The sequence below is a fragment of the Notechis scutatus genome, chromosome 2 (genome assembly GCF_049901735.1).
Source record: "Notechis scutatus isolate UNSWTSFEM ecotype Mainland chromosome 2, rNotScu1.2, whole genome shotgun sequence".
NCBI classification, from domain to species: domain Eukaryota; kingdom Metazoa; phylum Chordata; class Lepidosauria; order Squamata; family Elapidae; genus Notechis; species Notechis scutatus.
The window spans coordinates 202,668,121-202,811,154 of NC_142010.1; the positions used below are offsets into that span (position 1 = coordinate 202,668,121).

Here is a 143,034-nt window from a genome sequence, read left to right on the forward strand (position 1 = left end):
AAAAGTAAATAAAATAACATTATTTAAATTGTGAATTATCTGTAAGACATACATTACAGTTACATAGATACATATCAATACAGCACATTTAATCTGCCCAAAATGATTACAAAGCCAGTATGGATGCTGTGAGATACATATACATATATGTACACATATCTCACAATGACTATAGCATTCATAATTGCACTAGGCCTACTATTTTAAAATTACAAGATTTCATGATTAGGGAGCAAAAGCAATCCAAGTTTTCATCAATTCTAATAGAAAGAATTAAGGATCAATGAAATCTTATTAGTAATATGTTGTAGATCATCCATGAAGCATTATTTTAAAAATGTTATACTGGGAATCTGGACCTTGTGCCAGTAACACTAAAGCTTGGCAGATTGCTCCTACACTTGAGGTTTAGTCGTAATTTATCGCATTCACTGTCTCCTCTGTTGCCCCAAAGTATAATGCAGATAAATTATTTTAAACCTAGAACTGCAAAAATTACCTTTTAGAAAAATTAGTTGAATTTCGTATCTGACTTTTCTACCCCGTTTACAATTTTCCAAACTGACAATTTTTATTTACAGAGTTGTTTTACACAAAACTTTAAAAATCTTATTTCAGCCCAAAATAAAGAGCAAGAGAGAGAAGAGGAGAGAGGCAGAGTGAGAATGTCTATCAAAACAGGCCTAGTTTTTCCCTCCCATTCTTATATTAAAACTGATATATTTACTCAGAAACCATTCTTCTGAATCCACTGGACTTGTTCTCAAACAATTATATATAGGTTTAACCTTCCATTTTGTAATTTCACACACAAATACAACTTTATATGTACATTCATTCTCCCCCCCTCTCTCTTTTAGCTATTTTGTTTTTTTCCATTAAAAGTGTCTTAGTAAAGAAGGAAAATAAGAACAGTGTCCAATCTTATAGCACTTTAGATACAGTGTTAAACCTGTTTTTTCATTAGGCCATATGCATATGTATGTAGCACCATTTTTTCTAATCATAATGTTATGGGGGAAGCTTGGCATTGAGAAATGGAATGCTTTTTAGTACAAAGAGGAAACAAAAAAGCTAAAATCTCGTTTTAATATTTGGCAGTTGTCTGGAAGAGATTCCCAATCAGTTAATTTGGCATCTTAAATCATCATCTTATATTTTGTAGTCACTATGTTTATAAGAAGAAAAGAGCCAAATCTGGCCAATAGTTTCTGCAAAATTTTTTAAAAATCTGAAATTGGGATGAGAAAACTAGATAGCTTAATTTAAAAACTAGTCAAAACAGAAGTTCCAGGGTATAATATCTCCATGGTATATATTTAGCATCTGTGATTAAGAAGCAAAAAAAAAAAAAAAAGGAGGGGGAGAGGTTTTCCCCCTGAAAAATTGGTTTTGGAAGAGAGTAAATGCAAGTTCAGATTAAACAGCTAATCTGTTTCAAAAATGTCCTTTCTCAGTAATTTGTTGCTATGTTTCTAAGTAGTTTGTTGATTTTTCTATGGTACTGTTATGGATAAAAATCTATAACACTGCTATTAATATTCCCCATGAACAACATTCCTTCAGTGTAAAGTTGATATGGAAAGGTAGGAATACTTTACATCTGCCAAAAATTAAATAAAATCAGAACATCAACAGATCTGATCCCTCATGAAAGTAGCTTCTGATGGCTTAAATTCTAGTGACAGGTTTTCTCCTCCCACCAATCTAAGGACACCTGAAAATCAAATTTGTGGGGATAGGTATTGTACCTGAAAAAAATAAATCAAGACAGACACAGGCAGAGACAAGAGGAGGGAGAGCCCAACTTGATTTTGCTTCAGTCACAACAACAACAACAAAAATCAACCCAAACCCCTATCATTTTGTGAGTGCACAACTGAGAATTTAGAACACATTAAGTCACAAAATTTTGACTTAAAAAAAGAGGAAACGAGCTGTGAATGTAGTTCAGCATCTTTTGTTTCTTTTCCTCTGTAAAGTTTAAATAAAATTGTAATATTTAACTACAAACTCTGCAAATATTAACAGAGTCCAGGCCAGCAATAAATTAGTATTACGCAGATCATTTTCACAAATAATACAGTCCCTCTTGAATATCTTCAATTGCCCCAAAGTGGGTGGATAGAGATCTAAGAGGCACAGTTAGACCAAGTTGTACTCCTTTAGGTTTAACTGTAAGATAGTGTCCTTGACAGCAGCAAAGACGAAGCGGATATTCTCTGTGTCTGTGGCACACGTGAAATGGGAGTAGATGATTTTTTCACTCTCAGGATTCAGGTCAACAAACATCTTCAAGATAAATTCTCTTGCTGCCTGTGCATCTCGCTGAGGTCCTGTTACACCGGAAAAGAAGTAGGTTGAATTTTATCTTTAGAAAAATAGATAGCCCTTGACTTACAACTATTGGTTTTGGGACATGTATTTAAGACGGTTGCATTGACCCCGGGAGGGGGGGTTCATGTGATGACCTTTTGCAACATTCTGACAAGCAAAGTCAATGGGAAAGCCAGACTCACTTAACAACTGCAATGATTCACTTAACAATTGTGGCAGGAATGGTTATAAAATGAGGCAAATCTCACTTAACAACTGTCTTGCTTAGCACAGAATTTTTGGCCTCAGTGTGTTCAAGGACTTACCTGTAAATGGCTATTATCACACTGTGGTTATATCTAAGCAAGAAATGAGGACTGAATATTGAAGGGTGGAAGACAAGTTGTGGACTGGAAAAGGATACATCCCAACATCTTAATCAACAATCATGGTAACTTGGAGAATTGACATTTAACCTTTTAAACTAAAGATGGTTAAAAACAAGCCAAAGACAAGAATTTCACAGTACATTACAATGAGAGCTAATGTACTACTATACTTTAAACAAATAGAAAAAGTATAGGCGGAGAAATGATTGAGAAAGAAGATAGGGGCCTCATTTTAAAACAAGATTAGAGTGACTTATCACTGGGAGATGGATGAGTACACCAGGCAATGTAGCCCTTGGGAAAGAAACATGTCAGCTTTCAAGGGTGGAGGGGAAAAATAACTCTTCTCTTTGCTTCAATTATTGGAACATTTTTCAGTAGGTTTACTGTATCTCTCTCCACTTCCCAATAAGTAGAGGGACAAGGCATAGAAAGTAGAATTATCAATTTAACAAACCACATCCTTTTAATAAGACATGCAAGTCTCCCTGTATTACATGCAAATTGGGTTTATCCTATTCTGTTAATCCCATGAGATTAGGAAGAATGACACTCCAATTATGTACATATGCACAACCAGATAATTTAATAAACAAAACATGCTCCAGTCATATGGATAGAATTTCCTCCACCTCAAATCTTATTCAGATGAACTGAAGACACAAACCATGGTATGTCCAAGGGCTGTTTTTCTGGTTAACAAATAACAACTGACAATCTGAACATTTAGTTAATAATGCACCATTTAATTAGAAGTTTGGGAATGGTGGCCACAATATTACAGAACTACAGAAGCTTGTTCTCACCTATCAACTGTATAATGTTGTCTTATTGTTGTATTCTATCTGCACATAATGTCTTATGAAAAAAACCCACAAACCTACCATCATACTCTGGGAAATAGTCAACTAGATGTGAATACATTATTTTCTCCTCTAAAAGGTCTTTCTTATTTAAGAATAGAATGACTGAAGAATTCTGGAACCAGGGATATGTGATAATTGTCCTAAATAGTGCTTTGCTTTCCTCCATTCGATTCTGGAAAGGCAAAAAATAGACAAGAAACATTAACATACCTATAGTGATTGTTTCAAAGGCACAGTAGATGCACAAATCATATAATTAATAGATACAGGCATATGTATAAATACAAATATACGAATGGATGAATCTGGAGTTCTGTTTAAGTTCCAAGGCTCAATTTATCTAATCAATTAGAAAATAACTGGAGGTTTGCATTATTTCTCATATTCCCCTCTAGCACATGGTTTTCCCCTTTGGTTTCTTGTTTAGCATTACTCATAGGCTAAAGTGATTTTAAAATCAGTTTACTACAGGATATTTTCCCCAAGATGAAACTTCCAGGAAGAAATGGTGAACTGAACATAGCTCCGTCAAAAATTGATGACTCCAATAAAATGAAGACCCAGTTAAGACCTACTCTTCATATGTCTTCTTCAAACAAGGCAAGGACCTGGAATAACCCACAAATGCTCCATATAGTTGCTTCTCACAAAAGGCCACAAGATAACAGTCTGATATGGGTTTAGAGTTCTGGGAGACCTGGGAACAGTCACCTTACTCAAAGCACAGTCAGGATCTTTGAAAGGACACTGGACAAATATACTTTCTTTTTAACTCACTTTTGGAAATGGTTATTATTGCCCTTATAATCATTTTTGGAAATCGTTTTTTAACTGCTTTTCAGCTACTAGAAACCCTTGGATTGACTTCTACAGCATTGGGAAGGTTTCCTTCAAACCTAGCAAAATAATTTTAAAGTAAGATTTTAGAATTAGAATCCTTCCCACAAGAAAATGCTTTTGTTTTGAATTCTCTTTAAAAAAAACCATGATAGGATGAGACTTTGAAGGTGGACACTAGGGGGAACCAGAAGGAACTAAATATTACATTTAAAGGAGCGGAACACTTAAACATGACTTAAAGTACTAATGCAGAATGAAGGATTGAAAGATATTTTTGAGCAACTGGCCCAAATGTTAATTTTAAGACTGTCTATGTTGGGTGTGAAAGATAAAGTCCACGCATGAAGGTCCAATTAAATGGATTTATTACTACTCATGCCTAATGGTTAGTACCTGGTAGGAGTTAGGTAAGGGTCAATGGAATTCAAGGTGCTTTGACTTAGTTTGCTTATGGCTATATAGATTCTAGGCTGATCCTTCTTTTAACTTTTCCCCCAGTGTTTGCCATTCCTTCCTCTACAGTTTACCTGTATAGACAGACTATGTTTAAGACATATTAAGGGATGTATAAATTAAAACAAAACAGGATTGACACCAGATCTCAAATGATGAGATTTTAAGGATTTGTTTGTAAATAAGTGGTGGGATAAGAAAAGAAGAGATCATCCCAATAAATATTAAGTATCCCATAAAGGATGTTCTCTTCTATTTTTGATTGAACCCTAGGTCCCCCACTTTGATTCTAATAGTTTGTAAACAAAGAAATGTTTTATCTTTAAACACTGTATCATTGCAGTCAGGGATTATTGCAGTTAGATCGCTGTAGGTTTTATTATATAATTTGGCTATAATTTAATCAGTTAATCCGATTGGTAAATTTGCATTTTTCAAAAATGTCGCATTTCCAATTGTTTTTCACAAAAAAGCTCTAACAGCATAAATGGAGAATCAAAATTAGTAAATGATTTTTAAAAGAATAAAGATGTGTGCACAAACACATATAAATATATTTTGCACCTTAGTATGGCTCCTTAGCTTCTAGATAGACCTTTTAATATGTGTTGGCAGTAGTTCATTACAGTAATTTCATAAGGCACCTAAACGTCTCTATCATCTATTAGTCATTAGGCTGTTTTTTCTCTTGATCAGGATTACCCATTTAATTAGTAATACCAAGAACAGAAGGACAATTCTTTGTATACAAGACTGTTCTTTAGTTCTTTGCTTTCATAAATTTTGAATAGAAGTTGCTTTGATGCTATGCCCTGTTCATTTCTGCAGACACAGCATCTTTTGTGAACATATGCTGGTCTAAATACTTGCACACATACCTCCTAAAAAGAGTTATCTAAAATTCCTGGGTTTCAAACTACTCCAAATCCACATTTTTAAATACTCTGTGTCTTCTCTATACATTTCTACATTTTCATCTTTACAAAATAAAACTGTAGGTATGGCACTTAAGAATAATGGACAGCTTATCTGCAAATATCAACACTTGGTTTCAAATACTTTATCATACAGTGGAATCCCCCAAATTAAGATATTTAATCTTTGCCTATCAGCAAATTACGACCCCTGTGTTTTTCATTTAAAGCTAAATCAATTGTTTGCTCTCCTTAGAGTTAGACAATGTAAAACTTTATTTTATGCTGAACCAGGTAAGTATGGCATTCTTATGGGCTGCCATTATGTTAAAAATATGAACACTAATTCTAAGGAGGTGTGACAATTGCAGAGATAACCAGTTTTCAAAAGATAGTTTAAGCTAATGGTATATTTTTTCAGATAGTTTCTATACACATTAGTTTGCCTTAGCTGACTTGAGGTATCCTCAGTAGCCATTTCAAGTAGGTTACAAATTATTTAATTTTTAACAGGAATATTGAAATTCCATCAGGCAGATTGAGCAAAATATGTTTAAGTGTATTCTAAGGCAGGGGTCTCCAACAATTTTGATAAAATATGACACTTAGGATTAGGTAGCATACATGTATAATGCAGTTAATGGGAAGGTCATAGAAAATTAGCTATTTATTATTATGATCACTGGAAAAGCTTTTATAGCAAGATTGGTGTTAGGAAGGCTAATGTTATGTTTTAGTAAAAATCAGTCCTCAGGCAGCTAGTGAACAGATCTGTGATTGTAAACAAATAAAGTAAGGCCAAGAATAGTTCAAAGTGAGCTGACTTTTTGTACAGTTGACTAATCAATAAGCTGATGACCAAATGTAGGCAGGATTAGATGCTCCTTCTTTGTCTTTATTATGGTATGTTCGATTGCCTGATTATGTGCCATCAATCATTATTGACTCTTATTCTGCACATTAAAATAGCAGCTATAATTCCATACATGTATTTTGAGGCTTCAAAGTTGTAACATAATTTTACCAATTTATGACAATAATAAACATTTTGATTATAACCCTAGCCCTTTATCAATTATTATAATGCATAGCAGATTAATTGAATTTTTTAAAAAATAGTGAAATGAGGTTTAAATAGGATCTCAGACATTTAAATAATTTTCAAACCCTATTTATTGGCATTGTTCACAAAAAAAATAAGTAGATCTAGTGTGTAATAATCCTGTTTCCAAAATTTTCTTTCCTTCTTAAAGAAGATCACAATATGCAAACTGTTATATTTTATTTTTGATCCTCTAAAAATATTAGGAAGATTTATGGGTATCTTTACTGTATGTTGAAATGTTTTGTGGATTTCTCTGGAACATTTGTCTTCATATTTGGGGCTAAGATTTAAGTGCATATCTTAATGTTTGGGAGCTTTATGTCAAAATGTCTGATGATATCTACCATATGGCAGTTACTGCCTCATTGAGTTGGTCACAAATTATTCCAGTTCCTTTTTATTTGGAATACTATTCAAGGCACTGCTGATAACTCTACCCTGAGAGCTGAAAATGCAAGCTCTAGTACTAAAAGTAAAAAAGCACAGTGAAAAAAGGGAGTAAAAGTAAATGTAAAGGAGATCACACTAATGATAACGGGCAGAACCACCAGCTTTAGAATAGACAATGAAGACATCAAAATGGTGGTTAGCGTCTTCATTTTAGGATCTACTATCACTGGTAAAGCAACAAGTGGTCAAGAAATACACTGCAGACCAGCCCTTGATAGACCAGCCATGAAAGCCTTGAAAAATGTATTCAAATACCACGATGTGTCTATATATACCAAGATCAGAATCATGCAAGCCATGGTACATGGCATATTCTGTGTCCTCTATGGAAGCAAAATATGAACTTTAAGAAGCAGGATAGGAAAAATGTTGATGTTTTGAAACTTTTATGCTGGAGAAAATTCTTGGACAGCCAAAAAAACAAACTGATGGATCCTCAAACAAATCAACCTTTAAAGGCACAAATGGCCAGGCTCAAATTATCCTACTTTGGACAGATTATGCTAAGGCCAGCTCTCTGGAAAAACATTGTAACACTGGGAAAATGGAAGAGGGGAAGAGAATGGCCAACAGCAAGATGGAGAGATTCCATTTCAGTGGCGATGGCTACACTATTGGGAGCCTCGAAATAACAGGTTAGAGATAGATTGTCATAGAGAAAATCTATCCATGTCATCAACAGGAGTTGAAAATGGCTTGATGGCATATAATCAATCAGGGCAGATCAATATTACTGTACATTCAGTAAATGTGGCATCTATTGTAAATATCTTTTGTTATAAACTGAGTGAAAAAATAATACAGAAAATGGATAGGATGGAACAGAATGATGTGTGGCTGCACACATAGGGGAGGTTTTTTCAAGTAATCTTATTAAAGATTATAATTATTATAGTAAAAATGAATGCAAACTACAAAGAGATAGGAAAATAGAACACGTAAAAGTTACAAAGGGAAAAATAAAGAATAGAAAGGGGAAAAAAGAAAAATAAGAATAAAGAAAAAAATTCCTTTCTGCTATAGTTATTGATCCTAGTGAAAGTTACTCCAAAGTCTATACTTCCCATTCTCACAGATTTTAGGCAGCTAAGAATCTAAACATATAAATTATTCCAGGAAACCTCAATTGCATACAAGCATAACAAGCTATTCCTTGAGCAGGAACTTGAATTTAATAGAATTCCTAAATTGCAGGTCACCTCTGAATAAGGAAATATAAACTTACTTATTTGCCAATATTTTTCATGCTGATGTGCACATTAAAATTAAGCATATGTGAAATCTCAATCATCTTTCTTTTGCAGATCAGAATATTTCTTGGTATGGTCAATTTAAAGTCATCCAATGCAAAATACTATAATTTCTTTTTAAATATATTTTTCTATTTTGAATAAAGCTATAAAGAATATATCTTCCCCAAAACTACAGGAATGCATCCCAGTCCCATATGGAGACTAAATGTTTATTTAAAACATTTACATTAGATAAAGAAAAAACTTGGGAGTATATATTCACTTAACGAGAATAGGGATTTGTAAACTGTATATTCACTTAATGACTACAATATAACAACTTTCTGAGCTAGAAAGTAAAGTAGATAAGAAAGTCCCCAAAGAGTCACACATTTCCTGATGTACTTTATTAAAGAGTTTGAAGTTTACAGTTTATCGCAATAAATTATTCTATAATCCTTACTAAATATAATGCAGATAGACACAGATATGGAAAATTGGCATTACTTAATTTGAGATGCAGTTATTTCCAAGCAACGATGCACATATCTTTGGAGTTTTGGATGTCAAAACTAACAGGGCAAGCTATTATATACAAAAAATATGGGCAGCAAATCCCACATTGACTTGGACGGATGATGTTAGCTAGTTGGATAATGAAAAGCCTACAAGCAATAACCATGCTCAGAAAACAACGAGAACTCCACAATTCAACCAGGAGCTAGATACATTCTCTTCTATTGGAAGTACATATTTTTATTGCCACCATTATCTTAATAGCCTATTTAATTAGGATTTTATGCGGGCAAAGCATGTTCCCATCACTGAACACTGAGCTGTTTCCAGGTAATAGAAGATTTCCATTTGATCATGGCAGGTAAGAAAAGGGAGAGTGGGAAGAAGAGTATGTGGCTGATTAGAAGTTGAACTGCCAGTCAGTATCACTCTCACATCCTTTCTCCAATGTCTATGTTCTCCCAAATCTAAAGAGGCAATTCACCATTCCCAATATAAAAGAATCTTAAAATTTTCTATGAAGATCCAATTAATCTAGAATAGCAGTTCCAAGTAATGTCAATTAAATATGCTTCCTGTGTCATTAAAAAACTATTACTCACAGGTCAAAAATGCTACAGAAATCAGAAAGCAATAAGGAAAACTGTTGCTAGTTGTTTATCTTCTTAAAACATAACCAAAAGAACAATCAAAGCAGTAACAACAGAGCTTTGTTTAATTATTTATCAATTAAAGGGCTAAACACATAAAAATGCAAAGCAGGATTACGTTGTATCATAGGGTCATCTTAATGACGCTAAGGGATGAGGAGTTTTCTTTCAGAATAGCTTGAGATATTCTGTTGAAGTTATTAACACAAAAGTGACCTCTGACATTATAAAAATAGAATGTTCCCAACGGATTGTGTTCTACTCAAGCATAAAACCAAGCATAAAACAATTGCTCTAATTTAAACAAAAGAGGATTGCACAAAGAATTAATGTTTTAATTCATAATTTGCAATACAAAAATTCCTTTACTAAGTAATATCATTGCACTTTTTAACTCTTCCAGAGCTGTATTTTCCTTTTTTTTTTCGTTCCTTTTTTTTCTTGCAAATGCAGAGTCTGCTTTTTTTTCAGATTAACTGAGTGTTGTTGATCCACTAATTGTGACAAGAATTATGACCAGCTTGTCACTCTAATCTAAAAGAGAATGGCCCAAAGTCACCCATACAGATTTCATGCCTAAGAAGGACTAGAATTCACAGTCCCTGGTGTCTTAGCCACCAGACCAAAGTGGTTTCCAATTTTACTTTTATAAATATCTCATTCCAATATATTTCCATTGTAAATGACATTTTGGGATAAGTTGCATCAATAGCAAAATTTCAGAGTGGAGAAAAGAAAGAACTGATGAGAAATGTAAATAATAGGGCTCCGAAGTGCTCCAGATCTGATACAGAAGAAGTGCTTTGAAATAGGCAAGAGTATCAACACAGGGACTTCTTAAAGCAATTATTATTGCTTGCAGGATCTTGCAGTTATAGTGACAGCCTCCCTGCAGAAACTATGCAATCCTGGAGAATAAAATTATGCTTTAATGATAGGTATACATTCAGATTAAAGCCTATTTAGAAGCACTTCTTCCAAACTAAATCCAGAATTTTCACTGCCTTCATATTATGCCTGAATTAGGTGTCCAAATGCTTTCATTTCCTGGTTCTGAAAAACATTTTCATAAATAGAAGCTTGTCTTCTTTTAAATTACTGAATTTGAACATATAAGCCATCTTTAATCTGCCTAGCAAGGAAAGTTAACAAACTTCCAACTTGGAATTTTATGCATGTTTCTGTTTACTTTTAAGGGTATTAACAACAAAGTCTACATAATTATTCAGGCTTGAAGGATTAGTACAGGCATATTTCTACAAGCTGTGAAGAAAATAAAGAATATAATATGAGACCTTTGACCAGAGGTCTCTAAACTTGGCAATTTTAAGACTTGTGGACTTTAATGCCCAGAATTCTCCAGCCAGCTGGCTGGAGAATTCTGGGCATTAAAGTCCACAAGTCTTAAAGTTGCCAATTTTGAGGACCCCTGCATTTGACCTTTTCAATTAGCACTTGCCAAAGCTAAGGGCAGATCACATGGCAAAATAGTTTGTGGACTGTTGGTTCATCCATACAGCAGCATTGAAGTGCTTTTATTCCATGTAGGAGCTGGCAGAAAAGTATTATGCTAATTGAGAAAAGGCCAGACAAGGAACAATGGATGGAAACTGAACAAGGAGAGATTTAATCTGGAAATAAGGAGAAACTTTCTGACAGTGAGAACGATTAACCAATGGAACAGCTTGCCCTCGGAAGTTGTTGGAGCTTCATCACTGGAGACTTTCAAGAAGAGATTGGGACTGCCATTTGTCAGAAATGGTGTAGGGTCTCCCGCTTGGTTTACACTAGATAACCTACAAGGTCCCTTCCAACTCTGATTATCTGTTAAATCTGTAGACCTAAGAATGAACAGGCCTTTATGAAGGGATCCTAAGTATATATCATATAATAGACATCTATTAATTTGGGATTATTCTGCTTAGAGCTTAACTAGTTGAAATAATGTTAACATAATTTTGTTTATAATTGATTAGTTACTCGGAGATAAAAACATCAATTAACATTGATTTGTATCTATCCTTTACACTGCCATCACTCTGCTAAACAACTAATTCCCACAACACTGTCAAACTACTTAGTAAAACTGTATTACTATTATTCTTCTCATCCTTTCTATTACCTATCTCTTCTCACTTATGAGAGAAGTGAGAAGTGTTGCTGGTATCTTTATAATTTATATTGTTTTATTTGTTTCCTAGTATGATTTGATGCTTATTAGTAACCTATGACTAAGTCTTATGATTCTTCATGAATGTATTTTATTTTTTCTTATGTACACTGAGAGCATATGCACCAAAGACAAAATTCATTGTCTGTCGAATGATACTTGGCCAATAAAGAATTCTATTCTATTCTATTCTATTCTATTCTATTCTATTCTATTCTGTTCTGTTCTGTTCTGTTCTGTTCTGTTCTGTTCTGTTCTATTCTATTCTAAATAAGGTGTATTAGTTAGAAATGAAAATGTAATTTTGGAGAAGCAGAATTTCCAGTTTTAGAGAATAGAAATATTAGTTAATGTCCAAAAAGATTGAAGCGTCACCATTAGGATCAATGTTTCTGAGCACAATATCTCAAAACCAGGATGAAATCACAGAAAACATATTTCCTGGTCATAGAATATCACAAAATTATATGAGGGATTTTTGGGAAAGCAATTATTGCCTTAATTAGAAGCATACTTTTCAAGGGCATTTGATGATGGCCTACCTCATTGTCTGACTCCACAAGTACTTGATCATATTCGCTAAGAGCTACTAGAAACATAATGGAGGTGACATTTTCAAAACAGTGTATCCATTTTCTTCGTTCCGATCGCTGTCCTCCCACATCCACCATTCTGGAATAGGAGCAAAATTAATAGAAATCAAAACAATGTACAAATACTAAAATGTTGGGGCATGTTTTCATTATTATATTATTTATATGCTACATGTCAAAGATCATGACAATAGAATGGATACATCTACACTTCAGCATTCTGCAAATGTTTACATTGACAGCAAGCATACATTCTGGTGGTGCAGTGATTAGAATGCAGTATTGCAGGCTAACTCTGCCTACTGCCAGGAGTTCAATTCTGACCAGCTCAAGGTTGATTCAGCCTTCCATTCTTCCAAGATCAGTAAAATGAGGACCCAGATTGTTGGGGGCAGTATGCTGACATTGTAAACCATTCAGAGAGTGCTGTAAAATACTATGGAGTTATATATAAGTCAAAGTGCTATTGCTATTCTGCTTTGAAGGGACATCCAGATAAATGAGATAAGTAATGGTGTAGAAACCAACCCAGCAGCAACTTAATATTCCTGAACAGGATTCAGCACCACTATTCCAGAACAAATTTATTGCATAGAAGTATAGATACCATTGACAGACTGCTACTAATCATACTGATGTCAAATTTGCACGAAGTGATAACATAGTATCAGCCCTTCTCTTGAAAATATAAGCCAATTAAATCTTGTAGTGGCTAAATCAATGGTAACGGAACAAATTAGGGACACTGATAATCAGAGGGATATCACCAGTGTTCCTGAATTTTACCATCAAATATTAAACTACCACAAGCCTACCATTTAATGTTTTTCCTCCTGGACTGTTGATTTCATAACATTCCTTATCCCCAGAGACTTTGCACTTATGGCTCTAGGCAGGTAGAAATTTTTGTTTTCCTTATATGATTCCCTGATAGGTGCTTTGCTCTTCCAAATTATTTCCAAATTTAAGGGTCACATAGACTAATAAAGCCAAATAACATCTTTAATAACAAAATGACCCTCTTTTATTTTGCTTCAGGACTACAGTTAATGAAACTCAAAATACAAAGTTCATAAGAGGTTCTTTAGAATATACATTTGTATAGAATAGGCACCATTTATCAAACTTTGTATTTCAACAAATCTACAAATGAGCAAAAGTTGATAAAGCCGCTACCATTATATAAGTTAAACACACCTTTAAAAATGAGTGTAATTATTACAATTGAAACAGGAAGGTTTTTTTGTTCAATATGGTTAAGAGTCCAATCTTTTCCAGAGTAACTGTAATAGTAATAGTCTTTTATGTATAATGACAGAATAATAAAACAGGGGAATTCTTATAAAGACACCTATATTATTTTTCCAGTTTATGTTCTTTCACAAGATGAAGCAGAATTAATAGTTAGGATATTTATAAGAATTGGTAGATTTGATCTATAAATATATAAAATACCATTTGTCTGCAATTTATAAACTATATTCATACCTTACTCAAAAAAGCATGTTGTTTATGACTTAACACAATACTCTGCATTCTCCATTTTTGATCAGTGTAAAATATTAATTTAAACAATGAACATTTAAGAGATTGAACTGTTTTGCCTAAATTGCTACTACTAAGCCAAAAGAAGAAAGGGAATGGGAGAAAAGAATACATTTCCAAAATAGCATTTTCTATTGGTGCAATTACTTAAATGTATTTTTATGCTTCTGGTACGAAACCCCTCTCCCCCAAAACAAACTCCTCTGAAGTAGCACTTTAAAGATTAAAAAAAACTTTTATCTACCTGAAAATAACACTTTGTAAGTCAAATGGATATTCAATGATTCCTGTAGTTGGAACTCGAACTCTAAGAACATCTTGTTGTGTGGGTAGATATCCAGGGCCTGCTATGCGGTCCAAATCGTTAAGATAACTATAAATAGAAGAGAAACATCAGGAGTGAAAGATAATGCCCCACTGACAGAAGGAATTATATATAAAGATAAAAAAAGCAAAAGAGTTTTGGATAGGGCAAACTTTGGGGAAAAAATTCTTGAAAACATAAATTTATAGCAGAATAAAAAATATGTCTGTATAGATTTTATAACTTTTACATTGTTACTAGAATTTTTCATGATTTCCAGAATGTTCAAAATATCAAAGGGTGACAATTTAAAATGTGTTAACCTGTCCTGGCAGTCTTGTTGTACAAATTATGTTCAATGTGAAAGAGATGTGGATTGGTAAGATTCAAAATGTGAAGTGAATTGGATCAAAGTGCTGAATTTGATATAGAATAGTTGTTCGCTACAGGGTGAGGTTCTGCCTTAAACACAGAAGTTTTGTGTGTTCTTTTTCTATAAATGAACATCTAGCAGTGGAATTAAAGAATAAGTTTAATTATTGTTAAAACAGTTATTGTTAAAACAAAATTGCAATGATATAACATTGCAATTTAAGTTAATTATGGTTCTTTAGACGGTTCACCATCAATTGGCTCAATGTAAATGTACCATGTTTCTCATAAAATAAAGCCGGGTCTTTTTTTTTTTTTGAGCCCCAAAAAAACGGCTAGGCCGTCTTTTCGAGGATGTCTTAATTTTCCTCCCACGCGCAGCCTGGTGGTAGTTTGTGTGCATGTGTATTTACACCCTTATCAGTGAATGGCTGTGTTCCCACGACACACACGCAGCCAACCACTTTCCATCCTGTGCATCGTGCCAGCTCAGCCTGTGCGGGTAGATCTTGGTCCAGTGCATTGGCAAACCTGCAGAGCTCCATTAAGCGCCAAATTCGGCATGCCATGTGGACATGCTCGAGCTCAGATCAAGCTGCAGCACTTGGAACCGTTACTCAGGAGGCCGCTTTCTTAATCTGCCCTGCTGACTGCTGGGTCGCTTAGAGCCCCCGGACCCGGCAATGCACAGCTTCCTGCCACTGCACGAGAGACAAAGGCAAGCCGGCTGCCTTTCTGACACTCACTCACGCCGCAGCTGGCGCTCCGCCAGCTCCTCTTTCCCCAGTGCGAACACCAGCTGACTGGTCTCGCACACCAATTTTTTTCCACCCTCCCTAACCTCCTGGGATTTTCCCAAGTCTCTCAGCCAGACCTTTCCAAAAGAATGTAGTTGCACCATTCAGGTGTGGTGGCCACGACCAACCTGCCCCGACCTCTTCCCTCGACAAGTTCTCTTCGGAAGTCCGGGGGTTGTTTTCCAACCCATGGACTCCAAGCTCGCAACAGGGCATGGGACCACCAAGGGCCCAGGCAGCCCCGTCAAGCTTCAGGCGCTCCCAGAGATGCACAGGATACAGACTCTCTGCTTACAGAGCCGCCGCCGAAGTATACACAATGGTGCCTGCAGGCGCTCGGAAGGCCGAAAGCGCAGCCCAAGTGGGGGCTGCTCGCTGTCGCCCCGGGGCCCAGCAAAGCTGGAATCTGCTACCTGCCACACGAACCCAATAAGCAACCTTGCCCCTGCTTGGGGGAAAAGGAGCTGGCAGAGCACAGCTTCTCTTCCCCCGAGCGCAGGCAAGTCTACTCATTGGGGTTTGCGTGGCAGGCGGCGGATTCCGGCTTTGCAGGGGCAGGGGCAAAAGCGTGCAGCCTGGCTTGGGCATCGCTGGGCTGCACTTTCAGCCTGCAAGGCATGGCCAGCAGGAGGCGCCGCTGCTATGTAAGGTAAGAGCGGCTGGCGGTAGCGCTGGAAGCCAGGCTGAGTGGGGCAAGTGAGCTTGCGGTCCCCGAGAGGAGCAGGACATGTGAGCTGGGCTGGGTTGCTGCTGTGCCCGCTTATGCCCAGAGCAAAGCGTTGGTCAAAGGTTGGCACGCCAGCAGCAGGCTTGGTGGCTCACTCTTCTGCGGTCCTGCCGGAGGCATCTCTGCCAAGCCCTGCTCTGGCTGCCTGAGGGGACGTGGATGGAGTCCGTTTTAAAGTCAGCTCCCACGCCCATGCCGGGGCTGTGGCAGGGGAGGGGGGAGCCAGTGCCCTTTGCGCAGATGGGAAAGTGGAAGCATCCACCTCTTGGTGCGGCCCCGTCTTTCCTGTACAAGAGCCTCCAGCAGCAAAGGTAGTTGGTGGGAGTAGGGAGTTAAACAGGGGCATGGTCTCAGTGAATGCTAGACTTTGACATTATCATTTTTTTGGGCTAATGTTAATTTCTTTCCCATGGGTCTGCTCCCTCTGATTCTTGGAGAGCACTTCAAATCAACTTGGTTAAAAAAAAAATATTGGCAAGCTTTACTCCTTAAGACTCTTAAGGAAAGATTTGTTCTTTCAAAGACTGAAAGACTAAGCTTCCCAAATACTGGATGTTATCCTTAAGCAGTGTATTTGGGACAGTAACCTTCAAACCAAAATGTGGTTCCCAGTTTCGCAACCCAAGGGGGTCTTTCCAAGTGAGTAAGTGACAGCTTCCTACAGCTCTTCTTAATCCTGAAAGTTCTCCATTTTGCTTGGCACAGTTTCTTGCTGTTATATTGGGGTAGTACAAAATTACTCTCCCACATTAACACATATGTCCTCGGGGAGGGAGTAGGGGTCAGTAGTAGTCTTCTTCATGGCTGTCTACAAGTAATCCTAGTTGGCATTTATGTATCCCATTCTGAAGAAATTCCCTGGTAGAAAGCATTATTTCAATTTGTTGCTTATCCCATGCTGATATTATTTGGCTATATCTTTCCAAGTTTCTTCACTTGCATATAAACCAGCTGACTGCCCTTGCATTTGAAAATATATATTTCTTTTTTCATCCTGATGTCTATACCTTATCTATATCTATAAGCTTTCTGACAGATAGAAAGCAGCAGGTGAAATTAGGTAAAATTACATCAAATACCCATACAATTAGCACAGGCCTGTGTGCTCTCTCCTTTATTCTTTTCTCTCTATGCATGTCAAAGGATCCCTCAGTTAAAGTACTGAAGTTTGCAGATGATACAACAGTGAATGGTCTCATTTGAGACAGTGATGAATTTACATAGACAGGAGATTGAACAACTGACCGTGTGCTGCAGCTGGAACAATCTGGAGCTAAAAACACTTAAAATTGCAGAGATTAAAGTGGATTTTAGGAGGAGCCCTCCTACTCAACCACCTCTTACAATATTAGACAACACAGTGTCAACAGTAGAGACCCTTCAAGTTGAACTTGAAATGCACGCCTAACATTAGAACCATCATTAAAAAGGTGCAACAAAGAACGTTCTTCCTGAATCAACTCAGAAAGTTCGGACTGTCCCAGGAGCTGTTGATACAGTTTTACAGAGGAATTATTGAATCTATAATTTGTACTTCTTTAACTGTCTGGTTTGGTACAGCAAACAAACAGAACAGGTACAGACTTCAATGGACAGTTAGGACTGCAAAAAACATAACTGCAATTAGCCTGCCTTCCATCAAGGACCTGTATACTGCACAGGTCAGAAAGAGGGCTGAGCATGGGAAAACAACTAGATGCAAAGATAGTTTTTCCCCTCATGGCATCACTCTGCTGAACATCTAATTACCATAGTATTGTCTTATGTCTACAAATATTTACCCACATTGTATGATTGCTTTAGTATTATCCTTCTCATCTTTTCTACTATCTTCTCCTTATGATTATACAACTTTGCATGTAAACTGAGAGCTTATGCACCAGACACAAATTCCTTCGGTGTCCAATCACAATTAGCCAATCTCTCCTCTCCTCACCTCTCCTCTGGCTGGTTTTGTCTGATTACTGGCCTTAGGGTCATAATAAATGTTTGACTGACTGAATTGAAGCTATTTTTGAGCCACAGTGGTGCAGTGGTTCGAGTAGAGTGCAGTACTGCAGGCTACTTCTGCTGACTGCCAGCTGCTTGCAATTTGGCAGTTCAAATCTCACCAGGTTCAAGGTTGACCCAGCCTTCCATTCTTCCAAGGTGGGTAAAATGAAGACCCAGATTGTTGGGGGCAATATGCTGACTCTGAAAACCACTTAGAGAGGGCTGTAAAGAACTGTGAAGCAGTATATAAGTCTAAGTGCTATTGCTATTTTCATTATACTGATTCCATGGTTTTTTCCCCAGTGATCTCATGTTCGTCAGGTAACTTAGTAGAACACAGCATATATGGAATATATATATTGCACTGGCACGAAGCCGAAAGCACCAGCCTGAGGATGGCGAGTGGGACCTCCCCGAAACGTCGCAAAGATAGTCTTAATCTTATACGGGAAAAGACCCGAACACCCCTAGACCGACATATATATATATTTATATATATACATATTCATATTCTTAGATTTTCGCAGGTATCTATATGTATGGTATTCAGCTTTGTTCGGGTATTTTCCCACGTCACAATACAGAAGCCTGATGATGGCAGATGAGATTCTGCCGAAACGTTGCTACAACTTTAAAAGCACAACTATAATGACGTGAGAAAATACCCGAACAAAGCTGAATACCATACATACATACATACATACATATATGTATTTGTATACGTGTGTGTGTGTGTGTGTGTGTGTATATATATATATATATATATATATATATATATATATATATATATATATATATATATATATATATATATATATATATATAGGTCTAGGTGTGTTCGGGTCTTTTCCCATGTAAGATTAAGAGTATCTTGGCGACGTTTCGGCGAGGTCCCACTCGCCATCCTCAGGCTGGTGTTTTCGGCCCAGCCACATACATTGGACAAACCAACAGGAGAATAAATGCGCATATCGCAGAACACAAAAACGCAGTCAGAAGAGAAGAAAATACTTCCTCCCTCTTCCAGCACCTTAAAGCCACAGGACATGAAATTAATTTCGAAGGAACCAAATTAATATCCAACACTGAACACTCCAGCAAGAGAATAATCAGGGAAGCCATCGAGATAGAGAAACACCCCCATAACATGAATAGACGGGACGACACCTCCTGCCTACCAGATATCTGGAAGCTAGCCCTCACCAACAAATGAGTCCCAGCCACGAAAACCAACATCAGACCCGAAACAACACGGGACACCACCGCCAATCCCCCTCATCAGACCTAGGCCCAAGCCCATCCTATAAACGAAGGACAACCACCATCTAGAAAACAGACCACGGCTGCTTCGCCAGCTGTCGCACCCCCTGACCCCAAAACCAAACAAGCTGACACACGCCAAGAACACAGACCTAGACCCCAAACTCAAAGCCAGTCTAAAACCCAGAATGCTACATCACGGCCACTCGCTCAGGATATCACATCAGAAAACTCAGGAAATTACACGACAAGAACTCAAGAAGTTGCAACACAGCAAATGACCCAGGATATCACAGCACAAGACCAAGGATACCACAGCAATAAATCTCACAAGGTCATCACACAACCCATTACCCAAGCCATTACAACACAGGAGGCTAATGGAAAAGAGATCAAAACACAAACGACCCAGGAGATTACAACGCAGGACCCAGGCTACCACAACAAAAGAACTCGCAAGCCTATCACACAACCCATTATCCAAGCCGTTAAAACACTAATGGAAGGCTTAAAAGGCTAGTGGAAAAAAGATCACTACAAAACAAACGACCCAGGAGATTACAGCACAAGATCCAGGATATCTCCACAACAAAACTCACAAGGCCATCACACAGCCCATTATACCAACATCAACTCCATCAACCAATCAAGAGGCAGTAGCGCAGCCAACCAGCCCAGCACACCAGCCCCCACCACCAGTATTTATAGAGAGACGGCAGTTCCGATCACACACTGCATGAAGCCGAAAGCACCAGCCTGAGGATGGCGAATGGGACCTCGCCGAAACATCACCAAGATACTCTTAATCTTACATGGGAAAAGACCCGAACACACCTGGACCTACATACCTGTATCCGTGAAAATCTACGAAAACAAATATGTATGTATGTATGTATGTATGTATGTATGTATGTATGTATGGTATTCAGCTTTGTTCGGGTATTTTCCCACATCATTATAGTTGTGCTTTTAAAGTTGTAGCAACGTTTCGGCAGAATCTCATCTGCCATCATCAGGCTTCTGTATTGTGACGTGGGAAAATACCCGAACAAAGCTGAATACCATACATGTAAGTACCCGCGAAAACTTAAGTGTGTGTGTGTGTGTGTGTGTGTGTGTGTGTGTGTGTGTGTGTGTGTTGTGTGTATGTATGTATATATATATATATATATATATATATATATATATATATATATATATATATATATATATATATATATATATATATATATATATGGCTATATATAGCTGAATGCCATACATACATACATACATACATATATGTGTGTGTGTGTGTGTGTATGTAATGTATATGTATATGTTTGTATATACACACACATACATACACACACACACACACAACATCACTGAAAAAAGTGACTTATGACTATTTTTCACACTTATGACCATTGCATCGTGTCCATGGTCACATGATCAAAATTCAGACACTTGGCAACTGATTCATATTTATGACAGTTGCAACGTCCCGGAGTTTGTGATCTTCTGACAAGCAAAGTCAATGGGGAAGCCGAGTTCACTTAACAACCATGTGACTAATTTAACAACCGCAGTGGTTCACTTAACTGTTGCAAGAATGGTTGTAAAATGAGGCAAAATCCACTTAACAACTGTCTCACTTAGCAACAGGAATTTTGGGCTCAATTGTGGTTGTAAGTCAAGGAGTACCTGTATGCTGATATTGTAAAACACTTGAGAGAGTGCTGTTATGACCATTATGAGGTCATATATAAGTGCTGTTGCTATATAGACTGTCTCAACAACGTATAGTTTTAGTCTTCCTGTGAAGTCAGTTCCCTGATTAGTCTACCTTGTAGGAATGACACAAAGGTGAGATAGATTGTTGTAAACATTAAATAAATAAATAAAAACAAGCAAAACAAACAAATAATGGAATCTACGCTACATGAAAGGACATATGGGAGCAATTTTGAGTCTTGGTATCTTATAGATACCAAGGAAGTAATAAAAATGTGCCAATCACATACAACACTGTTCTCCCCATTGCCCCTGTTTGATATAAAATCTTTCTATCTCATGTACACAGAAAAGGAATTGGACAAATTCACAGCAAAATAATTTACAAAACAGCCATATATGACAAAGTACCCAAAGTAACTAAGTTATAGACTGGCAAAATTAGAATTTTAAATAAAATGATTATTAAGCATAAATATAAACTTACACGTCAGTAAATGGATGTCCATTTGGACTATTTCAATTAATAGAGATATTTTCAGAGAAAACTGGGAGGTGGCTGACCCCCAAGATTTTACTATATTGATTTGTGTAATTTTCCCAGATACAAATTTTTGTATTTTGTATCAGAAACTGGTCTACATCTTGTCCTTTTTTTTTTTTTTGGCATGTTCTATTGGGACAGTACTCCTTTTTGCTATGGTTGTCTGATACAGGACACCAGCTTCACTTTCCTGAGCCTGTTTCAGTACGGATTCAGGTGGACCAAGCTGGAGTAGATCAACAGTATCCCATTATTCACTCGAGATGAGTCGACTAAAAATATGCTTCCGGCTCATCATAACTGCATCAATTATGTTATTTTTGTAACTGATGCCCAGATTGATCTCCATCCTCAATCCAATTCAGCTGCCAAGCAAGGTGACACATAATACAGTCTTCTCCCAGTTAAATGAAATCACAGGGAGCTATATTTATCCTCAGGAAACTAATGTATGTGGGCATAAGCCTAACTGCTAAATTTCATTTCTAATCTATGTGGGAAAGAGAAAGAAATACAAAGACCGAGAAGAGAACACACAGATCTACTGGTAAGTCAATGCATCATCCCAAATTAGCATATCTTTAAAATAATTTAACTTTAGCATTAAAATATTTATTTATCTAAACTGAAACTGGATTCACAAATATTAATCTTCACGATTAAAGAGCCATATAGCTACATTAAATTGCTGAAAATGAGGCTTCTGGATCAAGAACCTAATTTTTTTTTGTCTCTGTTTAAGATGATTTCCTTTGCAGACACAAATGCTTTCTTGGAATTGGATAGTTTTGCCCTGCTTTTAAAGTATTTCTAGCAAAATGATTACTGCCTTATTTAAGAAGTTCTTAAGCTGTGGGTTACATTCTAGATAGCTGCAAGCAACTGGCAGATAATAACAAGTTATTGTAGTTTAAAGCTGACCAGGCTTCTGCAGGAAAAGTGAGACCAATGTCAACCCTCATTCCCATTTTGTCTAGATAAGGCGGTAATAAGCTTTCTCAAGAAAAACAAGAGCAAGGGGAATTCTAAGAAACGGTTAAACCTATGAGTGCTGTGATTGGTTCTGGTAGATTTCATCATGGCATCTGGACTATATCCATAGGCTTGGGATTTTCTGTAGAACAGCGTTAGTGAAGTACAATATTTTAACCATTATTTTAAGCTAGCTTGTTACCCATGCTTCTCATCCACGCTGTGCTGAGAGTCCAGGAATGAGATATGACTACTCCTTCTGATGTCACAGTACTGAATCTGCCACTATATAAAAAGCCAGCCCCTAGCTGGCTCCCCAGCTAAAGAGCTAGTGTCTCTGGATAGGAGAAAGAGCTAAAAGCAAAAAATCATCAGCAAAATGAGAGGCTGCAGCAAAGATCAAGGCCAAGGCTTTAGCCCCCAAGAAGACTTCTAAATCTGAACTCAGGGCTGAGAAACAAAGGCATGCTGCTTTAGAAAAACAGTTTGCTAAGACCCTGGATTAGATGAGGAGTCGGATGCAACAATCTTCCCAATCAGGGGAATTTTCAGGTTTGCCCAGAGGTTATGGCCAGGGCGGGGGAGGCTGAAACTAGCTCTGCCAGCCACCTTCAGGCTTGGTCCCCAGAAAGGGTAGAAGAGGAGTTTCTGCCCCAGAACTTAAGAAGGTCTGGGCCCAACTTCAGGCAGGCTGCCTGGGGTCCAGGTTCCTCACACCCCCTAGATCAGATGATTCAAGGTGGCCTTAGGCCTAGGCCTAAAGCCACCTTTACTCCCACTGCTGCAGGCCTGCAGCCAGTGGATCCTCCCACAGGAGTAGGCCAGAGGATATCAGGGACATGGTTTCTGTAGCCATCAGACAGGGGCTAGTTGAAGGATTCCAACAGCTACTCTGCCCCTTTCTGTTCCCTGCTTTCTCCCAAGGGCCCCCATCTCAGAGGGATTTTCCCAGGCAACAACGGTTCAGTTGCCCATTTACCCAATATTGACTGGGGCGAGTATGAGGAGAAGGATTACATAAATCCCTCAGAACACAATCACTCTTCCATGTCAGGTAAGATCAGGGATCCTAACTTATCAGAGGAGGAGGGGCTTAGGTCTGATCAACCCACATCAGCAGCGATTTTTAAACTTTCTCTGTTCAAACCGCTTCCGCACAAGGCCTTGGTCACAGCCCAATTAAGTCCAGAGGAGGTGGCTCCAGAACTTCAAGCAACTTCTAATAACCATGGGGACTCTCTCTTCTCAAAGCCAGTGGTCCATACAGAAGTTCTTCCATCCCCTCTGTTATTTCTGGATTTGGTCAAGGAGCAGTGTGCCTCGACTGGTGCAGGGCCTCAGCTTCTTCACACAACAGGCGTTTTAACAACATGGGCCCTTCCTTGGCCAACGCTGTCCTGGTTCCAGCTGTGGATGCCCCGGTGGTTGCCTTGTTTTCAACATCAGGCACCCTCACTGAGCCAGAGGATATGCTCAAGGCAGAGGACAAGAGGTCAGAGCAAACTCTCAAGCGCACCCACCAGGCAGTGGCCTGGGCAGCCTGGGCCTCCACAGCAGCCTCGTTTCTTACGAGGGTATCTCTGTGGTGGTTGTTCCAACTGCAAGATCGGCTTCCTACCACCAATTTTAGGTCACATCAAGACCTAAATAAAATCATTGTGGCAGCAGAATTCATGGTGGATGCTACACTGAATTTGGCCAAATTTGCATCACGGGCCATGGCATCATCGTTGGTGGCCAGGAGGCTCCTCTGGCTGCAAAATTGGCAGTCTGATTCCTGCCAAAAATGGAAGCTGGCCTCTGCTGCATGCACCGAAGAAAAACTGTTCGGCGACACCCTGGAGCCATACTTGGTGGAAACCGGGAACAAGAGAAAGGTTCTCTCCTTGGTGGGGAAGAAGTCAGAGTATCATCCAGCACCATACTATCAACCTTCTTCCTTCTGTCCCAAGTCTTCCGCTCGTTTCTCTCAGGGCCAGAGAACCTCCTGATCAGGAGCAATGACCTGAGGCTGCAGGCAGGCAGCAACGGACCACCCTGGCCCTTTCAAGGAGGTTGTTCTTTCTGACGCTCTAAGTGAATGCCCTTTCTCCCCACCCATTGGAGGTCATCTGGCCTTCTTCTACATCGGATGCCTGGGTGCTCAGGATGGTGAGGTCGGGTCTTTGCCTTGAGTTCTTCTCTCCACCCCCAAGTTTTTTTGTCTGCTGCCTGGTTTCTAGGGACAGCTCCAAACGGGTCCTCATGGAATCGGCCATTCAACAGCTTGTGGACATAAGAGCCATACAGTTGGTTCCAATGGATCAATGAGGGCTAGGCTTCTACTCTCATCTCTTTGTGATCCCAAAGGCCTCAGGAGGGTGGCAAGCCATTCTTGACCTGAAGTTTTTGAAAAGGTTCATCCCATACAGGCATTTTAAGATGCAGACTTTGCATTCAATCCTAGAGTGTTCGGGAGGGCGATCTCCTCTCTTCCATAGACCTCACGGAGGCATACCTCCATATTCCCATCTGGCTCCATCACTGCCAGTTTCTTCATTTCTGTTACCAGAACAAGCATTTCCAGTACCGGGCCCTTCCATTCAGCCTCTCAACGGCCCCCAGAGTCTTCACCAAGGTCCTGGCAGCTTGCTGTTCCAGTGAGGGTCCAATGTTACCTGGATGACATCTTGATTCAGTCGGCGTTGGTCCACTCCGCCCATCGCAACCTCCAGACCACGTTGCAGTTCCTACAAGACCATGGGTTTTCTATCAACTTCAAGAAAAGCCATCTTTCTCCGACAACCAGACTATTTCATCTTGGCGCGATCATCGATATGTCTCTCTGCAAGGTATTTCTCTCCCTGGATTGTGGGGAGAGCCTCAATGAGTTCATCCTTCAGATTCGATGGCAGCGCACAGTCCCCTTGTCTCACCTGTCCAAAGTCCTCAGAAAATGATTTCCTGCATTGGCATCATTCCATGGGCACGGCTCCATGCTCGAGCTCTTCAATGGTTCCTGCTGCCATTTCAACAGGCAGGGACCAGCCACACTTCCATCAGGGTTCAGGTTCCACCACATATCCTTTGCTCCTTCAAATGGTGGCAATCTCCGGCAGTCTCGAGAGGACATTCATTCAAGGAACCGGATAGAATCCTGCTCACCACATATGCCAGTCTTCAGGGTTGGGGGGACCATCTGGCCAGCCAGATAGCCCAGGAGAGTTGGTCTCAGGGAGACAGGGCCTGCCCCATTAATTGGCTAGAGCTCAAAGCCATCTTCCTAGCCCTGAAGCATTTCCAGAACAGAGTAGTAGGTTGTCACGTGTTGGTCATGACGGACAATGTGGCCACAAAGGCACATGTCAACAGACAGGGGGAGATCAGGTCCAGGGCCTTGATGAGGGAAGCAGAACTCCTGGGATGGTGGGTGGAGAGACACCTGCTTTCCATCAGGGAAGACCACATTTCGGGGGTCAACCACACCCACTGACTGGTTGAGTCGATCCAGAGTTGATCAGTCAGAGTGGAGTCTCCAACTATCCCACAGGTTCGGAATATCTGCAGTAAACCTCTTCACCACCCCTCAAAACACACAAGTAAGCAGATTCTTCACCAGATTTCCAACCCAAGGGGCGGAGGGGACCAATGCACTTTGGAGCAAATGGCCTCCAGGTCTCCTCTATGCCTTTCCCCCTCTTTCTATCATTCCGGCAGTCATTCGGAGGATGTTGTAGGAAAAGGTAGAGCTCAACTCCTGGCACCCCATTGGCCCAGGAGACCCTGGTTTGCTGATCTGGTGAATCTGTCTGTAGCTCAGCCGCGGAAGATCCCGGCCAGCAGGATCTCTCTCCATCAAGGACCCTTACTCCACCCAGATCCTCAGTGGTTCTGGTTAGCCATTTGGTGCTTGAGTGGCAATCTCTGAGGGATTCTAATCTCCTTGACAGGGTGATAGAGATCATCCAGGCTTCTCACAGGCCTTTTACTACTTGCATCTACGATGCTATCTGGAGAGTCTTTTGCACATGGTGTTCAAAATCCACCCCTGATCCCACTTCTGCATCTGTCACAGATATGTTAGTATTCCTTCAAAATGGGCTAGAGCAAGGACTGGAACATAACACCCTCCGCCGTCAGATGGTGGCTGTCCTGGGACAATTATTCATCCCTATCTCATCATCCCTCAGTTCAAAGGTTTTTGGAGTGGGCTTCTAATCTATGCCCTCCTGTAGTTCACAGGCATCCCACCTGGGATCTCCCTAGAGTTTTGCAGGCCCTTACAGGACCCCCGTTTGAACCTCTCAAATCTGTATCACTTCAATTTATGACCATCAAAGTGGCCTTTCTAGTGGCCATTACTTCAGCCAGGAGAGTATCGGAGCTTGCAGCACTCTCAGTTAGACAGGGTCTGTGCACTTTCCATGAGAACAAGGTGGTTCTGAGGCTAAATCCTACGTTTGTTCTTAAAGTAAATTCTTGGTTTCATCGGGCACATGACATAGTGTTACCAGATTTCTGCCCCAAGCCACATCATGAGTTGGAGCAGAAGTGGCATACATTGGATGTAAGACGAGCTCTCCACATCTACATCAAACATACCATGGTTTTTCGGAAGTCCGAGCCCATGTTTGTATCATTTCATCCTAATTCTTTGGGGAACAAGGCTTCGCCATCTACCATTGGTAGATGGATCAGAGCATGTATCTCCAAGGCCTACCTGTCAGTGCCCAGGAACCTACCAGCACATTCCACTAGAAGTGCTGTGACTTCCGCCTCCTGGACTACCCAGGTGACCCTTGAGGAAATCTGCAGGGCAGCTAGCTGGGCATCTTCACCGTTTACACGGCATTATCACCTGGATTCCTTTGCCTCTGCTGATGCCATGTTTGGAAGAAGGGTACTTCAGATGGTTGTCCCACAGTCAGAGTGAGTGGACCAGATGATTGCCCTCCCGTGGACACGCAGGCTTTGGTATGTCCCATTCCTGGACTCTCGGCGCAGCATGGATGAGAATGGGCATTGGTATAATTATCTGAGAATGCCCTTTCTATCTACGCTGCAAGAGAGTCCAGCCCCACCCTTGCGCATCTGGTCTTGGTGGTGGTGGGGAATTAATTTCACTATTTATCTTCCAGAGACACTTTACGTCTGTCAAGAATCTTTGCCTAAAAGCTGGGGAGCCAGCTAGGGGCTGGCTTTTTATGTAGTGGCAGACTCAGCTCTATGACCTCAGAGGGAGGAGTCATATCCCAGTCCTGGACTCTCTTGCAGTGTAGATAGAACGGGCGTTCTCAGATAATTATACCAATGCCCATTCGCTACAAAACTATGTGGTAGGGCTTAGTTTTGGGGGAGGAAAATAAGGGGGGAAAATTCTGCCTCTGCCTACCAGCATCCATCGATATTCCTCTGGCTAGCATCCTATCAGTGTGTGAGAGAGAGTTGAGGGCTGTTTGGAAACTGAATCAGTATTTGCTGCGTGAGCAAGAAGGAGACAGCAAGGAGCCTAGGTGTGGCTTAGCTCAAGTGTTCTGTACTAAAGCTGTTTGGTGCTGTGAAACAACTAAAACTGAAACTCCTCTCCTCTGCTTGTGTTTTGCATTTGGAACAGATTTCTTTTCAGGTGGGGAGGCAAAGTAGAACTCCTTAGCATCAGAGCATGTTAATAATAAATATACAAAATACTAATGCTCTGATGGTCATTTCGAAAAATCCTTTCTTAGCACCTAGAAGCCAAGAGGAACATACGTGCCAAATTTCAAGTTTGTAGGCTTTATGGTTCTTGAGATGTTGTTATGATGCAGGAGTGGTATTTTGCTTTTATATAGATTTATATTATTTTGAAATAGGACAATATGGGAGCTTTTTTACATATTTACTGAAGGACCACAGCATTTAATATAATAGCCAGATATAAACTAAATTCCCACCAGCATAAAACTAAGCCAGGGGGAAAAAAGAAGAAGAAATAGTTATACTATGGAAATACATAATTATTTATATAGGGAAGCCTTGATTTAATAGACTAACTTGGGGAAAGTCCATTATTTCTCAGGGTCTGTTATAATAAAGCATGTGTCATCACAGCAACTGAAATAATTTGTGTGACAACAACATAATGTAAATCAAACAAGTTGACACAATGACATCATCACTTAAATGATAAAGAAAAGATAGAAACTGGACTCACTATGCACTGCAATGCTACCACTATTTTTAATTGTAATTTTTTTACTTATTTCCTGAAATGGATTAAATTGTTAAATAATATCTTAAATAAATTATTTTGTCAAATAATTCCATTGAGATTCACTAAGATCAAACCTTTAACTCCCAACTTTTTTCATTCTTTCTAAAGTACCTGGAAATATCAAATATTATTTTAAAATTTCAATGTGTATACTGCTAAAACCATTCTCAAATATTTCAATGAATGTTACTGATACAATTTCTGAAGAATCTGCCTTCTCTGAAATTCAATGGGGACTTGTTTCCATTCTATCTACAATACATTCTGCAATTTTATTAGTTATGTTCAAGACACTCAGTAAAGCAATCTATCCTCCCATATGTGTTTCTCTATTCAAGATCCTAAGGACAATTTTAAATACTATATGAGCTCATCAGTGGGTATGAGTTTGGGCAGACTGAGAGGGACGGGGGTGTGTGTGCTTGTGTGCTACGGTCCACAGGGTAATAAAAAGTCAGACACAACTTAGCAACTGAATAACAAATGGTTGTTATTAATTTGCTATTATCCAAATGAAATTGTATAGCTCTGATCAAAAGAAAAGTGTGCCAGTTCAATTGGTTCCTTTGTGTATTTGGTGTGTGATAAATAAGCTCACTGTGAAAAATCTATCAGATTGGCTCACAGAAGTAAAGCTACGCTAAGAAAACACAATTGCACGTCTTTCAGTTGGCTTTTGGCAAGAAACAATGTACTACTAACCTGAATGAAATAACTGGTTTTATTCATGGGAGAAGGCTGCACAAATTCATTTAGCATTTTAAGGGTTGTAATATTGCAAAGCTTGAGTAACTGCCTGTTTTCAAAACTGTCTATTCTGAGTCATATATATGCCCAGAAAAATCTGGACAGACTTACAGGCAAAATGGATGCTAGCAAATTTCTATTTTTAGGTTATGCACATATTACACAATTATGGAACTAACAGTATGTCAACTTTTGTTCTTATGTTTAATGTTGAAAACTAAATTGCAGGCAGAGATTGAGCTCATTTGAAATTACTGACAGTCAAGTTCTCCTTCATAGTACAAACCTATTCCTATGAGCATGAATATCATTGCTGCCTCAATGACTTGCAATGGGAATTTACCATTATTTACATAAAAATAGGTACCAGTCTGTTCAACTGAGTCTTCTTCTTGAAGCATGCTGAGATATACAGCTTAAGACAGTGCACTACATGTACAAAAAGAACATCCTTTTTTTAAAAAAAACACATCTTATAAAAAAGAAATAGAAAACCCCCATTATACAAATAGCACCAGTGGTGGGATTCATTTTTTTTTACTACCGGTTATGTGGGCGTGGCTTGGTGGGCGTGGTAGGGGAAGGATACTGTAAAATCTCCAGTCAGAGGTGGGATTTGCTGGTTCTCCGAACTACTCAAAATTTCCGCTACTGATTCTCCAGAACTGGTCAGAACCTGCTGAATACCACCTCTGAATAGCACCTATTTCATAAGCTCATAAAACTGTTTAATATGCCCAATAAAATTGAATAGGACTCACTATGAGCAACAGTTAAAGCATTAAACCACAGAACTAAAAAAATTAGAATAGGGAAAAAGAGAAAAGAAATGATGAGATGCTTTTAATGCCATTGATCATGGTATGTTTCTGGACCATTTTCAAGCTTTAGGAGTGGAAAGTACAATGACTAGATAGTCAGTAATAGTTTGGGTAAGAAAAAATCAACCCCTTCTTTTTGGGACCTCTTATGGCCTACTTATCTAATATTTATATTGAGTCATAGGAAGTCATTCATTGGTATGGGGTCAGGTATCATTAACACGCTGATGAAGCCCATCTACACATCACTATTGTAGGATGACTAAGTGTTCTTTCCCAGTACTGAAGGCTGTGGGGCGGGGAAGAAAATGCTCCAGCTCAATACATGATAAATGGCTGTGGGTTTTGAGGTCTCCTAATTCTGGAGATTCTATTCTGTCAGTTCAGAATTGGGTTGCATTTCCCAGTCAAAGTTGGTATGCATTTTAGGTGGTCTTTTGGGACTGTTAAAGGGATGTGGTGGCTCAGTGGCTATGATGATGAGCTTGTTGATCAGAAAGGTCAGCAGTTCGGCTGTTCAAGTCCTTAGCACCACATAACGGAGTTACTTGTCCCAGCTTCCGCCAACCTAGCAGTTCAAAAGCATGTAAAAATGCAAGTAGAAAAATAGGGACCACTATGGTGGGAAGGTAACAGTGTTCTGTGTGCCTTCGGTGTTTAGTCATGCTGGCCACAGATGTCTTTGGACAGCGCTGGCTCTTTGGCTTTGTAATGGAGAGGACACCGCCCCCTAGAGCCGGAAATGACTAGCGCGTGTGTGCAAGGGGAACCTTTACCTTTACTTTGGGACTGTTGCCTTTTGTTGAAGACCAGACAGCAGCAATGGCCAATACAGCCTCTTTCAATAGATCCATCCTGTGTTCAATTGTGCCATTCCTAATTTGGATTACTGAAACATGCTTTAGACTGGGTGCTCTTGAAAACCACCTGCAAGCTGCAATTGATCTAGAAAGGGCCACCTTAAGAGATCTTTGAAAGATCGTTCCTCTGCCATCTGTACTGCTTCCCAATGGATGTCCCAATTCAAGTTGTTGATTATCATCTATGACGCCAGCTAAATTACTTGCAACTCTATCTCTGCTTGTCCCAAGGAGAATGAGCAAGGTGGGCAATCTTTAAACCCCTTGTTTGAAGCCATGTCACCTGGAAGGATCCGGGAGGCAAACTTTCTCTGTTGTAACACTCAGCTTACGGAATATGATTCTTTCCAACATTCAGGTAGCCCTGTGCTTCCTATTCTTCTGTAAAGGCCCTGGAAATCTAATTCTTCCTCCAGGCACCAGACCAGACTGTGAGGTGAACACAGAATGAAAAGTTTTTGAATGTGTGTATAATAGTAATTTGGCTATTCCGTTTCTCTTTATTTCATTATATTATTATTCTATCATTGGATTCCAGATGCTTCCTATAATTTTTTCCCCACACTTCTATATAATTATAACTCACCCAGCCATATTGTATAATTTGGGCAGCTAAATCAATAAATCAATCTATCAATCAGTCAAGGAAATATATAGCAGTAAGCTCATCATTAGGTTATATCTACGTATCTCTTCTGAATAAACAAGTTTTCATTTCTTAGCTAAAACTAGCAAGAAGAGGTGAACTGGACTTCCCCAGAGGCAAGGGAAAATTTTGTCATATGGGTACTCTCGCCAAAAAGCATGATACTTCGTTTTCAACACATGGGCTATGCTCTGTAATAAAACCCTTAATATCTGTAAGATTTTTCTATCCATCCTTTGCTGATATTCTTTTTTTAAACTTTCTTTCGCATTTGGATAAATTGGCTTGTCTTGATAACTGGTAACTTGCTTAACCCTGTGAAAGATCATCCCTTGGCCTCTCATCATAGTCTACCTTGCTGACTAATTAACTGAATTAGCTCATTCTAAGGGCTCCAGTGTACTATAATATAAAGGTGCAACAACTTTTAGTTGTATTAGAATTTGTGACTGCCTCAGAGAGCCATGATTGCATTATGACCACACAAATTACCTTGCTACAGCACCTTAGGCCTATCTCTATGGCAACCCAATAAAATTACTACAGCTGCCACTCTAGATTTTACTGAGCAAATTACAGCTATAATTAACTTTCAAAATATGGCTTGTAATAGAAATATATTAAGATGTGCAATTTCTTTTCAATAACTGTATGCCACCAACCATTAATGATGAGCTTAAATGGTTAAAATATCTTTTGATGACAGATCTACAATATTTCCCAACAGAATATGGTAAATAAAAGATTAGGAGGTCAGGAGAACCAAGGACCATGCGCTTCTGTGCCACACATCTTTCAAATTACATCTCACTAATGAGAATTTCCAGGAAAAAAACATTACAGTGCATTACTGTAAATATAAATTATGCAAAAATAAATAGGTCATGTCTGAATTACAGAAAATCTACAATTTTCTACGTGCGTCTCAGAATGAAAGTCATCATCTTTGGTTGAGGCTTCCATTTTTGGTACATAACAAGAGAAATTTAGAAGCCTCAATCATTTAGCTGGATCCAGGAAGGACCCTTTTTGGTTGTGGTGCCTGCCTTTTGGAACAGCACACCCCATGAGATTTGGCTGGCTACAAGTATGCAACAACTATTAAAAACTGACCCTGCCAATGTATGCACTACTGGAGTTTTAATGTATCAAAGGTCACCCTAATTTATTCTCCTCTGGATGCATTAACCTACATCATATACAATCAGGAAAGAACCACTAATGTGTTGCACCTTCCTAGGATATTAGCCTTTTTTGTACAAACTACTTGATAAACCTACTCAACTTTGGACACAACTGGCCTAATTGTAATCAAATTTGAAATTATATAATTATAGGTTAAAATAAACACACCATGTGACCATAATATACAATGTAAAGTTGAACCCAGAGTGCAGAGTAGTGAGTAATTAAAGAGGAGTTGCACTGTTCTTACTGGAGAAAGCCTCCTGCAGTGGACAACATTAATGGGCTACTGCAACTCAAACTCATTCTTTCATTATGTGGTTTGCCTTGAAATCCTGTCCAACCATAAAACTAAGAATCAAGATCTCAGACGCTTTCAACCACTGTCTCACGCTTCTGAGCTGTCAACTACTGTCTCACACTTCTTCATTATCTTTCTGTTCCTCTTACACTTTTTTTTTCAAATTGATGATCCTAATTGTGACTATTATCATGGTCATTCTGTTATCAAACCAAATTCCTACTAAATAGTTTTAGAGGTTTTTTTTTTTTTAAAAAAAAAAACATTTTCCTTCTAAATTTGAGTGAGTCAAGAATATCCTAAACATGTGGAAACCACACATTTCATTTCAAGCGCCAGGCACTCAACTATCTGAACTTGCTGTTAGAAAGAATACAAAACATATACATGTGTCAAGAGCTGTGGTGGCGCAGCAGTTAGAATGCTGTACAGCAGGCTACTTCTGCTGACTGCCGGCTGCCTGAAGTTCGGCAGTTCGATTCTCACCAGCTCAATATTGACTCAGCCTTCCATCCTTCTGAGGTCAGTGAAATGAGGATCCCGACTGTTTGGGGCAATAGGCTGACTCTGCAAACCGCTTAGAGAGGACTGCAAAGCACTCTGAAGCAGTATATAAGTCTAAGTGCTATTGCTATTGCTATATAAAGCATAACACTTTCGTATGTACAATTTTTCAACTAGAATTTGCTGCAAATGAAAAACAGTATTCAAGATAATATATTACTTGTATCATCTATTCCAGGGTCCCCCCCCCCCCGCCCGGGCCCCCCCCCGCCCGAGGAAACCCCCCCCCCCGCTGGGGGTTGGGGCCGCCCCCTTTTTGGGGGGAAAAATGGTCCCGCGGGGGGGGCCCCCCCCACCCCCTCTCTCCCAAAAAAAACGAAAAAAATAGGGGGGGGTGCTTTCGGCGTCAACCCCCTCCCCCACCCCCCCCCCAACACCCCCTGGGATTGTTCTTTTTGGTGAGGTTTTGTCCGGCTAACCGAAGCCCCCCACCCCAAACCCGACGAAGACCCCCACCCCACCCCGCCCCCCCCCCCGCCTTCGGCGCCCGCCCCCCCCCCCAAAAAAAAAAAAGGCCCAGGGCCCTGATCTATTCTGTTCATACTATGTATAAGTAACCCTACACAGCACTTTAGAATGCAAGTATGAGGGGCAAGACCAAAATAACCAAGCATGTATTTATTTTTGGTGCTGCTTAACGAATTCAGCTGAGCTTTTGAAAGCTAGAAAGTACAACAGGCAAAGAAATATATTTTGCAAATCTTGCCAAATAAAACTTCTGAGCTTTTATATGCAGACATTTTGGTCTAGGTTCAAAATGTTCATGTTCATACACAGTCATTTGCCTTATCAGTCAAATTCCATTAGTTCTGACTGCCAATTCTACTTTTTGGTCATAAGAAAGGCAATTCTGGAAAATATACCATATTATCTCCAAAGGAAGTAACCCTATCTTCTTTATTCCAGAAATCCTGAAAAATAAGATATTATTTCTCTTCCTGCCCTATAGTAATGTATTGTTTTCACACATATAGCAATAAGTGCAAACCAAAGTACAGGATGTCTCTTTTTCCACAGTATTCAACACTTGATATAAGGCCTGTCACTATCTCTTAGTCTAGCTTTCACTGCTTTTGATGTAAGGAAAAACAAGAAGGGAAGAAAAAACAATGCATATTTGTTTAATATCTTTGGATAAAAGATAGGAGAATACATACATACATCCAGGATTATACAAGACTCAGAATGAGAACATCATTTTAAAAACCAGATTATTTCTTAATTTTTGAGGGGAAACAAAATAATTTTCCAATAATTAAATATTTCCCTGTTGTTGAACTTATTGTAGGTTGTGCAAAATTAATTAAAAATTATTTTAATTTTTAATTAGATAAGCTGAAAGATAACAAGATAAAAGATTATCAAAAACTGGGTTCCCTGAAAGAGCAGGATAAGCAATGTGACATATTTATGTATGCCAGCTATACTAACAGCATGATCATCATTTAACCAGAAGGTTTAGGATAATACTATCACTATCAAATCACTTCAGAAAGCATCTCATTATATCTGAAATATACATCTAAGTAATACCTGATTATTTTTGCATGTTGAAACACCAGTGAAGAAGTTACATTAACTAATTTTCAAAACTTGAATGAGAAAACCCAATATTAATGTGTGTACATTTATATACATTAAAAATTACATTGCTAAAAAACCTCATAAGACATCTATACTTACTATTTAGTAGAATCTGACAACTGATATTCACGTCGTCTGTCATAGCATTCTTGAATACCAGGATCATTCCATAAGCTCTTTATTGCATCTACATAAGGGTTCTCAAATGAGCATACTTTCTCTATATCAATTTCTCGAACTAGTTGTGCATTGGCCTATAGAAATAAAAAAGAAAATCAAAAGATATTTGTCATCTAAAATATACACAGACCAATTTTCTTTACTGAATTCCCATTGAGCAAGAAACTGATTCATAGGTAAGGAATATACCATTATAGTCCTATAGCAATACATTTTCACTGTAGATAGGAAATGAAAGTCTTTTTCTAGAAATGCAGTAAGATTTTTTTCCATGGTTTTGATTAGCCATTTTAAATAATTAATTAATTTCCTAATTCCCTCTTGCATCATAGGTGATCAACTCCCTTGAGACTTGCTGGCTCTTAAAAACAAAAAACAAGAAAAAAAACCCACCACCAAATTTTCAACAAAATAATTACTTCATATTAGTTTTGATCTGGATAGGGAAGAAAATAGAAGACCCAAAAGCAGCTGTTATGTTATATAAACAGAGTAATTCCGAATCATTCCATTTTTATGGAAAACTGCATTTGGACCCAAATATTGAATATGCATTGTTAAATTCTTATGTACCTCCTTAAGATTCCAAATATACTTTACATATCCCCAAAATAGTGTATATATTTTCTTTCCAATATTGGCTCTTATGTGATTTTTAATTTTAGCATTGTCCTTGCATTTTTTCCCCCAAAATTTTGCATATGCACTTCTCATTTAAATGAAAAACAATGCATTTTGGAGAAATTAAATTTAAACATAAAACAACTTGCATAATTTAAGCTTGCATCTGATTCCAAAGGGAGAGTTCATTAAATGGGGTTCCAAAGGTATCTCTACTAGTCTTTTACAGCAGCAGCGGTGCAATTCAACTGGTGTAACAACCAGTTCGGTGAGGGCGCACTCCTCACTGGCGGGTGAAGAGGGGGAGAGGGGATTATTCCATGTGAGCAGCAGGTGAGTCCCCGTAGCTCTATTTGCATGAGTGGCAGGCATGGACACCTACTGCTTGCACAAATGGGGCTGCATGCATGCTTAGCTCTCCCCCTCAATCCAGTTCTGAATGGGCCACAGTCCATGCTGTGCTGCGATCTGGGGGTTGGGAACCTGTTTTACAGTATCCTCCTAAAACACCTTCCCCCCCCCCAAATCGACCACACAATCAATACTATTATTAATATTTCTGCTACTATATTCTGCTTTTTATTTATTTTTATTTTATTTATTTATTTTGTCAAGCGATTATAAGATTACAAGTATAAGTATAGACATAGTTATGAGTACATGAAATGGATATATATAAGAAAAATAAAAAGAAACAATAGGACAGGGACGGTAGGCACGTTGGTGCACTTATGCACTCCCCCTACAGACCTCATAGGAAAGGGGTGAGGTCAATAGTAGACCATCTAAGGTTAAAGTTTTTGGGGTTTGGGGAAGAAACCAGAGAGTCAGGTAGAGTATTCCAGACATTGACCACTCTGTTGCTGAAGTCGTATTTCCTGCAATTAAGTTTGGTGCGGTTTACCTTGAGTTTGTATCTATTGTGTGCTCTTGTATTATTATGGTTGAAGCTGAAGTATTCATTGACAGGTAGGACATTGCAATATATAATTTTATATATTATACTTAGATCAGACTGAAGGCGGCGTAGTTCTAGGTTTTCTAGGTCTAGAGTTTCAAGTCTGGTGGCATAAGGTATTCTGCAATGAGTAGAGGAGTGGAGAACTCTTCTTGTGAAATATTTCTGGACTTTCTCAACTGTGTTAATATCAGATACGTAATGTAAGTTCCAGACTGACGATCTGTATTCAAGTATTGGTAGTGTGATATTACCAGAGAAAAAGCAACGTAAGATTAGGTTAACAACTCTTAATGCCTTTTTGTCTATGTAGATACAGTGGGCTCTAGCACTTAGATCATTAGAGATGAATACTCGAAGATCTTTACAGAGTTTGGATCATCAACAAGGTCTTGACTATTCAGCTTGTATTTTATTTTCTGATTATTATTTTTTTGCCAATATGTAAGATGGAGCATTTATTCGTTGAGATTTGAAGTTGCCATTTGTTTGACCTTTCTGATACATAGTCAAGGTCTTTTTGAAGAGTAGCAGTATTGTCGGTGGTGTTGAATAGTTTTACATCATCAGCGAAGAGAACGCAGTTGCTCTTAATATGATCACAGAGGTCATTTATATAGAGTATGAAAAGAGTTGGTCCTAAAACACTGCCTTCAGGGACACCACTGTTGACAGGTACAGAATTTGATAGGACGTTCCCAATTTTGACCATTTGTTGTCTGTTTGACAGGAATGCTTCAATCCAGTTATGAAGGTGACCAGAGATACCATAAGATTTTAGTTTTAGGAGTAGTTTGTCGTGTACCACTGAATCAAAGGCTTTACAGAAGTCTAGGTAGATTGCGTCTATTGCTATGCCCTGATCGAGTTGTGTAGTCCATGTTTTTGCAGTGTAAGAGTTGCAGATTACAGGATAGATTTTCCTGAAACCAAATTGTTTATTAGAGAGTAGGTTGTTTGTCTCTAAATGGAGGATAATGGATTGGTTAATAATTGATTCCATGACTATACACGTGATGCAGCATAAGGAGATTGGTCCGTAATTTTCAACTAGGCTGCAATCTCCCTTTTTGAAGATGGGGATGACCATGGCTAGTGACCATAGGTTTGGCAAGGAGCTGGTCCTGAAAGATTTTCCAAAGATTATGCTTAGAGGTTTGGCTATGGCAGCAGATAGGTTTTTTAAGAAATAGGCACATATTCCATCTGGTCCAATGGATAGAGATGGTTTTAGATTGCGTAGTGCTTTTTCAACATTGTCTTCTGTAAAATTGATATGTATTAGATCATTGTAGTTGTCTGTGATTTGACTAGGAAATACTGGGCATGATCCATTGCTGTTTACAAATACTGAGCCAAAGAATGTGTAAAAGAGGTTGGCTTTAATGGTGTCATCATTGCAGTCTTTACTATTAGGTCCTTTCAGGGGTGGGATGGAACTTGAGCCTTTTAGTTTGTTGTTTACAAAATTGTAGAAAGCATGGGTGGAATTTGTGCGTAGAAGATTTTCCTCTTGTTTAATGTGATAATTGGTGCATTCAGTCTTTATCTGATGGCATAAAATTTTGTATCGGCTTTTGAAGTTGGCAACGTGACTAGATTTGTTTTTTCTCCAAAGTGATTTCTTTTTGGATGAAGCTTCCTTATTGTTATGGTTAATTTGTTTTTTCTGGTTTTGGGAGTTGTTATTGGTACATATAGTTTGATGGCTCTTTTGACATCAAGTAAAAAAATGTTGTAATGGCCTTCAACTGTATTGCTTCCAGTGAATAGAAATTGCCAATCAAGAGATGAGAGATCGTTGTCTATAAGGTCATAGTTGCCTTTTTTGAAGTTATAATTGGGGATCCCATCGTTTTGATGATTTTTGTGTGGACGTATGTTGAGACAAAAGTCAATCATGTTGTGGTCACTGTTGGAAAAGGGTTCTTTAATTTGTATTCCATAAATTGAATTCAAACTATTGCAGAAGATGAGATCAAGGCAGTTGTTAAGTCTAGTATTGTTGGCTACTAGTTGTTCCAGTCCCAAAGTTGTTACAGCATTGTAGAAGGTTGCATGTATGGGTTCAGTTTTACATTCGTTTAGGGTCCAGTTAATATGAGGTAGATTGAAGTCACCAAGAAAGATAAAACCGTGTAGGCATGATGTTGCCCATGTTAGTAGTGAATTTAACTTGTTTACATGTTTGATGTCATAATCAGGGGCTCTGTAACATAATAAGAATCGAAATGTGATATCTAAAGACAGTTCACAGACTATAGTCTCAGGAAGAGCAAGCTCCTGGGTAACTTTGATACTTTTTAGATGTAGGGACTTTTTATAGAAGATAGCAACACCACCTCCTCTACGGCTTTCATGATCTGATTGGTAAACATGATAGTCTCTTGTAGTAAAGGAATAGTAATGAAGTAGTAATGGAGTAATGGAGTCAGAGAGAGATGTGTTGAGCCATGTTTCACACACAAATATGATGTTGAATTTAGCCGTATTTAGCAAGTATTTATTGTTGCTGCTACATTTTGATGTTTATTCTATGTAACTATCTATGTAACTCTTACCAATCTTATTAAAAGGAAGATTACATAAGTCTTGCCTGGATAGTGTTAATGAGTATCTGAAAGACAGACCAGAGCAAAAAGGCCACTGCTATAATGAATGTGATAGAAGAACAGTTTGAAAAAATAGCAAGGTATGGAAAAGAACCGTCCTTTAGCAATAGTTCTTTTCCTTGTTCTAATCCCATGCCTTTAATTTCTTTCACTTGCTTTTATTCCTTTTCTGTGATTTCTGTGACACTGCTCAACTTGAAAAGGAAGAATGCAGTAATGATACATGACAGTTTGAGAAAGATGAGTGACAGTATAATCCAAAAGTGATTGAGAAGACTGAAAAGCAAGAGAAACAGCAGCAGGGGCGAGGAACTGGAATGGGAGGGAGGAGTGGAAGATAAGAAAATGGAAGACATGCAGCAGGTCCTGTCCTGGCCCATAGAAATCATAGACACAGGTAAGTCTTACATCTTTACTAAAACGCTTTTCAAGCAGAAGAAAAAAAAATTGTAAGTCCTCACCCCCAAAATACTCAGCCCACAAGCCCAACCAGGTTAAATTGGAGGAGAATCTAAACCATAAACAAGGTAGTAGAAGGTCAAACGAAGGTAGTATGCGAGTCCAAGGTCATTACTTGAGAACACAGGGTAAGAAGTTGAGGAACACAGTGGAGAGGTAAACAGAGTTGCTGCCAATAGATCTGTGAGGCTTGCGGTGCCCTTTATATAGGGGTGGTGTGACCTGGATTTATCCCTTTGGCAGGACGGGTTCTTTGTGGCCTTGCTGAGCATTTGTTTAGACCCCCTCTCCTCCTGGTGGGGAGTGTGTGTGTGTGGGGGGGTGACATTAGCTCCACCTCTTTGTGTTTAGAGGCCAGCGATAGCTGTCACTCTTGTTGGGCAGGCCACACTGCTTTCCCTGCCTGCTAATATTCCAGCTGAATCCTCTCAGGCTGATGATTCTCCTGTCACTTCTCTTCCTGATCCTCATGAGTACCGTGGGTTAGGGTTAGAAGAAATAGCCGTGGAGGGAGAAAAGGATGGCTGTTTTATGCTACAAAAATATAGTATCAGAACTATATTTAAACTAAAAGAATGCAAATGACCAGCTGTCTGCAAGAAGCATAAATCCTTCCATTCCACACCATCCAGTCACAGCTGAAGAAGCTTCTTGGATGAGAAGCTCAATGTCTTCAAAGAAAAACCAGAAAAGTCCAGTTGCCTCTTTAAAAAGCACCTTTGCGACAACCATGACCTGGATGATTGAGAATCTCCAAAGACATAGTATCTGAACCTTGGGATAGTTTGAAGGTGAGCTGCATGCCACCAATGAACATCAGGTAATGTGCATGTATACATATGTAGTATGTATAAATGTACTGACATTTCTATTTTGACCACCAACAAAATGCAGACTGTGCATATACCTGCTCCACATAGTTGCATTATTCTTTGTGAAGATGTCTTTTGAATGCTTTGCACAATCCTAGTTTCCAGTACCTTGAACGTATGTATTCTGTGTGGATTCCTTATCTATTAATGTATCACATCTTTTTATTTTTCTTTGTCTCCAAAGTTAAAATACAAAACAAAGAAAAAACAAAGATATCAGCCACCAACAATGAAAATAAAAAACATATGTACAAACAACCCTCCCATATTGAATACATCATTGACAAACTAACATCAAACATAAAAAATATACCTCAGATGAATGCTGACAGATATTATAAAAAAAAAATTCACTCTCCTTACATAACAGGTCTACAAATTTGTAATTATCTTGGGAAATTGCTCTTTTAGCTATTTCTAAGTGACCTTTGAAATAACAGATTTGAAAATGCCAAGTGAATCTAATCCTCCATGAAAGAAAATTTTAATTACAAACTTAAGCATTTAAAGAATCTGGGAAAAAAACCAGCAAAAAGCTACATGAGATTTTGATCCTAAAAAGTTAGAAAGGGAATAAGGATCCAGATAAAACTGGAACATTAAGATTTTGGTATTATGAAACTCAATTAATATTTTTGAATTAATTGTAAAGTGCAAACAGTTTCTTATGGGAAATACATCCTATTTTAGTTTTTGCAAGACATAATATAGATAAAGAATTCAATGATTTCAAAAACTGGACACTAGAGAGGAATAATGATACTGAGTAACACTTTTAAAGAAAAAGAATCAGAAACAGTAACCATGATACCAAAAATGTCAGTAATGATGTCTGCCTCTATGGATAGACTATAAAGCCATTGAAGAAATGTTAGATACAGAACAAATTTTATCTGGTAAGATAGAGATGACATCTTTATCTTACCAGATAAAAGTGGTTTACAACTGATAAGTGAAAATAATGATTCAGAAAAGATGCTTCGATGACTCTACAAAAGAAATACAAATGACAAAGAGAGTAACCTGGATAGTATTTTTCTACTGGAATTACAATAGTTAAATTGTTAAAGCCTTGAAGAACTTTGTGCAATGAACAAGGAAGAAATGAAGATAAATCAAATCCTATGACTGTTAGATGTAAAAGGAAGGAATATAAATTTGATTTATTTGATCAAGGTTAAAATAAGAGACTTCTAGCTGTTCTGCTAACATCAGGACTGAAATGATGTTTTTATGGATTTGTTCATAAAAAAGAGATAGGATAGGTAGTGAAGAGATAAATAACTTAAAGAGGGTGAAGAGTTACTAAATTTGTTTATACTTGTGATAAAGTTTAGAAGATGTATACATAGATATAGTAGATAGAGAATATAGACAGTCTTATTTTTATTTTTCTTCTTTCATCTTGCACTTTTTACTCTTACCTATTTTCTTTTTTTCATTTAGTTTGTATTAGATTTTTGTATATACTCAAAATTCTTAATAAAAAGTATATAAACGCATACACACAGATAGAGGGAAGGGGAGAAGGAGACGGAGGACAGAGAGAGAGAGACAGACAAAGAGATAGAGACACAGAGAGATAATTTTTATACAACAAGAAATCAACTTTACTGCACAGTCACCAAGACATATCTACATTCTTCTCCTGCCCTGAAAATTAGATTCTGGGGACAATGTTCTAGATCTGTATTTTAATACAATTGTCCCCAACGAGATATTTTCCAAGTGTGGGCACTGAAAAGAAAATATTTCTGCGAACAACTGAGACCATATGACGCGCAATTTATCTATCTATCTAATATGGTTCTTAAACACACCTTGCCTAAATCTTGACTTGTGTAAAGTAGTAAATGCTCGCTAATTATTTTCACACACCTTTCAATGAAGCTATTAGCTCAACCAGCTGAAGTGCTAATTTAATTGCTTGAAATAATTATAGTCTATACGCATATCAACTCTCTTTCTATATATGTAACTCAGAAAGGATCCTGTAAAGAAAATCCTGGACAAAAGTTATGGGTACCTAGATCCAAGAATATCAGATCAAGAAATATGATTATGAAGTGATGAATATAAAAGCCAAAAGTTTCAGACAGTATGTATACTATCTAAAATTCACTGTCCACAGCACACAGCTGTATATGTTTCACACAGCAGCTTTTTTCCACTGGAATATTAGAATACAGGATGTCCTCAGCATAGGCCTTCAAATTCATGAAGTGGGGTTAAAAAGGATAGCCCATTATAGACGGTAGTTTGAGCTTTAGAAAAAAGGCCTTCAGGCAAGGCAAATGAAATCCATCGGGACCTGTGTTAAATAATAATTGCAGAAAAATTGCTAAATTATTTGACAACATTGTAAGCCTGCAGGGACTTAGTTCAAGCAGTCACCAACAACAACTATAAGGCAAGAAAAGGAAAAGCTAGATAAAACACAACAGTAATTTTCTACTCCCACCAGACCAAACAAAAAAGAAGCAAAAGAACCCCTCAGAATAATTCCAAATCATATTGTTAAGGAATCTTGGTTTAGTAAAACTTAAATATAGCACCCACATTTTCATGGTTGCCAGGTTTGTGACTCATGTAGTTATGCAGAAATATTAGGAGAAAGAACTCATGTTTGTAAATTTCACTTTAAATATCCCATTATTTATGTAAAAATTAATTAGGTTATATTGCTTTGTACATTTTCTGCTCAAACATTTATTTTGTTTAATGCTTTTTTAACATATTTTACTGTACCAACAGTGATAAATGGTGGTAAAAAGAAAAGATACAATTAACAAATGTACCTTTTTATATAATTATAAATAAATCATATAATCTGAATTAACAGTATTAGATAGATAACATTTAAATTAAAAATATTTATATCACAGATTTATATCACAGATAAGTCTAAAACATGAACCAAATTAATTAAAAGCCCTATTTTTTTGCTTTTGATTACAAGCCTAACATATCTAAGCTGCAGAAACCCAGGGTCAAAATCAGCTTAATCAAATATTCTTAGTTATGTCTTTGCTGATGTCAAGATTGTCTAGATTTTGGCTACCCAAATTTCAACAGCCTTCCCTATATTTTTTTAAAAGGATTAATTAAACTGCACAGATGAGAATTCACTGCTATAAATCAGGTGTAGATTTTTATTTCCAGTCTTACATTATAATATCTTGGCTATTCCCCAAGGAGGCTTAGGATACTAATCTTGCTAAAGCTATACAGGAGACAGAATGGTATTATGGAGATCAAGCAAATTCATCTTGGCTTCATCTATGCAACAACTTCAGTGGAAGATTATAAATTAATGGAACTTGATTCCAGTCAGATTCACATGTGCGCACTCACAAAACCGCACTCTTCCAAATGATGGAGAAGAGGTCTACAAAAGAGTCTTTCCTTCATATGTGATGGTCTTGTGATCTCTTTTGGTTTAAACTTCATAGGAGCATATTAATCAATATTAAACAAGAAATTGAATGATGTCCAGAGCTAGGGTTACTAGCATTTATGTATGGGATAAAATCTTAAGCTTAATAATGAAGAATGTTTTTTTTTTTCAGCAGCTAAAATAATCATGCTTCAACATTAGAAAATCTTAGATAATTTAACAATTGAATTATAAATTAATAAGATTAATAAGGCCTTTTCAACTGTTGTGTTAGAAAAGCTTATAGATCGTTAAAATAAAACATTAGAGACAGACAGTTTTATTCAGCCTGAGATGATTTTATATCTTACCTTAATTGTAATAGACTTATAATCAACAATACTTTTGTTATACAGTAAATATTAACATGTATATTGTCTCTCTATTTCTTTTTGGGTGGATTTTAAATATTTTTGGGGAGACTCTTTGGTATAGTGGTTAAGGCATCAGGCTACAATCTGGGAGATTTGAGTTCTAGTCCCATCTTAAGTACAAAGCCAACTGGGTGATCTTGGGCCACTCGCTTCTCTCAGCCCTACATAGAAGTCAATGGCAAATGAAAACCCTTGCCAAGAAAACTACAGTGACTTGTTCAGCCAGTCCCTTGGATATGTTTGAACAGAAGAAAAATAGTATTTTTAAAATGTGCATCATGGATTCAAGTTATTCAGTTATTTGATATCTGTTAATCACAGTTCAATTGAAAAATAACTAAACATGTACATATATAAAATATATATTTGGTTATTCCCTCTTGAATGGATTCAAAAAACTCGATATATCATAAAAAAGAAATTAGACATCTTTGTTAAACAATGATGTTCCAAAGTCATGTTCACATTTCTACAAATTTCAGAACAAAACAGCAATGTCAGGACATGTTCAAACAATATCAATGAATGTTCTAGCTTTTGAATCTAATTTTATGGAATATTTTCTGAAATTCCTAATATAAAATATTTAAAAATACCCAGTTTGCAAGAATACACAAGTTCATCATTTCAAAGATACTATAAATATTTGATAATCATTTCATATGTTACTTAAAGTTTCTTACAAAGACGAGGTTTTGTCTCTGTAACTAAACTTCCAAGACCTTTAACAAATATGAGATTCAGAGGTAGCTATGCTATCACAATTAATGAATTTAAGTAACAACTTGAACACTGTGCCATTCTGAAGCATTGGGGTAGAGAAGGTGGGGTAAAAATTGGTAAGATGGAAGATAATGCACTGAGATGTAAATACTGCCTCTTTTTTTTTTCGTGGGTCAGTGAAGTATGCATATTCAAAAGGATCAGGGTTTGTATCACAATGCTGTCTATCATAAAATGTTTACTATCTGTTCTGTGGGTGCGGCTTGGTGGGTGTGGCAGGGGAAGGATATTGTAAAATCTCCATTCCCACATCACTCCAGGGGAAGGTTACTGCAAAATCCCATTCCCTCCCCCTCCCACTAACTTGCTTTCCAGCTCCATTCTCCTGTGCAGGGCAACAAAAGAAGACCCAGCTGATCAGCTGGGACTCGGGAGGCAGAGAATAGATGGGGGCGGGGCCAATCAGAGGTGGTATTCCAAACTACTCAAAATTTCCATTACCCGTTCTCTGAACTACTCAAATTTTCTGCTACCGGTTCTCCAGAACTGGTCAGAACCTGCTGAATATACCACCTCTGCTATCTACCATCCTGCTGTTTTTCAACCCTTTGTGCAGATTCTATTGCACTTGAGAATATCAAATGTTAAAACATACTCTTACTAAGCTCCTTCAAGATTTCTAAGCCCCCTATTGGCTATCTGCTGTTTGAGTTATGGCCTTTGGTCTCCAGTGAGATATCTTTCTTTGGTTATATTGTTTTCTTTCAATTTTTATCTGTAAACTGCTAAGAGTGGTGACAGACACAGGCAGCCTTGAAATTGAAATGAATTGAAATGATATGAAATAAATAAAACACAGAATTGGGTGGGATGCTGAGGTTGTACCAAGGAACATGTCTCCAGGCACATTTGTGATCATGGGGATCACACTAGGGATGTTAATCATCCCTGCAAAGGGATCAAAGTGGATACAATATTTTTGATAAACCTTAGAAGATTGAAGACTGGTATATACAATACATGCTCTGTGATAAGATTGGGGGAAAACATGGAACACTCAAACTCATCCTTTCCAGCAAAGAACTGGAAAATTCAGCAATACTTTAGAAAAAAGGGGCAAAGAAAGCTTTTTTCACAGCTATGAATAATGACAAGTTGAACTTGTCCTTATTGTTGTTTTCTTGACAATAATATGGAAACGGTTTGTTACCATCTTGCTATTTTCAGTTTCCTGTTGCCTTTTTAATTTTCCAAGTTTATCCCCTGTCTCAAGCCTTTTGTATTTAATTTCCATTCAAGTACTAACCAGATCTGACTGTTCTTAATTTGATAAAATCAGCCAATATCTGTTAGAGGAATCAACCAGACTTGGCTAGCAACTTATACATTTGTTTTTTATTTCTAAAATAGAAATAAAAATAGGAAGAATAGAATAGGAACAAAACTACTATTGTGTTTAAACCCCCCTTTTTAAAAAAACTACCACCAATTTAGCCATCTCATTAATTAGGATTAAATAGCCAATCATGCCTAAATATCCTAGACCTCATTAAACCATGATTGCCCTCTTGGTTTCATCCAAAGTAAAGACAAACATATTAAGAAAATACTTAGCTGTTCTGCTAATGATCCAGAAAGCAGGTTTGTTTGGTTTAAAAAATTAGGTACAATTTTCATTGGAAATTGCATTTATGCAACTAAACAAGGCTCTATGTTAATATTTAATGTTTTCCCCTAAATTGACTGCATTAATCACATTAATAGTAGTAAAAGTAGATAGGATTGAAAGTAAAATTAAGAAAAAAATTGAAAAGGATAATAACAGTTCTGCACTTGTCTTTTTAAAAATTCTTTAGGATGAAATGCAAAATATCTACAATGACTCACTTTTTCATTGTCATCATTAACAATCAACAGGAGACATTCCAGTCAACCAAAGTTTATTATTATTTTGAATGGAGATCTATAAATACATATGGGTTCCAGTAAATGACTTGCAACATTTCTTGCCCTAGCTGGTTCCTTGGCATATAATAATAACACATTTGAAAAGCTACATTTTCTGTTTTACTGTGTGGTGAAATTACATGATTGTACCCCTATTCATTACTTAATCGAGCTGTAAAAAAAAAAAACTTTTACTCTCATGATAGCATTGTACAGTATTTTGACAGTGACAGTGAGTTTTATGTTCATAATTGCAAAAATTATTATAGTTAATGTTTGGCAAACATCTATTTTGAAATTAACTGATGGACAGAAAAACAAGTTAGGTGAGAAATTAATAGCTGTAAATTGTCATGGGATAGAAAAATAAGCTCTGTACAAAGTGTTTTTAAAATGGTTGCTTCCTATTTTGGATCTGTATACATGTCCAATGAAATAATGATTTTGTTATGCATTAAAATTCTGTTTCTAAAAAGTTATAAAATTATTTTTATAAAGGCTCAATACATAGAATAAAACACAGCTCATTGAAAGAACTCCTTTAAATAATGGATCTCATATTCAAATAAGCATCAACAGGATGCAATTGTTAATCTGTAACTGAAAAAGGTTCTAAAGTGTAACAAGATATAACAAGATGGCCAGTTTGGAATCAGCAAAAATAAGGGTGGGAAACATCTGGTTTATGTAAGAGACAAAACACATGCTATACTTCCAAAGGTATCTGACAGTATAAGATTAATGGATCACAATATTCAGAAAAGTGTGTGACGTCTAATGGTGTCACAAATAGAAAATACATTGTAGTATATACTAAATAAAAATTGCTCACATTTTAGATTGGTGATTAAGGCCGGTGTGTCATTTCTATATTTATAAGTACTAGCATTAGAATTTTTCCTTGTTTAGTGAGAATTTGTTTCATCTTTTTTTTTTTTACTCTAGGTAACAGCAATAGGTTTGTTCCCACCAAGTCTGTTACCTTTCTCTACCTGTTACCTTGTGTATTATAGATGAACATTCATGTCAATATATATTAGAAATAAATACTGTAAATAATAGATAAAAGTTAAAAGAGTCCCTGCCGATTTTACTGTTAGTCGTTGCTGACTAAAGGGGGCAGTGCTCATCTCCATTTCAAGGCTATTGAGCTAGCGCTGTCCGAAGACATTTCTGCAATCAAGTGGCCAGCATGACATCATGGAACACTGTTACTTTCCCACCCAAATGGTACCTACTATCTACTCGCATTTGCATACTTTCTAACTGCTCGGTTGGCAGAAGCTGGGGCAAAGATGGGAGCTCACCCCAACATGTGGCGCTTGAGTCTTGAACCTGGGCTACTGGCTTTTCAGCTGATAGGCCCAGTGTCTTAACCACCGAGCCATCACACTACCCTGTAAACAATAGACCATATTGCAATAATTTCCTCGGCAACTCAAGAGAAAATGTCTTAAGCCCTTTTCAGTAGTATTGTACTACATTCTAACAGTCGTGATGGTTGGCCCCAGATTCGTGACTCTTTTTGCTCTGCAATAATGTTAACTCAAAACATATAACAAAATAACAGTATGAGATTAACATACCAGTTTACCTTCCAATAAGAAATCGCATTAAAAGCAACCTTCCCCCTTCTTTATGGCAGAGCACTTAAGTGTTTGTCTTACAAAAACTGTTGTAAATTCATCTTCAGGGATGGAAGATGTAATGGGGAATGGTGTGGTACTCAATCAGTTATTAGTTATTATTATTAACTAATAAAATCAGTATTGTACTGCAAGATCTGTTCCTTTTACATATGCACTTTGATCATGCTTGCATCCATGACGGGCAAAGTTTGCAGGGTTATGATTATTTTGATCAAAACATCAGGCCTGGCACACGGCTGCATTTAGGAGATATTCATTGCTACTTGATTTTCACTTTCATCTAGGCTGTTGTCCTAGAGATATGAGATTTGTTTTTCATGCATTATTTCTAGTAATCCCCAAGGAGATTCTCAAGATCATGCCCCAGTCGATCATCCATAGATTGATGATCTACTTGTTACAGACAGAATTATCCTTCTTTCTGATTTGTTACCAAAACTAATTTATATGAAAACTGGACTTTAATAAGCACATGGTGTTCTGCAATTATCCTTGGTGATTTGTTTAATCAAAAATTAGGTTACTGCTTATATAATATTTATTAATACAGTTCAGTGATTTAAAACTTCAGATACAGGAAGAAAATATCTGTATGTATTTTAAAATGAAACTACTTTTTATATTTATGTTGCTTCCCATGTTTCTATATGACTTCTGTGCATCACTTTTAGAAACGACTTGCAAGTGAGGTTAATCAGCTGGAAAGAATTATCAGCTGGTTTAACAAACCTGATGAAAAATAAAGCCTCAAGGAGAAGAGAGGAAGATAATGGAGAAGATATTTGAGAGGGATCTGCAGGGAATATAGTATGAGATCCTGCAGATTAAAGGCTGGCCTTGGGGGAAATGATAGCTTTCAAAGTTGTCAACCTGATTAACAAGTAAGTTCTAAGTTGAAAGCTAAGTATCATAAATCCGAGTGAGGCACAATCATCATTTTTCAGATCTAATTCAGATACTGATGGTACAAGATTAAGAGATCTAATCAGATAAAACACTTTTGGGATAAGCTTAACTTGCAATATGTCTCCTTTTTACAATTTTAAGATTTTATATTACAGATAGTAACAAAACAAATAATTAATTTTTGTTTAGACTTCATGTAGATGAAAGTCTTTCTTGACAAATTTCCCTCTAATGGGCAATGTAAATGGGATAGCAAGAACATTCATCCAATAAATCTTTCATGAGATTAATTTCTGTGACAACAGTTTTCTTTTTCTTTACCAATGAATTTTTCTTAATTAGTATATTATGCTTAAACTTCAGTAAAAACGTTGTAGGTTTTCACCATATATTGTGTCAAAAACCCCATGGTCTCTTTCTTAATGATGTTAAATAAATTAATAAAAATTCTGCCTGGAAGAAAATAAGCTACAAAAGCATTTTTCTACATCTTACACCCAGAACCAAAGATACACATCACACTCTATTAAAAGTTGAAAATTGTAAAAAAACCAAAACAAAACATCAAGGTAGCCAAGGAAAAGTTGTAACACAATTTTTGATTTGTATCAAAGAGAGAGCAGAACCTCCTGTCCCATTTCTGCTCTAACAAATAATAGATTTAGTTTTTAATAAAGCAAGTTTCTTGCCTTCAAGTTGTGAATATTGGCTTGCAAGTACTGTATATGGTTGCACAGGATTTCCCATGTTCAAATCAGATTTTCATATTCTGACTACATATTTCTCGCTGATGAGTATATGAGTAGAAGTGGTTTACACTTGGATATCCAAGGTACAGAGTGTTCTAGTTTTTCTCATGCTATACACATCATGTCATAGACATGCACTACGCCACAAAAGCATGCTAAATACTCTAAACTGCAAAAGGAAACAATTAACCTTAAAGCCTTTTTAAAAACATTTAGTGGGACTCATTTGGAAACATGTTATTTTTGAATTCTATGAAATGTTATGTTCCCACTGTAAAGCCTGAGAACATTATAGGTCTTGCTTAGCTTGCCAGGTAGAACAGAGTAGACCCTATTACGAATATTGTTATAGAGATAAAATTGGAAGAATTTCCTTTGGCTTTATGTACTTGCTTTGTTGAACAATGGTTTCTACACTAGTCTCTGAATAATTGATTCCACAAGTGTAAAAACACTGCCAACTCTTCAACTGCTAATACAAAAACATCTGAAAGTTTGGAAGAAAAAGACCAATGGCTGAAAGTATAGTTTTGAAAATCTCGGTAAATATCTTTAAAAGAATTAGCTGTGTATTTTGTAATTTGAAAAGAAGCTCAAGAATTGTACTGTAGTATACTTAAGTGGCAATAATTATTTTCAAAGGCTTTGCTCTATGTCAGGAGTCGCCAGCCCCTGGGCCGTGGCCCACTACCAGTCCATGGTCTATTCAGAACTGGACCACACGAGTGGTGGGCGCACACTCAATCTATGTGAGCGGCAGGCTGGTGAGCATACACACATGCGTGCTGCTCATCTTGCAAAAGTTGAGCTGTGTGTGCATGTGCACCGGTCACTGTTTGTGCACCCCGGTTTCCCTCTCCACCCCCCCAGCCAGCCGCCAAACAACAAACATTGGGGACAGGTACTCTACTATGAGACAAGAATTTTGCAATGACTGAAGAAAACGACATAAGAATACAGCAAACTTCCTTTCTGTTCTCCATGATGATTTCTGTAACAAGACAGACAAATAGTTCAATATTTTGAAAATTCTAGGCTGGGTTAATGACCACTCATTCAGCAGCCGTTCAATGGCCATGACAGTGTCCCCACGGCCATAAGATTGCTGTTCTTTGTCAGCTTCTGATGAGCAAAGTCAATGAAGATGATGGCAGGAGATTGCAACTGGTGACCATGTGTAACATCCTTACTTAACAACAGCAAGGAATTTGCTTAATAATGCAACTGGAAGTGCCAGAATTGTTGCTGCTAAGGGGTTGGTCATGCCTTGCGACTGTGTCCCTTAGCGATGCCAATTCCACTTCCAATCGCTGTCATTAACCCAGATATACCTGTATTTAATTGTACAAATCTATTTCAAGTACTTGTACTGAATTTAAGTACAAGTATGGAAGAGTAAAATGCGAAACGTTTAGAGTAGAAAAAAATATTTTGTGTTTTTGTAGAATCAGAATCTGCATGGCTCTGTCGGTGCCTTCTAGATGGAGCCACCAGACATTGTTTTTCCTTTCTCTTTTTTCAGTGGGGGACGGGAGGGGGAGGAGATATTCTCTCCTTTTTGGTGAATTATGCTTCTGTGTCAGCACTGTCATTCTGCTCATGTGAGAATGAACACAAATGCAAAGAAACAGATTCTTTCTCCTCATGCCAACAATTGCTGAAGGCAATGCCAGAAAGACACTAATTGTACTTTCTGCAAAAGCTGAATTCATAGGAATGAATGTCTTTTCTGCAGTAAGACAGGGTACTGTCGTGCTTCAGTACAGCTTTTACTTTGCTTTCTGATTAAGGGAGATGATAATCATTACTAGAAAAGAAGCAAATTTATGAAACTCTGATCATCTGTCTCCCTCCCCCCTTCTCTCTCTCACACACAGAGGATAGTTCTATGTAATGTGTGTAGCATACCTAGCATGGGGCTTTGATAACAATATACATTTAAAGCCAATCCCATATTTTAAGTATTGGTAGTCCATGTACCCACCTTGGTAGGTGATTTATGCAAGAAAAGAGATTGGAAAGGGGTGAGGTGCGGGAGAATGCAACTCTAATAAACTTCCAGGACTTCAGTACCACTCACCATGATATCCTTCAGGGACTACTGGCAGAGCTGAATATTGGGGGCAGTTTTATAGCGGTTGTGTTCTGTCCTATAAAGCTGAGTTCAAAAGGTGGTGGAGATCCATTGTTCAGCACTCAGGTTACTGATCTTTGTAGTCCCTGCTATCTAATAGTGACATTCAGAGGTGGTATTCAGCAGGTTCTGACCAGTTCTGGAGAACCGATGGCGGAAATTTTGAGTAGTTTGGAGAACCGGCAAATCCCACCTCTGACTGGAGATTTTACAGTATCCTTCCCCAACCATGCGCACCAAACCACGCCACACAACCGGTAGTAAAAAAAAACTGAATCCCACCACTGGTGACATTGCTGGGAGAGATCACTGAGAGTTTTGGAATGAGGCGTATTAAGAATGCTAATAAAAGGATTACAGCTTCCCACTCTCTAATTCCATTTGGCATTCTTGAATTTTGGCTGAGCTTGTAAATGAGCTAGATGAGAGAGAACAAGATGAAATTATATTCAGGCAAAACAGAAGCACTTTTGGTAAAGAGAAAATTGGACTTGAGAATTGAGGTGAATCCTGTTTGGGATGGGCTTGCACCCAGCAAAAATATGTTTAGTTTAGGAGTGCTCCTTGACTCGCATCTATTGCTGGGTTTGCTGTTGTGACAAAGGGCATGTTGTAAAACTGCATATGCTAACTGGGGCCACTCCATGGCTGGCATGGCGATACCATAATTCTCTATGCCTTGATTACAGTCTGGCGTTGCTACTGCCTTTTGTGAGGCTACTATTGGAAATACTCTAAAGCTGCAATTGGTCTGTATCGTGGTAGCTTACCCGTGCAACATACAGGGATTATATGATACTTGCGAGGAAAGATCAGAACTGGCTTCCAATTGTCTAGTGGGCAAAAACTTAGCCTGAATTAGATTGTGCAGGATAATGAGAAAATAGATGACTTAATTGACTGCTCAGCTACTTAATTCCTCTGTGGGAAAATGCTTGTGCTAGTTCTGCACATTCTGTCCTTTAGTGTCCTTCAGTTGAGCTTGATGGGACTGTCAAGAAATCCAGGGCCCTTAAAAAAATACACATGGCCCTCAACCTACGACCACAACTGAGCCCCAATTTTCTGTTGTTAAGACATTTGTTAAGTGAATTTTGTGACATTTCTTGCCACAGTTGTTAAATGAATCACTGCAGTTCATAAGTTAATAACAAAGTTGTAAGTAAATTTGGCTTCCCCATTGATTTGTCCAAAGGTTGCAAAAGGTGATCACATGAGCTTGGGACACAGCAGCGGTCATAAGTATGAATCATTTGCCAAACATCTGGATTTTAATCACATGATCATGGGGAATGCTATAAAGGTTGTAGATGTGAAAACTGGTCATAAGTCATTCTTTTCAGTGCCGTTGTAACTTTGAACGGTCACTAAATGAACTGTTGTAACTCAAGGACTACCTGCAAAGGGAAAACCATTTCAGAAGAAGGAAATGACAAATTATTTCCATATTGTTTCCAAGAGAACTAGGTGGGCTTGACCATGAAGTCATCAGAAATCAAGCTTAACTTGAAGGACACTGAAGGACACAGTATGCAGAACAACTGACCTGGTCCAAGCTCATTTGGTTTTCTCCATTCAAACATGGTCAGAGAATGCTGCTCCTACCTGAGCCTGTCCAATACAGACATGTCAAACCTGAATAACTTGCACGTTAAATTTAGCCTTGGCATGTAAAAAATATCAAGGCCAATGATGCAGATGGGAGGAAATGCATTCTTTAAATGTGTCAGTGGGGACTGGTTTAGGTGTATCCATGTACTGCAATTTTGGATGGATTTCATATGCCACTCAATAATTCATGGCATGAACAAAACTCAATTCAGTAATGGCTTGGAGGATAAATAGAGGGTTTACCTTTGATTTCTATTTTAAAGATCACTAATCTGTGTTTCACACTTTTTCAATTTAAAATTCTTTTTGCTCTCTTCTAAGGAATAGAGCTTAACTAGATAGGCGCTGAAACAAGCTTAAGCTCAAACCTTAATTGTTATCACGATCCATCACTGTCTCCTAGAAGGTAATCAAATTTATCTGTGTAAGGCTAAAGTACATAGCCTCAGAACATGTACTGTAGCAATATAATTCAGTTATTCGACCGAAACCAGTATCCAAAACTCAGGTATTCTTATTGCATGCCCAGATAGATTATTATCTTCAGGAAATATCAAATTAGCAATATTCAGCCAGAAGTCAGAACCCTTTCACACTGCTACTCAAATCCTTAAAAACATTCAGAAGAGGTATCTTTAGTCTTTATTTCTGTCAATTTGAAATGGTGAGATCAAGCAACACAAATTGGTTTACTTCATGTTCTGCACTAAGAAAAAAAAATGCTCATCCTTACTCCAGAGGACAGGATAAGAAAAGCACAGGGTTAAAGACAACTTCACATTTTGCCAGTTTTGCCCAGTTCTTTTCACCTTGGTTACTTGGGGATGAGGGGTAGCAGCAAAGCCATCGGGGTAGATTTCCCCTCACAGAACCTCAAGGGAAGACAAATGAAGATATGAGGCAAGTATTCCCTTAATGAGAGAAGGGAGCTACAACATCCCAAAAACAAAACAAACAACTAACTTAAAGTAAATAGATTCCTCCCCACCCTTTCAAGCTAGGCTGGAAATGAATCAGCTTAGTTTTCCCATTCAATTGACATCATGGGATTGCAGGGGCCCAGAGCTGCTTTCAAACTGGCACAGAATCCTCATGTGGAAGGGTCCTTAGAGAGAAGCAACCCAAGACTGCATCTGGGAAATAGACAATTACAATTATTATCCCCATATTAGGATCCAAGACAACAGCAGGCCTCTGGTTAAGGCGAATGGTGAATTTCAAATGTGAAATATACTGTTCAACGGAGGTGTAAGAATTGAGCCTGTGACCTTCTGGTGCAAACGAATCAGTTTTAAAAGAGTTTTCTCTCAATACTTGATAGTTGCTATCCACACTAGGCAGAAAATTTTTCAGAAACAGAATTTACTAAATATGAGCACATATATACCCTTTTGTGTTCTGTATTTTTCTTGTTCATCAATTAATCTTTATTGCTATATATCTAACTCTACAAGATCTTTGATATAATTACAGGTAGTCCTTGACTTTTAACTGTTCATTCCAGTGATAGGATTCAAAATTTTTTACTACCGGTTCTGTGGGCGTGGCTTGGTGGGAGTGGCAGGGGAAGGCTACTATAAAATCTCCAGTCAGAGGTGGGATTTGCTGGTTCTCTGAACTATTCAAAATTTCCGCTACTGGTTCTCCAGAACTGGTCCAAACCTGCTGAATACCACCTCTGGTTCATTCAGTGACTATCGAAGTTACAGTGGCACTAAAAAAAGTGACATGGCCGTTTTCCACACTGAGACCATTGCAACGTCCCCATGGTCATACGATCAAAATTCAGGTGCTTGGCAACTGACTCATGTTCATGATGGTTGTCATGTTCCAGAGTCATGCAATCCCCCTTTTGCCACTTTCTGACAAGGAAGTCAATGGGGAAGCCAGATCTGCTCACTTAACAACTGCAGTGATTCACTTAACAACTGAGGCAAGGAAGGTTGTGAAATGGGGCAAAATTCAGCTAACATCTGTTTCGCTTAGCAACAGAAATTTTGGACTCAATTGTGGTTGTAAGTTGAAGACTGCCTGAATTTTTACGACCTGATCAGACCATGTGCACATATGTATACATACATATAATCAAACCTCCGAAAAAAGGTAAGGCATATGCTTGGGAAAGTGCCACATTCTAAGAAATACCTGAAAAGAAACAAATTCGGTAAATGTCCCTGTTTAATTTGGGTTGGATTTTGCCTGACAGGGCTGTGTATATATGTATTATGTTGTACAGGCACATATGCATAGAAAACACTGCATAGGCAAAGCTATAAACTACTATATAAAGCAGGGGTCTTCAAACTTGACAGCTTTAACACTTGTGGACTTCAACTCCCAGAATTCCTCCTCCAGTCACATTAGCTCAGAAACTCTGGGAGTCGAATAAACATGCCAAGTTTGAAGACCCTTGATATAAAGGAACAAAATCTGTTTTCTAAACAAAAGTTCTCTTTTTTTCAGCTAGAGTCTTCTAAATGTCTAAATCCATATCCTTGCATCATCTTTTAATGCTGCATTTTGCATTAAAGGCCTGAGAGATGTCTTAGCTTGGCTGTCTGCTCTGACCTAAAAGCTAGTCCGAGCTTGCAAGAAATCTCATGAAACTGGAGTTTCTTTTGAGGACAAAATCTCTATTGTTTGTAAAAGGGATTATTCTAGCAGTCCTGTTAGGAGCAATTGAGGTGAAAAACCCAAATATTCTCTTTAGATCGTGTACTGTTAATAGGTATAGTATATAAAAGGGAATACAAAACATTATTTGTGTTCTGGTTATGTTTTAGACAAAGCAGAAGCCACTTTCAGTACACTACCATCTTACTGCTTATTTGTGATCTCATTCAAGAATATGCATGTAGTGAATTAATTTTTCTCAAGTTTACCTTCTCTCATATTATGAATTTATGGATTAAATATGCAACTGGAACTGCTGACATATAACTCTTTTCAATAATATATAAGTCTGTAGAATATGGAATTCGGTCATACAAATAAATTAACCCATAATCTGGAACTGTTTAGAAGTTAGAAGCTGACTGGAAACCCCATCATTTGGGAGGCCCTGATTGGCTATTTCTCATTTATCCTTGGACAGCAAGACTTTTGTTCATTTAAATCTATTATTTCTCAACAAACAAACAAGATGCAAAAAGATGAAAAGACATAAAGAAAGAATAATCTATAAATTCTGAAATACTTTACAACAGCCGTCACCAATTAAAAAAGGAGGAAAAAGGTAAAATGTACGCTGCTCTGAGAGTAGTCTCTAAATTTGATTAAATAAATAAATGCAAAAAATTTCTTACAGCTTCTCATTGAGTAATAATTGCATAGTATTTGAACAAATTAATTATAAACATAATTTCGTATGATAAAAGAAACTTTACTAGATATGATCAGTTTACAGAATTAAGCTTATCAGTCTTCACATTGAAATTTCTCTACTATGTGTAATAACTATACTCAGATAACATTCTTAATTATCAAAGTAACTATATGAAAGTGTCACACATAAACTGAAACATAAACTAACCAAGTACATATTTTGTTCACATAACATACTGTGTTGGTGGAGGAGGTAAAAAACATTTTTTTTTGCTTTATGTAATTAAATAAACAACAACAAAAGAACAAGAAAATGGAAAAAAGCAAAATGCTAACAGCAAAATAAATACTAAGGCTTTTTGTCCATGTACGTATACAAAGTTTTACACAATAGTTTCAATAAAAGATGATTATATTTTATTTTAATTGTCTAAACACCATCCAAATCTTTAAACAAGTTGCAAGTAACATCAGGCATTCAATTTATTTATTATTTGACATTATAACTGTAGGTTTGTGCTGCTGAAGCACCAGTTTCTTAGTAATAAGAATGGCATAGACTATTTACTTCTACTGTCAACAATCCCCAAAAAGAATGACCAATTTTCTTTTTTCTCATTTAAAATTCTGTTGATAACTTGCCAACTCATTTCATTCTGTAAAATGGGTGACCAATAAATAAAAAAACGAATGAATTTAAAAAAACATCTTAATATTTTAGTGTAAGATTAAAATTAGCACCTCCATGGTGATGCTGATTAGTAGTTTCAGAAAGACTGAAGGAGAACTAAATATAATATTAATGAGATTAAATCACTCTTTAAGCCAATTGACTTCTGGTTTAAGACTATTTCTTGCTTACCTTTAATGGGAACCAGCTATCTAAAATGGGATGTCCTCTCCCAATTTTAAGGAATCATAATTACATTATGGTACAATTAAAGAACTTCAACTAAAGTAAGTTCATCTCCTAGGAAAATAATGCAAGTCATTTTACCATCTGAACACCAACACAATTTTTCTGTGAAGCAGTGGTTGGCGTAAGATGCACATTAAAAGGTTTCCTTTCCAAGAACCTATTACTATGTCAATGGGCACAAACTGTATCTTAAAAAAAAATCCTACTTGGTTGAAGATGCATACATGCTTGTGCATCTCACACTCACACACTCATTTACATACACACAGACATACTCTGTGAATAAAAGATAATTTATTTTATGTCATCTGGAGCAAGCTGATTTGAAGAAAGAAACTATTACACAGTAAATACTGTCGTTTTTAACGTTATCTACTGTCAAATAGACAAGCTGCCAGACACAGTGCTGAATCACATGGTATCATCAATGTACACAGGAGCACAGGAAGCCCAACAGGAAGACAGCAAAGAAGGATGCACTACTAGATTTGACTTAAAACTACAGAAGGGCCAAACGAGGTTACACAGTTATTTCTGGAAGGCGAGAGGAAAAAGCACAGAGATGGCTAAATTGCTAGCTTACAGAATTCTTTTTTAAAAAAAATGTCCTTTTAAATAAAAACAAGATAGGGCGAAAAAAGTATTTAATTGATCGTCTAAAATGGCAATAGGTATTGCATCTTACTGATTGAAATTAATGGAACGCAAGAAGTAGGGGAGAAACTCAATAGCAAAATATATCTCCTTAGAAGAAAAAACGTTGTTTTCAGCTTCTTAATTTCCTATGTATGTCCCAGACAGCCACCATTTCATATTTGGATTTTTTCATCGCCATCATAACTGTGAGCAATCACTAAGACAGTCACTACACAAAGACTATCTGTACTTATATGCTACTTTTACAATACTACCTGCACAAGTATTACCCTGCAGCATGACCCATGTTAATATAAACTTCAGCTCACCAACAGTGCTGTTTTCTACACTACCTTCCCACACTTACCTTTCTTGTTCAGTGCTTTTCTTATAATGGATATAATATATAGTACAAAAGTGATCTGTGAATCCTTTGTTTTTACTCTGGGTTTCTGTCATATGGGAAATGTATTGGAACAGAATGTATTTTTCCGGGGTGATTGTCATTGGATGATTACTTCTGGGAAAATTAACAATAGCATGACTTTTCCCCGCATTATCTGTCTAATCATGGTCTGATGGATACCAAAATCTTTTGTGATGTTTTCTTGCTCTTTCCAACCTTGCAACTATCAAGTACCCTTTTTTGAGGTCTGCCTGATCCACTTTTACAGAGTGTCCTCCAATGGAGCAATCAATACATTCTGTATTTTTTTTTAGGAGAGGGCCTTTCAGTTTCAAATCTGATTACTGTCTGGTTTATTGGAACATTTGATTCAACTGACTTCCTTAGGAAAGTTGATTATCCTACAGCAAATATTGGATCAACATGAAACACAATGCTTCTTGGAATACTGTTTGTTTAATCAAAATTTCCTTATTAATTTAGATGAAGTTCTGATCACATTGTGAATCACAGTACTGCAGGATTATCAATAGCAACACATGGTTCACTTCCTCTCACTGCTGTTGCTGAGTATGGTGTTTTTCTAATGTGGAATCAATCTTTTCTTGATGACAATTTTGGCAAAGAGAGGAAAATGACAAATATTCATGTCCATAATGCACAGAGAAATGATGAGTAGCACCATGCCATAAATATGTCAGCAATCTTAGTATCTGCATATTTTAAGTGACTGATCTTTTTTATTATCTCAAAAGTCATTCCTTTTAAGTGAGGTGAGCTATTAAAAAGGTGAGCTATTAAACTGACATTTCCTTAAGCTACATATGCAAGCATCTTATTTTGATCAGAGGATCTATTACTAAACTAAAAACCAACTTCTCTGAACTGTGAGTTATCTGGGGTACAGTGTGATAGATTACAACATGAGCCTAAAGGTATGTAATGATTGTTGAAAACTTATTTAGTATTCCACCAATTCTTGTTCAAGTGATCAAGTGATCCTTGAAGGGACACTACGTATTTTCTGCTACTATTTTTCAAATAAAAAAATAGAAACAATTTCTTCAAATAGTTAAGCAAAAAACACTTAAATAGAGTTCAAGTAAATACGCTTCTCCGAAAGACCAGGCTAATAAGACCTTTAAATGAATCATTTTCATAATTTGAACTCAAATTTGATTTGTATTCTTTCATAAATGAAAGATGCACACCTATCTATCCATCATCTATCTATCTATCTATCTATCTATCTATCTATCTATCTATCCATCCATCCATCCATCCATCCATTAATTCAAAATTTTCTTAAACATTTCAAGGTAAGTCCAGAAAAAGAGGAAAAAGAAAAAACGTCACTTATGCAAACTGTCCAAGAGTAAAGATCTGCACAAAATGACAGAAACCTGTCTAATCTCTTCAGATATCTTTTTCTACAACACAATATCCAGAGAACTGGCCTTGCTTTACCCTTAAATTCTATAAGCAGTAAATTTGAGGTTCACCAAAAGCATAGAGATATTACTAAGTCTTCCTACTTCCCCTGCAGTTTTGGGACAAAGTTCCCATTGATGATAAAAAATAGTGGAGACTTTGAAACCTGCTGGTTGTTCATTCATTACTCAAAGAACTAGATTGCTACACAGGCCCGATACAGAGTTAGCTGCTAGCCCTTTTCCATTCCTTCATTTATATAAGAAGGGACACAATTTCTTCAGCCTAATGTAAAAACCTACCTGTTCTCTGTGATATGCAAGAAGACATTTTTGATCATTTGTCTACTGGCTTTGTGAAACTCTGGAGCCATCCTTATCTCTATGCACATTACAGCTCAAAACAAAACAAAGAGAGAGAGAGAGCAGCTTGTTATAAAATAAGCCATTATAAGTCCCACAAGAAAGAAACTATTCCAGTGTTTTACGGGATAGTAACTGTCTTTAAGAGCCGTACATTTTTTCTTGGATGGTTACAAATGATCCAGAAAGAGATTTTAACAGTGCTTTTCTCTTTCCTTTTTTTTAAAACAAAACCATTATTTTAAGCTTTTGAATCTGCAACAATGATGCTCTCTAAGCATTAGGCAAAATATAAACTGGTCTGTTGAGTATTTTTAAAAATATAAGCAACAAATCAAGACAAATGTAAAAATACAGAACAAAAAAGCAAGAACAAAAAACAAAGCAAATGCAAAAGATGAACATCATCTCCTTTAACTTCCACCACTGTCAACATTCCAGCTGTTTCTTATCCACTGAATTAGGCTGCAGTTCTAAACATGCTTCTTTGGAATGAAGCTTCACTAGGCTATGTTATATAATTCTTGGATATTTTTTTTAAATAGCATACAGTATTAGGAGTTCACCGCAATCTGGATTCATTATGGAAAACAAATAATCAACAACTTTGTTACTTTATAAGTGAGGCTGCTATCGTGACAGTAAAGGTTAAATTTGTATATATTCCTGGTACTTTTCAAGCCACCTTCTTTAACCTATCAGCCCTACGCATGCAGCAATCAGAAAAACTTTAAAATTCAAAACTGATGGAAAAAAACAAATAGTTTACTAAAATTAACAGTTACTCAGACTAAGATATATTTTCTTAGTAAAAGATTTAAGTAATTCCAAAATAGCTTTCCGTAGGTCATCAATGGCACTGGTCTTTATATCTAGAACCCCCAGTATCATAAGCAACAAAAGTAAAGGCTAATTTAAAGCCTAATTGGGGAAATATGTGCAGCAGAGTCAGGAGCTTAGTTAGTAACTGGCAAATGCAACTTTTTTGCCTGAAATTGAGATCACATCTTAATTGGGGGTTTATTGCACTTTATGTGCCATTTGCTATGGCTTCTCAATGGAAAATGGTTGCTGTTTTCCATGTTTCCTGAAAGCATCTCAGAGGACTTGTGTGACACAAAATGTTGGATTAAATTAGCTCCTCTCCTGTCTGGCATCTCTTCTGTTCAAGATCTGGGATGGACAATGTTTCAGAGGCCACAGGGACACAACTCAGCTGCCTCACTTTCTGGAGAGCTGTAAAGGCCATCTGGCAATGAAGTGAAGTAGTGCACTGTCGGTTTTTTGGGTGTGTGTGTTTATTCTGTGGCTTTTTAGATGGGATAAGGGTATGCAAGAAAGTTGCCTCAAAGAAGCAAACAATTCTGTTACCACCCTTAAATCCTGAAAGATCCAAAATTGTGCCACTACAATTCATCAACTAAATGGTTGAAATTTAATGATGTGGCCTTGGGCGATTTATGCAGTCTACTACCTTCCCACCCAGTTCTAGGCTGTTCACGAGTGCAGAAATGTCATTTTTTATACAAACAGGTTCCACTGATAATGAACAGGCTGGGGTATTCCTGATTCAGTTGACATTTTCTTATTGCTGAAAGCATATTTTGCAAAAACGTATTTCTCCCTCAGATCATATGAACCTTTGTTCCTTTATTTCATGATGCCCTACCAATCTCATCAGCCAGCCCTGAAATACCTTTGCTTATTCAGTGAGCTGTTGTACACAAATGACACCCTACAAAGTGAGAAATGTTCTAGTGAATTACCTAAAGCGAGAGCCAAAAGTAAATCTCCCCCCACAACAGATCTCTCACTTACATGCTCTCACTTCATCCCAGAAGAAACTGAAACCCCACATAAGTATTATCACATAATGTTTTGTTTTAGAAAGCAAATGCTACATTTTCCCTGTTTTCCAAAGATTTGACCATCCAATCACACATGTACCTAATTGCTTTTACAGTGGATATTTCTTAACAAATGAATTGCTAAGACTCATACTGATCAATTAAAAAAGCAGACATATTTAAAAAGAAGCTGTACTGCTAATGAGTGTACACCTAAAATAAAGCCCGCATGTAACAATACTAACAACAATCACAAAAGGATTTTATTTTATTGAAATTCTTCCAAGCTATACAGCCACCAACTTAATTTAACAGTTGGACTTAAAAAAATAACTGCAACTTGGGATAAATCAAATGGTTTTGATTGGATTTCTCCTTCCAATTTTTTCTTTACTTAAGAATTCTAAGGATGTAAACATATGCATAATATTGTGATGTTTATTACCCTTCCTCTTGGTCAAACCTTATTAACAAAATCAGGACTTTTCATATGGATCTAAGCAATCAGTACTCGTATTACTATACAGTATATACAAACTCTTCCCAGGTCAGCCTATAAAGATTCATGAATTTTATCTATGCTGCCAGTTTATAGTACAATCTACCTAAAAAAATAGCAATAGTATTTAGGCTTATATACTGCCCCATACCGTTGTATAGCACTCTCTGGGTGGTTTATATTAAGCGTTATCAAAATGCCTCTTGAGCAAGCCCCTGATATTCTGTTTTTCAACCACTCCACTCTAATCCGCTCTGTTGCCCTTTTTTCTTGAAACTGTCCCCAGAATATATTCTCTGATACCCGTTTCCCTTTTGTGATGCCATACATTAGGATTGAGCAACTTGTTTTCTGTTTAAAAGTAACAGTTCCTACCAAAATCATTTGTTGGAAGTTGCATCATATGTCAAGGCAAACACCAAAGGGAATAGTACTGCTTGTGCTCTCTCGCTCTCTCAGATCTTTTTTTTTTCACTTCTCTCTTAACACTCTTTTCATTCTTTTCCTCCTCTTAACCATAGCACACTGCAAATAGCTGATGCCAGAAGTCTGCTTTCATCCCTAGCAGAGGGCTTCTGAAAAAAGCCAAAGGTTCCAGGGGGCCCAGTCGGCCTTAGCAGTAATAATGTTGTCCTGACAAAAAGAGTGGAAGAGGACACCTGCCATTGCTGATTTCTTTTTGACTATTCTTACTTTCTGTTCTCCAATCCCATTCCATTTGCAAGAGAAGCAATCATCCAGCAAACCAGAATTACATTTAATCAGAATGGAAAGGTGGACCGCTTTTCTCATTTATTATCTTTAGCAGCTGGCAAGTGATAGGCTTTAATTAGACTCATGGCAAGAGAGGATAAACTTTTCCTTTCTCTAGTGTTGGCATATAAACTTCCAATATTTTTCAAAGTTATCATTCCTCTATTTCCTTCAGACTCAATTACATATCATCGTCAACTTATGACCACAACTGAGCCCCAAATTTCTGTTGCTAAGTGAATGTTGTCCCATTTTATGAATTTTCTTGACACAGTTGTTAAGTGAATCACTGCAGTTGTTAAGTTAGTAGCACAGTTGTTCAGTGAATCTGGCTTCCCCATTGACTTTGCTTGTCATTACAAAAGGAGATCACCTGGGCCCAGGACACTGCAACCGTCATAAATATGAGTCAGTTGCCAACTGTCTGAATTTTGATCACATGATCACGGGGATGCTGCAATGGTTGTGTGAAAAACGGTCGTAAGTCACTTTTTTCAGGGCTATTTAAATGATCACTAAATAAATTGTTGTAAGTTGAGGACTACCTACTAGAATTTTGAGAATTGCTCTGAATCACTAGCAGGAAATGTCCAGTATTGTTATTTTTCCTGCAGATAATTACAAGGTCAGAAAAACAAAATCAAAAATAGACACAATTTTCCCAAGCACATTTCAGCAAAAAATTAGGGGAATTTAGGGGATAAGGCGGAATCAAGACAATATTCTGAATATAATCCATGACCTATCATCGATGAGCAGATTTCATGCTGCCTAAGGGCAAAATTCTTGATGTGCTTCCATGCAGCTTATATTTGTTAAGTTATTTTTTTAGGCTGTGTTCCTTCAAGCACAGATTGGTTGTTTCTAATTTCCTCAATCTTTGGCATACAATGATAACATAAACTGTGAAACTGGCACCACTTCTTGTATCTTTTTATATCAAGTAAACAGTAGACATTCTTTTGGGGGAACTATTCTTATGACCTGCAGAAGCCATTCTGGATAAAAAGACAGCAAAAGACTCATTCAGCTTTCTCCTACTTGCTGGAAGTAATGACAATACATATTTAAAGATTAAGATTTCCTTCCAGACATTCTGTGCTTTATCTATGAAATCCTTTTCTGTTCTATAGATCTAGTTCAGAGGTCTCCAAACCTGGCAACTTTTAAGACTTGTGGACTTCAACTTCCAGAATTCTCCAGTTAACATAGCTGGCTGGAGAATTCTGGGAGTTGAAGCCCACAAGTCTTAAAGTTGCCAAGTTTGGAGACTTCTGAACTAGTTTATACAGATCTCCTATTTTTCACCTAGGTTGTAAAAATATTTGAGTGATACAGTATAGCAATTACAAATAGGAGATCATATGATTCAATATGACTCTACAGAAAAAAGATTTCTTCACACACAAAGCAAGCATTTTAGATAAAGAGAGAGAGAGATAAGGATGATTTTCTATGTGAAAGGAAGAGTGATTAGTCATGTGACTTCCCATTTAATAGTCCATAACTCTATACATATGTATCTACTAGTCTTATTATTACAGAAAAACTAAGAAAGATAAAACATCCAACAGAGTAGTTTTTAATAGAGACTTAATATCATTTATCAATATGCTTTAAATGTCACAGGATATATTTTTTCTATTACTTTCTACACTAAATTATAGAGTATTTTGTTTTCCAGAACTGTGAATCTATAAATTCAAAGCCATCCAATACAATAATTGGAAAATAATTTCTGATATATTTAAAACAGATAGCCTACCTTATTATGGTCATAGTTGTATGGGATTCTGAGTGTATCCATAGCTCTGATCATAGACTGTATTGCTGTAAATATATTCTGATACACGAGCTTTGTGAACCCCCTTTTGTCTTCATCAGAATATCCTGAACCATGAATGATTCTCATTTGCTTGATAAATGTACTTTTGCCACTTTCTCCTGTACCTGCAAAACATTTGAAGAGATCATCATTAGATTACAATGGTGGAGGAAAAAGCATCAGCTCCACAGCTTTACTTGCCTATTTTAAGAATTAAACTAATAAAAGAATATTAATCCTAACAATTAACTTATTTCATTTCACAATACTAGGTTAATGAATTAAATCAAACCTAAAACTTATAAATGTTACTTAATCTTTGCCTTGTTGTCACATGAAAAAGAAGTAATTTGCATCTAACAATTAAACATTTTATATACAGTGTAAATCTCATTTTCCAAGTGAGAATATTCTTTGTCACTAATAATCAAATAATTAACTACTTCATCACGGTACCACTAGATTATGTGATAATGAAATACAGAATAATATCCATATCATCACGAAGTAGCTTTAGATCCCCTCAATCAATTTTAAAAGCATTTTGCTTAAAATTCTCTAACTATGTTTACACTTTAGAATTAGTTTTGATATTTTTGTTAATTTGCATTTGGAAGTATTTATGTGCCCTTGCTCCTTTCCTATAAAGGACCCAAGTAAACGTTGTCCTTTTCTACAAGAAAACATTTTACAAACATAACAAAATGTAGAAGACACTGTATATGTGACATAACTGCAGAGAGGCAATGCTTCTATTTTTGTGTCACAATGAACAAGTTCATGCACTAAAAAAAAATGAAACTCATATTCATCTCCTGATTTTACTCTAGATGTTTAAAGTAGATGCTTTAAACAATTCTATATATCAGCCTGCCAACCATTCAACTATTTTTTTATATCCAAGATGAAAATTAGAAAAATGAGAACATCCAAATTGTGACCAGGCAGACAGCAGGAAATTTATCCCTACATAACGAAATGAGTGACTTTTAACAATTTTGCAGTTTCTGTACCCTCAACATGATTTTGATATGATATGGTTTTCTATTCCTTGGAAGTTCCACATACCTGGCCACTAATACTATAGAACATGGTGTTATTTTTCAAGATCTCATAAACTGTCTAATAAGGAATTATTAACCGTCTTGTTTGCAGTTCAGCCAAGATGGGCCACTAAAATATCGTGATATAAATGGCCCATCTTGGCTGAACTGCAAACAAGAGGCAATGCTAGCTGTTGGTAGATTACAATCAGCCTTCTTCCTTATAGTGAAGGATGCTTGAATAGAATGAAGAAAGCTGGATTGTATTTGAATTTTATTTGAACTCAAACACATTGCTGATTTAGAAAGAAATACAGCATAAAAGACAGAAACTTTGTTGTTGTGGTGGTCTAAAAGAACCACTCCAATAAATGAACTAAAAGAAAGAGTAGGTCACTCAACTTAATCAAATTTACTTTTTCATTGACAAATGTAAGAGCACACTGTAAGACTCTCAATGTATTTGTTAAACATAAAGAGAAGATTTGGAAAATCCAATTTTGATGTTCATAGTTCATTTGGACATTAGTGAATAATATCAAGCTGGCACAATATACAATCATTTTTTTCAATTTCAGAAGTGAAAAATGGTACGATTATTTCCCATATACTGTTTTCTTTGTTCCATATTCTAAAAGTAATTTAAATCCTCAACAGATCTGGGGTTCTATTCTTTGATATATATATTTTTGCATTAAAATTCTATACCAACAGAAATCACCATATTGGCTATAAGTATAAATCCTGCAAATTGATAACTTTTGATACTGCTATATACTTTGGAATTCCAGCATATTTTAACATTAAACTGCTATTGTAAATATTTGTAAACTGCTCAGAAACAGTGAGATGGTGGTATATAAATGTGATTAATAACATAAATAAATAAATAGTTGACCCAATATAACCCAGCTCTTTGTTTTAAGATGAAGTGAAGGGAAACTTTGATAATGTCTCTGGTCTAAAGTTCATCAACAATGAATTGCAGCAAACTTTGTACCATCTAACTAAAGATGAAGTGTCAGTAAGATAAAGGAGTTGTTGATTAACTTACTTCTTCAAGTTCATTAACAGGCATGAAAACTCTAAGTTGCCTATTACATATACAACAGCAGAAAAACTCTGTTGAGCCTTGATACTTTCTATGTGCCAGATGAAACTTGTGGAGTTCACTGAAATTGAGTTTTGCTTTGCAATGGTCATACAATAAACTCAGGCTTAGTGGTCTGTCATGACCACTTCATTTCACCAATTTCATTGGATCTATTCAGACTAATCAGAGTAACAGAGCTGAACAAAAATGGCCTCAAATTTTACAGTCAACCTCCAGTTCAACCCAAGCTCTTCAGGGAAATGGATATTCAGCTCTCTTTGAAGGCCACTACTTGCCTTGCCTTCTTCCTAATGTCCAACCATTCTTAATGATTCTACTTCCCAGTAGTTTTAACCCATTATGTTAATTCTGGCCCTGGAGATAACAAAAAACAAGACCATTCTCCTCTCTTTCTGACAATCCTTTAGATCAGGGATCTCCAACCTTAGCAACTTGAAGACTTGTGGACTTCAACTCCCAGAGTTCCTCAGCCAGCTTTGCTGAGGAACACTGGGAGTTGAAGTCCACAAGTCTTAAAGTTGCCAAGGTTGGAGATCCCTGCTTTAGATATCTTAAGGCTATCTCTTCTCTTCTCTTCTCTTCTCTTCTCTTCTCTTCTCTTCTCTTCTCTTCTCTTCTCTTCTCTTCTCTTCTCTTCTCTTCTCTCTCCTCTCCTCTCCTCTCCTCTCTTCTCTTCTCTGCAAGCTAAACTTAATTAAACTGTTCCTCATAGGATTTCAGTTCCCTTACCAGCTCAGTCCAATTTATTGATGTCCTTTCAGACTGCAGTGCCCAGAGCCGGACACAGTATTCCAAGAGGGTTTTGACCAAGGCAGTATAAATGGAACAATTACTTCCTGAGTCTATGTTCCTGTTAGTACATCCCAAAATAGCACTGACTGTTTTAACAGCCCCATGATACCATGGGCCTATATTCAACTTTTCTTTGATTAGAACATTTAGATGTTTTTCATATGTACTACTCTCAAGCCAGTTCTCCTCTATCCTATACTTATGCCTTTCATTTTTCCCTGTTAAACTTCATTTTGCTTGGGTTCACTGATGAAGTTTATCTATAATGTTTTCAGAAGTAAAACTATTGTGGAAAACAAAGCAAAGGTACTACCAATAGTAATAGGCCCTTTGGGAACAATCCCAAAACATCTGAGCACCATTTAAATACTTATCAGCATTGACAAGATCACCATCAGTCAATTGCTTTGCTTGGAACAGCTTATATCCTGAGACAATACTTTAATACAACAAAGAACATCTGCCTATCCCAGGTCCTTGAGGAGCTGATAGGTAGATAAAAATGCCAAAAACAATCCAAACATCTGGCTGTGTGACCAACTATAATAACATTTTTTAAATTATATGCCATCAGGGCAATGTATATGGTACTTGTCTCAATCTTCCAATCAAACTTGAAGTAAAGCCAGTATTAACTACCCTTTGGTTTTGATTATTAGTCAATAATGAATATGTAGTAGTTATGATCTCTAGCTCATATTTTACCATTTTGCTCATGAAAATATTGTAAGTTTGCTGAGGTCAAAGTATACTATATTCATGGCATTTCCTTGATCTAATAATTCTTTTGAAGAAAAATGTTATTTTGCCAGGACTTCCTTGTGCTCTTATTAACTTTGCATTCTTTTCTAAGTGTTCATAAACTTGATGCTTAATAATCTGCTGAAGGACCTTGTCCTGTGCAGCTATCAAACTGATAGGTCTGTAATTTTCTGCATTGTCCTCCTTTCTCTCTCTCTCTCTCTCTCTCTTTTTTTAATACAGAGGCAACATTTATATTCCTCCATTCTTCTGAAACCTTACTAGTTCATCACTAGTTGTCAAAGAATATAGTAAGCAATATTATACTTCACTACTCTGGATTGTACTCAGTTTATATTTCAAAGGCCAAATTATTTCATTGTTTAGATTACAATTAACATAGCAGGTAGTACTTATTATACATATTTTATCAAGAACAAGTTAAATGTGGTAGGGTGTAGAGGAATGTGGAAATAACCTAGATATAGATATGCAGATATGCACTAAGGGAGGAAGATAAAATAAAACTTAGTCCTGGAAAGGGAAAGTGAGAAAGAAACTCAAAATAATGCCACTTGATTCTGTTGCTATGAGAGGATTCAAAGGCAGGCTTTCATAATTAAGTTGTCATGCTATGCAATAAAATAGTATTCCTCTGATCCTTGTTTCTGTGATTTGATCTACTTTGAAGGACAGATATATTGAGCTGATGTGAATCATAATCATGTCTTATTCTCCCTAACATTTTTCACCTGGTCAACGGCTAATGGCTAATATCAGCATTTTCATTCCCACTGAAGTTAACATTTATAGTGGAAGGAAGAAAGCCATATAAGGACACAGATGTTGTACCATCAATTTTCCCCAAGAGAACTCAAATGTCTGAATCTAAAATGTGTATCAATTCACATCATGCCCACAATTTTTATGTACAGGCGCCTCCGCTTACAACCATTCATTTAGTGACCATTTGAAATTACAGTGGCACTGAAAAAAGTGACAGGACCATTTCTCACACTTACAACCGTTGCAGCATCCCCATGTAACCAAAATTGGGATGCTGTAAATTACCTCATATTTATAACCGTTGCTGTTTTATGTAATCACCTTCTGACAATCAAAGTCAATGTGGAAGCCAGATTCGTTTAACAACCACATTGCTAACTTAAGAACTGCAGTGATTCATTTAACAACTGTGACAAGAAAGGTCATAAAATGGGGCAAAACTTACTTAACTATTGTCTCACTTAGCAATAGAAGCTTTGGGGCATCTCCTTACCTAAACAAAAAAACAGAATGACCAAAGATGAGCAAAAAAAAAACAGTGGGAACAGAAGCAATTTCCAATTTCCTCATGGCTTCCCCAGTGACTTTTCTTGAGGAAATCTGGCAGGGAACATTGGAAAATTCTTTCTTTCCTTTCCTTTCCTTTCCTTTCCTTTCCTAGCAGACAGGTCTAGCAGACAGGTAAGTGGTGGCTGCTGGATGGGGGAGGGAGCCCAGAATTGAGAGACTGGTTGGGAAACTGTCATGGAACACTGTAAATGAGATCATGTGACCAGTTTAGCAGTGTAGCAACAGCCAGTAACACTGAAGCAGCCACAACTTTTCCAAATTTCTTTCCATTTGGAGTTATTTATCAATTTCATTGTACACATGTTGTGCATTGACAATAAACGTTTGATTGATTGATTATAGTTCCTGGATTTTGGACATATTTTATAAGCCCATTTGAGGTACTGTGGTTCAAAAATTGTTGCCCTGTGATGCATGTTTTGGCCAATTAAAGATCTCACACACACATATGTATACATATATAGATATAGAGTTGGTGTGAGTGAGCAAGTGGCTATATAAATTTTCTAAAGAAATAAATAAAATACATACACAAACACACACATACACCCACAAAGGCAGCACACAACTCAATTGATGTCATGCATGAAATGCACGTATCTCTCCCTGGCCTTATGTGACATCGTTAAGAGTACAGAAAGCAATATTGTGGCAGGCGGGGAAAGCTGCTTCTTCCAAATGAAGAGGAGGAAGACGGACTTAGCATAAAAGGAAGGATTTTCTAAAAAGCTTGTTTCCTGGGAACTTGAATACATTAGTAGTACTATTATGCCAAGTACTCTAACAGATAAAATACTCCAAAGGCAAAGATCCAACATCAAATTCCATTCCATTTTAAAAACTGAACCACAATTTCTCACAGGCAAACCCCATTCTTAGAACTTCACTGTCTTCTTCCTTCCAAATAGCAGGTATTATTTTACAAAATTTACCAGTGAAACAAATTTAAGTTACCATTCTTCTTCTTACACACAATGTTCTACAACACCAAGTTGACAATAATGCTTGTTTCATTTCCAGCTCTTTCCCAACAGTTAGCCTCCAATCGCTGCATGGAGAAGTGAGACAAACACTGATTTATTTGGCTGCAAAGCATTTAAGCAAATGCATGAAAACACTACTCATTTGTAACAGCAAGAATATTGTTAAGCAGACACTGTATGTTGCAGTAATAGAAATTCTACTTACACACACTTATACCAGAGATGGGATTCAAAATTTTTTACTACCAGTTCTGTGGGTGTGGCATGGCTTGGTGGGCGTAGCAGGGGAAGGATACTGCAAAATCCCCATTCCCTCCCCACCCACTAACCAGCTTTCCAGCTCCGTTCTCCTGTGCAGGGCAACCAAAGAAGACCCAGCCGATCAGCTGGGACTTGAGAAGCAGAGAATAGATGCGGGCAGGGCCAGTCAGAGGTGGTATTTCCAGGTTCTCCAAACTACTCAAAATTTCCACTACCGGTTCTCCAGAACTGGTCAGAACCTGCTGAATACCACCTCTGGCTTATACACGCATTCATTATCCTAACTAAATTTCAACAACAAGCTCCACCAATATTTAATTATTAATAAAGCCATAATATAACTCTCCCCATCGGGGTAAACCAAAAGATATACAGCACCATTAAACACATCTTAGCAGTTTCCCTTTCTCCAACAATTCCAAAAAAGTTGAATGTTTGATAGCTTCCATCCCTTCCTCTTATATGTAGCTGTTTACATATGATCTGCTAGATATATTTACTACTTTTATCACTAGAGTTACACCAGAGGTTAAAAATTCCCCGGCTATGCAGACTTTAAAGGTAGCTTACTTATTCCTCTTATCCAGAGGTAGCTGTCTCAGGAATTCTGGGAGTTGAAGTCCACAGGTAAAGGCGCCACACATGCTCTTATCAATATGAAAAACGACTAGTGCTGGAGTTCTACTAAATCTAATTTAAAAGCCAACAAAAGTAAACAAATCACTTTAAAATACTGGCAGTAATCTTTTGAATTATACTAAGCCTGCCTTCAAACCAAATGAAGATTTAGGGCCATTTTAAAGAGTTTAAGGCAGAGGAATAGAAGATTTTGTCTCCAGCTCCTATCCCTAGTATTAAAACTTTAACAAAACAAAAAAACAGAAGCAGATAACAAGTCCCCACCCCTTCTGGAAATGTATCTAAGCTGTTGGATGGCCCATGTTTTTGAAAGGCCACGATGGTAGTTGTGGTCATTCAAATTTTGATCAACGGTGCTGTAAATCTTCAGAAGAAAATCTGACACTCTAAATGTTGTGATACTGGCCAGACATATATTACACTACAGTAATGTTTGTTCTTTTAGTTAAAAAAAAAATGTTTCTGAATGTTCAGAATTAGCTGCTAGTACCAGGGTTTTTCAAAATGAAAACAGTTTGCTGTTAGTCAAAATTCCATCTGTGTATTAGGATGAGCTCTTATTTTGCTAATAGGATTTAGTATAAACAATAAACAAAAATATAGAAGCAAACCAGAAGTATTCTCCATAGTTAACTACCGCAGTGAATAAAGCAATCAGAGTGGAAAAATATAACCAATAAATTTAGTTATTTAGTTTTTAAGCTTTGCTCTATGCCATTTTAATCCCAACAGTTCACAACACATGAATAAAACAATAGAAATTTAAAAACTCTTAAATATTTAAAGATCAATTAAAATTTAATAACAGAAAACTAGTAAACCTCAGCTTCCTAACACACGCAGGTGAATCCAACTGCTGTTAGGCCAAAAGTTCCATAAAGTCATTAGTACTTTTTCAAAAGTTAGCAGGGTAATTGGCAATTTAATGTCTGAGAGAAGACTATTCCAAAGAGTAGATGCCATCACCAAAATGTTTGACTCCAAACTTCCCTTAAAGTAATCTCGTGATGGTAGGTAGCCATAGCCTCTGCTCCCCAATCAAGTTAATATGGTGGGCTGATTCAACTTGAAAAAGACAGTCCTGGAGACACCTGAAAACCAAACCACACAGGGTTTTACAGGTTAAAACTAGTAGAGTTAACTGGAAACTTTTCTCTATCCAAACAGAATCTGTCTGTCTGTCCATCCATTATAATTAAGAGCTGCCCATTCCTCCAGAGGGACTCTATGTACAATATTACATTTAATATTTTATTTGGCCAAGTATGATTAGAACCACAAGGAATTTGTCTCTGTTGTAGAAGCTCTCAATGTACATGCAAAGCAACAGAACCATAATCATAATACCAATAAGAAGGGGGAGTAAGAAAGATAATAAGGATAAATAATAATACTACAGCCATACTACATGGGTAAATACGCAGACATTTGACAGCAGTCACAACACTGTGAGAATTAAGTCTTCAGCAGACTGATGACATGAGGAAAACAACAACTAAAGTGTATCTAGTTGTTTTGGCCTGCAATTCTCTATAATGAGATCCCAAAGAGAGGAGTTGAAAAAGTTTGTGTCTAGGATGTGAGGGGTCTGCAGATATTTTCTCAGTCCTCCTTCTGACCCACACAATTTATAGGTCTTCTATCAAAGGCAGGCTGGTTGCAATGTTCTTTCTGCAGTCTTAACTATCCCATAGCTATTCTATAACTAATTATAATAAAAAGATAAAAAAGCATAAAACCAGTATGTAAAAATTTAAAAGCGGGCAAGGAATGTTAAAAATTGATTAAAAAACAGGGGTAGGACTTTCAGGGGGTTAAGCAGCACATGGCTGCATGCTCCTTTGTAATCCCTAAGCAAGGCCACTGAGCCATGTTTTATATCTTTATGGAAGGCCAAGGAAGATCAGGCCTGTTTCACTTCCAGGGGGAGAGTATTTTACAGGGTGGGGGCAAAGGCAGCCATCTGAATTCTTTGGCTGATGGGGTCCACAATGTACCTTTCCTGTCTGACTGTGTGGGACAGGCTGATGTAATGGGCCAAAGACAGTTCTTTAGGTAATCTGGGCCAATGCCATGTAGGGCTTTATAGGTCATAACACCTTGAATTGGACCTGGGAGCAGACCAGCACCCAATGCAGCTCAAATAGCAGAAGTGTTACATGTGCCATTCTTTGGGTGCCAAGATTGCCTGTACAGCCACATTTGTTACCAGCTGACGCTTCTGAATACTCTTCAAGGGTAGGTCCACGTAGAGTGCATTGCTGTAGTCCAAATGGGAGATGATTCAGTCACTCATGCTCCTGTCATCTCCCATTTGGGCTATGCAATGTGGTGTACCTGGGGCTACCCTTGAAAACTATCTATGTGCTTCAGCTGGTACAAAATGGGGCTTCACAGACAGCTGTTAGATTAACTGGAATTAGGAATCTTTTTAAAACATAAACACTCTTTCACAGAAGTCAATACTGTACAATATCTGAGTTTAAAAATACAACATTACTATATATGTCATCTGGTTCTAATGAAAGATGCATAGAAGTTTTACTTCTATTATAGTGTTATTTTAAAAATAAATCATAAACTTGACCCAAATTAGTTGACTAAGACTAGATAGAGATCAAGGACCTAATATCTGCAACAGAAACAAAATTCAGTGTATGGTAACGTAAACTATTATCAGGAATTTTTCTACTCTTTGCATCCCCACAGAAAGTCCATCTACTGAACAATGTACACAAGAACATCAAGAATAAAATTGGATGGAGCCTAAAAATAATCTAAAACCAGCTTCATTAAAAACTGCCTTCTAGAAGATTATTTATTCCATTTGTATAACACTAATTTTGCCAGGAAGTACCAGAAGATTACAACAATAAATCATACATTTAAATAAGCTTTGTGTATTCCAGATGTGTTTGACTGTAACCTAGATTCATAACTATTCACCATGGTTACAGCATATTCTATGAGCTACAGTCCAATACATCTGGAAGGCACTAGTTTGGAAAAATGTAATCCCCTATTCTCAACACTAAAAAATTGCATGAAAGAATTTAGCATAGACACATTAAAGTAGACATTTATGGAACTGAAGCATTTGCACCATTGCAAATACTAAGATTCTAACCCCCTGACTAAATGCTAGAAGTTTACAAAATCTGATTTTAGATTAATTTGAATTTTACAGACAAGACAAATGAGGACTGGAAACCTTTTTAAGAATATGTTATGGTGGCTAGTGTCAATAGTTTTGCATATTTATTTATTCATTTATTTGTTATCTTAAAAGCTCCATTTTATCTCAAGAATTTGTGATAGTTTCAAATATATTTTATGTGAGGTTGACTGGGGTGAGAGAATGGGATCTCCAGTAAGTTTCCATGTCTGAGAATGGACTCAAACCCAGAATATGCTGGTCCTAGTCCAACAGCTTAACCATTATATAGATAGATAATAAAAATATGCTAACCAATGACTGCATCAGTAATCCATCATAAAAGGAATGAAGTTATAGAAAATTAACTATCAATCAGGCTTGTGCAGAATTTTTCGGAAGATGGTACTCTATTATCATGCTATATATTATATAGCAATATAATTGTTAGGAATCTAATCCTAATAGAGTAGCTTTCAATTCTTTTTTACTTCCCAAGATCAGCAAGTATAACCTGATGGACCATGAAGTGTGATTCTGTACTATATGAAAATTAAAACAGCACAACTGACTGGTTGTGTACCAAGCTATCATGTCAGTGACACAAAACTAACATTCCAAAAGATTTAAAGATAGGGAATTGCAGCTGCTTCTCAAATCAGATGCTTCTGATTTCTTTTTCTTTCTTTGAACTAATCAATTCATGCATTCCATTTCTTCACAAGCTGCCTCTCCTTCCTTTCTCTTTCTATGGTATAACCTCTCACCTGGCATATAACTGGCTAGAAAATGCTGCTATGCATATTAAATAATCTCCCTCACTACTCTTGTGGGATGAGGACTGGAGTGGGGAAAAAATAACTAGGTCAAACACTGGCAAAGCAGTTTGCTCAGTGAAACCATCTAATCTGCCAGCAATGCACTTCCAATATAAGGGATAAGAAATCAATTACAGAACTGAACAATTTCCATGGCTTTTTGCATAGCAGATTAAACCACTCCCTGAAAATTTCACAAGTTTCTATTAAAACCTGCATGACAAATGGGAGGTTGAAAAGTATATTTTTAATGAGAAAACATTTGCCAATGCTATGTACGTATGTGTTCCAATTAATTATGAAACCTATGCTTATCTGATCCTTTTTGGATCAGTCAAGATTAAACAGACCATGGAGAAGAACTTATTATACTTAATAATATTAAGTTTTAGAAAGTATATAATGATATTTTGAGTTGTAGTGTTTATCACATATATTATATTATATATATATACTGTAAACATTATAAATATATGCTTTAATATTAAAAATAACCTATAATATTAGTATAATTATAAACATAAATATAAATCATATTATCAATACAAAATAATTATGGAATATTTATTATATATATATGCGATCATATAAAGCACGACTTGGATACTTTCAGTAAACTATTTTAAAAGCATATTCTTTCAAGATTATTTTGCCAACATTAAAAAGTAAAAAAAAAACATTGAAAACTACTTGAATTAGAGCAGTTATTTTTGAAAATATTAATTGAGCAAGTAATTGTTTGTTAAATAACAGTGAGAACTATGAGAATTTAGTACAAATGTCAACTATTTAATATAAACTCAAGTTTGCCACATTTTAAGAAAGCAGAAACCATTCCAGGTAAAAAAATAAAAATAAAAGTACCCCCTTTCTAATTTGAAGCCAATAATCAATTTGATATATCCTGCAATAAAATATTGCTTCTGAAGTTTATATGAAATAGAAAGAACATGTGTTAGAGACTTTGAACTTCTTAAACATCATTCCTAATCTCTCTGTTTAGTTAATATAAATTACAAATATATTGAATCCCTCCCATGAGTAGATTACTTAAATATTTTATAAAGTCCAAGTAACACACTATCTACAATACACAACCCAAAACACAAATGATGGTATACACAATCTTTTGGCATCCAGATTTATTTTCAACTTAGAACTGCTTATCACCATAAATTTTTCAACAGTGATTACATCATGTTTATTTCTGTATCAAGTACAGCTGATATAGCAACAATAACTATTTAGAAGAAAATGATCTAGCTACTGTCATCCATACTTTTGTAACTTAAAGATCAATTTCTGTAGCACATAAAGCTACTGCTACTAGCGTTTACTGATACTGCAAAATAAATCTCATATCCACCCAGCTGTGGGAAGGCAAAGTGTATTTTAATAGTAGCTGGTAAGCTGTGGCAATTCAAGAAGATGTTTACGCACTTGCACCATATTACCGGTAATATAGTAATGCATATGCAATGTGCATGCAATTTCTTTTACTTTGTCCAGGATCTATTATGACTATGTGGTTGTATTTCTAGTGATGCTATTTCTTGTACACAACCATCCAAAGTGAGCCTCCTTTGGCTTGTTCATTCAATTGCTCTGTCCCTTCCCTTCCTCCCTCCTTTTTACAATGTACTCTAATTTTCTATTTTCTACAAGGACAATATTTTCAAGCTTGTTTTTTTCCCTCATCTTCTTCATTAATTCCTCTCACAAATTAATTTACTATCTTCTATTTTTTACTTGTGTAAATACTAATATTTATTAAGATATGTTAAGATATCATTTTTAATTAAGGTTTATTGAGATAGTTATATTTATCACATTAAAAAGTAACATATCATTGGGCATATTTGTCTGCGGTCTTTTGTCCTTGTAAACAAACCCCCTCCTGTCTATTTTGAACAGTGCAGTACTTGTACATGTACACAGCATAGAATATGACAGGAGATATCCCTTCATAAAAGTTGAAGCTAGCTTGTAAATAATTTCAACCTGTTTTGGAGAAAAGCAAACATTTCATGGACACTTTCATAGCCTAGATTGTGCAGGATCATAATTCATAACACAGTGGTAGGATTAAACTAGAGTAGCTTTTTTTCCTATCTAGAGGCACTGGGGCATCCTTGTGACCTGTTGCCCAGTATCAATAGACAGGGAACCCCAAGATGAAAAGGACCTTCTGCCTCCCACCGTAAGGGGGGGACTTCCAACTTCATCTGACTGCATAGCAGCAAACTTGTCGGTTGACTCTGGGAAATGCCAAGTGAGGGTGGAGGAAGTGAGTCTGCAATCATTCCCATGGCAACGTGCCTGGAATGTCTTTGCATGTAGGTGGGGAGATGGATTCTGCTGGGGGAGGGGGTATGGAGGAATGCAGAGGTAATACTGCTGAAGGAATACAAGAATCATGAGCAAATCTGTTAATAGACAGCAACTCCTGTCCTGGGAAAGGAGAAGCATGAGAAAGACTCAAAATAACCCCATACTGATTCTGCATTGAATGGGGGGCTGCTATCAAGACTTTCAAGATTCTGTTGTTAATGCTTGCAGCAACAGAGTTCAGGCCAGTGTCTCTTTCCTGACCTGGCCTACCTCGAAGGCTTCACAAAACTCTTTGCAACTTGATTTCTCTTAGTAGACTATTGCTCCTTTTATATAATTTACACGATGCCCTCGGGATCACATGTAGTTCCTGAACAGCTTTGATTCATCTCCGAAGCTGCTACCCAGTGAATATTTTTCAACCTTGCCAATGTGAAGAGATGTGGAATTGAAGTCCATACAGCTTAAAGTTGACAAGGCTGGGAAATAAAGTGTTAATGTGTCAGAGTAGCAAAACTATTAAATGTATGGGAAGGAAGTATGTTCACTGGACTTAATAAGTTTACATTGATTTTAATTGCCTGTTTTAAATGAATGAATTAATTAAAGCATCTATATGACTGCCCAGATCACACTATGTGAAAATACTGCTGTCCTGGCCTCACTCATTTTTTGGTGATTGGTATATCAGTCAAAGGCTCTATTCAAACTTTAGTATTAAAAAGGTTGTGTACCACTACTTTAACACCATGCAACTCAGTTAGCTAAGATCAACACAAAAGGAGGATGACTTTTCCACAAAAGCTCTTAAACTAAATGCTGAAGACTTGCCAATCTACTTTCTTATCAACCTTTACTAAACTATGTGAATCTTATTTAGCAAAACTTTTGGACACAGAGCTGATAGTTCAGCAATAGTTTAGCTGGCAGACAAGGTCTGGATATGACTATAGCAATTTAAACAATCACCCTTATTATAGTGATTTCTGGGAACACAGAACAATTTGAAAATTTTAGTTTCAAGATGGTCCACAGACATTACTTTTGCGAAAAACCAATGCCCTTTGTTTAAATAATGCATCTAGTGTGATATAATTTCATGAAAAATAATTTCATGACAAATTTGCTATATAGCTATTTGAGGTATTTTTTTTTTTTGCCCTAGATCAACTTGTAGAGAAAGGGCAATGTAATAATGTTTATTATTATACAGTGCCTAAATCAGGCCTGAAACCACTTCCGATACATAGGATATACTTACCTTGAAATTCTGGGGCAAATTATATTGAATTAAATTTGCTTATGATCAGGAACTTGTTCAGAATAGCAAAATTAAAAGGAATCTAATTTCTAATTAAAATGTATTTCTATTTCTTCCATGATTTCTTTTCATGATAACAGTGTCACTAAATAAGAACATTTTTCTATTACTATATTTAAACAAATAAGAATTAGAATTTTTATCTTTCATAATGCAAATAATCTATATATATATTTCCACAAAATTTAATTCACCTTCTAAATAACCCTGCATGTTATATGTCTTATGAGACAATGGCAATGAACATTCTTGAAGTATCAAATTTAAAATACTATATTCTGTCTAATATTGGCCTTTAATGTTTGCAAATACAGTAGTCCTTGACTTCTGACTATAACAACCTAAAATTATGGCCATAAATTGTGTTATTAAATAGATCACCACACAATCCTGCTGAATTTTGTGACACTTTTTGTGGTAGTTGTTAAGCAAATGTTGTGGGCATTAAGTGACCCTGCAGTTAAGCGTGTTTGTTTTTTTTTTTTTTTTGGGGGGGTCAAAAACTGGAAGTAAATACCAGAAACCAGCAAAACCATTAAAATTTGTGATCACATGACCGTAGGGTACTGCAAATGGCTGTAATGTGATGAAACAGCTAAATAGATAACGAGAGAGAAGATACACAGGCATTACTTCTTGACCATAGAAATTCCTTTTATATATAGATATTGCCAGAATATGGGACGTATTATAGTTAAGGGATACACCAGCAAGTTTAATCATTCTTCTGAATAATCTTCTAAATCAGGGGTGTCAAACTCAATTTCATTGAGGGCCACATCAGGGTTGTGTTTGACCTTGGGCCAGGAGGGCATGTCCAGGGTGGGCGTGGACAGCTGGACATCACTCGTGTCCAGAGTGTGTGTGGTAGACCAAGCGCTCTGCCAATGAAGATGGAGCTTGGGCTATACGCGGCCCTCCTGAGTTCCATTTTCACTAGCAGAGGGTTGCAGGAGGCTGTCACAGATGAAAATGGAGTTTGGGGGGCTGCACATGGCCCTCATGAGCTCTGTTTTCACTGACAGGGGCATCAAAGGCCAGTCCTTCGCTGTTTCCAGGGTGGCCCCTCAGGCCCAATCTAAGCACTCTGTGCGCCAGATCTGGCCCACAGGCCTTGAGTTTGATACCCCTGTTCTAAATGAATAAGAAACTAAAATAAATGTGAATTTGAAGAAACAGTGTTCAGAATACAGGAAAAAAGTAAAACAAGAATGTGGAGTATCCTTAAATTTATTTAACTTGTATGTGTGTTATGGTCCTTCAAGTCAATTGTGATTCCTGGTAACAACCTGAGTAGGTCCATGCATTTTTCTTGGCAATAATTTTGAAAGTAGTTTGCCTTCTCCCTAGGGCTGAGAGGAAATATATGAGTATATACCTGTTGCTAAATTAACCATCTTTGTTAACCATGTGTGCAATGTAATTTCACTACTTTATATACTACAAAGCCTCTTATTCCACATTTCCAATGACAAAGATCTTCACTAATACATTTTTCGTTTCTAACATATAGGTATTATAGGGAACATTTCCTACAATTTCACAGATAAATTCGACAGCACTTTGTGATTTCTTCCTTCAAATCTATTAGCTACATAGCATACAAGTGGAGATGGGAACCATATACAGTAAAGTCATGAATTACAGCATTCTGATTTTATTTATATACTGGTCCACACCAATTTTTATCAGCCCCATAAATAGAGTATCATTGGACCACATTCTGATTTAGCAGATTTCAAAAGCGAATTGTCATTAAATATTACCAAACAAATTAATACTATTAAAAAGCTATTCTTCAATAAAGGGTCAAAAAGAAGGCACACTCCAGTAGGCATGTTTAGTAACTAATCATGGTTTCCAGGAGTTAGTAAGCTTTAGCTTTCTGTTTTCTGTTGCACTTCCTTTTGTATGTCCTGCCAAGTAAAGCTTTTTCAAGCGTGGATCAAAGTGGAATCTTTCCTGTTTGAGCACTTAGACCAATCCCACTGTTTTAAATCAAGCAACTACAGTATGCTACAGTTCGTCATCTGACACCACCCGCTGCACTGCTGTGAAAACAATGATCTCTGCTTCCTATTCCATAGATGAAAAATCTTCAAAACCCTGTCACCAATTTAAATTTCAGAATGTCACTTGCTGTTTCATTTTTGTGGATTCCTAGCTTATAGGATAATAATTTATTTTACAGCAAAATCTTCACACTGTAACTATAAACTACTTCACTTTTTACAGAGTAAAACTGCAAATCAGCACAAAGGAAGCAAAGTAAAGTAATATGCCGAAACATAACAATCTAAATATAATAAATGGTAGAATAATGCTAATATTAATTTTTAAAAAACTCGCCAAGATATTCCATCCCTTTTTTACATGGACAATCTGAAGCTGAAAACACCATCCAAAATAGAACCATCAACACCATTAGTATGTACAGCCAAAATACTGCAATGGGTTTAGGATTGGGCAAATGTGCTATCCTTAGCGTCAACAGAGTGGGGATGGGGGGTGGGGTGAAAACTGAAGGAATTAAGACGCTCAATCAAAATAATATCAGGAGTTTGGATGATCACCTCAAATACTTAGGCATCCTTCAAGCTGACAAGATCAAGCACACTGAAATAAAGAAGAAGGTTGGTCCTGAAAGGGAAGATGACCTTAAAATCCAAACGCAGTGGTGGAAATACCACCAAGGAATGAATACCTGGTTAAGAGCCATGGTGGTGCACTGGTTAGAGTGATGTACTACAGTCCACTTCTGCTGATTGCCAGCTGCCTGCAATTTGGCAGTTTGAATCTCACCAGGCTCAAGTTTGACTCAGCCTTCCATCCTTCTGAAACCAGCAAAATGAGGATCCAGATTGTTGTGGACAATATGCTGAGTCTGTAAACCACCTAGAGAGGGCTGTAAAGAACTGTGAAGCGGTATATAAGTCTGCTATTGCTATTAGATATACAGCTATTCAAGCAGAACTAAAAGGGTTGGATAGAAAGACTAGAAAAATAGTGACAATAAATCATGCCCTTCATCCATGGAGCAACCATGATATACTCTATTTACCAAGGAGCACAGGTAGCTGTGGAATGTTTCAAGTACACCAGGCAGTTAACGAAGAAAAAAAGGCCTTGGAAGAATAATTGAACAACACTGAAGACAATTTAAGAATACCAGAGAGACCGAACTGGCCCATGTAAGACCAAATGAGGAATAGAAAAGAGATATAGCAAAGTACATTAAAAAATCCAAAACAAAAATTTGGCAATGGTTAACAGCAGGAAAAAGCAGAAGAGCTGATTCTAGCTGCCCAAGACCAAGCCTTAAGAACAAATGCATACAAAGCCAGAATTGAAAAGGCAGCAGACGACGACAAATGCCGACTCTGCAAAGAAGTTGAAGAAACAGTGGACTACCTGGTTAGCTGCTGCAAGATCACACAGACTGATTGCAAACAATGTTGTAACAAAGTAGTAATAATGGTGCACTCGCAGATCTGCAAGAAATACCATTTGCCTGCAAACAAGAACGGGTGGGATCACAAAATAGATAAAGTAATAGAACATGAAGGTAGTTTAAAATTAAAACAGACAAGCACCTGCCACGTAACACCCCAGACTTAATAAGATAAAGTCTGGATAGTGGACATGGCAGTGCCTGGAGACAGCAGAAGGGAAGAGAAAGAACCGAAGAAAAACACAAAATGCAAAGACTGCAAATAGTAGAACAACTATAGCAAAAGAAAGCAAAGATAGTACCAATAGCAATACTGAAGGTGTCTTGGATTCAATCCCAAAACATCTGAAGCACCAGTTGAATACCATCAACATTAACAAAATCACCATCAATTAATTACAAAAGGCATCTTTACTTGGAACAATCTGCAATGGTACCTTTGACATCATCAAACAACATCTGTCTATCCTAAGTCTTTGGGAGAGACGCAATAAGGGGGTAAAATGCCAATTCCAATCTAAACATATGGCTCACTGTGTGATCAATCATAATAAGCATAAAAATGTGATAGGATAATCAATCAAGAAGTTAGAATGAAATAAAACATTCTTTTTTCTTCTTCCTGACCCAATAGGGCCTGGCAGGACTTGAATACAAAAATGCCTACTTTGCTGAATATAGATCAACTTTATGATTTGATTTCAACTGATCTTCAGCTACTTACTCTGTTAACACCATGTATCATAAGATTATAATGTCATTAAGGACAAACCTAAATTATATAGAAGTATTGCCTTTATCAAATAAGAATATTCTTGGTTCATGAAAACTATATTATTTTATACTGACTGTTGCCAACCCCACCCCACAACTGATTGCATCTTTGCAAGATGTAATATTTAATTTAACATTGGCCTTATAGTTTAATGCAGGCGTGTCTAATCTTGGCAACTTCATGACTTGTGGAGTTCAATTCCCAAAATTCTGGATGGGGATTTGGGTGTTGAAGTACACAAATGGAGTTCCTCAGTGATGCATACTACAATCAGAAAGATCTCTAGGGAGATAATATCACCTATATTCTTTCTTGGTTCAAATATACAATAGATTCTTTCATTTGCGTACACTAACTTATAGTAATTAATACTACTACTATTTTTTGTCCCTTTGAATCACTCTTGACTCCTGATGACTGCCTGGATATGTCTCTAGAGCAAAAGTCCCCAAACTTGGCAACTTTAAGACTTGTGGACTCCAACTCCCAGAATTCTCCAGCCAGCTGGAGTTGAAGTCCACAAGTCTTAAAGTTGCCAGGTTTGGAGACCCCTGCCCTAGAGGTTTTTTGGCAAAATTTTCATAAGTGGTTTGCTACTACTTTCTTCCTAGGGCTGAGCAAGAATGACTGGTCCAAAGTCACTGAACTGGCTTTGTGTCAACTAAGTTCTAGAAACTAGAACTCATGATGTTTTAGTTTCTAGCCTTCGGTCTTAATCACTACTGGTGCTTCAAAACACTAACTTATTGGCATATTATTGCCAGGCATATATATGAATGCTCTCAGTTGTAGAAATAAATTTCTACAGCTAATGTAATTTCCAGGCATTCTTTCCAAATGTGATCCTTGCCCGATGTAATTCTCAAAACCCATGACCTAATCGGGTATTATGGATTTTGAACTCCAATACAAGGAATCATGCAGTTCTTGAGGATTTTATGTTGTTCTAAATTTAACTAGATTAGGTGCATGTAAAATTTTTTGCCACTTCATATAACAGACATACAAAATATAGAAGAGTGGTGTTAATAAAATGAAACTCAGTTAAACTATGGGTAGCTGTACTTAATTAAGCAGATATATGTAGCAAGAGAAAGGAAATGAAACAATATAAAAGATTTAGCTGAGAAACACTAGACAACGATGAAACATCAGTACACATTGCCTTGTTACTTAGTTTTCTCAACACAAAATAGTTTAAGAGGAAATGTTGCTGATATATAGTATAACTCTAAGGGTTTTTGAGTAAACAATGTAATCCTTTACAGTAAATTTTTATCCCAAGATTACACAGAATGATAATATTTATGGAAAAATCATTGGAAATAATGGACATAAAGGAAGTTATTTAAAAGTAGGAATACAATCTGTAGATCTTAATAGGATTCTTAATGAGATTTCTTATCAACTATTTGATGAAAATGGATACATCTTTACTGAAATCTCAAGGCCATGGATACACTTTCAGTCCTATTAGCACATTAAAAAAATACCTTTTACTTTTGGTAAGTCATTAAAAAACATAAACAATCATAGTCGACATGCATTTTCAGATGCATATTGTAAAGAACATAAGGATTTATCATAAAGCTCCCAGTAACCAACAATGTAATGTGTAAATTGTGAATTTGTAAAACATTCTTACAAATCTACAAATAATAATTGTTTATTCGTCATATACCCATTAACTTCTTAAATATCAAGTATGTAATTATGTAGAAATCTGAACTTTCTGAGATGTGATTTTAACAATGTTTTATTTTGTAGACATTTTTTCTTCAGTTACAAAACCTTAATTTAGCCAAATAGAACCTATGTTTCCAAATTTCTCATTCAGACTTTCCCCAATTTAAAAAAATATTTTTGAACAACCCTTATCAAACTATCTTTCTGAAATTTTATATATTTTATACACAAAGAAGAAAAATTTTCTGCTATAATTCTTTTCAAAAAAAATTCCAAAATGCAGCCAAGTTCCATGTGATTTTCTGATCATCACTGATCTTGAGCACACTAATTCTAAAATCTCTGTATTTTTTTTCTAAAACCAATTAATTATTATCCACAAGTAAATATCTACTGCTTCTGCAAATTTCAGCCCATTCTGTATATTTATGCTTTTCCCATCCTGCTCAGACATACATGTAGAGTTCACTTTGGATGGTGTTCCAAGTCAATGGACAATTATTACTTTTTTATTCTGTGTGTGTGTGTGTGTGTGTGTGTGTGTGAGACTAGATTAATGGACCAAGGGATTGCTATGGCTGTAGTGTACTTAAGACTTCAGTTTAAGTGATATCCTTCTTGATAAAACTTAAATAATATGGGATGGATTATGTCATGAATTCACAGTTGGCTAAACAACTGTATCCAACACATAGTCCTTAATGGGTCTCTATGTCTACAGCAAAGGAGGTAAGCAGTGGAATATCACAGAAAGGTTCTATCTTGGGTTCAATACTCTTCAGCATTAAATATTTAAATAAGAGAATAGAAAGAACGCTCATACAATCTATTTATTTTATTTTTATTTATTTATTTGATTTGTCAATTGTTTACAAGATAATAAGTATAAGTGTATACATAGTTGTGAATACATGAGATGGGTACATATAAGAAAAATAAAAGAATAGAGAAACAATAGGACAGGGACGGTAGGCACGTTGGTGCGCTTATGCACGCCCCTACAGACCTCTTAGGAAAGGGGTGAGGTCAATGGTAGACAGTCTAAGGTTAAAGTTTTTGGGGTTTGGGGAAGAGACTACAGAGTCGGGTAGAGTATTCCAGACATTGACTACTCTATTGCTGAAGTCGTATTTCCTGCAATCAAGTTTGGTGCGGTTTACTTTGAGTTTGTATCTATTGTGTGCTCTTGTGTTGTTATGGATCTGTGGATTCACAAAGCTAAGGAGATTTGTAACATTCCAGAATCTTGATTCAAGATTCAAATTTTGATAGACTTGAACACTGAGCTCTATCTAACATAATAATGTTCAATGGTAAAAAATGTAAGGTTCTGCACTTAAGGCAGAAAAGCCAGATATATAGGTACATGACTTAGCAGTAATGCTTGTGAAAACATCATGGGAGTCTTGGTGGACAGTAGATTAAATATGAATCAGAAATATGCTGCACTGTGAAAAGAGCCAATGCAGTTTAAGGCTGTATCAATAGAGATATAAGGCCCAGGGAAGCAACAGTATTGCATTATGTCATACAGGTCAGATCACACATAGAATAATGTTCCCAGTTCTCACTGTTCCCAGTGCTCACCTTACAAAAAGGACATTGAGAAAGTTGATAATTAATAGTTGGGAGAGAAAAGCAACAAGAATGGCAAGAAGCTTGGATACTAAATCCTACGAAAGGCTGACTAATCTGAAGAACAAAAGGCTAAAGGGAGACAGGATAGCAGTCTTCCAATACATGGAGGGATGACATGGGGAAGAAGGTATAGATTTATTCTCCAGAACCAAATGCTCGAATATGGACAGAGAGAGATTGAAGATTAAAATTAGGAGGAATTTCCTGACTATGGGAGCTATTGAGCAGTAAAATATCCTGCTTGACTCTGTTGACTCAAGCCAAATTCATATGGATTATTTGTTATATGTGAGTAGGAACATCACAGGAAAAAAAAAAAGCTAGATGTAGCACATACAAGGGAAGCAAAATATTTGGCAGGACAGGCAGAGTTTGAGATAATATAAAGGTTAGAAGTAGTGATGTTAGGAAAAGGCCCAAAATGGAAATGCAGATATGAAGAGGGGAAAGGTGTCATCAAATAAAGACAAAATGCATGGTGAGCAGAATTTTGACAAGGCACAGATCACCCAACCTGGGCAAATGTGCAATGAAAAACTAAAACAGCAGCAGTAAAAACATCAGAAGATAGGTTTCCGTGAAGGGAAATAGCTTGAGGGACAACATTACTGTCAGTGACTGTTTAATAGAGGGTAGGAGTAAGGAGCAGCTTTAGAGGAAAACTGGGGATGGGACCGACAGAGTTTAGGTAATAGGAAGTGATATATAATGAATAGGAATAACAGAGAGGGTGGGGTTGAACGTGTGCTGTAATGTTTGAAACAGGCATCTTACTGCAAGGAATTTTAAACAGTCAGGTGAAATACTGCCTCTTTGGAGACCTCACATTGGCTGGGAGGAGTCAAAAAAACCTAAACTGACATAACTTTATCCAGAAAAAAATAAATTAATAAACAATAATGCTATAGAATTTACATAGCCACTTTACATTTGCTCACTATGACATCCTTTCACTTTTAAGATGATGCAACATAACGGTGCTTTATGCTGAAATGGCGTAAGCTGGGGGTGGAATGACAAGATGGAGCAGCCCTGTGTAGCCACAACTCCAATCCCACATTGAAGTGCCACTGAGTCCCAAGTTCTGACTGCTAGTTAAGAAAATTTCTGTGCATAGGCCTTTAGCAATAAATCAGATCTGGTCTTTCATACCTGACATTAACTAATTTTTCAAATATTTTTTTGTGGGGGGGGGATCATTCATATGTATGTATGTATGCATGCATGCATGTATGTATGTATGTATGTTATTCTTAATGCAGTTTTCCCTGGATATTTAAATTAGGCTCCACTTCTACTGCAAATCATCCACTACTGTTGTTTTGTACTTAAGAGTCCAGCTGGATCAAATCAAATGTCCCTTTAATCCAGGAGTAGTCGACCTTTTTATACCTACCGCCCACTTTTGTATCTCTGTTAGTAGTAAAATTTTCTCTAACTGGCCACCGGTTCCACAATAATGGTGATTTATAAAGTAGGGGACAAAACCCCTACCGCCCACCATGAAAGCTGGAACACCCACTAGTGGGCGGTAGGGACCAGGTTGACTACCACTGCTTTAATCCAATAAGTGGTTCCTTATAGGCAACCAAATACATCAACAACACTTCAATCAAAATATAAAAAACATTGATAATAACACAGATAGCAGAATATAACCTGATATTCTATTATTTATTCAACAGTGAATCTGTCTAATGCAAATAAAATTAAAAGAAATTATGTAATATTCTTGGGTGATATTGTTGTTTACAAATGAGTAATTGGTTTTTTTTCTCTCTTACTGAGATCTATAACACTTTAATGTATAGTAATTAGAATATAACATTTATTATATGAGTATGGTAAGAGTAACTATTCACTAGTTATTACTAGCCCTGGAAGATATTGCTCTAAGTGTCTACCATTTTAAAGAAGAAATTACTAAGAATATTATAATACCATCTAATCACTAGATTATATATCAGGACTTGAAGCAATATAAAGAAATGTTGCAAAGTAATTTATGTATTTTTTTAAATTAACATTCTATTATTTGGTGGAATCAAAAGATGTAAATGTTTACTGTTATTTCCTAAGTGCCATAAAAAAATTGAAACTGAATATTCTAGGTCTAATGTTGATTTTATTCTGTGTTTCTCCAGTTCCTGCAATTAGTTATGCCATAAATTTTCCAAATAAATTTCAATAATGCAATCCTGAAACAAGGATGCACGTACAAACAGCTCAGGATTATACCCAATGTAAAAAAATCACCACAAACAAAATTGGAACAGCAGCAACGAATACATTAGTTGCAGAACAGCTGTCTCACTTGTTGAACAAGATGGTATAGCCCAGGGGTGTCAAACTTATGTTGTCACAGGAAGCATTGTGACTTTTTCCCCCTTCGCTAAACCGGGAATGGGTATGGCCAGCATATGATGCATCTGCCCATAGGCCAGGAGTTTGACAGCCCTGGGATAGCCTTTTCAAATTGTATTTGCAAGGAATTTTAGAAATTGTAGTCTCTATGTCTGGGGTTCAAGAGGTTGGAAGAGAGCTGATTTATAGACAGAGCTTTTGAAACGAGCCATTAGCTGTGTTTTCTGAAGGCCGGGTCATTATTTTATTATTTGGGAAGGCGTCAAGGTGGAATTATGAAGTTAGTAATGAAGGGAAAGTATCTTTCAACTTGTAAACCAAAGTTATGGAACTGGAAGATGTAGATATCTCCTAAATTGACAACATGAGTTACAAGAAAGAATGGAGGCAATAAACCAAAGAATTTCATTGAGAAATCTTTTTTATTTTCACCAATACAAAAAGTATCCTGAATGTGTCCAATAATCCAACGGTAAAAGACTGCATTAATATAGTGTACAACGATGTTTTTTCTGTTTGGAATACTAGTAAAGGATTTCTGTAACTTGAGTCCAACTATATATTAGCAATAGCACTTAGATTTATATACCGCTCCATTGTGATTTACAGCACTGAGTAGTTTACAGTGTCAGCAATTTCCCCCAACAATCTGGCATCTCATTTTATCAACCTCAGAAGGATGAGCCAATCAGGATCGAACTCCTAGCTGTGGGCAGAATTACCTTGCAATACTACATTTTAACCACTGCACCCCCATGGCTTTGAACTGATGTTTCATCCAGAAATGTTGCAACCAGAAATGTAAAGATATCAAACAAGTTATTTACTTCTTCATTTGTAAGGCCTTCTAGCCTAATTTTTTTTGTTTTGTACAATAAAATACTTGATATCCTATAAAATTAGGTTTGATAGCAGCAGCCCCCTAAATATTTCTGTCTGGAACAATATTAACTTTTAAAACCCTTGAAGTTAGGACTTGACTATCCAAGAACCTGATTGTTGTTGTTTTTCTAATATTGTTATTATTAATACACTATCTCATCTAATTTTTAAAAAATTCCTAAGAGGTTTTCCAAAAGTCACAAATACTCACTGAACCCATTTGTCCAGACATGTAAGAAAAGGTTTTTTCTTATGTTGTTCTCCGAGTACAAAATGTACTTCATCCAAGGTATCTCTTGGTGGTAAATCATGCCACTAATGTTCCCTTTTAAATAATCTTTAAATTCTATTGTTCTAATTTCATGGTTTTATTTCAAATTATTTATGCAATAATTTGGTGCTCTTAGCAAAAAGATGTTCCAAAATATTAATAAATTAACTATTCAGATTATAGGATTTATATAATGCATTTTAAATTGGACCCTAATGGTGTTTTTCCCATTAAGGATCTACACCAGTTCAGCTTCAACCAAGATCTATTACTGTACAAGCTGCTCTCAGACCATCATTCTTGGATTCTTAATATTTCAGTTGAGAGTCTGCAGATTGGTGTCATCTCTGAAACATTAGCCATGTTTTTCTATTTATTTTGTCTTGAATTTCAAACCGACTTTTCTTATGTTTTTGTATATTGGACGATTTGCATATTACTTTGCAAATTCTACTTGGCTTAATAAAGGCCATTACTCTTACCATGGATTACTTTTTAAAAAAAAAAGAATTAAAAACATTAAGTTCAATAGCCTTTACTTTCAATGATCAGATGCTTTTAAAAAACTGGGTACATATTTTATAAAGACTTCATTTCAAATTATGGTTCCATGTATATAAAATCTGTCGGGTGCAGCAACCACCTGACTTTGGCTGATCTCAAAACACTTAAAGCAGACCCTGTTTGTATTCAGAGTTGAGAGACTACCAGGAAATCCCAGGGTTATAGGTTAATCTGGGAAGTAAAAATAATTCAAGATGACAATACAGTACAACATAACTTCCATACTGTTGTCAAGGGAAAAAAAACATGGATATGTTCACATAATCATCATGAGTAGAACCTGACTAAATAAAATCATTTTTTTCTAACAATGAAGAGTATTATATAGACTCAATGAAAAGCTTTCCTTTCTTTTTATGATCTATGTTCTTTCTTGAATGTGGATCAGAATATAAATAGATAAAGTCTTTGATTAAAGTGTTGCTTAAACTCCCCACTTTAGTTAATAACTCTGCTATTTCTTGGTAGCTTCCCATCCAATTAATGACTAGGTTTGATCCTGCTTGTCTTGTTAAGACGACCCAGGGTCAGTTGTGTGCTGCCCTTTAACTTCAGTAAGTCAAAAGAGAAAATAAATGTTAGAAACAAATGATAAATATACCTTTATTAAATGATAACTAGAATATAGGTCTTCTGCTGAATAAAATCCATGTCAAATACAGCAGATAAATAACATTAAGGAAAGGGTAATTTTTGGATTGCTCTCCAATCCTAGAACATCTACTTGGAGTTGAGGGAAGCCTTTTTTAATTTCTGCAGTTTGTTCTCAGATTAGTAAGTCTAGAATCATTCTGACACACAGGCTAAACACAGAGTGAATATTGTATGTTGTGTTTTAAATCTAGCAGGCCAAAATGTTTTCAGATGTTTGAAGAAACCCTCAAGAAAAAATGCAAATTTTCTGTTCCTCACAAAAAATCTTACTGAGATTTCTTTTAAAGGAGCCCATTACAGTTCTAAATTTACTTGCAACTTATTGAATGTCAACTCCATTTGTGTAACTACCAGTTTGCTGACAATAGTCTTAATCTACCAACCTTTGGAAAGCTTAATTGGAAAGCTCTGTACGCACATAATTGAAATGTTCATAGAAAAGTCGGTAGGTTTGAACAGTGCATTTGTTTTTAGACAAAAAAAACCCAAGAAAACTGTAATATACTATAAGAATTTGGCTGCATGCACCCGTCTTAGGACCTATTCCTATTTTATCTCCATAGAGTGGCAACTGATATATTTCTAAATGAGGCACAAAATTATAGGGTCAAGTTTTTAACTAGCATAGCAATATGGACATTATTCTAGCAAACAAAACTCCTTATGTTCACAAACAATGAAAACAAAAAATCTACTATTTATATATCAAATCATCTTAATTTAATAATAAAAAACAGACACACTGATTTTGTTACAAGACAAAATGGTATGGGTTAATTTCTCAGCTATGAGTAAACATTAACATTCGTAAGGAAGATACCAAGTTTCCAAATGGACTTTCCACACATCCCCTTTTTCTCCAATCTGAAATTGTACCTAAAGACTAAAGATTTTTTTAATAAATCAGCAACCAAGGAACAAATTTCTGATAACATTGATCTGCATTCCTGAACTTGGCATCCTCCAGACACATTGGAATTATAATGTCCAAAATCCGCAGACACCCAACTAATTTTGATAGTTGTAGTGTCATCACAAATGAAGGCATCAGCTCTGAGAAGGTTGGTGTGGACTGGTAAAGAGTAGAGTAGTAACTTGCCCCAAAGGTGTTATATTCTACCTGGATCTTCTTGTGACAATACAAAGAAAAGTTCAACTTCTTTATTTCACATCTGCTTGCTCCTGACAAGACTGAGTCGATGGAGCCCAAAGAGCACAGATCCTTTTCTTTGCACTATTATATTCTTGTCCTACCCATAACAATATGAACTACACAGCAGAACTTACATAAGAAAAAAGGCATTTATGTTGCTGAGCAGCCCCTAAATGCAGAGTTTGTTTTCTCAGCTACCCACCATTTTTAATTTTTCTTAATGGAAAACGTCCCTAAGACTGAGGAATTATTTCTGGGTACAAAACAGAGGCAGGCTTCAATAAAGCCATGAGCTCTTTGTGAGGTTCACACATGGCAGTTTTATAACACCACGCCTTCCAAGCAAACAGTACTGCAGACATTTTTTTCCCCAAGCCATTATTCCTAGTTACAGCCTCCCCCTTTGAAGATGCTACAGCAGGACATACATACTCTCACCAAATGGGTACTGTATTTCTGTCCCACATGTGTCTTTAATTTGGGGGGCTTGAACCCCCAAATGGCAACAACTCCACAGGTTCCTATTCTCACACCTATCTAGCTCACCAATTATAGGTGTCCCTGATTCAAAGCCTTCTTCTTTCTGTACCAATAAAAGATTCCCAGTTCACAGCCAGCCTCTGGCAGAAAGCTGGATCCAGACCCTTGCTTGCCTTCCACCTGATCTGTGTTCAGATCCTGCTGCCTTTCAAGAAAAGCCACAGCTCCAGGGCAGAGGAAGGAAAGACTCCTTCCTTCCTGAGACGGGAGGGAGCACATACTCCGAACCCTGCAGCCTGAAATCCTGTCCCCATCAATCCTAGAAGGCAGCTCCTTCTTCGGTCCAGCTCTTTCTTTCGGGTCAGCCTTGGCAAAGGCGGGGGGGGGGGTTGTGTTTCCCCTCCTTGCTCTCTTCCCATTCCCACAACAGGCGTTTGCCACCCATCTCTGCCTGAAGCTCGGCATCTTGCTCTACTTCTCCTCTCTCCCTTTTCACCCAACCTCGCCTCTTTCTCTCCATTTTCGGGAAGGCGTCCACTCCACACGCAACCACCCACAGCAAGCACAAGCAGCCATTCGACTCGCTGCAGACACCCTGCATGCTCGGAAAGGCAGGAGGAGACGGCGGGCAAACGCCAGGAGAGGAAAAGGGGCCGAGGAGGCTAAGGCGAGGCATCCTGGCATCCTACGCCCGGGATAACGCATCTCGTTAGGGATGGAGATGGCAAAATCCCGTTGCAAAAATAAAGAGGAATAAGGAAGCGGGAAGTGGTTACAATTCTCCCTTACGGTCCCTTCCCCAGGCTGCCGTTTGAACACACCTTTCATGCCAACGGACCCAAGTTCTGATTTCCTACGGCAGCTTGGCTACAGCCACGATGTGCACAACTAACTGCACTGGAATAAATCCAAATAACGCACGGCCACGATCCTTGTGAGCGCTCTCGTGTGCATACACATACACACACACAACACGCATCAGCACACCCAGGATCACCCCTTTCTTCTTAGGGCTATAGGTAGACCTAAGCTCCTCCGCCGTCCCCCTCTTTCGTCTGGGACGTTGCAAGATTGGCACGGGAGGGGGAGGAGTGGGAAGGGGGAGAAGCAGCTGCCCAAAATGGGGTGACGGGCGCCGCCGGCTAAATCTTACCCAGAAGCAGCAGCTTGAGTTCTCGGCGGGCGTCCCGCTTGTCTCGGCGGAGCTGCCTCTCGATCTCATCGTTGATCCGCCTGGCTTCCTTGGCTTCCTCGCTCAGGCAGCACGCCATGATGGACTCCAGAGTCATTCTTCCGAGCTGGTTCAGGCGCAGCCCCCCTCCCGCCCCCGAAAACACGCAGACCCCGAGCCACAAAGCCGCGAGCGCCAGAAAGCCCTCCCGCTCCTCACTCGGAGCGCCCCTCCCGTCGGCAGGCGCGGGCAAAGGCAAGGCGAGCCCCGGGGAGAACCCTGGCTGCTAACACGCGGAGACGCCCGGGCACCTCCGCGACGTGCCCCCTCCCCGGGCAGGTATCCCCCACCTATTGCCCCCCACAAGCCTGCCTTTGGAAACCCTCGCCGCTTCCGAGTCCTTCTCTCCCTTCAATCCTGCGCCAAACCGCGGAGAAACAGAAGCAGCAGCAGCCAAGAGTGCTGCCCGGCAAGAAAGCTAAAGCGTCCTGCTTGCAAACAACCCCGTTTTGCTACCCCTTCCCTCTATTCCTGCGCTGCTGCCGCCGCCGCCTCCTCTCCCGACTCTCTAGCAAACCGCGCGGCTCTTCCCTTCTCTGCCTGGAAGCCCTTAACGTCTGCGCCCGAAGCCGCCCTCCTCTCCGAGCCCGTCCATTTCCTTCGCTTTCTCCCCGCTTCCTCAGGCTGCCTTTTCCCAAACGCGGCGGCCCCCAAGCGTCGCGCGCAGGAGACACTGGCTTCTGCCCTGGCCCCGAGAAACCTTCCGGGCTGCTTCTTGGAAAGCCAACTTCCCTCGCTAGGGAGCCGGAGGGAGGAGAGATAGGGAGGAATAGAAAGAAAGAAAGAGAGAAAAAAAAGAAAGAAAGAAAGAGAGAGAGAGAGAGAGATGGCTGCGCTTGCTTGTCTTCGAAGGCGGCGGCAGCAGCGACAGTCAGGGAGGGCCAGCTCTTCCTTTCTCGGTTCCGCCTTTCCTTTGGTGTAAGAAACGGGGGTGGGTACCGCGGGAGGCGGGAGGGGGGGGGATGGGGTGGCAGAGACTGGTGCATATACTGTGTAGCCAGACGGATTTCAGTAGCTCAGCTCTCCGGGCGTGGTAAGGCAAGAATATGGCGGATCTTTTCTCTTGCTTTCTATTCTGCGTGCACCCCCCTCCCCCCGAAATGAAATCCCAGGGAAGTGGAAGCTTCACACCCGCCGCTTCGCACTGCAGCGCCCGCAATCACAAAGGGAGGACCGAACCCTTTCTCCCCACCCCCGCGAGGGGCTGCAAGTAATGCATTACTATGAGCGTGGCGATTATTCTCTAGGGCAGGGGGCTGCCGCTTGAGAAAACGGGAAACCTTCGAATTAGTACGGTTTTAAATCTCGTCTCCCCTTCTTCAGCTCTGTATTCCTTTCCCTGCCCTTTCCACGACATCGCGTGTAGGGCGAGCCTTCGCTTTCTCTTATTTTTAAAAGGATCCGGGACGCTGTTGGGAGAAGGGAGACTTAATGAAATCAGGCGAAGCTGAGATGAATTACGTGGGGATAAATCCGGTTCTTCAGAAATATTATGTCTGAGGTTAGAGGACCGTCACCAAGGGAATTGCATGCTTATCGCCTGCTATTATTTTGATATTTGTTATATTTATATCCTACCTTTCCTGCTCCAGGCAGTATGGCTAGTACTCCTATAAGGTTTTCTGACAACAGCCCTGTGAGGTAGGTTGGTTGGGAAACTGAGTGACCCAAAGTTACCTAGTCTGAACACAGATTTTTCCTCAGTGCTGGGAATAACAGTAATTGAACTGCATTGGTTCATTATTTATTATATTTCCGCCGGTGAGTAAAACAGTTTATGATCTTTAAATTCCTCCACTTACCAGATGGTGAAAGTTTAAGCCAGATCATTTCCATATCTGTTTCCTTCTGTGGCAACTGCCTCTGAGGACCAAAATAGTAGCTAAGGCCTACCCTGTATGCAGTTAAGGTAGATTCTTGTGTAAAAAAGTAATAAAATAATTAAACTGAGATTGACAAACAAATTACTACTAGGTGAAACTAATTTGCTTTACTTTTTTTTCTCTTGGAAACTAGAATCCTGAAAATGACTGAATGAAGAGAATCAGTGTATACAAATGCTTACTTGAAGAGTATGGCTCCAGAAAGAGTTGTAGCTGTTTTGATCTCCAAAATCTTGTTCTGCAAAAATTAGAGACATTAGAATAATCTTAAGACCCCTGCCATTGTCAACACTTAATATATATAGGCACAACAATCAAAAATTTGACACTCCTATGTAAGAAAGTGATTCTGACACAGAGAGCCATTTTTTCCAAGTGAATTAAATCTTATTTTCATGTGAAGATGCAGTACAGATGGTTCCATGAAATTGGAAGGAGTTTAGCTTAATTTGAAGGATATTTTACCTTCACATCTTACATGGCTTTCCAGATGTTATATAATTATAATAAGGAGAAAACTGAACTCGGTTAATTAACAATTTTATAACTTTATTTAGATTAGAGGTAAGATAAGCATGAGAGGAACATGTATTTACAAAATATATGAAGTGGGACATGCAAGTTTTTTTTTTATTTTGTACCTATAAGAAATTGATCAAGCTTCCCTTGACTTAGGCTGTTGCTGGGCAACATCAGTATAGAGCTGCCACTTTAGGTCTGTTCTCTAAGTGACCTGCTACTATTCTTAGACTCTAGAGTTAGTCCATAGATTAATTTCCCATGTTCTTCTTTGTTGCACTTGTGTTTTGGTCTGTGACCGCAAATAAAGTATTATTATTATTATTATTATTATTATTATTATTATTATTATTATTATTATTATTATTATTATTATTATTATTATTATTATCTTTTTTTTGTAAGAAAGAAAAGTGTCCAACATCAATATATTTTTTGAAAGAGCAAGATTAAGGAAATGAATAATTTCAGGGTGACATTATAATTTGAATCTGTATGAAAATTTCTTTGGCTACCTGCCAAAACAATTTTATTGAAATAAATTTATTGCTACGCAGTTGGAGAATCAATTCATGTCTGTGTGTGTTTGTGTGTATAGTGTCAAAAGTTCAACAGAGATCACAAGTTTACATTTTATCTTTCATGTTTAAGTGCCAAACTTAAGTATAAACTATTCCCACATTATGCTGGAGTAAAGTAACAAACTTAGGCAATCACTACCCTGAGGAATTATAACAAATTGGAACATAAACATTAACAATGCAGCAGTGGTGATAAACAGAATTAGAACAATGGTAATGAAACTTAATGACAAAAGGTATCTTCTATGTCAAATTGTGGGATCCTGAGCAAGTTTTGAAAATATTTTATATTTTTGTTTGGAAAAAAGTTAGTATGGCTTACATACTGCATACATGTGCGGTGTAGATACACATATAAGAATTGAGCCTCTTCTATTATAAAGCTTGAAAAAACAGATAGTTTATTGTAGACCTCTTAAAAGGGTACAGAACAAGGAAATAGAATACTTACCTATCTATGCAGACTCATGATTGATTATATCTTGATGTGATCTGTCCTCATTCCTGTCCTTGGTTCCTGGTCATTAACTTTGCTCGTGAGAGCTGATGAGAGTGGGAAACCAACAATATGAAAAGAAGACCTTTACCATTTTAAAATTCGTTACATATATTTATAGATTGGTTGGCTAAAGTCCACTCATTTAATCACAATGAGAGAAAACACCCAGAATCTAGGTTCATTGGGTATTGGTCTTAAAAGAACAATCTAATGATAACATACAAATATTTAGCATTGTTAAGTTCTTTTTATTGAAGTATTAATTCTAAGGCATCTTCTCTAACCTAGGATTTCCAAATTAATACCAGCAGGGAGATTGGAATGGGATCCGATTTTTAACTATTATTGATGCTTTTGTTTGTGACAGCAACTTAAGCAATGCTTATTTTCATTGTATAAAAAAATAAAACATCATTTCGTGATTTTAGCAGCATGTAGCTAAATAATAATAATTAATTAAGTTGGTTTGCTTTCTCTGATAGGACAGTAGCTGTAACCATATTTCACTTTGTTCAAAAGAAATGTGATTTCTACAAAATTCCTAATGGGATGAATCCAAAAAAGGTTTTCTCTATTCAGTTTTGTTGTGTAGTTCTTTTCTATGAATCCCACTGTGGCCCGTTTTACATTTATTCCCTATATTTGCCACTCTTCTTCTTCTCATTTTCTGTGCGAGATAGAAATCCTCCATGCCCCCTACTTTTTGTGCACCTCTTAGGTACCATGCAAACTGATTGTAAAGTATTATTTATTCCTGTAGTTATCTTCATTAAGAGTATTAAGGTGGTGTTTTTTTTTTCCAGGGGACTCATAGAAATGTGTTTTCACACAGTATTGGCAGCTATCATGTAATAGCTTGTTGTTTAGAAACAGCCTTACCATTTATGCCAAGACTAACTCTTCCTTTAGGGTCAGCTTGGGACTGCATGGCCTCCATGACAACCATAGAGATATCTCCACTAATAACTAGCCAGATACGTGAGGCAAGGCACACTCTGGGTTTGTTTTTTTCCACTTCCCGGCAAGAGCTGTAAGACATTCTCTTTGGGCTGATTTGTACCACTTAAGGGTAAAAGGCTAATGTGAGCTGTAGATTAATATATTCATATTACAGAGGAGATTTGCCCTTTTTTAAACAGATAATTTGTTTTAAGGTATTGCTGTTCTTTAGATATGATGGGAACATACAATGATGCCTATTTTTTATATGATATTACTTTTTCTCCAATTTGCTAAACCCACTGAGCTTTATATTATTGAACTGAACACCAGGTATATTGTGAACTCAGTTACCCAAACTCTCTAAGAGTGTGTACCAAGGGCCTCCTCCCAAGGAAGAATAATTGTACTTTTGTACAAATGGTGGATATACACATTTATTTTCAAGATTCACTAATGTGACATTTACTCAATAATTTTTTTCCAAACTTTTTTAGCCTTCTAAAATGGCTTGACAATGGCTGGAATTGTTTAAGCATGGCTTGCTGACTATGTCACAAATAGGTGGGTTCACATCACACGCTAAGTTGTAATAATAGTTGGGTGCCCAAGTTATAGTTTAGCATTGATATGTGAACTTGGCCATTGTCTTTTAATGAAGGAGTCCAGTGGAATCAGAAGGAGTAGGTGCACAAATGTTTGCGATCCCTCAGTTACAGGAATATGAATACCCATATCTGCATTGGTCACTGATAGAAGGGAAACATGCATTCTTTCTAGAAGTATAGTTGGAAGGCAATTTAGTCCACATGTTTCTTCATTAAGAAACTAAATTATAGAAACAATGGTTTGTCATCATTAAGTAAAAAACTATGTGCATGTTAAGTGAGGACATCATGTCACTATTTGCAACTATCAACTTTTCCAACCTTGAATGGTCTCTGTAGGAGTGGTCAGTAAATGAGGACCACCTGTACTTGGTCATTAAACTATTGCCTATTTTTTTGTTTTCACATTTGAATTTTATTCATATGAGATTCAAAACTGGTTGGTTCTGCACATTACAGTACACTGTGGTTTGTCTGATTATAGAACATGATGTCTAAACAGAACCAACTGATGGCCCAAAAAATGAGGTGTTTTTTAAACTATATTTCAGATGACTAAGAAGACCCAAGCCAGGATTGCCACTATTCATTCTAACTGAACTCACAAGTAAGGTGAGTTAATCTGGAAAAAGTGTCCTCATCTTCACTCTACTTTGGTATGCTCTGACACTAGACTAGAATAGGAACTACATTGTGAGAAAAGATTCTGGAATCTCTATTCATAAGATTTGTATTTTGCTTTTCTCAAATATATTTCTATTCAAGACTGTTTAGTATAACTAAATCACAATAGGGAATTACAATTGTATTGTTATTGCTAACCTAATAAGTAAAAATTCTGCTTAATTAAGCCTGTTTTTGCACACCAACAAAAGCAAATAACAGAGAAAATCTTTTAGTAGGACAACTTGTTAAAATATTAATGAAGACATGAGGACAGTTCTAAATTTGCTTTCAGCTAGTTTTTTCTTTAGATGGGACCATTGGGACATAGAGAAGGTCTTTACTGCTTCACATACTAAATAGGTAGTGTTGCAAAGTGGTGGGCTCTTAAGAAGAACTAAATTGGTTCTTTATTGTTCTAAACGTGCCCATAATTGGAATGCAAAAGTTAATTGTGGAATGTACAAATACAAATAGTCCTTACAAGTGGTCATACTTACGGTCTTAGATCAGGAGAGCAGAAATCCTGCAGCCCCTATCAAGGATTTTCTTTCCATGTATTATGGAGAGGAGGGGAAATCCTTTGGCAGGCTGCAGAAACAGAATTAACCCTAACTCATTCTGGCAGAGTGACAAAGGATTTCCCTTCCATGCATCCAGCAGACAATCCTTTTACTCACTAACGACCAAGAGAATTTCAGGTGCAGAGCTGAGATCCTTAGTTGGCAGACCCTTCATTCTGGCTGCTTGAAGCGGCGTTGGTGGTATAGTGGTTAATGACCTGGAAGATCATTAAATGACCACAACTGGGAGTGCCAGGTGTGTAGTCTCACTTAACAACTGCTTCACTCAGTGCCCGTGATTCTGGTCTCAATTATGGTCATTAATACCCAACTGAATTCACGTGAATGAATTCCAGATGAATTTTACATAAGAAAGCAAGCAATAGTTCAAGATTATGAATTTTAACATCTTTTTTAAAAAGTGGATCATAATGAACAGTAAATTATGAGAAAGGCTTCTACTCATACCTTTAAGAAAGCTGGGATGAAAGTCGGCAGTAAGATGTTTACGGTAGAGGAGCTGCAGCTAGGAGATTGCTTACAAAAGGTCCCAAATGGTGATTTTCCATAGTTGCATAATTCCATCAATTTAGTGCTATAATGTGAAATTGAAAGCATGAAACACACAGGAAATAACCCTGCACAATAAGGTACTTTTTGTGTTTTGCTGGAAGTCACATTGTACTGCTGGCTCAGACACACAGCTGTTCATTGAAATGAAACGCTGGAAGTAGAAAGACAAGGAACAGAAAAAACCCAGCCACTTGAAGCAGGCTGCAATACAGGGAGTCCTTGACTTACCACAATTCATTTAGTGACTGTTCAAAGTTACAAAGGCACTGAATAAAGTAACTAATGACCATTTTTCACAGTTACAACCTTTACTCAGTGGTGGGATTCAATTTTTTTTACTACCGGTTCTGTGGGCGTGGCTTGGTGGGCGTGGCAGGGAAAGGATGCTGTAAAATCTCCAGTCAGAAGTGGGATTCGCCGGTTCTCCGAACTACTCGAAATTTCCGCTACCGGTTCTCCAGAACTAGTCAGAACCTGCTGAATACCACCCCAGAGGTACCAAGCCCTGCCCACAGAACCGGTAGTAAAAAAAATTTGAATCTCACCACTGCTCTGATCCCCATGGTCATAGGATCAGATGCTTGGCAACTGGTTCATATTTATGACAGTTGGAGTGTCCCAGGGTCATGTGACCACCTTTTGTAATCTTCTGATAAGCAAAGTTAATGAGGAAGCCAGATTCACTTAACAACCGGGTTACTAACTTAATAACTTCAGAGATTCACTTAACAACTTGTGGCAAGAAATGTCATAAAATGGGGCAAAAGTTACTTAACCAGTATTTCACTTAACCAATATCTCAAAATAGAAATTTGGGCTCATTTGTGGTTGTAAGTTGAGGATTACCTGTCAAATGCAATTAGATGTTAAACCAAAAGGATTTTTCAAACTTAGCAATTTTATGATGTGTGAACTTCAGGTGCAGAGCTGAGATCCTTAGTTGGCAGACCCTTCATTCTGGCTGCTTAATGACCTGGAAGATCATTAAATGACCACAACTGGGAGTGCCAGGTGTGTAGTCTCACTTAATAACTGCTTCACTTCATTTCAAAGGACAGCTCTTTATCCTGGAGTAGATTGATCTGGGTTGCCCTGGGGGTTATGTTTTTTACTGTGTTTTGGGGTGGATACTTTTTGGGTTGTTATGATTGTCCTTTTGGGTGTTCAGGGTTGGTTTTTCTTTCTGATATTACTGTTTTTTAAATTTTCTAATGTAATACATCAGTACAAGCATTACATTATATTGTAATACAAACTTTGTATTAGGGCAGCCTCTAAATTTAAATTTAGAGATGAAGCCCATACATCTTAAAGTTGCCAAGTTTGAAATATACTGCACTAAAGTAAGGTAGGTTCTATAAAGTTCCAGTGAAAACAGTGAAGAAACCTTAGTCATGATAGTGATTTGTGTAGCAATTAGGTAACTAATTTACTCTATATTCAATGCAATATATTTAGACGTCTAGAATGGCAGAGGGGTAGCTTTAAGGTATATATCCATTATTTGCATTGAATGTAGCTCAGATATGAGCATTTCTGCTTGGTTTGCCATGCATTTTAAAACTGATTCATAAAAGAAGTATATACCAAGGGAGCAAATGGCCAATGGCTTTGTGTGCTATTTCATTTGAGTGAACTAAATATGTTGCAATTAAATTAAATACACATATACATATGATTTAGGTTATTATCCCACCTCAACATAGAGATTCTAGTAATATTAGAATGTCTAACAATATTAAAAACATGCCAACAATGTAACACAAAAGATGACTACACCTTGAAGTATACATGAAGACTTCAGCATACCCAAAACTTCATGCACCAATGGCTTCTGGACTAGTTGCTGCTTCTGAATGCTCTTCAAGGGTAGTCCCACATAGAGCACATTTCTATAGTCCAACTGGGAGGTGATTAAGGCTATAGAGAAAGTGCAACAAGAAGAATAAGCAAAGGATCACAATGTACACGGATTCATATATAGATAATCTATGGCCTAGAATTGTCTGTGATCCCCATAGATCTTTTTTATGGCCCATGGTACTGTATCTAGCAAAATTGGTGTAGTTTTTTTGAAGCAAGAAGCAGATAAAAGATCATGACAATATTTATTTGCAGTTAGTTCTCATTTAAGATCTCAGCAACTGTTTGGTCCTGGTAGTTGTACTCTTACATGCCCATATTGACTAGACACATAATAAAGTATTGGTTTTTATTTATGAATGGGTTGATAGCCTTGATTCCAGGGGGGAAAAATAGGAGATAAGGCTTTTTTTTGGGGGGGGGGGACATAGAGAAGTATTTTTATGTAAGATTACTTCATTGCGTGATCAGACTGCTTATATTTTTCTGATTGCTATTGCAGCACCTATAATTCACTTTCCTATACTTAAGAGACTATATGTTATCTAGTACTTCAGCCATGAAGCAGAGATGTGAAACATAATATTTGAGGGGCTGCCACAGGGAGGAAGGGGTCAAGCTATTTTCTAAAGCGCCTGTAGGCCAGACAAGGAATAATGGATGGAAACTGAACAAGGAGAGATTTAACCTGGAAACAAGGAAAAACTTTCTGACAGTGAGAACAATCAACCAATGGAACAGCTTGCCTTTAGAAGTTGTGGGAGCATTATCACTTGAGACTTTCAAGAATAGATTGGACTGCCATTTGTCAGAAATGGTGTAGGGTCTCCCACTTGGGTGGGGATTGGACTAGATGACCTACAAGGTCCCTTCCAACTCTAATTATCTGTTATATCTGTTATGAACCATCTACTCTTTTTTCTAGCTTTATAGATGCCTCCACTTGCATTATCAAATTATAGTGGCACATCTGCCAAAAGTAGGAGTTTTCCACCTAAAACACAATAAGATTACAGAAAGCTGTGGAATAGACCCAAATCCCCCCAACTATTAACCAAAGGTTAAGAAAGCAGCTCTTTAAAATCTGATATGCACTAAATCAACTTGCCCTCTATGACCACTCCATTCATTTCTGAAGCATGTTGCTTCCTAAAGACATTTTTCGGTTTATTAATTAAAACTGTTTTACATGCTTTGGTAAAAGCTAGCCATATTCCCTTGTAATCATCCATGTATAACCTAGATATATAGGCAATTTATTCATTAAATATAGATAACACTAGGTCTTCAATCTATTCAGCAATTAGGGTCATAAACTTGTCTTTTCAATTGCCAATTATAAGAGCATAGAGAATCCTTCCATCACCCAGTTATCAGTTTCCATATAGTTAGTAAAAGGAATGTGTGTGTCTGAAAATATTAAACTTTGTCTCAAAGTCACATTTATCCATATCACTAATTCTTCCCAGAATACAGTAACTTTACCACATTGCAAAAAGGTGTTATTACAGTATTTACGTATTTACTACAGTGTTATTTTGAGGCATTTCTAACAGCAAGATGATGTAATTAATTTTCTGTACAAACAAAATGGAGCCCAGTAATGCTGATGTATTTGTTGTATAAGCTGCAATCTAAAATCTCATGTGGTTCAGGAAATTCTCCAATGGAAAATAGATATCTCCAGTTTCTTATTCTGGTCACTTTTTAAAATTTGCACCCCAAACTTATGTATTGATAACAGATAACAGCTAATTATAAATCTTTTAAATTTCATAAGATTAAATTATTTCTTCTGATACATATCAGAAGAGGTTGCAGATGCTGCAGATGCAAGTCAAGATGTCATTAAATTTTGTTAATATAAACAATGCTAGCAGGAATAACTAGCACTTATCTTTTAACATAGCAACTAATAAAAATTCATTCTTATCATTCATTCACTAATGTAGGAATATAATACAAGGGTCCTAGCATCTATTATATCATTTTTAATAAACTTTAATTTATGGACTACTTCTATCATCACCAATTTAGCATAAGAAAAGGCATTAAAGCAGATTCTCTGAAATAACACACTGCAGTTTTAATAATAAAAGAAATAGTAAATCTATTATATTTTGAACCCAAAAGAGTCCAATTAATTAAAAGTATTATATAAGAAAATTCCAAAAGGATCCTGGATGAAATTTTGCATTAAATGGAGGCGTCCAAAATTTTCATAATGTTCTATTCAAGATCCCATATTTAACTCATAATTGCATCTTTTTCAAAGATGTATTCAGAACTGAAGAACTCAATAGAAATTAACAAAATAGCACGTTAGGTCTTTTGAGTATATTTTTATATGAGATATTATATATTATATCAGATTATATTATTACAACACATATATAAAGGTTATAATGTATTCAGAAAAAAATCATGTGCCAGTAGCTACAAAGCACTCCCCATCAGTTCACAGAACATCAAACAGGCGGCCTTTAAACCCATTTGTTCTGTGAATATTTCTTTCAATTTTTCTTTGAATCTTTTCAGTCCTTTCTCATAAAGACATATCTGTTATGTCTCACCTGTATCCACAGGTGAGCAATCAAAATACTAAAGTTCCAAAAATATAAGCAACCAAAAACAAACCCCAACAAAGATAACGGCTGAGGTTTTTCCAGTCCTCAGCAGTAGTTCTGAAATCTGTTTGGCAATCCTGAAGTGCCTATAAATCACAATGCCTCAGATAATCTTCACAGTACTTTCGCTCTAACAAGACATTTTGCTTCTGGCAAATTTCTCAAGCCAATCCGTTTCCTTTTATCCCCTAAGGGGGCGTGTTAGTCTCATTAATTAATCACTGGCTTGACGCCTCTTTCCCAATTGAGATTGACGTCTCAATCTCCGTCTATTTCTCACATCAAGCCAGGATCCCTCAAAGTCCTCCTCCTCGCCTGAAACCTCTCGCATGTTTTCCTGATTATCTGCCAACGGCTGCTGCATAATCAGAGAGGGAGACTCGGGGGAGGTAGAAGACTCCGACACCTCCAATAAATTAGGTTCATCTCTCATAGCTAAGTCCACTTCCTCATCCTGGCTACCCTCAAAATCACTCAACAATGCAGGCTCAAATCTCACTGCCAGATCCTCTTCACTCGAGCTCACATCTGCCAACGGACCAGATTCAAATCCCGGAGTCACAACACATATCTTCTTAACAATTTCTTTTTTCCATTGTTTTTTCTTTTTCTCTGAGGTTGACCAATGATAGGTGACATTCTTACAATGATATTTCTAAGCATATAACACTGATCAGATTGACAAAGCAGTTATATTAATGTATGCTCATGCATATAAATACCTGCAATCTACAAATGTCATTTTGCATTTTGGTGCCACTGCTTACATTATTGCATATAATTTTTTCTTGCTTGATGTGTATACATGAGTATACAGTATATGGTTTAAGTCAGAGACCCAGTATATTAGTGGTTACAATGCTGGACTATGAGCAAGAAGAGTCTTCCTTAGGCACAAAGCTGGCTAGATGATTTTGAATTCCTCAGTCTCTCCTAACTGGGAAATAAAAAACACCTGTGTACCAACCCCTATTGGACCAGTTGTAGATAATGATCTATAAATTTCAAAGGACAGCTCTTTACCCTGGAGTAGATTGATCTGGGTTGCCCTGAGGGTTATATTTTTTACTGTGTTTTGGGGTGGATATTTTTTGGGTTGTTATGATTGTCCTTTTGGGTGTTCAGGGTTGGTTTTTCTTTCTGATATTACTGTTTTTTAAATTTTCTAATGTAATACATCAGTACAAGCATTACATTATATTGTAATAGAAACTTTGTATTAGGGCAGCCTCTAAATTTAAACAAATAAACAATATATATGGGAATGGGTCTATTTCTGTATAGATACTGAAGGTAACATTTTTGCATCTGGTTTAATTTCTACACCAATTTTACATTGTATTGTTTAATGTGCTAGCTTTCTTCTTACTTTAATTGTTCATATGACGGATACTTACTAATATGAGCAGTTACACTAAATCTAGCCTTAGTATTGATTAATTCAATTACAATAAATGAGATAATTCACAATAGACAGCTTTGTATTTATCCATATATGGTCTGAGATCAATCAAATATCTGAAACTATAATGTTTTCCCTATTTAAATTTCAGAGATACTGAACATTTTATTAAACAGGCATACATAACTTATTGTGATCTATTTCTGTTTTTAAATTGTAATAACCCAGTAGAATTCTAATTACTACATGCTGGTTTTATAATCTCATAGTGCTAATGTTCATTTCATAGTAAAACATTTTCTTGAGTAGAATTCTATAGTGTTCTATAATTTTTAGTTTACTATGTTTAATACAGTGAAGTAATACGTTTCAGATGCAAATTACTTTGTATTCAAACTTAATTAGAATTAGGTTGCTCTGATGTTAATTAACCCAGCTTACTTTTAAGGAAGAAGTGAGGGCTATATATAATATAATCAGGGAATTTCTCCTAAAGCTTATGAACTAAAAATATTGTTCCATTGTTTGTAGCCATTCATATTCACTGTTGTTATAATCAGAAAATTTTGTTTAAAATTAATAAGTTCTACAGTGGATTATATAATTTTTCCTCTTAAGTAGGATGAGATGAATTAATGTTGAAACATATGAATCAATGGTATACATGTAGTATTGTGCATGGCAGAGTTACTTGAGTCTATACACCTGAAAAAAACAAATGTTTAGGTAGATTTCATTATTTTGCTGCTTTTTTATTTTGCTTATCGACAATATGCTAGTAGGCTATATTTGTATCAGTTTTATTCATATATATCAATGAAGTGCAAGAAAGTTCTGCAGTTGTTTAGGGTCTACTAGTTTGGCTCAGAGGTGGTATTCAGCAGGTTCTGACCAGTTCTGGAGAACTGGTAGCGGAAATTTTGAGTAGTTTGGAGAACTTGCAAATACCATCTCAAGCCACACCCACAGTAGTAGTAGTAGTAAAAAAAATTGAATCCCACCACTGGTGTGGCTAAGATCCATGCTTAATACTGATGGGTTTTTGAAAAAGTTTCAATGAACCCCTTTGAAGTTTAGAGTAATATCTCATGTTTTTCTACTGTTTGTTTTATCTGAATATATCTTTGAGTTTCATGAGAACAAATGTTATTTTACTTTTGAATAATAAAGCCTCCCTTGAATTCAACTTCTGATGATTACATGGATGCATGCAACTATATAGATAGATTGGTAATAATACAAAAGTACTTAATTATTTCAATTATCTAGATTTTTTTTTTACATTCCAGCCTAGTTTCTATCTATGGAATCGTTTGAGGATTTCTCATCCTATTTAGCTTCTCCAAAATGAGCCAAAGTTGAATGGAAGTGCCTTCTTAGAAAGATCACAAAATGAGGTATATGAATTAGGAACAGCAATCCTTAAAAAATAATATAGTAATTATTCTATAGGTTTTTATTTCATTATTTTTTATTCCATATAACAAATGTGAAGTGAAGCAGGATAAATTTTAAATGGAAGGGCTAAAATATATGTCAGAAAGTCTACATTAATGATATCTAAAATGTGTGCTTATATAAAGAAAGGAATAGTGTATGTGTATTACTAAGAGATAAATGTTGTGTTCTAGTGAATCATAATAGAAGCACCAGAGATGAATGTTGGAAAAAAATGGGTTTATATTTCTCAATGAATGCAACCAAAGGGAAACACTTATTCTGGTAACTGACATGAATGGATAGCTGGAAACAAGATAAAAGAGTATAGAAAAGGTAACTGGGCCATTTGGCGACCCATGAATGAATAGAAAGAGACTGTTTAAAATGAATGTCTATTTAGAAAAATATCTTGTTTATAACAAAAGTTTGAGAGAATTGACGAAGAATGCAGAGATGGGGAACAATTCTGAATAAGGAACAACCTATTTGGGGTAGGATTAAGAATGATTATTTTTTTCTTGGAAAGTAGTGAACATAAAAAACCAGGGAAAAAGAAAAGTTAAAGTAGGATGGCAATCAGAATAAATAGAAAATGCTGTTCCAGTTTGCAGCACTTCAGCGGCAGGCAGGAATCCGCGATCGTGCGTGGTTTCTGCCTGGACTCGCCGCTGGAGTGCCCCGAGCCAGTTTGGCTTTGGGGCTAAGCCACCCCATAGAGGTGGTGAAGACAGGGGAGATCCGGCAGGATTCGAGGGGAGCCACACCTCTCCTCCTCAGCTGGCTAAACTCCCTTTTCCAAAGGCGGTAAGAGCGGCGGTCAGAAATGGCCGCCTCAAAGAAGCACTCATCTGGAAAAGAAAGTGCAGGAGGAAGTTAAGAAGTGAAAGTTTTGGCTGACCGGGATAAGAAGCAACAACTAAGATATCCTGGAATTTAAACTTTAAAAAAAGATACATCGCTCCCAAAAAAGAATCGGAAGCAGCGAATGAAAGTGAAAAGGGAAAGTTTTTTTTCTCTCACTCTCCTTCCTTACGTTGACAGCAGATGAATGGGAAATCAGAAAAAAATGCTTTGGCATCAGCAGGTAATTAAACTGGAAAATTAAATGCCAAGAGGTCAATAAAGATTTCTGAACACTTTAAAAAACTTTTTTTTTGCTGTAAGTGGGAAGGGAGAGGAAAAGAATAAGAGCAAGATTTGGCTGGAGGAGGCTGCTTGGAATTTAAAAGAATCTAAAGTTAAATCGTAATAAGACTTCTAAAAGATACATTTTAACTGGAACTTTGTAACTAAATTGTATCCGCAGGAAGAGAAAGTGAAAAAAGAAGAAAGTGTTAAATGTAACAGCTTGTGTGTATTTGGATTGTTTGGTGACTTTGGGACTTTTGGAAATTATATTTGAATGATTAAAAACACCTGGGTGGTTGTTTAATTTTTTTTTTACAATGGCATCACTTGTGGATGAACTGAAAATGGAATTTAAAAAATATAAAGAAGAGGAACAAGAAGTGAAGGGCTCTTTTGGCTCTGTTTTTCATTTCTTAGAAATGGCGATCTGTACCTATGAGAAATTACAAAAAAAGACTGAGCAACAAGAAGAGTGGGACAAAGAACAAGCCATCTTTAATGAACAAGTAACTTTATCTGGGGAAGAAAGAGGAAAGGGGGGGGGGAAGAGAATGGAGAATTTAAGACCTAAAAAAACAACCAAAAAAGGGAAAAATAAGGTGAAAAGTGGATATAATGTCAGAAAGCAACAGAAAAGGGAACACAGAAGAGGGACATAGAGGTGGAGAGACAAGGGGGTAAAAAGGGCAGAGTGAAGAAGCAAGGGAGAAAGGAAGGGAAGAGAAGCTATGAAGGTTTGGAACAAGATGTAAAGAAACAGGACTTATTCAGAGATAATGGGTAAAAATATAACTGAAAAAGAGATTCTGCAAAGGTACATAAGATTGTATTGTTATACTTGTATTAGAAATAATGTTAGAAAATTGGAACAACATATGATTATAAAATGGGATAAAATACTCAGTGTAATTCAGTGAATTTTTTTTTGAACAAAATAAATGAAATGAAATAAATGAGATAATTGAATTAGGAAGGAATGGGAACATTTTAATTATACAATGTTTTAAAATATAAGTGAAATGGGGGGGAAGTAACTATGCAAAATTTATAAGTGTTCCCATAGAAACATGATACCTATTTGAAAAGTAATGTGTAAAATGTTTAAGATTTAAATGAATATTAATTTTAACGATAGAGTTGAATTGGTATGGATTGTTGTTTTAATTATATTATATATTTATATTTTTTTCTTTTCTTAAAATATAGTGTGTAGCTTTAGAACGTACTAAGCAGAATCCAAATGAAAGTTATGTATTATATTAAGTGTTATAAACTTAGGGGAAAGATATAAAGGCGCCATACTCCAATCAGTGATTACAGGAGAAATTTTGTTTTAATGAGAAAATATAATAGACAGCTGAAACAGAACAGACAAAGGATATAAATATAATGATTTAAATTGAGATGAAATAAATAAAATAGAATTAAGAGAGTGAAAAGAGGGGAGAAGCTATATAGAAAATCTAGAATGGTAATAAGTTATGGAATGGTATATAAAAATGAGCACGAACTTGAACTTATGTCTGTACGAAGAGATGTAACCCGGGATCAAGCTGCTTTCAAAAAAGATGTTTTATGTTTTCATGTTTTGTGTTTTGTTTGTTTATGTTTGTTTTTTAAAAAATCAATAAAATTTTTGGGAAAAAAAAGAATAAATAGAAAATGCTTATAAGGAAAGAAGATCTGAAAATGACTTGAAACAATATGAAAAAATGTTTGCAGAATTGTGCTAGGTAGGAAATATGGTTGGTAAATTATTAAAGTGTGGATGAAAAAATTGTACATTTGAGAATGTGAAAAACGAATATGAGAAAAAAAGTATAATGTGTATAGAGAGAAAGTTTCAGGGAAAGAGTCAAAGGGAATAAGAAATACTTGAGATTACAAAAGGCAGAGAAAATGCAGAGTAATTTCAATAAAAATAAAAGATCGTTTTACAAATGAATGTAGGGATAAACAGACGCTAAATAAGATGCATCTAGCATTAAATGGAATTAAAAATAAAATTGATGACATAATTTGGGATACTGGAAGAAGTAATTTATAGATATTTATGGGGATGGTAAATGTTATATTGAAGAGTGTAATTGAAAACCACTAAATATTAGTGTCCAAGAAGAAAATGGATGAAAAGAGGTCATAAATGCTGGGAGGTTATTGCACAATGGTAAGGCTGCAGATGGGGGTAAAATTTCAGATATGAATACGAATGGTTGTGTCACTTTTAATGTTGTGTTAAGATACATTTGTGCTAGACATATTCGAGATGCTTTATTGTTAACTTGAGAGAAAATAAGAAAACAACATTACATGAAAATACCAGTCTAGTTCTCAACTATTGAGGCTTTTGCATATCCAATTGCTTGTAAAATGGAACATACAGTTAGATATGGTGGAATATTGAATGAAAAGAGTGAATTCTAATCTAAGCAAGAACTAGAGGAACAAGAAATAAAGGTAAACTGGTATTCATATGTGCAAATACATTCTAGATATGATAAAGATTGTAAAACAGAAGGATTTTATAATGAACTTACTGAATTAGATGGAATTTTGACAGGTACTGATGAGAAAGTGATTAAAAAATTATATGGATATTTACTTGGAATTAAATTAGAAGAAGAACAAGTTAAAGAAACAATGATTGCTTAGAGGAAAAATTTCGGATATGGGATAGACTTAGAGAAATGGCAAAAATTATGGTCTCGAAACTATAAAATAACAATTTCAACAGCATATAAAGAGAATTTGTATAAGATGTTTTACAGGTGGCATCTACCCCGGCAAGAATAACAAGGATGTTCAGGAATAAATCGGAGAAATGTTGGAATTGTCATCAGATACTTGGATCATTTTACCATATGTGGTGGACGTGTGTGGAAGCCAAGAAATACTGCACTAAAATTCATACATGGCTGGAAAAAATGATAAAACAGCACATAGACTTGAAACCAGAGATATTTTTATTAGGTATCTTACCTGAAGGATACGGTAAAGAATTAACATATTTGATTATAAATGTTTTAACAGCAGCTAGAATTGTATTTGCCAAAAACTGGAAAAGTGGGAAAATCCTGATAGAAGACGAGGTAATTAAGAAAATAATGGAATGTGCAGAAATGAGTAAATTGACATTAGCAATTAGAGACCAAGAAGATAAAGAATACTATAAAATTTCGGATTTATTTTATCAATGACTAGATAAGAAAATAGGGAAATAAAATATATGATAATATAAATATAACATGACAGTAAAGATAAGACAATATAATATGTTATAATTGATTACAATGAAATTAATGATATTATGAACTAGGCTTTGTAAAAGTTGAGATTTGCTCAAAAATGATGATGTGAATTTATAATTAAAGTCTAATAAGGAGTTAACAATAATATAATATAATATAATATAATATATATAATATAATATAATATAATATAATATAATATAATATAATATAATATAATATAATATAATATAATATAATATAATATAATATAATATAATATAATATAATATAATATAATATAATATAATATAATATAATATAATAACATAACATAACATAACATAACATAACATAACATAACATAATATATGTAGTTGATTTATATAATATGAATTCTAATTTAAATTTAGTAAGGAAAGACTGTTGATATTGTGCACAAAAGATATGAACCAACCAACACACTGAACAATGAAAAGATGGTTTTATTTGATGTTTTATGTTTGTATTTGTCAATGTTTGTTGTTAAAATAAATAAAAAACTTTTTAAAAAGATACATTTGCACTTGATGTTTAGAAGATTGCCATTATTGTTTTCCTGTGTAAAGAAAAAGCTAGCAAGAGAGGCTACAAAAACCAATATTTGCCCGGTAAGGTGTTCAGCAGAATTCTGACCATAGGCTGACAACAATAGACTTTGGACTTGTACTGTGGCTTCATGTCAGACATGGGGTTATCAGATCAGATTTTTGTCCGTTATCAGGTAACATTCATATGGAGGAATTTTTACTGGACATTTGTGAGCAAACACAAGTGCAAAAGTTAATACATTTAAATTCTGGAAGGCTTTGCCCAAATATGTAGTTGAAAATTTGCTGCTAAATGTGAGAAAGGTGATTTATGATAGAAGCATGAATTGGAATAGAATGATTTAAAAATTATTTTGTTGAGCAGGGAGAAATTTGTTCTTTTGATTGTTTAATATATTTCTGCATCATTGAAAAGGAATGATTTCAGTGACATTAGAGATACATTAATTGAGGATGTGAAGGTATATTTATTATGTATGCAGATAATACTGTGCTGTTGGCTAAGAACCCAAATGCTTTGCAGTGCACATTTGATTCCTTGTATGGTACAACTTTGAGTCTGAAAATTAATGTAATCATAATAGTTTTGTTTGATTAGAAAAATGAATGATTGGAAGGTTTTCATAAATTTGGAAACAAGAAAAGGTTGATGAATTTGTGCACCTTGATAGAATGTTTCTTTTTTTATTAATGTTTTTTATCTTTTATAAAACATCTCATTAGATGAACAATGTGTTTCCAGGTTTTACATTTCCATACAAACATGACCATAATTACATACCAACTTTTATATCCAAATTAAAATCATAATATTACTTGTTACCTTTTTGTTTAAATAATCTCATACATTATTTGACAATATTTTCCATATTCTTATTCAATTTCTATATTCATAGCTCCTCTTTTACACAATCTCATTTCATATTGTAGCTTATTTCATTTTTCTTTAAATATTCTTCTGTCATGTTAAACAATATTATCTATATTCTTAGTCAATTTCTATAATAATTATACATATATTCTTACATCTGTCACATTTGCAATTTTTTTCTACATACAATTATTCCATTCAAAGGTTTTCCCCCTTTTATTACCAATTCGAGCTTGCCACCCTTATACATTTTCCCCATTTACTCCCTTTAACCCATTATAAAAATTTATAACAATATAACCATAATAGTCCCTTAACTACTATTGGGTAAACATACACACATATATTTTACATCAGATTCCACATATTCCCTTTACTCTATTATATTCTAATCATATATTTATTCCAAAAAAAAAAAAAAACCAGCTACATACTATATGTATATTATATATTCCCATTTAATCTATTCAATATTTAAAAAAATTATTAATAATTTATCCATTTCAAATCGTATACTCCTTTTTACTTTTTCCATCGCATTATTAAATATTAGCTGATATTCTTTTAGTATATTCTCCTTTCCATATCTATTTCAAATTAAATCTATATCTAGTTTATCAATAATTCTTTATGTAACATCAATTCTAATGATGATGTGTGTGTGTGTGTGTGTGTGTGTGTATACATATATATACGTATACGTATACATATACATATACATATACATATACATATACATATATATAATATATATATTCTTAATGACCACATTATACTTCCATGCAGAATCTCTTTTATCTGCAACCCATCGTCTCTAATCCTCTGAACAATAAAATTTCTTCTCATTTGAGTTTGTTTTCTCTTTCCTGTCATTTTTTCCCTATTATTTCCCTTAAAATACTTCTCCAACTATTTACTTTGTCATCCTCCCTTTTCTGACCCTTTCTCTGCAATTCCCTCTTCTGTTGTTTCTTTTTCCTTTGCTTACCCTTCAAAATAGTTTCCCCTTTGTCTCATCAAACCTTATTTTTTTTAATTTTAACTCCTTTTTTATCCTGTCTCAGTGTTCGTTACTCCATTTGTTCTTTAAGGCTGATTTCTTCCTTATTAAACTCCGCCCCTTCTGGTTCTCTTTGTTCTTCTTTGATTTGCGTCACCATTTCCAGTTTTTGTAACATTGTACTTCATAATTCCGAACTTTCTTTCATCATGTCCTTCACGCTTTGCAATTCCAACTTTATTTCCATGTATATTCCACTCATCTTGTCAATCTAAATGTCCAATAATTTATTTTAACCAGTGTCTTTTCTTTTTTATATTTTATCAGAGCAGTCAATGTATATAAATCTTATATCTCAGTTCTATTCAATTACTTGTTTTCAAATTCCTTTTCAAAACCAATAGTCAAATCCAGGGTAAAATCTTCCTGTATCTCTTTACAATAATATTTTCATGTATCTTTTTTTTCCTCCTGTGATATTGTTGTATTTTACTTTTCAGAATTTTTGTTATAATTCCTCTTATTTCATTTCAAATTCCAATTTTAAATAGACCAAGCACTTTTTAAAAAGTCACTGAAATTTTTCCTTTACCATTAGAAAGCGCTCTCAATTCTGTTTCCACATTCTCCTTTGTTTTCCCTTTTTAAAGCTTTAATTAATTTTGCTAATTCCAATTATTAGCTATTATTTCAACACATTCAATTCCAGCATTTAATTAATGCCTATTTAGTACCAAATCCAAATGATTATCCAGTTCAATTTCCAAGTCTTTTATAGTCAAATATTTTCCTCTAGATTTTCCACTTCCAAATTAATTCTTTTCAAAGTCCAAAACCAATTTCACAAATTTCCAATTTTCTTCTCACTCTCCCTGGTCGCTGCTTCTACAATCTTTCATTAAAAAATATTTGTTTTTTTGAATCCAGGACACCTTTTACTGTCCATGTATTTCATCTGGTTCCCACACCATTCACAACTTCACCGCTCCAGCACAGTCTTATTTTCCCAGACTGCCTCCCATCTTCTTGGTGGCCATTTTAGGCCACCGCTGCAACTCATCTTCAGAGGGGTTTTTCCTTGTCCGGGAGGGGAGATGCGTCTCCCCTCAACCCTCCAGCAGATTCCCCTTTCTTCACCACCCCGCCGGGGTGGTTCTAGTCCCGATTGGGACCCTCCAACAAGCAAGCGCAGAGTGAAACCATGCACAATCATGGATTCTGTTCCAAGTCGACAGGAGCACAACCAGGAGTCCTTGATAGAAAGTTTCTATAGATGGAGAAAAGAGATGGAGAAATTTTAAAATATGTGGATGTGCTTTGAGCTAGCAACTCAGCTCATAGGATTGTTGTTGTTGTAGGGAAATTAGAAGACAAAGGAGTATTGTGCATGTCTCTTGCTTTGAATTACTTGCAAAGTAATAAAAGTGGGATAAAAAACAAATAAATCCTGATAGAAAGATAGTGAAAAATCTGTGATCTGTTGTGAGGAACAATTTTTTTTATCAAAAGTGAAACTGTTTTTGTTTTTGCCTATAGAATAGATAAACCTTATATAGTTATCTCAATTAGGACCAGGAAATCTGTTGTTAAGCATCATGATCGCTAAGTGAAACATCATGTGACTATGATGGACTTCCAACATCACTGTCCATTCAGTCATTGTGAGTCATATCAGGTTGCTAAATGAGGCATCATGTGATAAAAATGTGTAAATTTACTTCTAGTTTCTCCATTGACTTTGCTTATTAGAAGCTGATTGTGAAATGTTCAAATGACAATCACATAACTATGGGGATATTGCAAATACCTTCCATTGCAAAGTGCTCAAATATCGATTATACAGCTTCAGGGATGCTGCAATGGTTGTAAATGCAATGACCAATAGTAAAGTTACTTTCACAGTGCCATCATAAAATTTGAATAGTTGCTAAATAGAGCATTTATTAAGCAAGGTCTTCCTTTTATGTAAAGTGAAAATTTGTTATATCAGGAGAAACACAGTAAATTGAAAGCTATTGGAATGGGGTCTTAAGAAAAGTGTGTGGTAAGATATTGTCTATTTTATTGTCTATTTATTGTCTATTTTAGGGTATTATAGGCCTACTTACTTTGCCTTCATTAAATTGATGCTCTCTTATTGGAAATTATACATAATTCATCTGGAGATTACCAAGTAGAATACAATTTTTTAATGCGTGAACTGACTGATCGTATCCAGCAAAATATGCCCATACAGCACCTTTGATCTCAGCACTTGGTTTGGCTGGTTGGCCGCCAAATAAATTGGAATTTGCTGGCACATATCATAAAGGCCCGTAGAGCTTGGTTATTTGAATTAGAACAGAATTATAAGAAAAATAATTAGATTGGATTGAGGTGAATTTAGAAACAGGAAGGAAAAAATACTTTGGAAACTTATGCTAATATACAGTAGTGTGTGTGTTGAAAATATTATCCATTTTAGTGAATCACATAATGAGATAGGATACAAATATGCAGTCTTGATTTTTAAAAGTCTATTCTGAAGATAACAGAATATTTGTTTTGTTTGTGGATCCAGACAGACTTGATAATACTGGATGATAAATGTATTTCCAAAGCCAGCAGAATCGTTCAAACTAGAAAGCATTGCCCCTCCTCTGTAATTGGAAGTGACAAGATAACAATTGTTTTAGTCACCAGTTGAAATGCAATGTAGTTGATAGAGATTGGAGAACAAACTCCACTGTCTGTATTGTTAAAGTCAAACTACTTCTTTAGTGTAGTAGGACTAATTGGCTTTACTATTACACTAAAAGTACTTTTGAAATAATTTGTCTAAGTCTACCCAAGCTTTATGACCATGATTAAATAATAATGTTTTTATTAAGTAATAATAAAATGTTTTTCTAATGACACACATTTGATTTAAAAATTACAGTAAATAATATTTTGGTTTCATCTTTAATTCAGTTAATTTTGAAGATTTTAATATTAACGTGAATTTCTGTGTATATCATGTCTGTATGTATCATCAAGGCAGATTTTCCTAACCGAAAGCTCTCTAGATTTGTCTTGGAAAATCAGTTCCTATTTAATGGATTGTGTATTTCTATGAATTGCAGTTCCAGCACATTTAGATGGGAACAGATTAGGGATGGATGGACTTTTCATATAGATCCTGAAAAAAATAATTCATGAAATTTGATGGGCTGTCTTTTCAAACATGGGAGAATCAAAACTGATTCTCCCATGTTTGAAAATATCAGAGATCTTACAGTCTGAAGAATGTTTGAGATTTTGGAAGGAGAATAAAGAGTGATATTATACAAGATGCTGAAAAGAGATCATCCCCCATACAGGACTGTCTTAACAGCATTATGGGTCCCGGGCAAAGCAGTGTAATGGGGCCCCTACAACAACTACTCATAGGGATAAAAATGTAAATAGTTGATAAAATTAAACATATACAGTATTTGCATGTTAGTATTAATAAAAATGCAGTAAAATGTAATAAATATGTTGCTGTATTTGTTATGTGGGTGCGCGGAGTGAAGAGGCAAGACACAGCAATCACAGGTGACTTTTTTATTAGTTCCGTTTAAACACAAGCCGCTCAACTGCAGCTGGCCGCTATCCAGCGTTTCAGCCACTGACAGGATTTTATTTCTCCCACCAGTGGCTGGACCAATGAGTGGAGTTTGGCATCAGACTGCACTCCTATGCCCATATTAGGTGATACTTAACAGTATTTATATGAGACAAGGTGCATTGAAGGATTAACATACACAGATTAGTATGGGGCCCCTATGCTTGTGGGACCCATGTGTTAAGACAGCCCTGCCCCGTTAACTGATCTTCCTTTGCAGTGCCTCCACTCCTATGCCCATACTTAACACCCCTCCCCTCCTAGTTCGGGTTCAACTAATCCATGTTCATATACCTTATGAAGTCATGTAGGTCGGTGGTGCTTCGCTGGGTGTGACTGGACCTGTGCACCTCACTCGTTCCTGGGACGGTGGCCTGTTCGGACAGGTCCACCATAGCTCCAGTCCCTGCCTGCGGAACAGTCGGGAAGCTGTCTTGAGAATCGGCAGGGCTTGTCAAACTTGAGGCCTCAGAAGTACACCGTGGGATCTCCTCTTCTAAAGCTAAGTGTTCCGATACCTTTGTTGAGTTTGAAACTAGGCAGTTACCTACTCCTGGGTGTTCTGTGGTTAGGGTATTTGCTAGGACCAGTTCTGGTTGTGTGTGTCGGGCTTCTGGCCAGTTGTCTGAGATGGTGACCCAGCCTCTGATCTGGTCAATGTGCCTGTTCCACAGTTTTCCCTCTTCTGTCTCTATCCTGTATGATCAGGGGTTGGTGACTTCTACAACATTAGCCGGGACCCACGTCAGCCCGTTGGTGGCCAAGTGTGCCAGTGCGGAGAGTGTGTGTCGGATCCCCAACCCCTCTAGGAACCCCTCAAAAGGCTGCGCTATGAAGTGTGGCCTGTTGTCGAATACTAGTAAGTCCAGCAGTCTGTGGGTAGCAAACAATCTCCAAAGTGCTCTTATGGTGGCTGACTTCATAATGATTACTTCCAACCACTTGGAGTTTGCGTCCACCACTATTAAGAAGGTTTGTCCTTGGCAGGGCCCGGCGAAGTCAACGTGTACCTGGGCCCATGGGGATGTGGGTGTTTCCCACTTCACGGGGGTTGCCGATGGTGGTGCAGGTTGGGATTCTTGGCATGGGGTGCAGGTGGCGACCCAGGCTTCAACTTCCTTATCTAGCCCCGGCTACCACACATAGCTTCTGGCGAGGGCTTTCATCTGGAAAATCCCTGGGTGGCCCTCATACAACAATGTCATACTCTAGTCCTAAGTGGTGGGGGAATTATCAGCCTCTCTCCCCACAACAGGCAACCCTTAATTACTGATAGCTGAGTTTGTCTGTTTTTAAATTGCTTAAATTCATCCCCATCTATGGTTTCCTGGCCTGCCTGCTGATTGGCTGGCTGGCTCTGCATGCCTCCACAATGTGTCCCTTTCGGTCACAATGCCTGCAGATAGTGTCTTTAAAGCGGCATGCAGAACAGTGGTGATTTCCTCCACAACCCCCATATGGCTTGGCCTCTTACTTCTGGCTTATTGGACCTCACCCAGTGAATGTCCTCCTCCTCCTTGTCACTGACTTCAGAGTTGGAGGTGTTTCAGGCCAAGCAGTGGTCAATCTGGGTGGTGTGCACCTTCCCAGTCCCCTTGATTCCCATGGTGGAGCTGAGGTTTCCACAGCTCAGGCCTCATAGATGGCTTCCTTGAATGGGATGTCCTCTCTGGCCAATAGACGCTTCTGCAGGATCAGGTCCCTCATTCTGAGGATGAGCTGATCCTGGATCATGTCCTCGGCATTGGGGAACTTGCAGTTCTTCGACAGCTTCTGCAGTGTGGCCACAAATGTGTTTATCATCTCTCCCTCTCTCTGGCTCTGCATATAGAATTTGTGGTGGTTAGCCAGGTATGACGGGGTCAGGTCAAAATGTTCCTTCAAAGCTCGCTGTAGCTTGTCCCAGGATACATTTTCTAGCTTGTTGGCCATGAGACCTTCTGCCAGCTTGTAGAGTTCTGAGTCACAGTAGGTGAGGAATAGGGCCCTCTTTTTTGCATCGGGGCCTGCCTGGAATCTGTTGACTTCCAGGTGTAGTTTGAATCGGCCCATGTAGGTGAACCATTTCTCCTTGGGTGGATTGTAGGGGATTGACATCGGGTGGTGTGCCATGCTGGTCGGTGGGGTTGCGATCATTGCAATAGTCAGGTAAAATGGCTGCTGAATCCCACGAGGCTGTCCTTTGTTCTCCCCTCAGCTCAGGATCCTATCTTCATTGCCAGTGTTATGTGGGTGCACGGAGTGAAGAGGCAGGACACAGCAATCACAGGCGACTTCTTTATTAGTTCCCTTTAAACACAAGCCGCTCAGCTGTGGCTGGTGCCGGCTTATATAGCCGGTGCTGTCCAGCGTTTCAGCCACTGACAGGGCTTTATTTCTCCCACCAGTGGCTGGACCAATGACTGGAGTCTGGCATCAGACTCCACTCTTATGCCCATATTAGGTGATACTTAGCAGTATTTATATGATACAAGGTGCATTGAAGGATTAACATACACAAATTAGTATGGGGCCCCTATGCTTGTGAGACCCATGGGCAAGTGCCCATCAGGCCCATGTGTTAAGACAGCCCTGCTCCCATAACTGATCTTCCTTTGCAATGCCTAGTTGAGGTGAAAGTATCCATATAGTAGACTGAGTGATAACTGGATTATACATTTCAAGAGTGCATATGGCGGGTTATTGAATACTACAAGACTCACAAATCTTAAAAAGGGGTAGATTAATGTTTCCTTTGAAATGCTGATTATCTGGTTGGAAGTAAATTTAAGCATGGACAGATTCCCTTAATCATAAATAAATCTCTTATATTTCAAAACATCAAAGTTTATTTGTTCTAAGGAAATGAATAACAGTGCACAAGACATAGAGTACTGAATTAAGGTTTTGTTTTTTGTTTTTTTTGCAAATTAAAGTATGCTATTGGTGGCAAAGTATGACATCTTTGGGGGAAAGTATTTTGCTTAGGAAATATACATCATTTCATTCTTATTCTTGAAATGCTGATTAACAAAATCCTACATAAATAACTTTTACTTTCCCAAAAAGTGCAAAGAAAGGCCTCTTTTTCTTATTTTTCTTTTGTATTGCTTACATTTCTGTGATTTCTGAAGAAAATTCACCAACATTTTCCATTAATTAATTCACAACATAGCAACCTAAAGCAAAAGTTATTCTCCCATTTTATAGTATTGAAGAGACAGATAACATTTATCATGACTTTTAAATGGAACAAATTAGAAAGACAAATTGTAATATTCTATAAATGGAATCATGAATGTGTTTTATCAAGCTTATGTTCAGAATGGAATGCACTTGGTAAATAATGAGGCATATAATATTTTGCACTTTTATTCATTTTGTGAAGAGCCTCACAGTACTTGCCATAAATACACTTACCTTAAAACTGATGAGATTTCCAGTTAGTGTTATGTACATACACTAAATGAAGTTTTAATAAGTAGTCTCTTCTAGCCTAGCATCCTCTTGTTAGTTTAGTTCAGTGTTCATCAACCTCAGTAACTTTAGCGTGGACTCCAACTCCCAATTTTTTATTTATTTTTACATTTATATATGAATTAGTAAAAATAATATAGTAAAAATAAATATTTATATGCCCACATATAAACAGAAAAAAACTACATGAAGTTTACTTACTTTTCCTTATAAGAAATTTGCATTTATCTTTTAAATGCATGGTTTAAAATAGCAGTAACAATATTATACAAACAACAATTCTTTGTTCTATTTGCCCTTCTTTTGTTCTAATTCTGTCTGACTCTATTTTCTGTAAGCAGTTAAGTACTGTTGTAGCTGGGTATTTTAGTTCATACATTAAATGACTGTTTTTTAATTGGTTATGTGAGCTCTGGCATACACTAAGGACAAAGGAAATAAATACAATACATTAACAAGCCTTCAGATGGAGAAAAAGGTGCAGAAACTTGCCTGCTAAGTTGCTATTTTTCCTTTTTCTGACTATCAGCTGTTCTGCTGTGCCGGAAGATTTAGATTAGCCAGAAAGCAGGAAAGTTGATTTATTGCTTTCAGCAATAAATCTTTAGATTAGATCAATAATCTTTAAATCTTTAGATCAATCTTTAAATCTTTAATCTTTAATCTTTAGATCTTCAGCTCTGCTTTTAAGCAGAGCCGAACCTTCCTTAGGACTGGAGCAGTGCAGACTCAGCTAGCCGATGGCAGGAACACAGATCTCAGAGTGAATCTTTGATTCTGTGAGCAACTCAATCTGCCTGCCTGCTTTGTCTGATTTTGGGTAAAAGTTGCTCTTTTTTATAAAAAAAATCAATATTTACATACATGGTGTGTTGTGAGTTAATTTTGTGAGTTTTCTTGCTAGCAAATTGTATGGGTTTGTTTGCAAGCAAATTTTATGTGACAGGCTCAGCTAGCCAATGGCAGAAAGATAGATCTCTCAATGAATCTGTGATTCTGTGAGCAGCTCAATCTGCCTGCCTGCTTTGCCTGATTTTGGGAAAAATTACATACACACCATGTATGTAAATATTAAACTTTTTATTAAAAAAGAGCAACTTTTACCCCAAAGCAGGCAGGCAGATTGAGTTGCTCACAGAATCACAGATTAACTTAGAGGTCTATCTATCTGCAATCGGCTATCTGAATCTGCATTGAAAAGTCGAAGCTTCATTCCTAAGGAAGGTTCAGCTCTGAATCTGCACTGAAAAGCTTCAGTCCTAAGGAAGGTTTGGTCCTGCTTTTAGATTAGCTAGAAATCAAGAAATCCAAGAATTTCCTGCTTTTTAGCTAATCTAAATCTCCTGGCAGAGCAGAACAGCTAATGGTCGGGGGGGGGGGAAGAAAAAATAGCAATTTACCAAACAATTTACCACGCAAGTTGGATGACTCGCATGCCAGGTAAGGAGTGAATGGGCGGGGAGGGGAGGGGCCAGCTAGTGGAGTGATTTGCCGGTTCTCCAAACTGGGGACAATCGTGTGTGCAGCGTTTGCAAGAAATCATCAGCTGGGCTGCCTGGAGAGCTGACAAGTGCTGTGCTCTAGTGCTCAGCATTTGAAAATCCTCTTGCTTCTTGCTTTTTCAACCTCAGCTGTGCTGCGCAAAGCAGCTGAGGAGGGAAAAGCAGGGAATAAAGGATAGCCTAGAGCCCAGGCAGGCAGGTGGACCAAACACTGAACCAGTTTGGTGTCAGCTGCTCTTTGCAGCTATCGGTTCTAAAGAACTGGGCCAAACCAGTAGCATCCCACCCCTGGGCTTGATGGATTAATGCTACAAATAAGTGACATTTGGATCTAGATAATATAGTTCATCTTAATAGTACAAATACTAAAACCTTAGACACGTTTTTCCAATTAGTTTACCATTCAAATTGTGTAAGGTCTTGTCACAGCATGTACTGCAGTTTAGGGGATGATGAGCTAGATCTATCAGATCTGGATTGCAAAAATCTGATGTTATACTGTAATTGTACACTGTACACTATGTACAGCAGGAGTGTCAAACTCAATTTCATTGAGGGCCACATCAGGGTTGTGTTTGAGCTCAGTGGGTGCTCGACATCACTTGTGTTGGGGCCACTTGCGGTGGCCCGGCGGGGCTGGGGGATCCATTGTCTCCAGCGGAGGAAGGCAAGACCAGGGAGAGCGCCAAACCCTTGTCCTCCATAGGAGTCTTGCTGCCCCTCTCAGGCCACGTGGAGGACCCCCATATGGCAGCATAGGTTGTCCAGAGCGCTAGGCAGCAGAGGCCAAGTGCCCAGCCTGGTGCTTCAGCTCCTAGGTCACCAGGACCCCACAGCCTAGGCCAGCCCTGCTTCCCCGAGGGGGTGCCAGCTGCACTTACCTCCTCCTTGAGGCTACTGCTGCTGTTCTTGCTCTCCTTGGCTAGGTTGCTCATGGTGTGTGTGGGAGAGGACAGTGTTTGGGTCAGAAGGAGGCCCACTCCTTCTCCACGTGAGGAGACCCAACTTTGTAACCAAAGCATCCTCAGTGACAGATGAGAGATCACCAGGAGAGGTCTGGAGGAAGAGATAAGAGGATGGTAAAAGGGCAGCAGGGCTATTGGTGGCCAAGTGCTAAGGCAGGACTTCCTTCCTCCCTTCCTTTTCTTCTTTTTCCTTCACTCTTCATTCTCCTTTCTTCTTCCTTCCCCACTTTCCTTCTTTTTCTCTGTCTTTCCTCTTTCCCTTTCTCCTTTCCTGTCCCTTCTTGGAGGCTCAAATGCAAAAGGGGAAACATTTCTCCTTTTGTTTTGTTTTGCTTTCAGTTTATTTTGCTAGCTCTCTGCCAGCGAAAATGGAGCCTGGGATACACTTGTCTATTAAAGCCTCTGAAAACATCTATGGCTATTTTTTCCAATCAAAATCAAATTTCTTAGTTGTAATTAAAATATTAAAAATAATAAGGTTGTATGTTTGATTTTAAAAATGGGGATATTAGCTTCTCCTTAGCACCACTATTAATCTAAACATATATGGAGTTTTCCTGATTATTTTTAGTAATGTATGTATTACATTGTAATATATTCTAAACAGTTATGCAATAGTTTCTAGTCATCTGTCATGTGATGTTATCACAATGTGAAAAGTTTGCTTATTTTGGAATAATGTATTGCATTTGAAATTGATCTTATTAAACCTGTTAAACACCAATCCTTTAACTATAAAAACTATAGTATTTTAATGTTAGATATATATCAATAACATGCGCCCTAGAGAACCTTAATTGATAAAGAGAGTAGTATGTAAAATATATTATTTAAATCTGTATTTGTTAATTTGCAATAGAATGGCACTTGCCTTATTGTTATTAAGGTTGACTCTGCCTTCCATCCTTCTGAGATGGGTAAAATGAGGACCCAGATTGTTGGGGGCAATATGCTGACTCTGTAAACCCCTTAGAAATTACTGTAAAGCACTGTGAAGCAGTATATAAGTGCTATTGCGATTGCTTAGCATTTTTGCTAGTTTCTTTCTAACAAAAACACCTACAACTTCTATTTCTAGTTTTACATTTCATAAATAGGTTTGCCACTTGAAAGTGTATTCAAGAAAAATGAGGCTATCTAAAAAACTGTGTCTTGAACTATGGAAAAACTGAGCTTACTTTAAAAAAATGTTTTATGCTAGAAGTTGGATGTTTATAAAAAAAAATTTAATGGTGGGGGAGAAGATTTTTTGGTAGAAAACATCAAGGGTCTGGTACCATAGACTGTTCTGGATGTTTACAGTAGTTTGTGATTTTACTATGCCTTTAGGTACTCTTCCTGTCATTGTTCCATTATGATCCAGTAGAATTGCTAAGGAGTATCACTATTGTGTGACAGGCAAAAGTAGGTTGAACCACATGAGAATGCTAATGCAATCAAATAATTATTTGAACAGGCATTATATTTTCAGGCTCTTTGCGGATCTCTTAGCATGAAGTAATAGCCATCTAGTAGCAGCCCAACCTACCCTTCAAGACCTCCCGGTAAAAAGCTCTAAAGAACAGCTTCAGGAGTTCCTAGAACAATTCCAAATGCTTTTGGAAGTTGTGCCTTTGTGCATTTTCCATTTAGTATTCTGTGCCAGCTGGCTTTTAGAAGAACACTAGGGAGAAATAGCAAACCAATTTCTCTTTGGAAACAGACTTTAAAAGGAAAGGTGCTGTGAAAGAGCCTAGAGGAAAAATAGGCGAAGAAGTTGGACTTCAAAGTTACAGCACAAAAAAGGAGCTTGTAGAGAAGACCTGAAAGAATCATACTTAATGTTGGGGGGCGGGGGGAGACGGCTGCTTCATCTAGGTTTTGCAGAATACAGCTTCTTGATTTTTATTATTAGTACTTGCAGATCCTTTATATTTTTGACTATCAGAATAGTGTCATCAGCATAGCTCAGATTGATATTTCAGTATTTTAGCTTTCAGGCCTGTATATAGATTTCACATGAGGACAATGAGATGTTCTGGGAATCCATTTTTCTAAACGTTTTCCACTGCTTGAAATGATATATGTTTCTTTACATGAACTGCTTCTTTGTCCCCAGATCATCATGGTCAAGTGTTCTGGCAGTGGGCTTTTAGAAATCTGTGTACTGTAGAGGGAAGTATGTGCCTAATGCTGAGAAATATTTTGGATAAAAGTCATTGCCTTTTTGCTGTATCAAGGACCCAAGGCTCAACTTCAGAAGAATAATGATTCATATTAATGTAAACAGATTTTAAAAGTTAGTGTTTCCATTCCATATCGCACTGTCTGTTAACTACATATACCAAGATTATTAAAAAATCTATTTCCTAAATAACCCTATAAACTATATTTAAGAATTGCTCTTTTTGGAGTAACAATGCTGTATTTGCTAAAATTCATAACAAATGATCCCTAACACATTTTTGTCATTTAATTTACCAAAATGTTAACAGTTATTAAATTTTCTAGTGGAACCTGTCTGCCATTTCCAAAAAATGTGGATCACATGAAGTGCATGAGAGCTGTTTCCCACCAGTCTGTAAGAGGAAAAGTGATTTCTTCCTAGCTTAGACTGGACAGATATCCAACGCCTTACATTTTAGGAGTAATTAATTTTGGAGGAGTGGATAATATGTTGCCACATAGAGGTGAAGAGATGGTCCACGCAGAGGACTATGGATCACTTAAAAGGTTCTTTAATGTCCTGAATGTCCTGTTTAATGTCCTGTTCAAGCCATCTGAACCATATTCTTTGTATGTGCTTGGATATTCTGAAATACCTCTTTGCAGTATTTGTAGATACCAATAGACACTATGATAGACACATCAGTACATATATGTGTGCATTTGCATTATTAGAGAAGGAAAATTGGAAAGGTGGCTATGAGGGATTCATTAATAATGTGGAGATAAAGAAAATATATTGGTCATTCCATTGTCTCTTGTTTCTTTCTATCCTATGATTGTTAAAATCAAATAATTCTGAATGGAAATATCAGAAATATAAAACAACAATGAAAAAAAGTTAATTTACTTTAGTAACTAAAGTTACTGTTGTATTTTCCCAGGCTCTGCTATTTGTAAATATGTATCCTGTTTGATTCTAGAAGGACTTTCTGAATAGATGTGCCTATTATTATAAAAGGCAATATTCAGTTGCTCTCAGGCCTGGCAACATTGCCAAAAATATATACAAAAGGGCTTGTAACAATAGTTTAAGTGGACATTGAGTTATGAACCATTGGTCATAAAAACCATAAATTATTTCAGAGTTTCCAAGTATACTTTGAGGAGAGGGAATACATGTCATAATAAAGTATTTAATTATTTTATGATATTTTAGGACAACTATGCACAATCATTGTACTACTTGAGTTGCAATAGGAGGAACTCAACAAATTATTCTATCAGAGAAATTAAAAGGAACTAGACTTTTAAAACAGAAGATATTATGGCTATTCTTTCTCTCAACTGCACCTAAAGGAATGATGGTTGTTGGTATATGATATTATGAGCAGATTATCAGCAACATGTTAAGAATCATATACTGTACTTTCTGGATCTCTTTCGTTGCATTTTAAGTGTAAACAGCCATAAAGAGTTTTGCCAGTATAAAAATTTCCAATTAAGTAAATAAAAAAAACCTGTACATTGAGTCACAGTCTTTACTTGATATCAATATTAGAGCTGTTTAAAAGAGGTGCATAAAGAAAGCATATTATCATGAACAAAATACCCCTTTTTGAGCCTTAATGCAACCACCTACTCTGGAAGGCTCACACAGCTGCTTTGCAAGCTACTTTCTTTTCCGTGGGAGTTGCTGGAGAAGTGAAATGGCTTTGTATATATCCACATCTTTGAACAGCCAGAGATAACCTTTCAAGCAGTTGCTTGAGTTGTCCAAGAGATATGATTTCTTCCTGGATGGGAAGCAGAGAAGTCCAGGGCTATAGCCTAGATTAGAAAGATTAAAAGCAAACAAACACTGTGGAAGGTAATGGAATACTATTCCATGTTGCCAAGAAAATTACATGACATGTAGTTTGCATTCCAATTTTGCTCAAAGGAGAGTTCACCATTTTGCTTGGACTTACAAACATGGAACGTTTCAGGCATAGAGAGCTACAGTATTTAATTGTGCAATGTGGTATCTTTACTCAATGTGCAGCCTCCAGCCATGTGGTATGAGATCATTTATAGAAAACCTGCATCCACATGATTGTGCTGAGACTGAAAAAGAAACAGATTGGTTGGGACTATTATGTTTTTCTAAACTACTATAGGCATATTGAAAAAAATGGTCAGGTTATTTTGTTTTCTATAAAGATATGCTATTGAAATTTAATAACATGTTCTATCAAGAAACACACACACATACACACATAGAAAGCAGGTTTTTTTTTCAAATGGAAAGCTGGAATAGTATTGTTTTTCTGTACATAAAGTGATTCCAGGCTTAGAACACAGAAAATAAAAAGAACACAGAAAATAAAAAGATTTGTTGTGGATAATGGCAACTTCCCTTCATGTACATAGTATGAGGATATTGAGAAAGGGACTTTATTTTTTGAATTCTCAAGAAACATGACATGGCAGCTCCCTTATACTTAAAACAGAGTCTATGCTAGTGTGGAAAGGGAACTTCATGAGGACAGTGGTGACACCCAAGCAGGAAAAGCCCAAAGGGAACATCAGGCCAGCCATAAAACAAACTTGCATAGGAAAAGAGATTTAATAAAAGGTATTGAAAGAAGCCCCCTAGACAAAAGCCAAGTAATTAAGAAAGCTAGGGAAACAAGAAAAAGAAATCCCTTACAAACAATAGGTCATGCCAAATCAACAAAACAAATAGACAGAAGACACGAAATAAATTCCATAGGAAGCAGACAGGAGATTACCACAAAACAAATATAAAAAAAAGACTAGGACGAAACTGATAATCCAATTGTTAAGTTTGGAGAATAAGGAGACCAAACATCTGACCAGTGACTTCAACTCTTTAATAATAACAGGAATCAGAATGGAACAGAGCAATGCTATGGGCAGCAGTAACCCTTTTATAGGGTTAGCTGCTGCCTTATTAACCAATGAAAATGCGCAACAGGTTCCAACTACTGACCAATAAGGACAGTCCCAAAAGTGACCAATCAGGGACCGGTTCTGGCCCAATCCCAAGTTGTTATATGAGGACCAATCAGGTGTGCAGGTTTTCAACCCCTCATTTGCATTTAGGTTATTCACTTTTATTGATTCACAACACCCCTCCCCCTTGGGTTCCGTTTGAGGGGAGCTGTGATAAAATCCTCAAGATAGGCAGGCCGTCTGGTCTGCCTGGAAGATTTCCGAGGCTCCACCGGGTTTTGTCCAACGTCCGGTTCCGGTGGAGCGTTTGGATGACCATTGTTAAGTTCTATTTCGCTGCACGGCGATTCCGTGCTGCATTCACTGTGGATGTCTCTGCTGCTGCGTATTTCTTCGGGGTTTTGCAGTTCGTTTTCCCCTGTATTAAAGTTCCCTGGCGACATCAACTCCCTCCCCGCTTCACGTTCCGGTGCTTCGCTGGGCTGTAGGGCTCCCGTTGACCCGCTATTAGTTGTATCAAAGTCAATTCCCTCGATACTCCCTCCCCCTTGAGTTGTTGAACTGGGAAAGTCATGGCCGCTGGGTGATAATCTCGATCGGAGTTGGTCTATGTGGCGTTTCCACACCCTCCCATCGTCTGTTAGCAAGCGGTAAGATCTAGGCCCGGTGAGGTGGGTAACGGTTGCGGGTATCCATAACGGGTGCCGGAAAAGTTTTTGGCAAAGATTAAATCGCCTACCTTAAATTCCCGGCATTTGCTGCTGGAGCCGACAGGTTTTTCTGGTGCAAAAGCGGGGTGGAGTCGGTCCAGGTGCGATCGTATTTTCCGCCCCATAAGAAGTTCAGCGGGTGTTTTGTTGGTCACGCTGTGAGGCGTGATGTGCTGCAATAAGAGGATTCGATTGATTTTCTCGTCGATGTTGCCAAATTCCATTTTATGCAGGGTCTTTTTCACAAATTGTACCATGCGTTCTGCACGTCCATTCGCCGCAGGGTGCGCGGGCGAGGTCAGCGCATGGCGGATGCCCTGATCAGCCAGATATTGTTCAAAGGGCAATGCAGTGAACTGCGGGCCGTTGTCCGAGACCAACACGTCCGGAAACCCGTGCGTGGCAAATAGTCTGTTTAATTTATTAAAAACTGAGTTGGTTGTAGTTGTGTGCATTCGATGAATCTCGAGCCAGTTGGAATAGGCGTCGACAGTAATCAGGAAAGTGTGACCTTTGGTAGGCCCCGCAAAGTCAATATGAATACGGGACCACGGTCCCTCGGCGTTTCCCATTCGGTTGGGCTTGCTTTCGGTGGGGAGTTGCTGACGCCCTGGCAGCGTTGGCACATAGCGACCCAGGCCTCGATTCTTTTGTCGATTCCCCGCCACCAAGCGTAGCTGCGTGCGAGTGATTTCATCCGCACAATGCCCGGATGTCCCTCATGCAATACGGCCAGCACAGTCTGTTGCAATTTGGCAGGGATTACGACTCGATCGCCCCACAAGATACAGCCTTTTTGGGAAAACAGCTCGGTTTGGCGGGCTTTGAAGGGCGCCCATTCAGGTGCAATTTGGTCCGTCAGCCACCCCCGTTCAACCCAGCGTAGTATGTGTTGCAGAACTGGGTCGCGTTTCGTTTCAAAAGCAATGTCTCTAGCCGTCAAGGGTGGTGCCTGTAGAGTTTCAATCTGTAGTGTTGAGAGGGTTGGGGCTGGATCCACAACAGCGTCTGGGAGCGGTGTTCTGCTCAATGCATCGGCGTGGAGAATCGATTTCCCCGGGCGGTGCTGCAAAGTGTAGTTGTAGGCCGCCAGGAATTCAGACCAACGGGTCATTCTGGGGGACAATATATACGGGGTTGGTTTATTACCCGCAATGATCCCCAGTAGCGGTTTATGATCAGTGATTATTGTAAATGCACGGCCATAAACATATTCGTGAAATCTTTTAACTGCAGCAACAATAGCTAAAGCTTCTTTGTCCAGCTGACTATAATTGCGTTCAGCTTTAGCTAAGGTTCGCAAAAACGCGATGGGGCTTCCGCTCCGTTTGGTAACACGTGGGCCAGAATTGCCCCAACCCCAAAAGGTGATGCATCACACGTGATAGTGAGCGGCAGAGTCTCGTTGTACTGCATAAGTACTGAATCAGAAGTTAGCAATTTCTTTACTTGTTGGAAAGCATGTTGTTCCCGTTGTCCCCAAACCCACGTTGCTTTTTTGTCTAATAGTCTATGCAATGGTTCAGCTACTGTTGCTTTGTGGGGTAAAACACATTATAGAAATTGATAAGTCCAAGGAACGCCTGTAGGTCTGCCTTGTTCCTCGGAGTGGGTGCCTTTTTAATTGCTCGTAATTTGTCTTCGTGGGATGAATTCCTTGGCTGTCCAGGAGGTATCCCAAAAATTCTACTTTTTCGGTACATAAGTGGCATTTATCTTTTTTACTCTGAGGCCTGCATTTTGGAATCTTCGTAAAACCTCTCTGAGTCGCTTTTTCTAGGGTGTCTTTGTTAGGTGCGGCGATGAGTACATCGTCGAAATATGGGACAATGCCTTTTATCCCTTGTAACAACCTTTCCATTAAACTCTGGAAGATTCCAGGGGCGACGCTTACTCCGAATTGGAGCCGGTTGCATTTAAAGGCGCCCCTATGTGTTACGATCGTTTGCGCCTCGGCTGTGGTTGGGTCTACAGGCAATTGTTGATATGCCTGGGCTAAATCTAGTTTGGCGAAAACTTTCCCGCCGCCCAGAGAATGGAGTAAGTGTTGCACTACCGGTACTGGATAAGCACTTTGCTGCAGTGCGTGGTTTAATGTGGCCCGGTAGTCTCCGCAAATTCTTAGGGACCCATCAGGCTTGATAGGCGTCACTATCGGGGTTTCCCAACGGGCGTGGTTGGTGGGTTCCAGTACGCCCTGCGCTATCAGCTTATCGAGTTGTTCGTCGATTTTAGGCTTTAAGGCGAACGGCACCCGACGCGGCTTAAGGCAGATGGGTGCTATTTCAGGGTTCAAGTTAAACGAGATTGGGGTCCCCTTATACTTGCCTAGTCCGTTCGCGAAAACGTCTTTGAATTCTTGCACGAGGTCTTCCTCCCAATCGACGCTTTCGGCCTTGTGGACTCCGGCTACAGTGATTCCGAGTGGCCTGAACCATTGGAGGCCTAGAAGACTAGGCCTGTCACGATCCACGACAGTCAGTGGTAGTGCGACGGTGCGGTCCCTGAATGAGACCTGGAATCTGCGGGACCCGACGACGGGGATTCGGTTGCCCTGATAGTCTTTGAGTATAACCCTTTGAGGGTTAAGGTCTTGGCGGCGAATCGTTGGAAGGAGCTGTTGGAGCGTTTTCCACGACACCATCGAGAGGGAAGATCCCGAGTCTACCTCCATCACGCAAGGTTTGTTTTTGATGGCGACCTTTACTCGGATTTTCCCGGCATCAAGGGATGTAGCGTGGCCTATGGTGATTGTTTGGTGGGTCTCTTCCCGCCTGGTGGAAGTGGTGGACGGTTTGTTTCTGTAGGCGTGGTTTAATTTTTTTCGGTGTGTGCCGAAGAATCCTGAAGATTGGCATTCGGCCTGTCGGGGTTTGGAGTTTTGTTTGCTTCTGCAAACCTTTGCGATGTGACCTCGTCTCCCGCAATTTCGGCAGAGCGCGTCGAGGAATTTGCAGCCGGATCGTGGGTGATTGGATCCACAACCGCACACGGTCGAAAGGAGTGTTGTGTGGACTGGTCTCGCTCCGTTCGCAGTCAGTTGACCTCTTCCTCATCGCTGTCGGACGGGGACTCTAGGTCTTCGTGGTGAGTTGATACCGGGTATTTCTCTGAGTGAGGCGAGGTATCAGTGGCGAGTTTACGTAGCGGTGCGTTGGTGCGGCGCATTCGGGCTGCCGACTTCTTGGTTGCCTCTGCTGCCGAGGCTTCTTTAAGGGCATCGTTGAGACTGATGTCCCCCTTAGCCATAATTTTACTCTGGATCGTGCCGTCTTCTAGGCCCAGAACCAAACGGTCCCGGAGAGCTTCTTCTAAGTCTGCGAATCCGCAGAGGCCTCCAAGGTTTCGGAGGTCCGCAATATAATCAGCGAGGCTTTCGCCTTTCTGTTGGTCCCTCCGGTAATATTCGTGTCTTCTGACGAGGGTTGGCACCGTAGGTGCGTAGTGAGCCCGTAGTAAAGGCTCGAGGACGTCCCAGTCCATTTCTTTTACCTCTGCTGGCCTGGCAAGTGACTTTGCCATCTTAAACACGGTCGGGCCGCAGTGAGTTAGAAAGATAGCTCTTTTTTTCCCCGCTGTTCCATTTTTTAGGTTGTTGTTCTCCAGAAACATCAGGAACCGATCCATGTATGACTCCCAGTCTTCGGTCTCTGGGTCGAATGGAGCGGGTGGTACGACACCGCTGGCCATGTTGCCGTTGATGGTGCGTGATCAACCACGTGCTCTGTAGGTTGCTCTGTAGATTTAGTCAGCTCTTCGGTCTCCGCATCCCACCCTCGTCGCCAGTGTTAAGTTTGGAGAATAAGGAGACCAAACATCTGACCAGTGACTTCAACTCTTTAATAATAACAGGAATCAGAATGGAACAGAGCAATGCTATGGGCAGCAGTAACCCTTTTATAGGGTTAGCTGCTGCCTTATTAACCAATGAAAATGCGCAACAGGTTCCAACTACTGACCAATAAGGACAGTCCCAAAAGTGACCAATCAGGGACCGGTTCTGGCCCAATCCCAAGTTGTTATATGAGGACCAATCAGGTGTGCAGGTTTTCAACCCCTCATTTGCATTTAGGTTATTCACTTTTATTGATTCACAACACCAATCAAGCCACCCTGCGGAGTTTACCCTCCGGCGGAAATGAAGACAACCCCTGACAGGATTTAAAACATTAAGAAATACAAACACAAGCACACACACACACACAAAAGGAGAAAAGGTATAAAAAATCAGGGGTTTATCATACAAAGCTAGCTAGCCCCAGGAACGCAGACTTCTTGCTATCTCTCGCCTTCCTGAAAAATAAAAAGATCCAGCTTTCAAGCAGTTGTCTGTATCCTTGCACCAGAGCTCTCCCAGCAGGAAAATCGAATCCCCAGAAGAAAGGCATTTTCCAAGCCTTTCAACAATCGGCGACCATGAAGGTTTTCCAGCCAACCCTGCCACCGGACCGGGCCCGCGGATCCAAACCCAGCCAGCATGGACCTTCTTTGTCCAGGGACAACATCCACAGACCCAGCCCGGAAGGCATAAGGGTAGTAAAGGGAGTCCTTGGGCTTTTCCGCTCAACAGCTGTTTGAAAGCAGGTGAGTACTGCTTCAAATTTATAATCTTACTAGGGAGGGGAGTGGAAGCATGAATGTACCAGGTGTGTGATTGTGGGTTTTCTCTGCGGAAACAGCGGGACCTCACCTCCTCCGTGATTGCCAGCCGCACCCCAGCCAGATGCTAGCTCAAACACGAGCCGTGACCGGCTGGATTTGGGAACGCAAGGGGTGATCATGGAGTGTGAGTCCTTCTGAAGGACGTAAGAAAAACCGAATGGGCTGAGAAAGGAACTGGTGTTGGGAAATAAATAGAAAGCAGAATAAATAGTCCCAGTGTATCCAGCAAGCAAAGCCCTGTGCAGTTAGAAGGGGCCCGTACCGGCTGCTGGCAAACAAAATTGGAAATAGTTTGCCTTACAAAGCAGAGCAGGTCCTTCCAGATCCCCAACTTTAAGGGAGATCTGAAAACTGACGGCGGAGTGTAGGAAGGGGCCCGTACCGGGCTGCTAGGGGGCAGACGGTCCTCCAAGATCCCCCGTTTTTAGGGGGGGTCTTCAAAACTGATGGCAGAGTTTCCCTAAGAGAAAGGGGCCCGTACTCCATGTGTAGGGAAACCGGAGTCCTTTCCAGACCTTTTTTGTCTGAAAACTGACAGCGGTAGCCCGGCTAAACCAAAGTAATCCCCACATCAGGTAGGGAATATGGGAAGTTGTAGCTCGATGGCAATGGAAGAGACCCCCTTGGATAAATTACTTGAGGCTTGGGACGAAAGGCAAGTGCCTGTCCTAACTGGAATGAATAAAAAGGAAGCAAAAAGAATTTGCAAAAAGTGACAAATTTGACAAATTAGACAAATTTGGCCTGATAGCGGTACTTTAGATTATAAAACCCTGAAAGCACTTAGAACATGCATTAAGCCCAGCCAAATACCCTATTGGTACTGCTGGGCTGAAATTGTTAGGACCAAAGACCTGATTGAGAAAAAAAAAAGGAAAAGGAAAAGCCTGAAACCCATTTCAGGGAAGGGAATACTGAGGCACGGATTATGGCTCCCCTTTTAAGCAAGCCAGTGCCAGGCAGAAATAGGGGACAACTAGAATATGTTTTTACCCACACTCCCTTCTCTGCCTCTGACCTAGTCATCTGGAAAAAGGATACCCCAGCTTTCAGGGCTGATCCTCAAACAGTTATTAAAACCCTGAAATCTATCATAGACAGCCATAATCCATCCTGGGGTGACATGACTCAGCTGTTACAAGTCTTTCTAACGAAAGACGAACTATTAAAACTGTTTGGAAAAAAAAAACCCAGACCAAATAGCCAAACTACCAACTATCCCTGGTCACGCAGCCCCAGCCCACATCACATGGCCAGTACATCGCCCTGACTGGGACTTTAATGATACCAATCAATGGGACAAATACACTAGAGCAAAAGATAATTTACTAGAAGCTCTAGAGGAAATAAGAAAAAACAAACAACCTTTAAACTAGTCTGAATTTCACAAAAAAAACAACACAAAGGGAAAAGGAAAACCCTGATGCCTTTTGGGTCCGCCTGTCAGAAGCAGCTACTGCATATGCCCACCTAGACCTTAGCTGCCTGAAGGACCAAAGGATTTTAGCTTCAGCCTTCGTGGATCAGTCCACCTTAGATATTAAAGAACATTTCCACCGCTTCGTCTCTAACTGGCCAACCTTAGACATAGCAGAGTTGCGCAGGATTGCTAACTTTGTCTATGATCAAAGAGACAAGCTGAAAGAGGAAGAGAAAGATAGAAAGAGACGAATAGAAAGACAGGAAGACTTAAAAATGTTTGCTGTAATGAAACATGATGCCAGACAAACGCCAGGTAAAACCCCCTATAATTCAAAGAAATGCTGGCATTGCGATAAAGCAGGATGGTTGCAAGGCAAATGTCAGCATTGTTATAGGTGCAGACAGGAAGGTCATTTCAGCAGGCAATGTAGGCAATATCCCTCCTGCAACCGGTATCACCCACCACCTAGGAACATGAGGCGAGCCAATAATCCAGTCCATTACACTGAGCAACAAAGTTTCAGTCACCAGGCACCACCCAGCGCTCCCTTTCCTCCAATAAATAATAACAATAGACATCAATGGGAGCAAAGAAGAGAACATGATTTACCCCTTTCTTGACTAGGGCATGACAATGAAAGCACTGAATTCATGGCTATCTTTAATGGACTGGCTATCCCCCTAGAAAATGGTCCAGAAGGGGAACCCATTGTCACCATTCTTATAGGAGGAAAGAAAAACAATTGCTTAGTTGATACTGGAGCCACCTCCTCATTAATTACTGAACCACCATATAAAGCTTCAGTGGCTGAAGGGGCTCGGGATAGCATAATGGGGGGAAATAATCCCTGTAAAATTTACCCACAACGTACCAGTAGAACTAGGACCTTTCACAGTAGACCATGCATTTACTATTTGCCCCCAGTCCCCACTGTCTCTACTAGGAAGGGATCTCCTATGTAAATTGGGAGCTACCATAACATGTGGCAAACAGGGGCTGCAATTGGAAATCCCAGGAAAAGGCACACACAAGACAATCATGCTGATAACACCGGGCTTCATGAAGATTTAAAAAGCCTGCCACCCTCCTTATGGGGCTGGGATGCATCAGAAGTGGGACTACTTAAAGGAGCCATGGAGAGAGCAAACAAAGAGGTGAAGACCCTACTGGGCAAACTCTGTCAGGAGACACACCTCTCCTGGCCACAAGTGCTCCCAATTGCCCTCTTTTATATCAGAACCAGACCAAGACAAGATATAGGTATTTCCCCCTTTGAGATCCTTTTTGGTCACACACACCCCATATGCTACAAAGCCTAGATCCTCATTTCCTTTGCTTAGATAGGGGGGATAGGGTTCTCTCTTCTTATCTTACAGCCCTGAAAAGAGACTACAGACCCTCTGGACCCAGAGTGCACTGACACAGACACTGACACTGACACCCCTGGAAGAAGCCCTGCATCCATATGAGCCAGGAGATTGGGTGTGGATCAAGTTCTTCACCAGAACCTCCCCTCTACAACCCAGGTGGAAAGGACCCTACCAAGTTTTACTGACTACACACCGCCATAAAGATTGCAGAACGAGACTCTTGGCTACATTGGACACATGCAAAGCCAGCAGTCATAGACCATAGCCAAACTCCACCACAATCAATCCCACCCATCAAACTCAAGAAAGATTGGGACACAGATCAATGGAAGCTTGCAGCATTCTTCAACACCGTTGAACCACACCACTGTGAGGAACCAAGTGCAAATGTTGCATTACACAAAACTGGACTCCCAGGTGCTGAGTTATAAACTATTTTTTTTTATTTTTTTCTCTCACCTTCTCCATTTTTTTTCTTTTTTAAAAAACCTTTTTTCATTGTATTTTTTTTTAACAAAAAGGACTTTAACCATACCTTTCTCATATTTTTTTGATACTTGATCTTTTACATTTTTTACATTGCTTAAAAAAAAAAGGAGGGGGGGGGGGAAGGGAAGAAAAGGAATCTAGCAATGGGGAACATGAAATGCAATATATACTATGTATTATTATCTGTAACAATTGTAACATTTGTAACACAAACAACTGTATTCCTGGAACCAAAGCTTATCCCAGAGAAAGGAAACATATGGGAATATTTAGCAAGAGAAATACTCAACACCAGGGGTCCCCAACCACCGGGCCGCGGACCGGTACCGGTCCGTGGAGCACTCTGTACTGGGCCGCAAAGGAAAAAAAAAATGGCGACTCTCTTCGCCTTCGGTGAATGCTGCTGGGATCGGGGATCAAGGACACAAATGAGAGAAGGGGAGGGAGGAAGCAACCAAGCCTGTCCTGCTCTCTGGCTCAGCGGCTTCGGCTTCCTCCCACCTCGTTCCTCTCTCAGTCGCTCTCTCGCTGCTCCACCAGCCCAGGAAGAAACTGCTTCAAAGAAGCCGGGGGTGGCTTCTCCTGTCAGCGCAGCTCCTCCGAAGCGCCCGTTTCACCCCCACCCCGCCACCAATCAATCCAGGTTCAATCCAGTGCTCCGTTCTGCCTGCCTGCCTGCCTTCGCTTTCTGGTAGTTTCGGAGCAGCTCGCTGAGAATAATAACTATTCGCCTCTTTTTCTCAGGCCAAGCTGTCCGAAACTACCAGAAACCAAGGCAGGCAGGCAGGCAGGCAGAATGGAGCACTGGATTGAACCGCAGGCGGCGGGCGAGGCGGGCGGGGGTGAACGGGCGCTCGAGAAGCTGCGCTCCGAAACCACCAGAAACGAAGGCAGGCAGGCAGAACGGAGCACTGGATTGAACCGTGGGCGGCGGGTGGGGGTGAACGGGCGCTTTGGGGAAGCTGCGCCGACAGGAAAGCCACCCTGCAGACTTCTTGAAGCAGTTTCTTCCTGGGCTGGTGGAGGAGTGAGAGAGCGACTGAAAGAGGAACGAGGCAGACACCTGAGGAATGAGGCTGAGGGAGGGAGGAGACACCTGAGGGATGGGGCTGATGAAGGCAGGGCCGAGAGGCGAGGCTTCTCAGCCGTCCTGCAGGGACTATCTGTCGCTCAGGGTTGCAATGAGGAGGCATTGGCGTTCCTGAACTTGGTGGTTTGCTGGCAGACGCTTTATTACCCGACTAGGTAACAACATCAGATAATGAAACGTCTGCAAGCAAACCACCAAACTCGGACTCTTCTCCCCCACCGGTCCTTGAAAAAGTGTTTCTGAGTGAAATTGGTCCCTGGCACAAAAAGGTTGGGGACCACTGCTCAACACCACTAACTTTTGCTTAGCAGGAGGGAAATCATGTCACTGGGTGCAGCTCACCTAGGGTCACAGAATGCACCAGTTAGCAACACAGAACTAAAATGCAACTATACAGAGACCATATCATTTTCATATAGTTACCTGAAGCTCCCACCAGGATGGTTTTTCCTTTGTGGCTTAAAAGCCTACTCATACCATCCTGCAAATGCCACAAATGGCCCCTGCACCTTGGGAAGGTTAACCATGCTTATGCCATCCTTACAGAGACGACACAGGAGAGCCTTCCAAACCCTAGACTCAGACTGTGATTCCAAAGTCTCCCTTCACACAAAAACAGAATACATCTCATTGGCAATATCCTTGGTAGGGGTACCTGGATTGGCAGTGCGAAATTCTAAAAATTTGAATAGACTAGCATGTACCCTGGCAAAAAAACCTTGAATTCGACCTCCCATGCCCTGGATGCCCTTAACAGAGAACTGAGGGAGGTCAGAGAAGCCACCTTGGAGAATAGGGCAGCAATAGACTTCCTTCTCTTGAAGCATAATTATGGCTGCGAAACATTCCAAGGGATGTGTTGCTTCAATCTGGACGAAACCTCAGAACTCGTAGGGAGGGACATCCACCACCTGAAAGAGCTGTCTCAGAATATTGGTCAGGAGCAATCATTCCTGGACTTTTCATGGCTCTTCTCATGGATGCCAGATTTCCATTGGCTCAAAATCCTTATAACAACCACAGTCACCATATGTGTCTTTGGAGCCCCCATGTGTTGCCTCT

General features: G+C 37.8%; 1 protein-coding gene and 1 long non-coding RNA gene across 3 annotated transcripts; both read right to left on the minus strand.

The window, feature by feature from the left end:
* Positions 1 to 492: 492 nt before the first annotated feature.
* On the minus strand, positions 493 to 97,604 carry LOC113416890 (guanine nucleotide-binding protein G(q) subunit alpha). The gene is made up of 7 exons (XM_026675006.2): positions 96,521 to 97,604; positions 66,837 to 67,021; positions 35,763 to 35,917; positions 14,284 to 14,412; positions 12,444 to 12,573; positions 3,590 to 3,743; positions 493 to 2,336 (listed from the first exon to the last, which is right to left on the minus strand). The coding sequence occupies exons 1-7, from the start codon at positions 96,654 to 96,656 to the stop codon at positions 2,146 to 2,148; spliced, it is 1,080 nt and encodes a 359-aa protein (XP_026530791.1). The 5' UTR covers positions 96,657 to 97,604; the 3' UTR covers positions 493 to 2,145.
* A 2,434-nt stretch (positions 97,605 to 100,038) lies between these two features.
* On the minus strand, positions 100,039 to 105,342 carry LOC148132478 (uncharacterized). 2 transcript variants are annotated; one of them, XR_015748054.1, is made up of 3 exons: positions 105,236 to 105,342; positions 103,322 to 103,448; positions 100,039 to 100,124 (listed from the first exon to the last, which is right to left on the minus strand). It is a non-coding gene; the product is annotated as an uncharacterized LOC148132478 (long non-coding RNA). The 2 variants fall into 2 exon arrangements; XR_015748055.1 differs by having other exon boundaries at positions 105,206 to 105,342.
* Positions 105,343 to 143,034: the final 37,692 nt, after the last annotated feature.

Excerpts from the sequence above, each read along its gene's own strand:
- LOC113416890 (XM_026675006.2), bottom strand. The coding sequence starts at position 96,656 with ATGACTCTGGAGTCCATCATGGCGTGCTGCCTGAGCGAGGAAGCCAAG. Across the intron at positions 35,918-66,836 it reads ACAACTATGACCATAATAAG|GCCAATGCACAACTAGTTCG; the intron begins GTAGGCTATCTG and ends TTATTTCTATAG. Across the intron at positions 3,744-12,443 it reads TTGTGGAGTCAGACAATGAG|AATCGAATGGAGGAAAGCAA; the intron begins GTAGGCCATCAT and ends TTGCCTTTCCAG.